Source organism: Gymnogyps californianus, chromosome 12 (assembly GCF_018139145.2).
Source record: "Gymnogyps californianus isolate 813 chromosome 12, ASM1813914v2, whole genome shotgun sequence".
Taxonomy (NCBI): Eukaryota; Metazoa; Chordata; class Aves; order Accipitriformes; family Cathartidae; genus Gymnogyps; species Gymnogyps californianus.
In genome coordinates this window covers 16499424-16643602 of record NC_059482.1, presented here as the reverse complement: position 1 = coordinate 16643602, position 144179 = coordinate 16499424, and the positions used below count along the sequence as shown (strand labels likewise).

Below are 144179 nucleotides of genomic sequence, written 5' to 3'. Positions count from 1 at the left end.
TTAGTCCTCAGCACTCCTCCTTTTTGCAGAAATACGTGGAGTGGGTGGTCAGGCTGAAAACAGGACTGTTTTCACTCCAGTCAAGATGTACTTAAGCCCTTAAACCCAGGTTGCTCTAGGGCTCTCTCCATCCAGAGCCATTGACCCTCCACAGAACAACAGAGCCTGGTAAATTGCAGTTACGCAGACTCCAATACAGCACAGAGACTATGCAGTATTGCAGTCCAGCCTGCTAACCCAAACTTCCTTGACAGCACCTTTTTGATTAGAGCTGAGGCCCATAGAAAGCTATCCACCTTCTGGACTCTCACCGCATCACAGCCCAGAAGATACCTCAGGTGCCTGGTTTATATACACCTTAAGGAATGAAGCCATTGGAAAAGACAATTCTTGTAAAAGTTCATCATCCTGAGCAGGTATTTTCTAATTCCATCATACTTCTCCACTACTGCAGCTTTTTCTCTGCTGGACTTGAAGGAGCTTAAATGACATTCACATGCATCTTTTACAAGGAATGTAGTATTACCCTGTTTTTGTACTAAGGGGTTGCAGAATGCCTCCTCTGCTTGAATTTACCTAAGAATTGTTAAATACGTCAAGAGCATGAAGACCTCTAATTCTCACAAATAAAGCTGTATTCTCCTTGTCTTTGCTTTCACTGGCATTCTGTGATAGAAAATATTTTCTGTAACTTCAATTCTTTAATTCAATTGTCTCCTATAATTTCAGAGACCTCTAGTCACAGCCCTGGATGTCCCACTCTTCTATTCAGGTTATTTAGGGTATTATTCTCTTTATTCATGATACGATGTGATATCAAATGATCATTTTGGGCTCAAGGTTCCTTAAAGTAATACTTTTTATTTACAGTTCCAGCTGCCTTGGTGTCACAGAACCACGTGCTCCTGCTCTGCTTGACTCCCAGGCTCCCATTTTGGGAGTCTAACATACTTAAAATACAGTTCCCAGTGCCTCAGATTACAAGGAAGCTGATTCTACATTACTCCCCCTCTCTTCCATCACATGCTGGAAAAATCTTGCTTCTGTCAAAAAAACCCAGCTTGACTGACACTGAAAATTCTTGTTCCAAGAGAGAGACCGAGCAGCAGCTAAAGTTTGTTTTATTCCTTCTGTAGTGAGACAAGGTGGTTGTTGGTTTTGAAAACTTGTGGCAGCATGTGAGACCAAGCAGCAAAGCTGTGCCGGCTGGGGATGGAATCCTTCGGTCTGTTTTAATCACTACTCTATTTCCTTTCAGCTCCTGCCCCTCCTTTGGCTCCACTCCATTTTTACTCCCCTCCTCTAAATGGAAATTTTAAAAATTAAGACTCAGGCATCCGACCCATGGCTCACCTCCAGGTGTGCCACAATATGCCTGCTCGTCATAGGGGCTGCTTTTACTCCAGAGGGCAAAGCTTTTACCTTTGATCACTCCAGATGTATTTTCTCCTCATAATAAACTGAAAATTATAATCATCCCTTTTGGGTCTCCGACAGCTCATTTGCCCATTATTTCTTCAGTAAGGCATACAATGAATACAGTGGTAAAAAGCTACACAGCCTAATGCAGTTTTAAACCAAAATTCAGAAACAGTGAAAATGAACTATCTCTCCACAAGTATATCAGCTGCCAGGTACTCCAAGATCAAGACAGCAACATCCAGATCCAACAGGGCTGGAACTTGCGGTTTACTTCAGAAGTTTCTAAGTTAGGCTAACAAGGATGGCCCAAAGTTGACTCTTTCTAGTTCTGCATAATGTACGTACCCCTCCTTTGCAAATCACTCCTGACTAAACACAGAGAGCAGAATACTCCCAGTTGCTTCGAGGTAATGCAGAAGACATTCATATGGCCATTTTACAAACTTATCCTGGAAAAGAGACTGCGGCTGATTCAAGAACATAAGAAATACTGGATTAGGCCGGTGGTGCGTCTAGACTAGCATTCTGTCTCCAGCGATGGAGAAGTAACCTCTAAGCCCAACCCTTTATTTCCTGTCTTTTAACCAGTTTTCAATAAAATAACCTGTTCGCCAACCTCTTGGCAATGTAGTTTCTTCAATAACCTTTTGTGTGGAACCTTGAAAAAGGTTTTTTGAAAATCAAAGTATTGATGTGCACATGCTTATTGACACCTCATTGAACTGCAGCAGGTTAGGGGCAGGATTTCCCTTTCCAGAAGATCTTGCCCAATGCACCACATTTCTCTATGGACTCACTGAACTTTTTCTATATGACAGACTCTGCCCTCACTGTCCTGTTTTTCCCAGGATCCCCTCTAGAGCTCATTTTGTATTTCACTTACACACCAATTGAGTAAGCTCAGGCAGAGGCACTCAGATGGAATCTGAAATGTCTCGTGTGCTTGAGGCTTAGTGTACTCACTGAATGGCACAGCTAGGGTTTGAATGGTCTCTGAGCATTAGTACAATCCACAGCATCCAATGGGCTCAGTCCATTTAGTGGTGCAAAGGGTGTCAAAAAGCTTGCAGCTCCACCTGGCTGTATGATATAAACCCAAAGTCTTGTACCTTCACTGCTGCCCCAAATCAGACCCTTTTGAAGACCTTTTTTTTTTCCATGACAAGGATCTTTAGAACTAATACACAGAGCCTTTAAAAGATTAAGGTGTTTAGCTCCTAATGGTCCCTTTGCTTACAGAAGGGGTTGGGGCTTGCAGGCTAGGGGATCCAGGGCAAATAAACAAAACGGCCAATGTAATCAACAGCAGCAAGGACTAATGACTAAGAGGCTCAGTTTGTACTAAGATGCCTTGAGCTGGAGTCCCAGCTCTGACTCTGACAGGCTGCAGGGCCTTTGAAAGTCTTTCTGTATCCACTGCACTCTGTAATTATCTTGTCCGTTTAGATTGTGATCTCTTCATGTCAGTGATTGACATGATACATTTGCACAGTACCAGTAAAACAGGAGTCATAGCACAGCCCAGGTTAGGACCCTGAGGTGCTGCTTTAGTAACAACATGCACTCTCCTCTTCTGGCATTACAGTAAGCCATAGCTACGTTATAATATCCACCTGCTTTGGGCCATCTGGTATACATAAATGTCCCTGTGTCTTTTTACATGTAAATATAACTCTTTGAAGACTTTTATTGTTACCTGTCATTGCTTGTTAAGTGCTGTCAGAGTTTTCTGTACCATATGAGAGAGAGGTGGACCCAAGGAGCCTTACAGTCCAAGCAGAGCAGCAAACCATTTGGAGACAACATGCAGCAGATGAGCCAGGAGCTAGTTCCCATTCAAAGTGTTCCCCAGGAGCTGACTGCATTGCAGTTGCAGCAGGTTTTCAGGGAACTGGCAAAGGGGACAGTGTTTGTACACTCAGTTAACAGGCATGCTTTTGATCATGGAGGGAAGTTGCAGGTTCAGGAAGCACAACACATGACACTGTGCTGAACAAGGAAGGAGATATAAAGACAGAAGAGTGTGAAGCAGGCAAAAGGAACAAAAGGAGGGACAGAACAAAATCATAGCTGTTCTCTAGGGCGGGACAAAACAGATCAAAGCTCTTAAGGCTAAAAAATTAAAATTGATATAAAAGGGATTCAACAGATGGAAAGTTTCAAAATTGGGGGGGAGGCTTTGGTTGTCACATACCTTCTAGTGTTCAGCATCTCATATATGTCAGAAAATGTAAGAAAGATCCATTTGAGACCCCGCCTTTCTCTCTATTGCACAGAGACATCTGCCTTTCTGTGACAACGGCCCTGAATTTCAGAGCTGGAGTACGACAGAAAAGTGATTCTGTAACAGATCTGTTCTACTAAGCAGGGATTATCTTTGCATAAGGTTTGTATGAAGTGCCTCACACAAGTGAAGCTGAATAAGGCTTTTAGGCCCAACTACAGTACACACGATACAAAAAAAAATCATCATCACTGCTGTAAGCTGAAGCAGTGTGGCACCCCGTTGAAGAATACTGCAGTCCAACAGCCCGAGAGAGAGAATATACTTTGAACAAATTAATCCACTGGTTCTTCTATCTTTTCAAGATTCAAATGCCAAGATCACCCCTTACCAGTCCTATTTCAATTCCCTGTGTCTGGAGAAATTGAACTGAGAGAGGATCATAACAAAATGAGGTGATTAAGCCTCCTAGAACAAATACAGTTCGTTCTGCACAAGTGCTGAGGGGTAAAACTTTCTTGCTTCCAACGCCTTTTGAGAGTCCTGAAATTCTTTTCTTCTGTGTTGCATTTTGAAGTTGCTCCCCATGAATATCCTTGTCAGACAATACTAACTCTCCACCTACAGACTGTTAGTAGTTTTCAGAGAGATGACATTTAAAAGATTCAGAGCTTGAAAGCTAATCTCTCTTCTCAAAAGTTATATTTCCCAGCAAATATTTGGATATCTACCAGACAAATAAAGCGAATATGGATGTCTCTTTGTAACAGTTTGACCACAAAGGTAAAGACTGTATAAGATTGAGACTTAATTTGACTAAAAAGATACTTGAGACAAAATAGTGTCAGTTTCAGCCCAGAGTTATATGTAACTGCAGTTCTTTAAACAAAAAAATCTGAATTAAAAATTCACTTCTGTAAATGCAATATGAAGGCTGATGCTGTTGTCTGCTGGAACCAGAGTTTCTATGAATAGTGGATCAAATCTGTCAGCAATTTAGCGTGGCTCACAGTGAAGAAAATATCTACAGTGCCATGAGAGGGGTGATGGCTACGTTCAGACTACCAAATTGTCCTTAACCCAGCCTGGCTACAGCTGAGTGCTTTTATGACAGCACAGACTTGAGTATGCTCAGCGGCCCAGATGGATTTTACAGGCTGGGCTAAATTCCACTCTGTGACAGCCTCCCTGCTACCTGCACCAGAGGTAGCTAAAGTGAACTTTTGAGGGTATGTGGCATCCCCTCACTGCACTAGAAATATGTCTGAAGTCCTTGAAAATGTCTTGGGAATATTTTTGTCGTCTCTTTTCTAATACGTTGTTAATTTTTTTTTTAGAACTGTCCAATCCAATTGCACTTCAAATTAAGCCTAAATTTTGAATGGCAACAAGAGACCTCAGCCATTTCTTTTAGATCTTAAGGAGAAAGATCTCAGATGCTGCACACCAGCTTAGCTCAAGACACATTATTTCAGATGCTCCTATTGCTATGGGTAGTCTGTTTGGCCTAATGAGTCAGATTATTACAAAAGCATTTCTTCCACTGTGCAGCTGCAAGTAAACCTGAAAGCACAAGATTTGATTACTGAACTTTGGGAGAGCTTGATGCAAGAATAAAGAAGCCACCCTCTATCTTTCTGTTCCTATACAACGGTCAGTTTTACTTCTGCTCCTGTACCCACTGTTGCACAAGGATCTTCGTTCTTGCTCCCATGATCTGTTCAAACCCCAAAACAAGGTCCTGGAGCTTTGGAAGGGGAGAGCTCAGTGAAGCTCTACCTGTGCACAATGGCATTCAGTAAGTATTTGTCCGAGAGCTCTCCAAGGAGTAGTGCAGTTGCACACCATCCCCAGGGAAGCTTCCCCATTCTTGAACTTTCCAAGGCAGTCCTTTAAGGGACATGAAATCCACAGGTTGATGACAAAACTCAAAAAAATCCAAGTCTAGAGAAATTATTTAACAGCTGAGTCTTAAAATGATGCCAGATCTCACTTTCATATATCTGTGAATCTGTAAATTAGCATGTATTATAGCCAGCTCACACTACTCACAATCAGATAATCTCTGTTCACTTTTGTCCCACCTTAACTGAGAAAAAATATTTCTGGCTGTTGACTTTGGAGTTTCCCTGAGCCTCTTCCACACCTAATCCTCTTCAGCCAAAGAAGTCTGAATCTGGCAGGGAGATCTGGATGAAAGAAAAGGTCCTCTTTTATCCAGATTTTATTTTTTGTCTCTGCACATTATTTTGTTAAAGTAGAATAGACAGGGAGAAAAATTCAAGAAATACAAGAGATGATTCTTAGGAGTCATAGATAGCTCTCCAGAGAAAATGTAGACATCCTCTCTACTAATATTGTTATCTTCTCACAAGGTGTCCCACATGTAAGAATGAAAACAGATAAAGTACCAATGTTCCCATGCATTATAACCTGCGTTTTTCTTTTATTAGTTAGCATCCCAAGGCTGCAAAGTTTCCAGGGAGTTTTGGGCAGCTCTGAATGATATGTTTTCTTAAACAGAAAAAGTCACTCCATGTTTATGCTTGTCTCTTCCCCATCTTCAAAGTGCTAATAAATATTATTTTCTTATAATTATTCCCAACTAACAGAAGAAAAGACTGATAAGAATTTAAGTGCCTTGACCAAAGCTATGGAGTTTTACCTCCCATTTCCCTGGATTCCTGTGTATATCCATTCCTCAACTATCACACATCAAATATCCAGTCATCTCTATTTTCTGACAAATATTTCTGATCCTAATGGGCAAGCCTCATTTTAGTGTCGTACAGGTTAATATACACAAAGGGAGCCTGGCTATGTCTGGAAACTCATCTTTATGCATTACTTATTCAGATACACCCCACCGCAACAGGCACCCATTGCAGGGTTTTTATGCCATGTTACTTGATCAAAACTATTTTGCAGTCTCAGTCCAGTTTCTAGCAGACAGATGGTAACATTAAGACATTGATGTATTTCAGACTGAAACCCTGCAGAGCTGTCTCAGCAAAGAAAAAGACCAACTGGCACAGAGCCCGAGCTACCATCGCAGCCCCCGTGGGTGCTCCCTTTTCCAGGGCAGCATGCGCACTGCACTTGCTCTCCAAGTAAATCAAGGAAAGCACACGGGTTCATCAAACCAACCTTTTCACCAGCTTCAGGAATAATGAATAGGAAACATAAATTCAGTGCAAGCAGCAGGATGATACGGTAGTAACACCTTCTTCTACAGCTAAGTTTCTAGTGACATCACTACATGTTCTGTGACTGAAAAATGTGGGATTTGGGTCCAGAAAGTACTTTCCCCTTCATCCCAAAACTGTTTAGCCTCCCCAGGTGACTATCCCTCCATTACAGTCTCTAGATTATAGGAACGAACTGAGTTAAATAATCGACACTTTCCTTTGTTTAATTCCGTATACAACTTTTGCCAGTGTTGAGACACTAGACACCACAAAGCAACTGCTATAAATTTCCAAAATATGCTGTTCTGGTTCATACTTTCCTCTCTGATGCTTTTCCCGCTATTAACTCTGTATCTTCTCAAAATTATACATTGTCAAATTAAGCACAGTAGGTGGCGCATTTATGATTGTTAAGTAAAACCATTGAAAGAACACTCCTTTCTTATAAAACAACAAGGATTTTTACAGAATTCCTGTCTTGGTTCCACACTTTAAAAAAATCCACTTTTTCTTAATCTCTTAAACTTGGGCTAAGCAGAGTTTTAAGGTTTGCAGAGCTGTTCTCCAGCTGAGTGTTTCCTTTTAGATATGCACACCTCCTTGTTGGACATTCATTATCAAACCTTGTGTTTGCCTTTTATCTACAAGTCCTCTTCAGTGTTCAGCATAAACTACATGGACACCTTGCAGATTGACATTTCTTCATTCATGCTTTACCTTAAACAGCATGCGAAGACATCAAAGAAGAGGAGCCGACTTTGATGTTACAAAATGAAAAACGCCTCATGATTTGCCAAGACCAAGAGAACTTGTAGTTTGCTCTTTTTTCCCTTAAAGAAATACTACTGCTTTCCCCACGAATATGTGAAAATCTTTGCCATTTTCACCAAACTTGTATAAACATTTTGTTCCCGGTAAAAAAACAAGCCACATCTCGTTGCAGTCCGTTAAATATGGGCCCCAGTGCCTAAATTACAGTGGTTTGAAGGAACACACACACTTTATTTAAAGAGCTTATTTGTTTCGCACCTGTGACTTTTACGCACTCCAGGTGTCATGACCCCCAGCGTCACCTCACTAATACTGATAATAATAGTGCATGTGCTATGTTTTTCATTCACAGGTCACTGAGAGGGATTTCAAAAAGCATGGTCACTTCTGCGGTGTAGATGAAGAAACTGTGCCATAAGAGATGTTATTTGGTTTGGCCATGATAGCAAATAGCCAGCAGTAAAACAGAGCAGTCCTGATTCCTATGCGGATGCTTGACTCAGCAGGTCGCTTTGGTCATGAAATCAAAGGCGATGGTGCTCAGCACCGTAACAGACACAAAAAGGGCCAATAACCCTGGGAGGAGGCCAGTCGTACCTTATCAGAAGGTGCTGCGCACCACAATAGGAAAGACTTGACTTGGTTCATAATTTATGTTCCTATTGTTTTGAACACTATCAAGGGAGGTTTTCTTTGCATGTTTTCTTTCATTGTTTGAAGTGAAGAGCTACCCTGTCCTTATAAGGACAGTAGGAATGTGCATAATTAGTCCAAGGCTAGAGAATAGAGACATTCAAAATGAACATTTGTTATTGATTTCCCAGACTGCAGTGGAACCGAGAAGAATATCATGAGAGGAAAAGATATGTAATTAAATGTGATTTGTTAGAATGCTGCCTAGCTAGGTCATTGCATATGTATTATTCAACTGCATTGCTTCGATGTAAAGCGCACAGTTCCTCTCCCTGGTACAAAATCCTTTGATTAACCAGCCTCCCTTCATTGGTGGAAGGGGCCAGCCCTTTTGTTGTTTTGCTGCTGGCAGTGTTGCTTGTGCTATTTCTTTAAGACTCTTCATCAGATGTGGTTTGTCAGGAACATGCCTAGACTGTAAGTCAGAATAGAGCTCATTTTCTTTGATGCGCATTTGTAATGTGCCTGCTCCAAAAGGAGGGGAATGAAAACTTTGGTCGCACTGTTAATCTGCAGGAACTACATTTTAAGCAACTGGATGTGAGTAGACTCTGCACATACCATAGTGTCAGCTACTCCTTTCAAACAAAATTTATCAATAATTGGTGCCAACACAAGAACATATGTCAAATATTTACCACAATTAATTCAGCAGGAATGTGTTTAGCCCAGACTTTCTGCTGCAGAGAGACCTTTTATTTTCAGTTTAGGGTCTGAAATTTTCCAAAGCAACATGTATAGATACTTTACCTCATTTCTTGCTGTATTGTGCTTAAAGACCAGCACAGATATGATCAGTTTGACTATTTGGCTGCAGTATTATAGGTTTTGTACTCAAGGCTTTTACCCTTGAGCAAGTGTTTTGCATACCAAGAAAGCCTGAAAGTGAAAGGGTTACACTTCATTGAAGGTCCACTTGAATGACTGTGAGAAGAGAGCCAAAATGGTAATCAGATCCCTATGAGATCATATTGAAAGCAGCCATGCCTATTTCACAGAGTCTTCTGATGTTGCAGGGGTCTGTAAAACATTTAATCACTGGAGTTTCAATAAGTTGAGATTTGTTGTGAGTACTGTAGAGAGCACTCGTCTTAGATAAAATGCTGCCTGGTAATGCTCTTACTGCTACATGAGCCAGAATGCAATTGAATATCCATGGTGATTTAGCCTTGCACCGTCATCCCAGTGAAGAGGATGCAGGATTTTCACAGCTACATAGCAGTGGATTAATATAACTATTCATTACAATTCATGGGAGGCCTGATCCAGCTTCTGTCAGAGTCGAAGGAAAGATGCCATTTGATTTTACTGGGAGTTTGGACGGGGTTTTGTGTGTCCAATCCTGTAAATGCCCTCCACTACCACAGAAGCGTCCCCAGGGCCCTCTATTACTCTGCTGCCCAGGTGGCACCTATATGGCTGCTGGCCTGCTTTTATTACCCAGTGGAGTGATCCTAATTCTGTAAGATAACTAAGCACTGGTACAGGGAGGTTTAATAGCTAAACCTTGTCTACCTTGCTTTTCTTTTATTCAAACCTGTGAAGTTCTGACTGACCTAGAAAATTAAGTTTGGCATAAACCATGTTGATGCCTGTCTCTGAAAGAAGTGAATGAGTGGGATTTTGAAGATGGCTCTGCAAAAACTCACAGATGTGATTGCATGTGGATGAAACCCAGGTAGCTTAGCTCACAACGTACCATCTCATCTGGCTCAAAGTTTGCAGGGAGCCAAGAGAAAATCCTTGTTAGCCTATCTTCATTAAACAGCAAACAACCATTATCCAGTTAAGCTTGCACCAAATAAACCTTTTATTAAGCCTAGGTTTTGAGAAAGCCCTTCTCCGCTAATGGATATGGTTTGCAGCTTACTTTGAAAGATGCAGAAACCTAGCTAAAAATGGACCAAGATTAAAGAGCAAACTACTCACACAGGTCAATCCAAATAACCCCTTCCGGCTTCTTGCAAAAATCCAAACCTGTAGACTGTCAATGGACCTTGTAACACTGAAGAAATCTGAAAGGTAGTTTATATCTCTCAAGTGGTTAAAACAAAACACCTGAGCCCGTTTTATGTTACAGTTTCTGTCTTTGCTACCACTACTGAGCAGCAGAACAAGCAAGTTTGTAGGTACCAAGGTTAAAAGATGGTTCAGGATATGGTTATATTGTGTTCTTTCTGCCTACACAAACAAAATACCCATTAGATTTAACAAAAAAAAAAAAAAAAAGAGAGAGAGAGAAACACAATGTGCTTTTTGTAGTGTAGTCTACACCTTATAACAACCAAATAGGAAAAATTATCTGGACAATCATCTGGGCTGCTAGAGCCAACCAAATAAAACGGATGCCTCTGATCAAAGAGCACTGAGTTTTCAGAGGTGGCTTTTGAAATATGCCAGGTTTGAAAATGGAAGCCTCAGAGCATCAGTCCTTTCCCTTTGGCTGACAGGCACTTGCTGAAGAACGGAAGAGGTTTTCCAGCAGATATTTTGAGTGTCTGGAAAAAAAAATAACTTGTGAATTAATGTGGATTTTGAGGAGAATGATATTACCTAAAAATACCATTGTTAGTACAGGGTTTTTTTGACAGATTTGGCAGATTTCTGCAGCACCTTCTGACTATATGAAGTTGTGTGTGTGACTTAACCTTTTTATTTCTGCCTTTTGGAGTTCAGTCTCTGTCACTGTTGCCCTCTGCATTCAACTCCTCTGTAGACTCAGTGTTCCTGACACTCATTGTTATTCTGCTCTCTGCTTTCAACGTTATTCCAGTGAGATTCCCTCCTTGTCAAAGCACTGACTCCGTCTACCTTAGAGGACTGTTTGTTGATCTCTAAGACACATATGAATCTTTCTGGTTTCGCTATTGTTACTAGCTGGCCAAGAGTGCCAGGATTAAAATCTTTAACAGAAAAAACGTTCACAATGTTATTTATATCACTTATAGTAATAGAAATATCACAACAATTTAGTGCTCTGCTGTGCTTGAAGGTTGTACATTTTTGAGAACTGTTTAGCAGCATCACATTCTCTTCCTTTCACCCCCTCCTTGCTTCTAGCGCCCAAGTACTGTACTACAGCACCTTTTTCAGGCTACCTATCAGATGTTGTTGAAAAGAATTGGAGGCACAAGGATTAGCCAGGTGAAATCCTGCGTGCTCCCTTTGTTCCCCAGGCCAAACACTGAAAAGCATACCATCTATAAGCCATATTTATCCTCCTTTTTTCTTGAGCCTGAAATAAGGTCTGGTCAAATCACAAATCACCATAAATATTCTCATTAAGCATTAGCCTATTCTTAAAAAAATAGTTGTCAGTACCAACTCAGCTGCAAGAAGCTCTTTTTAGTTTTGTAAAAGCTGTGTAGCAGCAGACTACAGATAGAAAGGTAAAGGAAGCAGATTAAATTCTTAAGCAGCAGTTATGCCAGTTTAAGATGCCTACATCCTGACACAATAGATGTCTGTAGAAGCAGCAGTACACTTCTCTACCAGTATCAATGCGTTCAGGATAGGGAACTTTCCCAGTCTGAATGGGCCTTATTTCTAGGCATGGTTTCAGCCAGCCCCAGGACTTTCTGAGCTGCAGCCAACAGGGTCTGCAGCCCCCTGAGGCTAGGCTGCTGCTTCTGCTGCTCCTGTAGTCCTCACAGCCTCCTTGCAGCCCTGCCAGGACCCTCTGACAGCCCAACATCTTGCTTGAGCACACTTGGTAGCTTCCCAAGAGAAAGAGCAATCTCCCCCCCCCCCCAAAATCTCACCCCCTACTAGAAGACTAAAATACAACCATGAACAAAAGTGGAAGACTAAATACCATGCAGCCAATAAGGGCAAAAAGAATCATCAGAACTATAATAGCAAGACCATCACCCAGCACAAGGGACTGGGAGTTTTGGAAAGGACAGGGTCACCTGTTTGCTGCAGGCCTCAAGACAATCTCTGACTGCTGAGAAGCCTTGGGAAGTAACTTCTCAATGCTCAGTTTTTTATCCCATCCCTTAAACACATGCAGCACTGGCTGCTGTCAAAACTGTAATGCTAAGCTAAAGTACCTGCTAGCATTGCCTATTTTGGTAACATTTATTTAGTGCAGATTTGGGACCTTTATGAGGCATCGTGATCTCTGGAAATTCCGTAAATAAACCAGTTCATTACTAGCCTAATTAACTGATCTCATGTAGCTGTAAACCCTGGTTAAGGAAACTGGTCTGTTTCCTCCACAGTGGCAGATAACAAGCATTACACAGAAGCGACCCGAACACTTCTTGTCAAATCTGTCCAACATCTCTGAAACCTTCCAGAAAACAAGGGGTATGTTGTATTTTTTGCTTGGCACTACAGCTGTAGTACATAGTACCACTGTAATTTCAGACTCTCATTTATCTTTCCCCAATTGCACTTATTGTTGCAATTAAGGAAGAAAACCAGTTCATGTATCTTTAAAGACCTAAGAAGTGCTATTGCCCTTTGAATTATTACACTCCTCAATCTAAAAATATTATCTACACACTAGTCTCCTTACCTGAGGAGCTCAGAAGTAGGAACTAGACATGTAAACTCCTTCAGCAGTAAGTGAAAAAGGAAGAGAAAAAAATTAAAAAAAAAAAAAAAAAATCAATTTACTGCAAGTGGCCAATACAGCAAATTAGAGCTGACACTCATTGCTAATTGAAGTACTACTCTATCAAACAAAATGATTAAGGACTTAACTGGGTCTAACTCTCTATCAGTAGAGATATGAAACTCAATCATGGTAAAATACATGAGCAATTTAGGCTCTTACTGTAAAGAATAGCAGTCATTTTATTTGATTCATCAACAGCACAGCAGCCTTGACAATATGTTCTGTATGTTACAGTGAGGCCTGACAGCTTACAGGACATCAGGTCTCCTGTGCATGAAGATGTAGCTTTGTTGATTCATAATTCCGTCAAGGAGTACATTATTGTGGATTGCAGTTAAACAACTGCGGCTGAGCACTTAGATCTCAAAGAATGAAAAATGAGACTGTTAAAAGATTAAACCAGGAACACTTTAGAAAGAAAGGTCAATTAAAAAGTGTGTGTGTGTGTGTGTGTGTGTATATATCTCATCATAACTTAATTACTGGTGATCAGGAATGAAATAGCCATCAATGATACTACCTTCTGAAAACTCAAGGTTTCAGCTGAGAGATTAAGTCTGGAATTAAAATAGAGTTAAATTTAAATTCCAGAGTTCACTGGAAGCTGTACTGGAATAAAAGAAAATATGAAGTCAGCCCTGTGCTTCTAATTGAAGCAGCTTAGCAATGCAAACTTAGAGCTGACTATTAGAAGAAAGAAAGAGCATGTCTTCACACTGAGCATTTTCATCTCTCAGTCTCTGAGCTTCATTACAAGCAAAGAATTCAAACCTGTCACAGCCCTTCAGCTTTACAACTTATAACCTGCTGCAGGACTACAGTTGAGCCAGGCCTTCCTCTCTTGAACTTGCTAGAGCGGTTCATGGGATTACTGCCCCAAAGCGTCCCTTCTGCCTCCTGTTGGAGCGTAAGTGACTTTGAAACATCACAAATTCATTTTCCATGTGGAAGATGATTTTCAGATGAATTTTTTTCTTCATGTTTATCCTGAAGGTACTTTTCTACTCAGAACTCTGGGAAAAAAAGGGAGTTCTAGCTCATACGCAGTCTACATCAAAAGTTACCAGAGCTACAAACCGGTTAGGAAGCAAGCCGACTGACCTAACCAAATGTCAGCTGGGGCCCCCTGAAGGAAAAAAGAAATGACTGAAAGACATCAGAGAAGGAAAAATAAAAAAAACTAAAGTCCATACTGTTGTGCTAAGCATGCTCACTTCACCCTATTTAGGGTGGAAGTGTCTAATATTATAGCTGGCAGAAAAAAAAAATGTTGGAAAGTAAATTCAAAAGTTCTGAATTTTTCATGCTTTTTTTTTGTTGACACTCAGTGCTGCTGACTGGCCTCACTTGCAGACAACAGAAGCCGCAGTCACTCCCTGATTATGAAATGCCTCTGTGTCCGGGCTGCGCCGCTCGCCATGAGGGTGGCATCAACAGAGCGAGACCGTCTGAGAGTGCAGGGTGTGAGGGATCCCCTGGCAGCCATGGGGACTGACAAATCAAGCGGTTATTTTCATCAAAGTGATAGAAACAGAGTTGATCAAAACAAGCAGAAGGCACTGTTCTGTTTGGTCTGTACACTTTGTACACTGCCACTTGGGAACTTAATTAGTCCGCATGCTTCATGTTTCTATGTTTAGTCTGATGGCATACAGCTGTTCTTTTCAACATCGCTGCCTACTGCCCTTTCCCTGCTGTTGGGGTATGATTGTAAATAGACGAGGCGAGATTGCCTCAAGTTTAACCCTCTGCCGCTGCGGCCTCAGCTTACCAATGAACTGCAAGGCCGGAGAGATGGAGCGGCACTGGGAGAGGGCTTCCATCGGCCCCGGGGGAAGATGGCAGGGGGGTGCCACTGCTGCTGGAGGCGAGCCCCTTGCCCGATTAATTAAGCCAAACAGCACCTGGTAAAGGTGTCTAAAAGGCAGGGCCCTTGCTAAGTGCCTAAACCAGTAAGTTTTGGCCCAAATCATGAGGTAAATTGTTTCATTACCTCACAGGAGTTTTGTTTAATTGCGGTTAGGAAAACACTGCCACACGGGGACGGATCCTGCAGCCTCACAGCGCTTATCCCATCACAAGGCTGCCCTCCAAAGCCAAAATGCTGAAAAAACCTCACCCTTTTGAGGGCGATCATACCTGTCAGGGGGAGGGGCAGGCACCTCGAGTCACCGCCATCGTGAGGTGAGGGGGCAGAGCTGGTGCTGCCCAGGGGCTGTGGTGGCTGCAACTGCCGCTTCCCGCCTCAGCTGAGGTGGCCCCCGCCCGGAACCTTCCGGAAAGGCGCCTGCAGGCGCCTTTCCGGAAGGTTCCGGGCGGGGGCCACCTCAGCTGAGGCGGGTTTGGGACAGAAGAACGAGCCCTGGACATGAAAACGCATCACAAAAGTATGAAAGGATATAGCCTATTTCAGGGTATCAAGGCCTGGCACTTCCCCCAGAAGATCTCCCGCCACGACAGATGGTGACCAAGATTGTGCAAGGATTTAGGAATAAAGAAAAAATCCAGGACTGAGGTCGCGATGGTCTGTTCAGACTGAAGTGCAGGAAAGAAGCATCTACTGAACATGCCAAGCTGGCAGTTGAAGCCTAACTTGAGGAAAGACTCAGCAATGAGGCGTGAGCTCCCACTTCTGGTTGCCTATGTGTTTAGCATCAAGATGAGCCTTAGCACCCCTATGCCCAGCAGTTACAGTGCAGGGAGAAATACAAAGCTGGCTTTATAGTCCAAGGCTGCCAAGAGAGGAAGGGAATGCACCTCTGCAGTACATGGAATAAATGAGAGTCTTCAAAATCCCTTTGCTTATGTCATTTCTCGGACAGGGTGTCATAGCCTTGCACTTTCAGCTGGGACATTCATATCTCCCAGCTGGAACGCAGCTGGCATTACCAAGCCCTGCTATAACCCCCCAGTTCAGAGAGCAACTAATTTTTCTGAGCGGTTAAGAAGTTACACATTCATCTACTCCCAAGATTTACCATATCAGTATCCTCCACCTCCTGGCTCCCCCTCCATTAGTTTTTGTCTCTTGTAATCATTTTTTCTCATATCCTAGACATTCCTGCTTCAGTACCTTGACAGTGATGTTAACGTCAGGTGCTGCATATCATGCCACACTCGTGAGTCTTACATTCCTACGACATCGCAGACTTTGATACAATTACAGCTTGACTACATATCTTAATTTATGCTACAATATTGCTGTAGTGATATCGGAGACAAATGTTTAATTCACAGAACCTCAGTTTCGAACTACAGTCCCTGAATGCAAACAGCAGACGAGTATTTTTTCATCAATTTCTTAGTTCATAAAAATCAATTTTTGTAGAGTTTTTACACTGTACATAAAAGACTGTGGCATCAATTAGCCTTAATTCTTTTTTTTTTTTTCTTTTTTGGAAACCTCTTTGTAGGAAAATCTCATATTTCAGCAATTTGCATTATCCACACAATCTGCTTTGAAGTTCTAAGTTATGGTAAGAAAAGGATCCACTTATCTGCACATAAAAAATGTTCAAAGCTTATAAATTCCCTGAAACAGATGTACATTATCATTGGATTTGCCTTTCTCTCTTTGCTGTTGCATGGCTAATAGAGTTTCATGTGCCCCCTCACATCCTCCCCATTTAGCATCTTTTCTCTACAGAAGCATGCACCCTACTGTGCCAATCCACACTTCAAAGATTTCTGTCTATCTATTAGAAACAAAGCACAAAGTGAGAACATATGGCCCCTTTTAAATTTCCCACATTTAAGTCAATATCGTTTCTTTTCTCCTTTGGCAAAGAAACATAATAAGGTTTATCTTCTCCCTTCCTAAATCTGCTGGCTCTCTCAAACTGCTTGTGCCAATTCAGCAGTTACTTTGCAGTATCAGACTTGGCAGCACATATGAAAACAAAATCTCTAATTTTTTAAATTGCTTTTATTTCTTCAGATCAAGAAGATGCATTTAAATGATGAAAAAGGACAAAATGTAACTGCACACTTTCAGATAAGTGGATTTTAAACCCATGAAAGGGCACAGCAGAGAGTCAACAGCAAAAAATTGTCTTGTTCAAGTTCCTTTCACGGTGATATCTTTCCAAACGTTTCCTATCGCTGACAAAAGGGAGGGAAGAGCATTTTGGAATCTAAGGCCTTACTCAGTACGAGCATCTGCTTGTCCCGTGTCCCAGATCATCTGCAGAAACCCAGCGTACTGGCGTTGAGGGGAGTGATTAGGCAGTACGAGACTTTGATGCCCCTCTTTAGGAAAAAGAACAGTTACTTGCCTCAGAATCACTTTGGCTCCTCAGTTTTCTCTGTCAGGGTTATAGACAGTGAACGTACCTCTTGTGTGCCTGGAAGCAGAAATTTTGGACCATTTCTTTGGAGTGACTCCGTCCTGCACATCCTTGTGGAGGTAGGGAACAGGGCGTGCAGAATGCTCATGGTGAGGTCTGCTGTTCAGAGGATTTCCTTTACATTTGTGGGCAATAAAAGCAGTATCTGTATGAAAAAATGCTCCAAGTAAAATAAACGTCATTAACTATTTTTAGAAAGATCAGCAGACACATAGTATCCTGTGAATGCTGAATTTGAGTCAATTATAAGGAAAGGGGTTGCAGTGATGATCTTTTTAGCAGAGTGAGGTACGAAAGTCTTAGCCCACTCCTGAAAACACTATGACTTACTCCTTTAATTCACAGACGGTAAATAAAATAACTCGATATTTCAGACTCCTGAGCTGTCAAGATTGTAATCTTTAAATTAATTGTATTTAGCATCCATTTATTAGACCAGGAAAATTCTTATAAAAACCTGTCCCTGATCAGTGCAAGCTATGAGTGCCCCAGGGCCCTGATTCCAAGTGAGTGTAAATTGAAGTACCTCTGTTTACATCTGTCGATCCAGTAAAGCTGCACAAAGTTTCCACTGAAACCCATGGAAGTCACATGTGCAGAGCCATTGAGGGCTATGGCCTTAACAGATGGCATACTCAAATGGCAAGAAGTTGTGATTATAGACATCAAAAGTAAAAAATATTCCCTGAGAAGGCTGTAAAGAGACAGGAGGAATGTGAGGCCCACAGTGCTGCTTTTTGCTTCCCTTCATACTTTTGCACTTACTGGAAACTCAGAGTCTCTTTAATTGAGCTTTTCCTCCCCTCCACTCCTTGCAGGGTGAGAGGGTTAATTGCTTCAGACTGAAACATTACAATTTTCATACTGCTGCCTAATGGCACATTGAGTATGCAAGGATGCCCTGGGCATGCACCACACAGGAGTCCATACAGTACTCGGAGCAAGGACGGAATAAATAGCTCCAGACCCCAGGGCCATGGGTATCTATAAAGCACCATATCTACAGCTTTAAAAATCAGCACTGGCCAAGTGAGACCTTAATGCTAATTGCCATAGCATTTCCCTGTTTATCTTAGTTGAACTAGAGTTACCAGTCATGGTTGTTAACAACCTCAAGTGGCACTTTATTCATCTATCAACAGTCTTATCCTGTGAACAAGCAAGCGAAGAACTATAAACACCCACTCCAAAGTCACTTTGTAGGTTTAAGCTAAAGCCCACAGAAAAAGACCATTCACAGAACTCCAGTGAGAACAGACAAAATACAACCTCCAAACCAACGTTTTAATCTACAAAGTTTTATTTGTCTTTTTAAACTTGTAAACCATAAAAAGAGCTTATCAAATATCTGAAATTAGTACAAGAAAAAATGATGACTCATATAGCAAACTGCATTTGAAGGTCCAAATTCCAAAGACATGCATGGGGCTCTTCTGGCTTCCATTTGTGAAGCTGAAGACAAATTTGGCCCAGTTTGTTAGGTGTTTTATTAGAAAATTCACAAAGCCTCAACGTGCTATACTTTGTGAATAGAACAGAATGAGAAGGATTAAGTGCAAGAATAAGCACTCAGCACCAGAAGGATCTGAACCCCATATCTTCATCCGCAATGTAAAGGCTCACCAAAACAGTACATCTCTTAGCTGGTAGCAATTACAGGCTGCTTTGTCTACATGGACTAGGCACTCAAAAGAAGACACAAACTCCATAAGCATGTCATAAAAAACAGAAAGCACAGTGCACATAATTACCAGTGTGCCTGATATTGTTAATGTTTGCCCATTGCCAAATTTATGAAGCCCCTTAACATTATGTCTGCAACATTCTTCTGGAATGAAACGTCTGGAACTTCCCACTCTCAGACCCCGAAATACTAGGCTGACGAGACGACTTATAGGTCCAGTCTGCCACTTCTTGTGATATAAAGATTATACTTTGTGTCAGTAGATTTCCAAGGCATAGTTAATGTTTAGTGTTTAGAAAAATCAGGACAGATACCGAAGCTTTGGGCAACATTTGACCAACTTATGTGTTTGTAATCAAACAGAAAAAGAACTGATGCTACTATTCAAAACATGTTCTAAAGAACATTGAAAACACCTGTAGAAACACCTCCGCTTCTGAAAAATTTTCCCTCAGCTTGGACAGGGACTCTGGAAACTGAGGCATCATTCCTTATTCTGCCACAGCCCTAGTGGTGACTATCTACAGCTTTCCTTCCTTGCACCTCCCGCTGCACACTGGAGATTGACCTCTTCTAGAAAGTCTTTCAAGCTTTCCCAATGAAAAGCGTTCTATGAACTACTGTTGCTGTTTCATGAGCAATCAATGTACCATAAGAGATTGAAAAAAGTAATATGAATATAGCTTCTCCATACAGTATTTTCCTGCCTCTTGTCTGTCTCCCCCCGCCCCGCTGGACAGTTCTGTGCTATCCCTACACTTCTCAAATCTTTCTGTCCTTCCCTTGCCAGTCTTTCCTCACAGCTCTAACCCTCACAGTAATCCATCTGAATAGTCCTTAAGTCCTGCTATTAAAAAAAAAAGAAATTAGAAGACCTCATCCATGTGATTTCCATCATTTTATCTCAGTAGGATCAAATTATCTAGAATTATATAGAAATATAAAAGTAAATTAAAAAATCATTGAAAACCTCATTATTTAATAACTATAATCCAAACTTCAAATAAGATGCAGTTCAATGTCTACTGAATAATTTCAATATAAAGTTATTTGCTTTTCTATGTCTGTTCCTTTTAGCCCATTCTGAGCACATTTTAAATGTACACAAGCCAAAAAAATCCCAAAACAGCCCCTTCCAAGTCAAATCAACTGAACAGCTGTCAAATACACAAAGAAAATAAATCATTATGTGATAAATTGAGGCTGGTTTTGCTGCTAAGTACATTAGAAAAGAAGAGAAATCTTCTTCCAGAAGCTATTTAGAAAACACATTAAGTTCAATTTTTATTTCATGGATCTTCAAACATGTTTCTGCTTGGTACATTTTAAAAAAAAAAAAAAAGAAGTCTGACAACTAACAGGATGCTGAATATGACTTGGTTCCCAGCAAAACCATGAATAAGTCATGTTTGAAAACATATTTTCAGATCTTGATGAATTGCATCAGGGTAATTAAAGGTGAGACTTGATTAGCTGACACGTTTCCAAACATGAACATTCTTGCCTGTACTCCAGGCAAAAATTATGGTGAATGTTTTTGCAAATTTTCTAGCCTGATGAATTTTTCTCAAGTATAATCCAGGCCCCAAGGGGCCTAACTTTCCTGTTAATTGGAATACAAATGAAATCTGTCATTCAATAATTGAGGTACACAATGACATATGGAGAACAGTAAGCATTCATCATATCTGTATATTTATGTAGCAACTTGTAGACTGTTGAGCATACACAGTACTTATCCCTTTATAAGATCACCTCTGTCAGAACCCATCTTGTGCCATTCACTAACTTCTGCCAGAGGACACACACACATATATATACACACATACAGATATGTGTATATATACACACACACACTCCCCTTTAAGGTACTTCTCCAGCTATACTTTGCTGTTCTGTGCACATGACGACTAGAGTAGGAAGGCAGTCATAGAGGTCATATATGTGGCTTTTTAATTTGGTATGGCCTTAAGGGGCCGGTCTGCCGATATGCCAGGAGAACCTGTACTTCATCATCCAAGGGCAGAACTGGGTCTTAATTTCTAGCAGTGACTAAATGACATGTGGATGTTTCAAAGACATTTGGAAGTGCCTTGAGGTCCTCCAATGACATGAGTATAAAGCACGGTATTTACTGCTAATCTTAACTAACTTACCAGCTTGATCTCTTACAGTAAAACTTCCATTTAATATTAGCTACTACAAAACCATCAGCAGTAAGATGCATAAAAAATAAATACTGAAATCACTGTCTGCACATTACGTAGACTTCAAACCCACATTCCTGGAATGAAATTATAGGCACCCTGAAGCCAGTGGGAATCTGGCATTCTTGCCAGAGATTTCACTGGGACAGAGATTTTACTTTGCTATCCTTAGCTTAGTTTACTTTGTATTAGGTGGTCATGAAGTTGTGAGAAGAGCTTAGCAATCTTTCTTTTCAAAAACCTGGCTTCCCAAAAACTGCAGCTGGTAGAGGTGAGCAAAATTTTTCAGTTGACATTTTTTCAGCAAATAGTGCAAATTTTGGGATCGGCTTAGTTTTGCTGAATTGCTTTGTGTAAAAACAGAAAAAGTAAGTTAAAAGGCTGGAGTTTTCATTTGAAATTACTTCATGCCACTCCATTGTACTTTTAAACAGTAATAATATACTCAACTCTGAATTTTTTTCCCTTGGAAATGAAATGTTTTGTTTAACCAGAAACCAATCTATTTTAAATTTTGATTCAGCCACAGTTTTGAGCAACTTAAAATAATATTATTTAACTTTGAAACTTGATAGTTTAAATATAAAACCAAAGCATACCAGGTCCATACCTTATGGCCTGATCCTGTTCCCAAAAATGTTAATGCAAGCTCTTTCATCAGTGGGATCTGCAAGCACTGACAGCAATTGCAATAAGCCCCTGAAATCCACAACAAGAAGAAGGAAATATACTTTCTGAACTAGTAAAACTTTAATTAACAGGGGGTTCTCTTGGCACAGTTTTTGCTGTTAAATAAATAAAGCATTTAGTCAAAACCATCTATATTTACTATACAAAATACTGAAAAGCAAACATTTTTAAAAGACGGAAATTTAAGGTTCTGTGAAAAGAAACTGTGCTACATGTTATTCACACTTAATGCACGTAACACAACTGCAACACAGTATTTAGATACTGTATGTTCATACATGGCTGGTGTAAAGTTTTAGTATGGGGATGCCATGTTATTAAAAGGTATTTGTATTTCACAGAGTCTGAGCAAGGCAGAATTTGTGTTCTGAATCTCCAAATATAATAAACCAAAACAAATCAATGCAAGGTTGGAACCAATGGTCAATTGTGTTACATTTCAGAGTTCACTTGGCAGAGCTAGTACTGCACACTTTTCAGACGGGATTTTGTTATTGGTGCTGTTATCTTTTCCAGCAAAATATCTTTGGGTGAAAGAGCATTTATGCCTCTTTGCTGCCCTTTCTTAGAAAGACCCACAGTTCTGAAAGCACTCTAGTTTTCCAGAACATTTTCTGGTTTTCAGCAACAATCTGCATTAATAAAATCAACTAAGAAACAATTCCCACCTCCCAGTCTTTCTGGCATATGCTCTACTGAAAAGAGAACAGCTTTAATTACATCTTCAAAACAAACAGCATGGCATCCCTTCTTAGATGGAATGTACACTTGTGTGTTTGCATGCGGTATAACGTAAGTCACTTGAATACATCAGACTTTGTTAACACTGTAATATAAATAAGCTTATTCCTTCTACTAGACATAAAATGCCTTTTTTTTTTTGCAGTCCATAATTATATATACATTGAAAAAGAATGATACACAAGCAGCAAAAAAGGCTTAGACTAGAACAACTCAGTGGTAACTAACCAAATTTGTGGCCTTTTCATATTTTCAATACAGAAAATTCTGCATATAAATATTTTTGGACTTTAGGAATTTTAAAAATAAACAGAACAGTACAGTTGTCACACAGATCAAACACATTTTAAAAACATTTTGTTAGATTTAACAGAACACGCTGTTGACAGCTAAAACAAATAAAATAAAATAAACCATATTTTTTAAAGAGGACAATAAGTCTAAACAACTGCTGATCCAGGGAGACAAGAGATGGACCTAATTACCATGAAGCAGTGATTCTATTCCAATTCCAGAAGAAGGCAAGGCTTTCCACTTTTCTTTAAAAGTTGATGTCTCCATGTTCTTAGAAAGGACAACATCCCTCTAAAACTGGTCAGCAGTAAGGTAATACCCCATTTTGGACTGATCAAAACTCTAGTCAGAAAAAAAAAATACCCTAATCATAAAGGGCTTATAACAATGTGGGATAGTTACATTTTACAATATATACTATAGACAAAATACCACAACATTTAAAATAATTAAACCCAAAAGCAAATATGTTTATAGAACAATTATGTTTTTATGTGAGGAGTTCTCTACTTTAAAGTTCCAAAAGCAACATAGGTGTTTTTCAGTCACTTTCTACCTGCAAAATGGTGATCTGTACAAAACCCAGCTGAATGTATTATAAATCTGGGCCCCACAGAAAGTAAAGCTTGAATGTACTGACCCTTCTTTTCACTTTTCCAATTTGCTTTTGACCTTCAAATTTCTCAGCAGCCAGTAAGGTCTTGTGAGTATGGTCTCATTCTCCTTCATGGAATGGAAGCCCTTTGATACAGAAAAAGTAGAAGTGGCCAGAATGATTGTGAGCGATTTTTTTTTTACATGTTGAATTGTCTCTAAAATGGGAGAAGCACAAATTGGTAGGTGCTGGGGAAATTTAAATTGGAGGCACCTAAGAAAATGCCATGGCATATGTTTCTAAAAAGTCACTGTTGTGGAAAAAAGAAAACTATAATGTTAATATTCAAACCACAGATTTCTAAAACACAACAAAATGTACCTGAGAGTGTGCATATTTATATATATATATTTATATTTATATTTTATATATATTTGCCAACATTTAAAGTGAGAAAGTATATTTTCCTCAATTCTTTCTCAAAACAAAGAACTGTGGATTTAAACAAAACAAAACCCCAAACAACCCCTCTCCTTCTCAACCCCCCATGAATGATACTTATGGCCCAAGCACTAAAGTCTAGTGATGCTTTTGAAAACCCCATTTCACATCCTCCTCTTTTCAAATGGTTACCCCAAACAGAATGGAGAGTAAGCAAGAGAAAAACCAAAAATAAAAGAAGTATATTTAAATATTACCCAGTATATAACAGACTGTACTTGTGTCAGTGAAGAATCTCCAAGAAAATAAAGTGTAAGTCATACAAATGTAGCTCTGTTGACAAGTATAGCTAGTATTTCCTTGTAATTAAGATAATTTGAAAGGATGTGAACACAAACAGGCTACATGAATGCAGTATATTAAAATCCCCCCTGTAGCACATTACAATCAATAAAAAGAAAATAAAATCTGAATAATACTAGAGGTAGCAGCTGTTTGTATTTTCTGTTATTCTGAGTATCTCTGGAGTCCAACCCTTCGAACATTGCTCCCCTGATAAAAGGCTTGTGTGCGATCAGCCGACATAGAGCAGACTGGTAAGCTGCAATAGTGTTTGAAGTATCTCTCCTACTACAATGGAAGTAGTACTTGTAAAGAAGTGCGTTGACGACCTGTATTAAATCACAGCTCAAAAAGCTATGGCTGGCTGCTGTTTTACAAGCCACTTAAAAAAAAAACCAAAAAAAAAAACACCCAACCAAAACAAAACCAAACCACAAGGTGTTTAAGTAAGCTATGCAGTTTCACAACATATAAATAGGGTAAGTTTCAAGAGTTCCATATAACCTCTAAAATATATGCTAGCTGAATATTAATGGAGTAACAATAATATTAATCATAGTAACGCCTTAGTTCTGGTATCACAAGAACACATTTCCTTCATATGGGATGATTCTTGGAGGATGTTGGTGGGATCTCTTCTATGTCTGGTAGAAGTGATGGTAGTGGTGGTGGTGCTCGTGGTGGTGGTGGTGTTCATGTCTTTGTATCATTTGTCCGACTTGGCCTTCATATAAAATGACTGTGGGCAGGTCTCTCACATGTTCCTTTTCCACAACTGTCCCTGGAGACTGGAAGGTTTTGCACATTTGGTGATTCTCCTTTGCCCTCTGCTTATGCTTCTTGTGAACCTGTTGAGGTTGCAAGGGGAGGTAAGGAAGATTCTGGCCCACTCGTGCACTTGGGGAAGCCATTGGCATGGGCGCCCCTTGAAAAGGTTTATTTCTTACTGCCCTTCCAGGATGCACAGGGGCAACGTTTTTGCCCTGGGCCTTGGGAGACCTCACAAAGTGCTTGTTTGAGTCCTGGTTCCGAAGCCTCTGTTGGATTTCTGCAATCTTGGCATATGAACTCTCAGCCATATTGATGTGGCTTGGATCCACCACTTGAGATTTCCTATGGTGAGCATGGAAGGTTTCAGGTTCATGAGAACGGGATCTAGTCTGATTCACAACTCTGCTTGGTGGGTCATGTTTTTGAGCTGCTGGAGGAGATCCTAGGAAATAATAAACTGAGTTAGTCATCTAGTATTTCAGAGTTTTAATTAGTAGCAATGCAGTTGGCAGGGATAGCATTGATAGGCAGAGTGAATTTTTCCTAAGGAAGTGAATGCAATTATAGCTGTCTAGTTTAATTACATTTAGTAATTCTGACTAGTAAATAATACACACACAAATATACATACGTATCTATATAAGAGAGTGGTGAGTGTGTGTGTGCGCACATGCGTATAAAAGTCTTTACATTACCTTCTCTTGGTCATCATCTATCTGAAATTCACCAAAATAACTGAGTGGAATAGTAAAATCTTGGCAGAGGACAGAGAAAGGGAGGAAATCCAAATCCCTTTAATCTGGGGACAGAAGCCAAAATTCCAGGTATGAACCCACATTCTCTCATTTTTGGGTCAGTAGTGAGTACAAAATGTGCTGGTATCATCTTGGGAATGAGCTCCAACATCCAAAAATCAGTCCTCGCCTCACCCATAGATTAAACTTAATAATTTAGATATAAAGATTGTTCTCCTAGGCTCACCTCCAAGTTTCGCTACACAAACAAGTACTTCAAAGCAGGCTTGCAGCACATTAGCCACTCCGTTGTGATACCACCTTCACCAGTAATTATCTTGCAGTATTCACACAGTCCTATTCCTTCCAGTAAGTCACTACAGACAAGTCACACAGGTTCACAATTCACTGTCCCTGATGTGGAACATGCAACTGAAGAAAGAAAAGATGAAAAAGTTGCAACATAAATTACCAAATTACCTGGCCCAAACTTTGATGTGTAGTTTTCTATTCCTGCGAGATCCAAATAGTGGTTTCTCCTTTCAATGTTCTCATCAACACAATGACGATAGCACTCACTTTGCTCTGGATTGTTCTCACTCTGGTGATATCTGTCAGCAGGAAGCAAAATTACAATTCAGCAGAACTTCTTTAAAGTTGTTATCACCATCTGCAAACCAACAACTAATGGCCCCTTTGAAGTGACAGGCGTTGCTCACAAAGAAACAACAAACGCTTGAAATTCTGGATGACCGGATTTGCTAAGCCGATAGGCCTGAACTGACTGTTCTTTCCCCTCATATAAATCGACCCTGATGTTGTAAAGCAAAGGAGGTTTTCAAATTGCATCACACATGCAAAAACAAATAAAAATGCTCCTAGGGTTTGTTACATTCTGTCTTAGGGCCAAACCATTCAACTGATTCTCTAATTTGGATGTGCCAAAGAAAACCTGCTGTTTGATTCATGACTGGTCCCACCGCTGTCAGGAAGTGCTGGGGTACGCCTTGTGTCAGATAAACATTCATGTGTATCTGCTTCAGAAAGACAGGCAACAGCACAGGTGTAGTAACTAGAGAGAGCCTGAGAAGAGGTGTTGGTAGGACACCCAGAGATAACCACTGCTTTCCAAAATACAACTAATAAGGTCAGATCAGCCACTCAACTCCTTTTCCTGCTCAGCTTTGCAATTTTATTTATAGCAGAACTATTTCCTGAGAATGAATATCTGAAATACCATTCATTTATGAGGCAGAAAAAAATCAGGCAGAGGTTTACAGTATTGTAGCCCATAATGCCGAACAATTTAATGCAGCAATTTAAATGGATGTCTGCAGATATGAACAATATTTTCAATATAACAAACAGGATAAGCAGAAAGCTCTTGATTAAGTGACTGCCTGTCATTGAGTCTCCAAGACCACAAGATAGGCTTTGCTCTTTCTCTGTGTGATTGCACTTACGTCAACCTAAGACCAGAATTTGGCCTTGTATCCTACACCAGTTGCTAAATATGGACTCTACTGTATGCTGCCCAGTACTTCACTTTTAGTCTGTTAACACATTTCCAGGTTTCCAGAGGCTGCTGATCCCATTGAGCTTTGGCACAAACTGCCTTCCTGGTCTAGCGTAGTACTATTCAGGGACATTACAGAACTGAGTCCCCCATGTCTCTGTCAGACACGGGTCTACAGTTTCTTTGATAAAAGTCACAAGACTTGACCTACCTGGAAGATCATTTTTGCTCTACTTTGATAGAGGTAGAGTCTCCTGAATGGAGGAGAGTCTGCCTGGAAAGCAGGTAAGCTTTAAAGACTCTGAGTCAGCTTTGAACTCCAGAAGTGACATGGGGTACTGTCAAAAAAGAGGGAATGTCCAGATATTCTTTATTTTTTGGGATACATAGCCAACTCGGTACCTTTCCTGCCTCAGACACACCTTTACAGGTTGTTACACTTTAGCAGGTCAACATAAAAAGATCTCTGGGGCTAGAACCTGGCTAACTGAAGTTGCCAGGCATGAATTGCCTACAGAAACCATTGGGACTTGCACACATGTGCTGAAGACAATGCACAGTTAACCCAGAAAAAACATGATTGGATTTGATCCAACACAATTAAGCAACACTGTATACAGCACTGTCTGTTGAAAACTAAGTTAACAGGGAACCTGGTTTTTTGTTACTGTAATAAATTCCATCTCTCATCAAGACAGTGAAGAAAAACTACACCAGTACTGCCACAGCCCTGCATTCTAATAGCTTTCTTACATGCAAGATGACGTTCAACAATATTCATGCAAACATACACAGTGAAGTAATTATATACTGATGAGAGATGTGCTCCACTGTCAAAGAGAACTTGAAGTACTTCTGAGAACTGAAGCATCTGGCATCCAGCCCCACAATGCTCTCCTGCATACACATGGGAAGACACAGGCATGCATCAACCATGCATCAAGCACAGTGTGTAAAAATAGACAGTGTTGTTACTGGGTTTTGGTTTTGTTTTGTTTTTAATTAAAAAAGGCATCTGCTTAAGTGTTTGTGGAGTGTATGAAAGCCCTTTCTAAAATTCCCACGCTGGAGTGTCATCCTGATGGTAATAAGCACACAGCAATATAGTAGGTAAGGGGAATAGAGCAGTGACAGAGCACAGGGGAGAAAAATGCAAGGACATTTCCTGAAAGCTAGGCTCACTGATAACATAGAGTGTAAGCCAGTCAGGGAGAAATCACTTAAGCAGGAAAGAAAGGGTGAGAATGTGTATCTGTGGGTAAAAGGAAGATGTTTTAGAGGCTGGTGTGCATGATACTTTCCCTTTTGCACTAAACAAAATACAAACTAGAATGGCATGAGGATATCCAACCCACAAAGTTGCCTGCTAGTGTTCTTCCACCATCAGTTTTATACCACACATACCAGGCAAGCTAGCTATGAATCCAGTTACTTCATCTATATACTTGTATTAGCCCTACAGGTGAAAACTCCTGCCTGTAGCTTCCAGCAGATGAAAAATCTATCTCCCACCTTCGGGATAAAAATATTTCTATCCGTTTTATCTTGAATATTAATCACATCTTGCCTAGAATTCTTAAATGACTGAATTTGTGAAATGTGTGTGCTTCTCACAACTCCTCATTGCCGCTTTCAAAGGGGAAGCCTCTGCATTCGTATCGTGAGATACTGATGAGCCTCAGGGAGCTTTCCTGAGGGTGAGCAATTTGACCAGGGTGCACAAACATCGCTGCAACATACACAGTGTGAACAGGACATTCTTTGTCCTGTCCACATTTAACGAGATGCAACAAAAACTGTCAGATGCAACAAAAACTGTCAGATGCTGACAGTTGTCTGATGCTGATCTGCTCAGCTCAAGATACAGATTTGTCCTGTCTAGGAAGCCTCTAACCAAAGGGATGACGACAAATGCAGCAGAGCCAAGATTCTACCCCAACACTTGATGCCTCTATGGCTGTCGGTTTAAGCGGAAATGGCTGCTGTTCATAAAACCACTACATTTGCAAAACCAGGACTTTAACGTGGATGGGAGGGGGACTTCAAACTAAAAGGGTATTTTTGCAATAGATTATCAAACAAAAGCAGTCCATTAAATTCATGGAGGGCAAACCTTTGCTAATGGGCAGAGGGAATGTGAACACCACATCTAGGCTAGCAAGCAAAACCTCAGAGTATTCTTTAGTTCATGTGGAGTGTTCTTTAGTTCACAAAAGATTTTGCAGAGTTGCTAACAGAAGATTAGAAGTCATTTTAGTCTTTTTCTAATCTGAAATTTGATTGTACTGGGATTCACTCAGTGGGATAACTCACTAGCATTTTTATTCTATCCAAAGAAGGGAGGCACAGTTTTGTTGTCATTTCTAATAAAACTGAATGCTCTTTCTCCTGATAAATTTATTAAACTAAATACATGTATTTGGACAAATATCCCTAAATCCAAGGAAAGCCAAAACTGGATTTTTATTTTTTTAAAATTTGAAGCTGAAGAAACAAATGCAACTAATGATTCAATGTCATTACTGTAACATTTCAGCAAACACTTCCCTCTGCCTTAGCATGAAACATAAAATCCTAAAACGAATCAAACCTATACACCAAGATGACCTGTTTGGAGCAACTAATCTACATTAAAATGCATCAAAATTACCTGCTTTTGATTTGTTTTTCTATCCATTAAAATATCAAATTCAGAAAAGGAATAGCGCACCTATATGTGACCAAGAGATTAACATTTTTCTTAGCTGTAAAAAATTTTAATACTTGAAAAATACATTGCAAATGATTATCACATACTCTGAAGTTCAGTGCAGGTAATATCTATCAGGTAGGTAGAACTCAGGATAACAGGGTAGATACACATGATTACACATTTTCAGAGGAAAAAGGCCTGTTCTGGACTGGCATTCAAAATGACATTGTACATTCTGTTAGGGAAGAACTAAAAACCTTGTTTTATCTAATCTGTAGATGGCTGCAAGTGTACCTGCAGCTCTTCATAAAAGAAACCACTGTGCTTGTGCTTTATTGGAAATGGATGCCTTCTGAGTCACACAGGCTGGATTCCATTGAAAGACAACAGACAGGTATTTTTTCAAGTGGTAAAATGTATTCTGAAACTTATTAAAATATATATATATAAATTAAATTATCCCAATTTTCCTGCAAGATTACATTACATGTATTGGTTCTAAGCAAGCAGGCTAATTCCTGCATGGGTACTACCTAATAACTAATTCTGTAAGGGAGAAGCTGACCTAAAGCTGATGTGGCTTTCGGGGAAGCATGGTTTCTGGCAGGTGGGAGTCAGCAGAGATGGCCACTCCACTAAGTCACTGTGAGGTAAGAAAGAGATTAATTTACTTCTCCTACCAAATGTACAAACACACTTTGAAAGTGGAGTTGAGCCACCCCACAGTTGCTATAAGCCAAAACCACCTCAGCAAAATGGAGCATGGAGCAGGCAGCGCGCTGGAAGCTCTCGCTTGTCACTTACTCTGTGGGACATAGCCTATGTAGACCACTTGCTGTAAAGCTGATTGTCTGCTGCTCTGCTGCGAGCTCCCTTCTTTCCTCCTTCTGCTAGGTACTGTACACCCAGTGCCAGCTCAAAGCTGCTTCCTTTAGGAGGAAAGGTGGTAAGGAAAAGCAGGTCTGGTTATGACCTGGTAAACAAGATTGACTTAAAGCTTGGAGCTGGGTTGACCAGTGAAAAAGATGGGCTGGAAGGAGGACAGAGAAAGGCAGGAGCTGGCCTCTGAAGATGAAAAGGTTTTAGGACACTTCTAGCCAAAAGGCTGTGCTATAAACTCCACTAGCAGGCGCAATATTTGCAGATGGCATCTAAAGAGACACTGCATGTCCTCCAAAGAGCCAACAGAAGAAAATTTGAGTAACGGGTGCTACAGACTTGCATTTTTGTTTTTTGTTTTCATATGCAAAGTATCCACCCATGGAATCTGCTGACAGTTCCACAGTGAAAAATCCTGTAATTCCTCTATTTTAAAATAATTTAAAAAAATAAAGCAAGCAAGCAAGCAAAAAATCAGTGGTTGAAGTTTCCTCAGAGGTGCCCAGCACCTGTCAGGAGGCAGGGTTCTTTCCCCTTACCTGAGAGAAGCCCGCTGCTTCTTCTCAGAGCTTCTTACTTCTTCAGTAGCTTTGCTTTCAGCTCTATGCCTGGCACTCTGCAAATCTGCCAACAAGAGAAAGTATATTATTCTCACATGACTGTCCTTGCTGACCAGCATAACTAACATGCTACATTGCAAATACATTTTTTCTTGTTGGTAGATCAAGATGTAATGTATCATTTTGTGTAACCTTCTCAAAAGTGCTTTTGTCCACATGATAGATTTTAGGCAGACGTAACCTTGACTGTAGGACATTAGTCAGGGTTAAGCCGCAAGCCATGTGGCAGATTAAATGGAGCCACATTCACACTGATATACGTGTGCCTCAGGAGGGCTCAGCAGTTTGGAGCTTGATGCTGTACTAATGCATCACATCACTCCCAACAGTGCAAACTTGCTTATGTCTGCACTTGGCTGAGCGGATGTATATATTAAAACTGAGGTAACAAGGCTCTCCTTTTGGATAAGGTGCCCACATTTTCTACTGAAGTATTACTTTAAATAGTTTTAAGTATTTTAATTTAGTACTACTTTACCTACTGAAGTAATTATGCTGATACAACTATTATTAGAGTGAATATAAGGTGAATAAGCCATCACAGTATGAGTCATTTTATAATGGCAGATTCTGCCAGTACAGAAAGATGTGCAATTTTTATGCATAGATTCATAAAGATTACATGTGCTTAATTGTTTATTCTTATCCAGCAGCAGTGATAGCTCTGCACTTGCAAAAAACATTTTATACCACTACACCTGTTTCCACACAAACTGAGCGCTGTAATACCAGCAGAATTAAAGTGGTACAAGTCGAAAAGGCCTTAAATCTGCTTTGCAGTACACAAAGACAATTACACAACATATGGGTTATTGCTGCTGCCAAAAAGAAACAATCAATCAGGAGAGGGAACCCTAATTTGCTTAAGAGACACTGAAAGGAGGGTAGGCAATTTTGCACCCAAGATCATAAAGCAGGTTCATGGGGTTTAAAATACCCACATAATTATTTGCCTTTAAGTATATATTTATTTGTATTAACAAAATACGAAGATGGATTTTTAAGGGATTCTTGAAGTTTTTTGTGTTTTTTCCAATGGCTGATTGCCCATCCTTACCAGTATGATTTAACAAAATACTCTTTTTCTTCTGGCTGCCATCTGGTGCCACAGTAAGTTTCACTCGCAGAGTTTTGCTGGAACTAGGAGAATGGTTTACTGATGCATCAACTACCTCATAGATGGTATGAAGCAAGCTGGTAATATCCTATAGTTGAATTGAAACAAAAAAGACACATTATTGTGAAAATGGTATGAAACTTCAGCTTTGATACTTATAACTATTTTGGACTTGGCACTATTAAATGCTAAAATATCCTCAGAAGTCACTGAGTTTAAGAGAGCTGAACTTGCACAGAACCTTACAAGAAAGGATCCATTTCTCTGTTCTGTTAACCCCCATTTTTTCTAATGTAGACTGTAATATAACTCACACACACAGAAGGGAACGATTCAAGTAGATCCATATTCTTCTTCATCAAATGGCGTAAGATTTATGAAATGGGGCAAACCAGATCAAAACAATAATAAAAGCATAAGGCATTCAGGTTTCCCAAACTGTGAATCAGCAAAACTGTGTTCTGCCTTTTCTTTTCTTTGGTTTCAACAGAACCCAGGGATAACCATTCATACTGCACTAAAAATTGAGTTCATATGACCAAAACAAATACAGCAATTGAAGAAAATCTTGGACATTACAGTCTTACTACTTCTTGGGTTTTTTTCTTGGGACAGTTAAGTGGTTGATTATATAGAGGAAAATCAGTAAGAGAAGTGGCAGAACTGTAAACCTCAGGTCTGGAAATAAATGATGCCTAAATATCACTCTACCATATGCGTACTGGGGTCTAGCTTATTTTGCAAAATTCAAGCCAGTCCTAAACTTACATTTTTGAACAGCAGAGATTATCCAGTCAGGCCTATTACAGAACATTCTTCACACATCTCTGAAGGCAATGGGACGTGAACAAATGCTTACATGTCTGGCTATATCAGAAAGAACACTAGCCAATTTTAATAAGCCAATTGTTTCAAACAGGAGAAACACTGTTCAGTAGTTGGTGATGCTCAAAGGTGTCTCAGGTTGATCTAATCCAGCCGGGCTCAAATAGGGTACTATCTTAAATTGCCAGGATGAAAAGGAGAGCTCTTGGCTCACTGTTTTTCCCCAAAGGGATTTCACCCAAATTGATCCTGGGCACCAACCTAAGGCCAAAGCATACTGATCATTGCAGGCTATAAAGATCCCATTCAATGTATATCTGAGAACTTCTCCATGCTGGTCTTCCTATTCCTTAATCTATCCTAGTACCTAAGCTCTTTCAGATGCCTGCAAGCACAAAGGAAGTATCTAAGTCATCCTTTGTTAAGTATAACTGGTTCTGAGGATTAAGAGTCAGATCTATAAAAATTCAAAACCTCTACAATTTTTCCTTTGGCCAGGGGTCGTGCCTGTAACAATGGCAGCTCAAAGTTTAGTATGCCCTAATGGGTCCCAGCATTTTAGTAGTCAATATACTACATAGTCCTCATTATCTAACCAGCTTTAAAGGTGACACAGAAACACTAATTTCTACTCACACAGAATTTAGGGAAATACTGACTTTAGGGCCAGGACAAATGATTTTACAGTAGATGATTTTCCAGCTCAATAGGCAGAATGAATAACTAAATCCTAGAGGGTCCAGACTTTGTCTTAACATGTACCTCTCTAACTTTTCTGCACTCAGTGGAATTTCTCCAGACTTGTGAGTTCAAGACAACTTACTCATAAAAAGAGAGCAGAATTTGCAGTCTCTTCTTTACTTCCCCACTGAAATATTTTTTTCTACCATTGCCACAAGAATGTCTATATATGGGCTGTTACTACCACGTCAGTAGCTGCTTTCCATCCTTTTGACAAGAACCACTGCCTAAAGCTTGAACGAGGGAGAGATTGCTCAGTGACAATCTGGTGGACACCTCACAGCTCTTTAACACATCTCACTTCTCACACTTCCCCTCTAATTTGAAACCTAGCCAGACCTCTAAATAGACACAGTCATATCTGACAGCCAGCTTGAAGGGCTGGATTTTTATTTCATCTATGAGAAAAACCCAACCAAGCAAGAACATAAACAGACTGACAAACAAAACGTATCTGTTGCTTTATATGCCTTCCATAAATTATGTTCTAGGACCCTTGTGCTATAATCCTACACCTCGATAAGCCAAACCTTCCCCTTCAGCAGAATACTTAAGCACCCTATTTATTCTTAACAGGGCCTCATACACTCAGCACTTTGGTGAATGGAGCCTTTCCCATACATTCCTTAACAAGTGTTGGTTAGCCAACATGGCATCTTTCTACACAAGGCTACTATCAAGAGGTTATTCTCAACTCTTTCATTCAAAATAATCTATCCCCCTTCCTTTTTTCAGCTACGCCAGATGTTTGTACAAGCTGATCATCTAGTCTATTTTAAGTTCAACAGGCAAAGACAAAAAGTCTTTACTCCCCCTGTCCTTTTACACGATTTTTTCCCCAGTGATGAGGTCTAACTGGCTAACTAGCATATAATCTGCCCCTTGTGTTCTCTGAGGGTCTTTCTCAACAAGCCGCTTGACTCAGCAGTTTCAAAAGTACTCCCAAACGCTGTCGAGGAAGGCCAGATGCAGCATTTGTGTGACACATACTTGGCAAGTCAGAAATATGTGCACACACATACCATATCAGGACAATTTACATCTCTAAGCCAAACAGGCCCAAATTAACCCAGATTAATGTCCAGGCTCCAAGCAGTTTGAGAAGCTGCACAGAGGTATTAGGACACCTTGTGGCCTTATGCTCTGCTGCCTGTGCGTTTCATTACATGTTGAATACCCAGCCTCCTCCATGACGATCTGAACTGCTGTGCATTCTGGCACTGAATGAACGTGGTCATCAGACTGGATGTATACCAAGATTGAGGTTAGGGATATCCATAAGTAACCGCTTAATGCTTATGCTGATCATTTAAATACTGACAACAACATTTTTATTACAGGATTCACTTACTTGTGGGCCTAATTTGGGGTTGGAAATTCTAGCAAACTGACAGTTCTGATTTGGTCAAACAAGTCTGCTTGGGTCATTCGCTACTCTGTCATCTACCAAGGTCCTGGCTGAGTAGGTACCAGCTACAAGGCAGCTTGAACCTCCTGTTGCTTTCCAGTTACTGCTTCACAATTATAACATACAAATTCCTGAGGCACTGATCTAGTAGGAATGGTCCTCATCAATGAGTTTTGAAAAGTGACTAAAACTACCTTCTCACAGCTCTTTTTTGGCAGCTAATATGGTAATGGCTTCTTGTCAAATTAGTAGCACTAGACCATTAAAATATATGTTAGAAAAGTTGTATTTTATAGTTATGTCTATATTCACCCCCAAAAGAATTTTCATCTTCCTGTAGCCTGCCAGGAGACTGAAGCAATTTATGTTCCCCTTGAAAGCTGTCCCACTGAACATTATCTGCATTTAAATTCCTTAAAGAACTGCCTAAACCCATTGAGACAGCTTTACCTTCTACACACCAGCTTGTGCATTTCTCTGTCCTCAAGAAATTTAGCATCAAAGATCAAGAATAAAAGCTAGTTAAATTTTCCTCTCTTCTGGTACACCAACCAGCATGTCCCAGAGACCACCTACCAAAGAATCTAACTTTTCTGCACAATGGATTATGATTTTTACTAGTCACATGATTTTTGCAACCACTCTGCTTAAGACTGCTTGGCACTTCCCGCACAAAAAGTTTCATCTCACATTTCTCAAACTTCCTCCCTTTTTACATGAAAAATAAACAAGAACAGATTTTTCAGTGTTTCCCATTTTTCAAAAAATATCATTTGCCTTTTTTTTTTGCTGAAATGTACTTTTAAACCATTTCTAGTTAAAAATCATTGTGGATTTTTAAACTAGTACATTAAATGGGTAAAGAGAAATAAGAATTAAAAAAAAAAAAAAAAGATTTCTCTCCATTATAGCAAACATTATATTTAGATGGGAAGTAGGCTGCATGAATCTAACTTCTGAAGGGCTTCTAGTGTGCAGAATTTCTGCTGGGATAGCTAGTTTAATCAAGTAAGAAAATTGAAACTATGGTATTTTTCCTCAAAGAGGAAAACAAATGCTTACTGGGTAGTATCCCAACAGCCAGCACATGCCATACCCAGGTTTATTTGTGTCTTGCTTATTGAACACTACAGTTGTTTTTTCCAGGGCTGAAGGATTTAACAGTGTTCATCTGTATGTTTTTCACATCCTATTTTATCAAGCAGCTAATACAACAAAGTATATTAAAAAGAGCAACTTTAATAGATTGCCAGAAATACTTGCATTAGAAATATTAAAAAGCAAACAGTTAAGGCCACACATGTATGCTGCACTCACACATGTATCTGCAGAATACTTTACAGATCTCCAGTAGGAGATTAGCAGGAATCTAGAACATTCAGAGAAACTAATGGGTCTGCAAAAAAGAACAAGAGCAAATTACACTGAAGTACTCTTCATTCCTTACAGAACTCATGTGACTGAGAAAGTCCCTATTCCAAGTATTATTTTTTTTACTTCTAAGGAACATTAGTGGTACAGGGATGACCCTATTTTTCCAGTTTTAGTGTAGCTTATCATCATAGGACTACTTAGCAAACTAGAGATTCTGTAAAGGAAACTAAGAGGCTTTCCCATTCAGAATTAATTTAACAGAATAAGATATTTGCACAAAAAAAAAAAAAACAACCCCAAAAAAACAAAAAAAAGAACACCACCCCCACCCCCAAAACCCCAATGACTTTAATAACACTGAAAGAAAACATTCAGTTTGATTCTTTGTCACTTGTCTGGGAGAGATGTCTTTGGCTCTCCTCAAAACCAAAAGAGAAAGTCGTATTTTCTCTTAATATTTCTCTCTGACACAAATCCACCAAATCTAATGGCTGAAATGATGGCCCCTCTGATACAGACAGGCACTACTCCTCTACCTGTTGGTTCCATTACTCCTTCTATATCATGAGTTAATACAACGTTGACAAACACAGTGAAAACCAGCAAATTTCAAGGTAAGGGTCAGGCTGATAAATGGTAGCCCCAGAAAAGCCAGTATCCTTCCCCAAGTCAAAGATCTGGTGCCGAGTTCTGAATGCAGAAATAACCTCAAACCTTTTCACTCATTACAGAGGATATGAGCAAAAATAACTAAAAAGGGAAAGAAAAAAAAGAAAGGAAATATAAGAGGAAAAATTGGGTATTTAATGTAAGATACAAAGAACGTTTTTAGAATTAAAAATGCACGAAGAGAAACATCAATATCAGTTCATTGCCTTTCCCTCAGAAAAAGAAAAGTACAAATGTCTCATTTGTATTTTGTTTGTAGTCTGATTTTTTTACATACAGAAGGATGTTTTTATTGCAACATCACCTTTGTTTGATCACATATGTTTTTGAATCGTTCTTATTTGGAACCTGAAAGGAGCTTCACTTGCTATCTACTCAACAACTGCTCTAGAAGAAATTCCTTTTTACTCCTGACAAGCAACTTTCTTGTGTGCATATTCCTGTGCAGCCACTCACCAAAGAAACTCAATTTTCCAAGAAAGAACTGATTGAAAAAAAGAAAAAAGAAAAAAAAAAAGCTAGTGTTTATGAAGTATAATTACATTCAGAGCGCTCAATATAAAACCTCATGGATCAAAACACATTAGTTCAATTATCCAAGTTTCAAGTCCGATTACAAATATCCGTGTGAAGATAATTACAGTGCAGCTGTCAGTTCTAAAAAGGCCTTCAGTACATAATGAATTGTCCTCTTATGGCTTATGGAATGAAGGAAACATTATTAGCCAAGTTTTGTAATATACATATTAGAGCAGGAAAAGTTATCTCCCACTACACCAAAAGGACTGGAAAATGGTTGTCTTCTATGACAGAAAAAGCAGTAGTTTAATAACGTACAGTAATGCTAATTTTATAATTTTCCATCCCAATAATTACGCTTTCATAATGGGTGTATCTCTTCAAGAAGCATGACTAGATCTGAATTTCGAATTATAAGGACTATGGAATAAGTCATACAGACCCTAGGAGGAAATCAAAGCAGTATAAAGTTCTGAAGATGTTGTTAAGATCCAGAAGAAATTTCACTAAGATGGAATTTGAGTGCTCTTGCAGTGATCTGTCATTGTGTAAAACCCAAGGGAAATTTTATCCAGTAACTAAATCCATATCTTATTTACAATTTTCAAACATTTTAATGAAAAAAACATTTAGTCCACTTGTAAAATTGTACCCCACCTACATGTCTCTTACAAACTTAATTTAACACTGTGTATTCCTTTGGAAACTCTCTGGACATGAAGTCCAATGTTTTAAACACAGGGACTTTGAATCAAATGAAATGGATGTGGGTAGGCAAGTCACTTCCTTTTCCAGTGGCTCACTTTTCCAACATGAAAAACAAGAATGATAAGGCTGACTTCTTTTTGTAAAGCACCTCAAGGTCTACAGATAGAAATGTGACTTAAGAAATTTCATCTGTCTGTTAAATCCAGCTATAAAGCCAGGAAACATTAAAGTGAAATTTTCAAAGAAGGAGAAAAGGTCCATACTAAGCTTTTTTCACCAGAACACTGGATCTTTGTTTAGAAAAGCTGACTGGTTCTGAAAGCATTTTCACCAGCTTACTAAATGGCCCTGGTACAGATCAGCCCTCTTCCTCAGACTGTCCGTTCTGTCCCTGATCCAGCAATATGCTTCACATACTTTTAACTCAAAGCATGTGTCCCATTCATTTTAAGTGAAACTATTCACATGTTTAACGTTTGCCATCGTTAAGTCCTTTGCTGGATCAGGAGCAGAGCTGCTTAACAAACGACAGTATCAGGCCCACTATGTTGACTGCCAGTCTCTCAGGGGCTAATAGAACAAGAAATTCTATGTCATATGAAAAGACTGAAATTCCTCTTTTGTGGCCAAGATTATCTATAAGCTGCTATCATTAGTCATTCTTGCACAAACAACTCTTAAATTGCATCTGGATTCAACAGAAGACAACCAGCAAGATGGATTATAGAAATGGCACTGGAACAGCTTGCAAGAGAGGTATGCAACATAACTGGGAAACTCTGCAATGGTGCATACTATTTGTTTCTATCTTTGGTCACATGTAAAGAGCTGAAAATTATCAACCTATTTGGTCCCTTGGTTAAAAGAATTTTTTTTGGCACAGGTTCAAGCCTGAATATAGCAACCTCCAGACCTCAGAGCAGTATAATTTTCAATCCCTGCACAGATTTGGTTTCAGTTAAGCTGCAGTCTGCTCTTGTAGCAGGGAGAGGTAGAATTTGGCTGTAACATATCTCTAAGTACAGTCAAATTAAGCTCTTTGGTGTACCACATAATCACAAATAATTATTGTATACATAGTTAAAAGCATATTCTTGTTATGTTCAGCACATGGAACTCCCACTGACATTAATGGGAATTCCATGCCTGAATGTAAAGGACGCCCATGTGTGTGGGTTTGGGTTTTGTGTGTTTTTCCCCTATTCTTTGAGAGTCACGATAATCTTGTAATGAAGACTTAGCCTTGGGTCTCAGAAGATCTGGGTTCAATCTGCCACTAGGTTCTTGTGAGACTTCAGGCAAGTTATTTCATTTTTCTGATCTCTGTTCCCCATACATTAACAAATACAATACTACTTCCTCACCCCACCCCCCTTCTCCTTGCCCTCTCTTTATATATCTCGCCCTCTCTCTATATATCTCATCTTCCCATTTGAAACTCTGGACTTGGCCTATAACTTTTCATCTGCTTATTCTCTTGCATGAGGGGCACAGATTTCATCTGACTATTCAAAGCACTACCAGAGTAGAGACAATAAAAAAAGCCTAGTAACAATGTTCATATACATGTTAAAAACCCTGAATCACCACCACATTTGGCAATTTGTTCATAAATGTCAAAAGAGATTTGCTTCAGTCTTCTAGGAAAAAACTCTGCCCTCATTTGGTGTCTAAGGCCACTACCCTTTCAGTATTTACCCTATTTCTTTCAATCAGTTCTTAGTAATTTTCACAGACACCAGCATGAGAGCCAAGAGAGACAAAACCTGTCAATTTTCAGCTGATTATCTGAAGGCATGGGAGCCAGTAAACACACCTCACCAAAAAAAAAAAAAAAAAAAAAAAAAAAAAAAAAAATCAATGACAGCACATTGCAGTAAGTCTCGGGAAAAGACATTCTTCTAGAAGAAGTTTCATTCAATTTGGATAGAAATAGTTCTGAAAATGGACTGTATTCTAATCTATACATCCTCTTATTTGGCTTCTTATTTGCACCGGAAATATGGCTTGAAGACATCCTGATAATAAAAAATACACACGGGTATGCTTTGACAGCCATTCACTACGGTCCTCCAGCAAGTATCAACGTTATTTATACTTGGAGGGAGAAAGCAGAGATCAGCCTAATATTCATGAAAACAACAGAACAGTATAGTTAGTCCTACTGGAAAGAATGTCAGAAAGCAACCTTGCTATTTGGTTAGCTTAACTCTGAAAAGCAGGATAGAAGCCAGAACAATATACATTTGCAGGGGTTTATTTTGACAATGTGTTTAGTTGTTCAGTTGTTTCAGATATTTTTCCTCCTCAAATGCCAGTACTATTTTTTAAAGGCTAATCCCAGATATTAAACAACAACCAGCTTAAAAAGTGGTACAGTACATCTGAAAATAGTGAACTACTGGTGGGATTGTTTCTAGGAGGGAAGGGTCCATGGAAACTGCTGTTTAAGTTGGCAGGACACCTCTATTTCATAGAAGAAAAAATGTTCCTGTTATAAAACACTTCTCTTGTTAGCAAACGCTGCACACAAAGGGGCAGCTGTACTTTGCTTACCTCGCGTGTGACTCTTCCGTTGTTATCAAAGTCATACAGTGTGAAGGTCCATTCTTGCCTGTTATCTTCCTCTACAGACACATCACATTGCAATTCCTAAGAAACATGCAAAGAGCAGCTGATTACCTAAAGCAAAAGGCCTGTTTGCAGAGGAGACTCTCCATAGAAGGAGGCTGCTTGCTTTCTTCCTTCCTCCATCCCTTGTGGGAGGAAGCTTTCAGGATATGTCCCATGGAGGCCTCTGCCCACCACAATGAAGGAGTCTCGTCACAATCACATGATAATCCTAACTCCCTTGGGCTAGACTTCAGGGAATCTGCAGGATGCTTTCTACTTCATTGTAGAAAACACAAAAAGGTACAAGAAAACTACTCCCTGAAGCTCTTGAAATATAATAAGATTTCCCACCAAAAGTGAGAAAAAAACCTCTGCTTAGCTCAGGAAGAGAAAGATAACAGAAATAGACTTACAGACTGAGGCGGTATACCACAGTGTCAGGAGTAGTCATTAATACGAAGTGGACATACGGCACAAATCCCCACCAGTGAGACCTGTTCTTGACACAGATATTTGATACCCAAAGGTTGTCAGAGTTAGTGCAGTACAGCATTATGCCACTGAAGCTCCCGAAATGGAGCTTGCCCTGGGAGTAGTGCCTGGTCCTTATTTTAACTGTACTTCTGTTAGTGAGTGTGATCTGTGGAAAGTCTGAAAGAATCAATTTGTTAAAGGGAAAAAAAATCCCCAAACCAAACCCAAGACTTCAGTCCAGAACAAAGGATGCTCTTTGACTGACTCCAGTCACCTCAGTGCAAATCATTTTGCTTTCTCTCAAGACCTGTGCAATCTGAATTATCCAGAGCCACAACAAGGCAAAACAGAAAAGTTACAGTGCAATTAAAATGAAAGCCACTGTATGCAAGTAAAATAAACAGCTCCAAATAGCTTCAGCATGATAGAGCTCAAAATACCTGGTTGATCTTCTGACTTGAAACCAATTCCCTACAGCAGTTACCGGTACCCCCTGTCCCCTGCTGAGTTCAAAGGCAATCTTCTCTCAGTTGTAACAAGCCTGGCTGAAAGCTGCCAAGTGCCCCACACTCTACTGTGGAAACACAGTTTCATATTACATAAACATTCCCGGCACCTTTTAAAGCCAAATCATATCCACCTCAGATTTAGGCCTCTTGTGTTTCTGATTCTTTTATACCTTTGAAACATTTACCAATCTCTTCGCTCCTAGCTTACATAGCTGGAAAACTTTCATTTGTAGATCAAGGGAAATATCAATACTTGGTTTCTTGCCACATATTAATGCTTCCCTGTCCCACATTGCCTAACATAACATCTTTATGTGAGGATGTGCTCTGCTTAGTTAAGAGCCATGGCAACCTTCCCTGCATTAGTCATGGTGCCTAGTACCAAGTGCTAACCTTTATGGCATGCCAAGAACTACTTGGGAACAAACACAGACTTTGCTGGTACGGTGGAGTTCCAGCTACTCTGGCACCAACCATGTTGACAGGTGTCCTCCAACGTTCAAATATCAAGGCACTGTTAATTGCAATTTATCATGCCTTTCCTGTCTGCAAATGTCTGCTACTCAAGGTAGAATACAAAAATGTGCCTAGAAAAAGAGTTATCGCTGTGCAGAGGGAAAAAAAAAAAAAAAAAAAAAAGGGCATGGAAAGTCACCTTCCCCAAGAAGGCACACAAGCACCTAGCAACACCTGAACTGCCTATGGGAAAGCTACCTTCTTTTAATCAGCCTTAAAACAGTAAAAAAATAAATCATACCAGGCTACTGAATCTGCTCTAGAGAAGGAAATGAACACTCAAGCCATGCTGCAAGGTGGCTGCATGGTCTTTTAAATAACAATTGAGGAACACAAAGCTCATTACTGTGACAGGCTGACAGCACTGAAAGGTAGAAGTTTGCCATGTCTGCTGGAGTGCAGAGAGATGAAAATTCATGCTGTTTCTTGCCAGTACCAGAGTATCTTCCTCCTCACGAACACAGACAACCCTCTAGCTGGATGACAGCATGTTTCAATACTCGTATTTATTAAATCACTCCCTATATAAACAAAACTTGCCAACTACACACAATGTCTGGCCGTTTTATGATGTTTGTAAGTCTACAAGTAAATAGACCATCAGAGTCATTGCCCTCCAGGATTCTTTTCCTCCTGCCGTGTGATCAGATGGATTTCCCATGTAGCAGGTCAGGGTTATTTCACTTTGGAGGCCCAGGCACAGAAGACCGATGGTTAAGGAAGCTTTCACAAACATCTTTTACACTAGGCAGATTTAACCAAGTGCAACAGTCCGTGAAAGTCAATCTAAAGGTTTGATAACATGGTAGCTGGCATAATAAATTACTAATGAAAGGATCATAGATAAAGGGTTAAACCGAATGCCTCTTCTTACTATACATTTCAGATCCTACAGAGGAATGATCATCATTTGATCCTCTCCAAACCTGGAAATAAATCTCACTAATCACCTCATAAGGAGCACCAATAGTAAGACACTACCTTGTGACAATTCTGCTTCTTTCTGTACCCATTACAGTCGTTGGGAGCTATACGCATGCATCAGAGGACACTATTTGGTTCACAGGTTATTTTTCTACCATAATTATGTCAGTACAGTGAAACTTTAAAATATAGAGGACTTACTTCAAATTTCAGTTGCTTCTTAGAACCTGTGTGTGTGTCACTTTCTTTTTCTGCTTTCTTTTCATCTCCACTGCAAACTCCATCTGTCTTCTCTGGAGGCAAAGCCACTGCGAAAAATACATTTAAGAAAAAATGCTTATAAGGAAATGTCAAAGCAGTCTTATATTTGCAAATCTGTCTTTATATTTAGGGCAAAATTGATTTCAGCAAACTTGTATGAGAGGATCATTATACTTGATTTGCTTTTGTGTTCACTACACATCTGGGATAATTTCAGCAGACAATCTACCAACAGCTTTTGGTACACAGCCTCTCCTACAAACATCACTACAGTCACAGGAAGTTCAAACACAGTATTATGAGAATACAAATCAGCAGAACTTTTACTGTAAATAAGTTGAATAATTTGCAAAATATTGAAAGTTTGTGACATACTGCAAAAACACATTGCATCCACCAGCAGTGAATGAAGTAATAAAGTTGAAATGAAGTCCTCATTCTGTTTCAATTTCCCTCACAAACCTTACTACCTTCCAAAAAGGTAACACTACCTCCCAAAAAGGTTAAGCTGCATTTTTTCAAGTATGTATGAAAAAGTATATTTCACCTAAGTTTCAAGTTAAAACATTATGCACTTGCATAATTCAATAGCACTCATAAAGAGCATCAATATTAACATCCATCAGACATATATCACAACGTATCATAACATAACATATATCAGATATATAACAGAAAGATATATATACTTCTCATGTGGATTAAAAGACAAATGCCCAGGAACTTAATAGCTGTGCCTTTGACTCCTGCAGACGCACTCAGCCTTGCACATGATGAAATCCTACCTCTAAAGAAAATTAATTCTATATTCATTAGCGTTATGAAAACATACACAGATTTTTTTAACCCTACCCTCAAACTTTTTAGATATGATTTTTTTGTACATCCACATAGCTCGGCCAACAATGTTATGCCCATACTTCATTAGGCATAGCAGTAATCCTGCCTACTCCCCAAAAAATAGAAGATATTGTGAGAATGTGGGTCTTAAAGTCAGCATTTTTCCTCTTGCACTGCAGCATTTGCATTTACCCAAAGCCTTTATCCTAATGCTATGTAGGAATCGTTTCTTGGGGATGCCTTTGTAAGTAAGATCTCATGTAAGTGGCAGTTCAGTAGTGTCAGATTCCTTACAAAAAAGGAGACATGATCCCCTCCAGTTCAGGATGACCCATTTCAAACTGCGTTTACTCTGTGCCTCTCCTGGTGTTCGGCGCTACTGAGGTGCCTCCCAAGCATTCTCCCAGGAAAGGAAGTCACTAACATGCTAGAAATTAAGATATTATATTAGCCATTTTCCAGCATTTTCTTTCACATTTAAAATAGAACAATTAGCTTAAAAAAAAAAAAAAAACCCAAAAACCTACCCTTACCAGAGCTTTATACTCTCAGAAATTCCAAAGCTAAGATTGCTGCCACAACATTCACATTGCCACACTGCAATATTTATCACATTTTCTAGTCTTATTTCTTTGTTTAAATTTAACACTATTATATTACTTTTTTTTTTTGGTTTTCAAAACTGTGGTATACTATAAAAGATTCTGGATGTGCAGTAAAGAAAGGGGGAATCACGTAGAAACCCTAACCTTTGGAATTCCCTGACTTTGATACTTACTTGCAGTGTTGATGCTATACTAACGCCAGCTTCCCAACACACACATGTAATTTGCATTGTACAAATGCAAGCAGACATGGCATTTACTATATACATACCGACACACCAATACACTTCAATTTCTACTCCAAGCCATGTTAGGATTCCCTACATGAAACATAAGCTATGCAGGAAGGTCAGCTGAAGGAAGAAGAAAGCTCACTTCACAGCAGTTTCTTCTCTTGTCCTTTTAACCTGGTGTTATAATAGGATGAGCAGGGACTGTTTCTTAAGGGGTTTTTGTATAGCGTTTATTATAATGAAGGCACATACTAAAATAAATATTACTTACAATACAAAACTTTGAAGTATATCTGAAGAAGGGCCATTTGCTTTATACTCACTTTGTTCATAAATACAATGCCATACTCCTGGAAGTTCAAAGCTAAGGCCACAAAAAGACCCCCGTAAAACAAAAGACAATGTTTGGTTGTCTACCTTAGTCCAGCCTTGTTGTTTCCTTCTAAAATCAACCAGAAATGAAAAGGTAACATGGGCCTTCATAACAAGGACAGTTACATTGACAGTGGTTCTTCATAATTATTAAATATGCCCCTAGACTTTCAGTGGCTTATTTGTACCAGTGATCAGTTTCTCACATGAACAGTTCTAAGCTGATAGAAACATTTGTATGATGGGCTTTTGCAATCCCTCACAATCTTGCTCTAGGGAACGTGAAATAAATGAAAGCTGGGCTGGTACGACACCTAGCTTTGTTGGAACACTGGACAACCAATTGAAAAAAAAAATCCACCCCTGTTATCACACATACTTTTAAATGTATAAAGGTGCATAATGGTCAAAAGACTTCTACAGTGGTCTTGTATCTGTTAAGGGACAGCATCCCAAATGACATTGACATGGCAAACAACATTAGGCTGAGAGCACTGAGGAGCAGATCCTGCACAAGGTGACTATTCCCTGCCCCAATGCTCTTTGTTGGGTTTTTCTGTCAAAACGAAGCGTCTTACAGAGCATTCTCTCCCTTCCACCACCGCGCTCTTGCACTGTACTGAAAGCTGCCGGCATGTGCAAAGAGCACCAGAGTTCCCCAGTCCACACGGTGCTTCAGAGAGGAATGGCACTGAGTTACCTTCTGGTTTCAGGAACAGCCCTTCCACTGGCACGTTTAATAACCTTTCTGGATGTACAGTTCGTGTGTTCAGATAGGAAGCTTTCACTTTAATGTATAATTTATGTAACAGAGGAAAAAATGTGCTCTGACAAATTAGTCTTCTCAAAAAACAAGAGTTCAACTATTGGGGAAGGAGGGGATACATCTTGCAGTACACTCCTTGAGAGAGTTTAAATACTGTATGCCAGAAATTATCCTCTTTGAGCTTTGCTGACCTTTGATCTGAAGAACTCATTGGCCTTGCTGCTCCGGGGAATTATCCTTTGAAATCAGTTACTCATTTTGGAGCTCAGATGAAATGGGGAAATCTGGTGATCTCATCCTGATGTCAAGTTTCATTCAGCACAGAAAAATGAAATCTAAATGAGGAAACTTTAAAGGGGAATATGGAGGTATTAAAATAATATTTACGAGTGATCAAATAATGTGTCTGTGCATATATCCTCGTGTGCCGTATCCAAACCCAATGAACATTTAAAGACAGATACATACTGGAGTACGACTGTTTTGTCTGAGAAGAGAAGGATAAGTGTTTAGTATCTTGTTTCTATACTTAGTTTTGACTATTGACATGCGCTCAATTTCATGAAGGATACAAACACATGCTGAACCTACTTATAAATAAAATGAGAATGTCTGCTTGGGACAGTTAAAACTGGCAGCCTGTAAACAGAGATCCACCAGTGAGCTGCACGCCAAGGTTCAGATATATTCACAATGTGAACTTCCTTTCAGCTCTGCCAATGATATTAAACTAGACCAGACAAGATAGCTATCTCAAAGGAGTGTGGAGAATTAATAGACTTGTGTTTCCAAAGTCTAAGCCATCAGAAATAGGTCCACGTACAATATATCATCTGTGCAAAAACACTCACCTACCTCCCCACTCAGATAACAAGTCCCGACAAAGAGAACGCACTATATAGATGAATACACAGAGAAACCTACCCTTGTTGTGGGAATCCACAACCGGAGGGAAAAAAAAAAAAAAAAAAGTATATTTATTGCTTCTCAGGGGAATAACCATATGCTCTCAAAAACAATGTTCCCTAACAGAATGTTTCATGAATTGAAATACTGCATATGTTTTCTTTATGATGTTCTCTTTTCTTGTTCATTATTAATGGTCTTGTATTCACTTCTGTAACCTTAAGACACTATAAAAATGTGTCTGGACAATACTTGAAATTGGAAAGACAATAAAGGAAAAATATTAACTTGGAAAAATTGTGAAATACCATTCTTTCATGAAAAACAAACTGACTGGCTTAAGTGTACTAGCAGATGTTTCTCTCTAAGATTGTTAATTACTACCACCCAATTGCTCGTAATTGAGGTGGGGGAGGAAGAGAAGGAGAGAATGAACACCAGTTTGAAGGTATTAAGACTCATCCCTGAAGAACTAAGTCTTTTTTTCAGGGGTTTATTCATTCCTAAGAAAATAAGGGGGTAATAATTCCAACTGCTCCTTAGGAATCACCAAAAAATCCCAGAAATGAGGTAAAACTGATTGCTGTGCTGCGTGTATTGAAAGAGCATAGAATACTAAGCTTCAGACAGCCAAACCATTCTTCACTCACCTCCGTCCTCCATCTGAGAATAAGGGGGAAAAAACAGAGAGCCAAAATACAGCTGCAGTCAGGTGGAAAAGTGACTGTTTGAACTTTCATCCTCACTCAGGTGGCTTGTCATTTCAGATTTCTCAAAGCCTCATTCAAGCAAAACACCATGCTCTTTAACAAATGATCTTCCTTCGCAAAGTAAGGACAGTTTCACTCTGTTTTTCAACTGTACTTAGCATTTTAGTCAAACGGATTAAGAGGATCTTGTGGCCAGAAACAAAAAAGGATGCAACTCTGATAAATGTTCAGGTCTAAGTTACAGCTACCAAGTCCAAATTTGCACAGCAGTTAGGAGAACTTGGGCTAAAGATGAACTACTTCAGAGCCTCTTTGGGATGACAGCCATTCCAAAAGGTATGTGATGGATCACAGGGCCTTAACTCAGAAAGCAGAACTATGGGAGAAGCTATGCAATTCCACAGGGATAAATTATGACTGGACATTACCAGTCACTATTATCTTATCAGGGTCATTACTGTGTAATTTTTGAGAGAAAGCAGAGTAAAGGTAAAATTGGAGAATTGACAAAAACGCCACCTATGAAAGTCAGCATCAGGCATACCTGAAACCAAACCCTTTGAAGTGAAGTATTATTAGCCTTCCCGTCAAGTTGGACAGTCTGGATTCCACAGCAATTCTTTAAAACTACTACTAGAAACAAAGGGACAGAATTATCTGTACCTGGGGAAAAACAACAAACCACACACTAGAACCTGAGACTTGTGGGGGAGTAGGATAAAAGGAAAATTTAAAAATGCATAGACACATCAAGACAAGAAGATGAAGTCATAAGCACTTCCGTAGAAGCTCAAATTGAACTTCAGCAGCAATATTTGACTGGTGGAATGGAGCGTCAACGAGCTGGTCCAACTGAGCTCAGTAGTAAAATTCCTATTGACGTCAATAGGGTAAGCATTTCACTTCCAATTTACAGATCTAGCAGATGCAGCAGAACTCAAAGTCAGAGACTGAGGACCAAAGGGATAGGAAGAGCCTTAATTGTCTTGTTTTTCCTGAAGTCTCTGATGTCTAAATTATCTGGTTCTGTCAACATTTTTTTCATTGCAAATCAGGTTTGACAAACATAACTGACATTCTTCGCTGACTGCACGACAACAACCAGAGCAATAACAACTATATTTGAAAGTCCAAATTGAGAAGTCGTCCTTTAATTAACAATTACATTCACATTCAGCTTTCACTTTTAAGTTCTCCTGGAGGCCATGGATTAAGAAATATCACCCCCATTAAGCACACATTTTGGTTTTATTCCACAGAGTTGATTGAAATACATCCCTGACGGAGATAACTTTGCTTGAGCAAAGGTCCTCTTCTCCAGCAGCAAATGAACATAGGCAGAATAGGACCAGGAAGGGAGTAACATTCCTGTTCCACAGCCACCAGAATAAGCACATAGAAAAACAGGCTCGTCCTGGGTCAGTGCCAAAAGCGTGTATTCAACTTTCGCTGGCTGAAAACTGAAGCTGATGAATTAGACACACCCTTCAAAACAACAAAGATCAAGCTGCCTTCTCTGAAACTTACTGTAGGGAAATTAATTGTCCAGTTTAAATCCAGTGGGACAAGTCAAAACCAATTTAGCAAGAGCTGTACTAGTAGTACTTTATACTAGTCTGGGATGGGTATTTCAACCTGAAAATACAGAGAAGAGTAATTTTCTTCTATTTCACTGTTTCCTGTTGATGGTCACAACATAAATTAACGGTTCAATTGTACACCACAGAGTGGGAAAGAAAAACAAAAAAGATTCAAGATGTCACAAGATCTACTGCCAGCACCCGACCAGGAGGAGACGGGCATGGAACAGAGGCGTAGTGACTCAGCCTATGTGATGGCTTGCAAAAAAACCCCAACAAAAATAGACAATGAAAGTATGTTTTAATCGTTCAGGCATTAGATAATGATTCTAACTGACAAGTCACCACTAGGACATTTGGGAATTGCTAAACTGAAATTCACTCAAATGTTCAGACAACATTTTCTCTCCTGAATAAAAAGTAGTCAAACTGACAGGTCTGTGCAACACCACTGCCCTTAAAGCTTCAATTTCTTTTGCCAACCCCAATAATTTGACACATGTAAGTAGAAATATTTCCAAGCCTTGATACAGAATCACAGGTTTCTGTCTAGGTCTGGCATCTTTTTTTTGGCTGTTGGGTTGGGGGGAAAAATTTTTTGCTATCTCCTTACCAAAAAAAGATTTGTAGTAAAGATGCAGATACAAAGGACAATACGGTCTCTCTCTACTAGCTCGGGTGTAACTCATACATACTTAAACACTAAATCTAGATTTCTCACACTCTCTCTGGAGTGCATTTGCTGAAGGGAGGGAGTTTGTTGAATTTTGCCAGATTATGATTCCCTTTTCCAATTAGTTCCCCAACTGGCTGTATTTCATCAACAGCAACTGCCAGATTAAATGCCTTACTTGACCATCTTCACCCAATACACTTTGATGTTCAGTTCTCAAGCTTCAAAATACCTTTTGGATGAAGATCAGACAGCACTAAACAGAATTACTAATTAATTAAGCAAAGTTAAATTTTAAACACTGTTTGTTGTGTTAGCCAAAAGCCTGAACAGAACAGTCTTTTTTTTCCCCTTCCTCATCAGAGATCAAAGAAGATAATTTCTCCCGCCCCTCCCCTATCTTAAAGAAAAAAAAAAAGGGGGGGGGGGGGGGGAGACAGGACAGGGAGAATCTCCATAAGCTTTGGTCAGAATAGTTCAGGATGATACCTGTAGCAGCAAGATTTGTGTTTGATCAGTGGGCATATCAAAAGCCACATTAACAGAATGCAATCTGCTATAACTATCTGTATCATTTAACATGGGTACGTACTTCTTAAGTGAAAACTGTCACTGTCATATGGACCACTTACCACTTTCTAACAGCATTATGTGTCCCTGGAGCTCTGAATGGGCCTGCGAAGTGTTGAATTCTGTTCCTGAACAGTGACAGATGGGGACACCAACTGATCATTTGTAACTTAAAGCAAAAGAAGAAAGACCTCTCTTCTCTAAAGACGGCCATACACTGATTTTGGTTAGTAACTGGTAACAATTTTGCTTTTAAAAAATCCCTTCTCAGTGTAAGTTGCAGATATATGTGTTCACACAGGATTTTCTGTCTTAAATTTTCTTTGTCTCTTTGGATTTTTTTCCCCTGAGATTCACAAGGGAAGAAAAAGAAGAAAAAAACCCCAGCCACTACATAACCCTTTATTCAAATGAAGGCTGAGTAGGTAATGTTATTAATAATGTAGGCTTTGATATTAACTCCCTCCCATCTAACTTAGATGTTCAATGGGAAAAATTGTGTTTCCACCACCTTTGCTATGATAACGGGGCCTCTAAAGGTATCTGAACTGTAAGATTCATTTCATCAGAATTGCTTCCCATGAGGAAGAATGTCACTCTGACCCTCACAAAGCTAGCCTTTTATAGAGAGCAATGTTGTGGACCTGTACTGTAACATTATTTTGGCTGTGATGAATCAGTTGCGTATCTGACAACTCTCTCATAGTTAATGTTCAGTAGCAGGTTCAGCATTCTCATCCTCAGAGCCCTACATCTTACTCTGAGAGGTGAGGGAAAATGGAAATTCATCCACAACACAACTGAAAAGCAATATAGTGACTAATAGTCCAGCATATACGTGTGTGTGCGCACAAGCATAGGTCTCTTTCCCTTTTCATATTTATACATGGGTGAGGAATGGTACTGAGGTGATACATCACATACTGAAAAACATGCAGAGAAATAAAATTCATCAAGGCTTGACCCCAGCACCTTATTTAAAGTCTAGAGAGCACACAGGATCTCATCACAAGAAATGATTCCCACAGAGCAAACGCAGGTAACTGCTCACCATTATTAATAATTACAGTACAGCCTAAAGACCACAATCAGAGATGGAAGCCCACTGTGCTATGTACCGCTCAAAATGCAGAAGAGGAGACGGTTTGGAGCATCCCTCCTTACAGAGGATCCAGCCCTTCCTATTGCTCTAGAGAGCCCATATGTTTTGCAACTGAAGAGTCAGCTTCCCACTTTGAGCTACCTCTTTGGTGGAAAATGCTGCAATATCCTCCTAGACAGTGTCATTGTGACTTCTCATTCAAATGTAGTGTCTTGAAATCTGGGAGGCAATCACAACTTGCTAGTGGGGCCTGGGCAGCTGCCCCTGCAGGGGCACAGGCGGCCAGGCACAGGGCAGGCGGGTGGGCGCGCAGTGCAGCTCCCAGAGGGTCCTGCAGCAGGCACAGAGAGCCGTCTTCATCTGAACACCGATTTGCCAAGAATATCCTTCCACACCTGGATGGCTCCACTCTCTGTAAAGGCTCATTAAAATAACAACAACAACAACTGGTCTGCAGCACCACACTTCAGCTTCATGCCTCCAAATCCTTAAGAGGGACTATAACTCCCTCCTAAATAAATCTTTTGCGCACAGAGCTCAGGGCTGCCTTGGCTCCCCTCGGCCGCTCCCCCGCTGGCACTGAGCCCTGTGCGCAGCCCCAGCTGCAAGGCACAGCAAAGCTCTCCGCTCCTCCAGAGCCCTGTGAAAATTCCTCGGGTAGCAGCTCTTTACTTCTGGATGTTTTGTTTTACAACTACTATGCCTTCCCTCTGTTTTTGTTACCGTTACAGTTTTAAATCCTTTTCTGTACAAAGTTGGGCACTTTGTATGACATATTCTACTGGTGGAAGGACCTGGATTGCTGGATCAGATTTATAAAGCAAGAAAAACCTGATTACTGGTTTTTTGGGGTTTTTTTTGGTAGGCTGGGGGTTGGGACTTTCCATCTAACAAGAGCAGCTGGACTCCAAGATCTTTCAAGAGCAGAAATGTTGCTTCAGGTTCATTTCCACAACCCCATAGTGCTGCATTTATTATTTGCTATTACTCACAAACTAGTTGTGGTTACAAAAAAACCTTCTCTTCCAAACAAATGACATTTTATCTTTTTCTCCACGGGAGAATAAGGTTGACTGCTACTTGTGCTTTGAGGTTTGGATGTGATTGAGATGAAACATCTGTTAAGAAAAAAGGTGTGGGGGGGACTTTTTTCTGCTAAAAATATCATGCTTTTTTTTTTTTTTTTTTTTTTCACCAAACTTGAAACATGTGATGAAATTCAACTTTTAAAATATAACCCTGGAGCTACTTGAAACTATAAAAGTCTCCTCAGTATCTGAGGCAAGTCAGAATTTCCACTGTTCAAGCTGGGCTTTTATGAAGAGCAGACTTTAGAAAAAGCTGTAATCTGTCTAGGTAACAAAGGGCACTTGTTCTGCCTGGTGAGGTAAAACTTTGGGTTTCTGTAGCTACTGCAGCAGAAGTGGAGTTGAAGCACACAAAAGCACCCTGACTGATACACACTTTGAATTTGGAACAGCAACTGGCAAAAGCAATACGCTTTTCACTGAAATTGCCTCTATAAGTCTGCATGTACATGCTTGTGTATTTGTAAGGTTCAGCAGGATGACAGGTTGTTGTGTCTAAACTATCCAGCCCGAAGGTTCAGGCATCTATCTAGCTTTATAGCTATCTAGCTTTACATCTCTCTAGCCGTCTCTATAAAATGATGGCTCCTAAATTCGATCCCAGAAATGCAAGAACTATTCAATCCCGTCATAAACTGTATCCTCACACGAGACACTCTGGGATATGAAATCCCTATGGGCAGGAGAGAAGGGCCTTACAGGAGCATGCACATGGGATCTAAAAAGCCTCTTGCAGAAAGCTACCAAAAACCCTGCAAAGGGAGCACTCTGAAACTCAGTTGCCTGGTTGTGTCAAGGTCAAGTCAAACACAAGAGAATTGGCAACTTTAGGAATATTCGGGAGTTGTAGCAGGACATATCGCCTATTAAATGCAGTATTAAAGGTTTCTAAAAATGAATGTAACGTTTCATGTAAAGGCAAGGGATTTGAAACAAATAGCAAGGGCCAAAACTTCTTTCAATTACAAGAGCACAAAACTGGAATAATTCCATGAACACCAGCATGAGAGTATTATCTGACCCCAAATCTTTGCCTGGAAGTATGCTCTAGTTTCACATAGGTAAAAAAGAGAGAGTCACAAGAGAGTCAGAGAAGAATAGCATTTTAACTCACTTTTCAAAAACATGTTTAATAAAACCTCCACGAACTGTGGTCAAAGCTACAAGAAAAATAACTGGTAATAATCATTGCTGGGAAATTAAAACTAGAAAAGGACCTTTGTTCTTCAAGTAGAATAAATGAAACCACTGGTATTCATCATGTTTCCAGAGAGACTGTTTTCAAACTCCTGACTTGTTCCCATATTTCATTGTTTGTTCTTGGTGGTGGATGTCCTGGGGCAAAGTTCAAGTACATTTTTGTACTGCTGCACATGTACAGTAATGCAGCTTTATCTCTGTACCATACACACTAGATCAGCTGTCTCTCACAAATATGCCCAAGTCCATCAGTTTGCCAAGGTATATCTGATGGTAGACCCTGCCTCCCAGATTAGTCACCACTGCAGAGGCAGGAGAGCAGGACATGCAGACAGACGTGGCTAGCTGTAACCCAGCCATCCCTGGGTGGTGTTAAGGGTTTGACAGGCGTACCCACACGGTGGGCAGCTAGTGCAGAGTTGTGCACCAGCCTGCATTCCTGTGCACTCAGTGTGAGTGCTACCCAGCCTAAGCTAGATGAACAACTCACCCAGATATGCCTACACATGCTACAGTTCCTTCCTCCTCTGAATCACAGCGTTGACAGCCCAAGGGAAACACCAATGACGAAGACTGATTTGGTGAGTCCAGATTACTGAGGCCCAGCCCTTTCAAACCTCACGCACAGAGCATGAGCCTCATATCACTGGCACCCATTTCTCGCCCGTATCTCAGTCCCGCTACATGGTAGCTTCCCTCAAGCTTCATTCAGTGATGTGAGCAACGAGTTGGGTGTCCACGATCTGCTGCCTAAGCTCCACCGTGATGCTTCGCTCACCTTCAGGATGTGGAAGGCAAATGCAAGAGCCCTCCTGCCTTTGATGAGATCTCCCTAAGCTATGTCATTTTTCCCTTTGATTCTCCTGCTTCCCACATGCACCCTAATGGTCTGGCTCTCACATGCTACAAGAGAAGCAGCTTGAGAGATTTGTAGACATAGGTTTATCAACAGCTATACCAACAGGTGACTTCTTGCCTCCTAGCAAACTAGTTCACGACTACCCCAGAGCTGAGATTAAATGAATATTCTTATTGTTAATTGATTCTTTTTTTTAACAACCACTCAGAAAGAGCATTAGCTTCTCTGTGAAAGAAGGAAACATTGCCAGTCTCAGGTAGAAGGAAAGAGTATGGAAAACCAATATTGTTATAAATACCAAGCATGCATATAATATTACTTTAAAGCTTTCCATGTTTAAGGTGTTCACGAAGGATCAACTCTTTGCTTTTTTGAGGTGCTTGTTCACTTCCCTTTTCATTACCTTGGTTTTCGACTGAAATATTTTTTATACATTACACACAATTAAATTAATATTAACATTTGGCTTTCTTCAGCCACCATAAAGAATAGAAACCACTTGTAAAGTTTGGAAGGTTTTCTTGTGTACTATACTTTGAAACCCTCTCTCTGTCACATTGTAAGGGACAGACATAGATGCAGGAAATCCCAGGCTCTGTTCTCAGCTTTGCTATTTTGTCCCTGAACCAAATATGCAACTTGCTTGTGTTCAGGAATAACAACTTTTCAGCAGTGTAGAATGAGCTGAATACAGAGATCAATGCGAAACTATTACTTACAGCAGGTGTGATCTTCCCAGTCTAATGCAGAGGATTACTAACACAGAACAAAACTCTCAAACCATAGACAAAACACATCATCTATCAAAAACTGCTAGGCAGCACCGGTAGGAGCTGGTGTGTTGTCAGCTAAAGAGAGCAATACCCTACATGCGGGGAACAAGCACGGCACGAGTAGCAGAGCACATATCCTCCACATGGCAGCAGCTCAGTGTGAGGAGGAAAGCTCGCCCTCCGAGGTGACATAACAGCCCACTTTTCACTGCCTTTCTGTGCTCTGCTTGCCAACATGGGTGGGAGCTGTTAGACACTGTAAAGGTCCATTTGGAAACACCTGGAGACCACTAACTCATTACACACAGGCCATGGACAACCATTGGATGGCAACAGTTTTTCATCACTACTGACCTGGCTGCACTTGAAACAGCAGCTCTAGAAGTAAAAGCTTCTGATCCAAATACCAACCCCCCTCAATTGGAACAGCTAATGTTAAGAAACACTTGTACAATTTCATATTTTTTTAAATTTTTTTTTTTTAAAGTGCCTTATGCCATAAGATTTTCCTCCCACTCATGGCAAACAGCCTACCTGCTTCTTATAATTTCCTGGATCTGTGCACGACCACAGGAAAACTTCTGCTAATCCTACCAGTCTCATGTTCTTTGGTGATTTTTATTCTAACTGCCAAACTAAGCAGTTTTCTCTTGGCACTCTCCACTGCTCCTTCCCCCCTCCCCCCCGCCACGTTCTTTGGTACTCCTTCCAATTCACACTAACCAGCTTATCAGCTTCCAGCCTCAGCAGGGACTAGCTGCTTGTCAGATAATGGTGGCTGGTGCTGGTGGGTCACCCTGAGGCTGAAGATATTTTTCAGAGTTGTTTCATGTTATATTGAGTACTAGGAAAGGGTACAGCACAAACCTCTTGACAGCCGAAAAAAATACAGCCAGTGAGCAAGTGATCACCAGTCTGAGTGATCACATAGCATATACTCATGCATAGCAAATCTATGGTAAGTGCATAGGATTAGCAACAAGTCATTAAAATGCAGAGTTCCCATATAACATTCCAGAAGGCTGACCACAAGAGCACTTTTAAGGTAGAATTATTAGCACTCTCTTTGCAGTGTCAGTGATGAATAGGTATTTGGTTTAAGAACATGACAGAGAAGGGACCTTCATTTTCTGCAAAGCACCAAGCCTACATCAATACTACTAGGTAGGCAATAACAAAGGTGCTGAGATAAAGCAACTCTGCCTGCATACAAGATGCAATCTATGTCTTTTCTATAAATACATCGGAATTTCATGTACATAATATATAGAAAATTATTTAAGCTTTAGAAAATAAATGAAATAACCATCATAACTGAAGGCATTAACTAGAAAGGAGCATGCAGTTTGAAATAACTGCCTTTTATTACGCATTCATAGCTCAGCCTAGCAAAATACATTAATATATTACAGCTAAGAGATTATCAAAGTATGGTAAAAAGTGTCTCACAGGCAAATAGAAGGTTAGCTAAAACTAGTTAAAATGCTTGTTCAAGTTTTCCTTTGCTGGCAAGTTTATAAACAATTTGGGCCCAAGTACAATACCTTGCCACCCTTCCTCTGAGTTGACAACCCACAGATATTCTTCCAGTTACCAACTTTAGAAACAACTCCAGGAACTAAAGCTTTCACTGAATTTTTCCTGAACGGAGAGACAGAGGAGAGGGAATTATCTTGCAATGCATGAGAGCAGCCCGGCTGCAGGGTGCTGTGGGGGAGGCACACTCCACCCCATGCCCTCCCCTGCAACTGCAGCCCCAGCAAGGGGGAAGAACGGGCACCTCAGCAGCATTCGCGTGGAAGCCAGCATGCTCTCTTCACTGGGCTGTCCGGGACACGTACAGCGGGGGAAGCATGTGCAGCTGTGTGAGTGTCTGGGAAGATTGGCAGCATTGGACGTAAGATCAGCAGCCTTAAACCACTAGTTCATTCTTTACTATTGGTTCCTTCTTTGCTTATCAGTTCTTATTAAAGTCAGAAGTAACAACACAGCTCTTCGTAGTTGAACTCTGTTAACCACACCTCAGGTCCCACTTGACCACAGATTCCCTGGATGCTGGGTAGAAGAAGAGATGAAGGACTGACTGGACAGACTAGTAACATCTTGAAAAACATATAATAATATTAAGACTATAATGAATTATTTTTCTGCTTTGCTGAATACAGCATGCCTTACTTGCAGGTTTAGAAATTCCGTAATGTCTTGTAAATGTGTGAAAAGTGCTACAAGTAGCTCTTTTACAGATACGATAGATTTTTTTTTCCAGCAACAACATGTGCTTTGAACTCTGCTGGAGGGCTCTCTAACATTTATGGGTAAGAAGATGACCTGAATAATTTTCTCCTTTCTGGTATCAGACGAGGGAACATCTTACATCTAGGGATTTGGATACATCTGGTTTGGGAAACATATCAAAAAATGGGTTTGTTGATTCAGGTCAAGCTCTGTCACTACTTTCAGCAGGACTTTGGGTATTATGCTCAGATAAGGCACCAGGAAGGCCTGGATCTTCTCCAGTCTTCTGTTGAGAGAATAATAATCAAGACATCAGCCTTGGCTGACAAATGAAACAGGGAACAGATTGCTATCAGCATAAGAGGCAGCTCCTCTGTCAGGTACAGGACTAGACTGATCTCACAAAGATGCAAGATTTCTGGTTAGCAGAAACACTTAAGTCATACTTTTCAGGAGAACAGTGACATGAGAAATCACATTATCACATAACTAATTGAAGTGATAGGTTAGGTGTCTCCTGAGCTTAAGGACTTCACCTTGAACTCCAAAAGGCAGCTGAAGTAGACTGATAGCTATATCCCACTGGGCTCTAAAGAGCTTGTATTGAGACAAGTAGGAAATTGCCTCTTCTCCACAACTGGTCTGTGTCAGGGGGAGATTTTCCTGCTTCTGGTTCAGATGTCACAAGCGGGGAGAAAACAGGCTGCTCTGAAAAGCTTCTAAATGTTCAAGTGATAAAATGGAGGAATCCCAGTTCACTTCATAAAGACACGTAGTGGTCAAGATAACAAAGCTCTCCCGGTCTACAGGCTTTAGCTGTGAAAGTTTCCTAAAAGGTATGGGGAAAGGAGGTAAAAAAAGTTCTGAAAAACTTGATCAGGACTCTTGAATGATTCATTAAAAAGCTTAATTATGCCTTGAAGAGCAGAGAGAGAACTTGGATGTCATTATTGAATACACTAATAGCAGATATCTTCCTGAGCCATCTGCATGTCTCCGTGATGGAAGAGTGACTTGCTGTTTGATGCTACATTCAATTCCTGCCTGGCATTTTAGCTTCCCCACTGAAATGAAATGAAAAATATCTCCCAATGTCTGTGCTAGTTTTTATGACTTCTTCCACAGCCACCTCCAGTCATTCAGTTCTGGTGACCTACTATTCTATCTAGGGACAAGGAATAAAAAATGCAAGCTCTTTTGTCCTAGACATGAAGGCTGATGAAGCACATGCTTCCTGTGCAGAAACTGCTGGACAAGAAAGTTCAAGCACGAGAAGTTTGTGCATAGCCACAGCAGATTGCACAAGTACTCTAAGTTTGGCAAGTGGAAGTCTCTGAAATGCAGTGGGAAAGCACTGCTAAACTTGGAATGAAAGTTGCAAATGAATCCAGTACAGAACCTATATCCAGCATGCCTAATTGTTGAGTTATTAATGAAAGAGGAAGAAGGGAAACAGAGTAAGAGTAATGTAAGAAAAGAATGAGGTTTCCATTGGTGTCTCTTGTCTAAGGAAATCACTGACCACGTAAGAAAACCCAAAAATTTCAATTTAGTGACTTGCCCAGCAGCAAAATCAAAGGCAGGTGCTGGATATAATAGACAATACTCGTCAAACTGTTTCTTTCTGCACAGCACTCAATAAACAGAGTCACCACTATTGAGTTCTAACCTCTTGTCATGCAGCAACATTGAGTCAACAATCCGCTCTCATGGCTTAATGCTTTTGATGTTTACTTTGTTCTTTCTATAGTTCAAAAGAAAGCACTAATGCACCAGTCCTCTTACCAAATACAATCTTAATCCCAGAATCCCGAGCCTTTTGCTGTTGGCCAGTTAAGTCTGTTAAGACGAAAGGATTTGATCAAGCTTTACATAACAACACAGAAGTTAAATCCAGCAAAGAGAGTTCTTTTTATCTGTACTGCTCAGACGGCTAAGAGGGGGAAAAAAAAGAGGGAGAAAAAAAAAAAGGTAATGAACTTGGCTATGTAAAACAAAATAAGGAATTCAATTATTTCTCTTATTGCCACTTTGTCTTTTCAGTGAGAGTCTTCTAAAGAACTCAGATTTATTCTCCAATAAAGTCTCTGAGTGTGAAGGCTATAACTTTCCCCTAACCCAGAAGAACTGTGGCACCTGCTGTGCTTTTTTGCAAATCTGAGAAATGTTTCTTTTTCATTTTTTTCCATCCCCACCATGTATTTGTGAAGACAGAATATAGTTCATTGATTACACACTTGCCTGGTACTTCGTAGAGCTAGGTTCAGGTCTTTGTTTTGCCATTCATGTCCTTTGTGAGCTTAGCCCAACCAACCATGTTTCACTCTGTTACAGCTCCCTATCTCTGAAACTAGTTATCACTGATGTTGATGATATCTTATGACACATGAACGTATAATCATGCAACATATATGTGTTACATCAGCACATATGTAAAGACTGTGAGGTAGCAAAATAAATGCAGAACAACTGTTTTAGATGAAAAGATTAATGTACTTTTGCCACAGTTTAACCCCAGCCAGCAGCTAAGCACCATGCAGATGCTCCCTCACTCCCCTCTGCTGCTCCCAGTGGGATGGGGAGGAGAATCGGGAAACAAGGTAAAACTCATGGGTTGAGATAAGAATGGTTTAATAACTAAAGTAAAATATAATACTAACAATAATAATAATGAAATATAATAATAATAATAGTAATGAAAAGGAATACAGTAAAAAAAAAAGACAGAAATAAAACCCAAGAAAAGACAAGTGATACACGATGCAATTGCTCACCACCCGCTGACCGATGCCCCAGCAGCGATCTGCCCCTCCTGGCCAACTCCCCCCAGCTTGTATACTGGGCATGACGTTCTATGGGATGGAATATCCCTTTGGCTAGTTGGGGTCAGCTGCCCTGGCTGTGCTCCCTCCCAGCTTCTTGTGCACCTGCTTGCTGGCAGAGCAATGGAAAAAAAACCCATCAGGGAATCTAACCCCGGTCTCCCATGTGACAGGCGGGAACACTCACCATATTGATGCCGGCCTTAGCGCGGACGCCCACTTGGCATAGCACACTGCAGCCTAGAACTCCTGGGTTCAAGCGATCCAGCGGGCTCAGTCTCCCTTGGAGACCCCCTCCCTTGGAGGCGTGGGTTCGAATCCCACTTCTGACACCTTTTACACCTGCTTGCTGGCAGAGCATGGGAAACTGAAAAGTCCTTAACTTCGGATAAGCGCTACTTAGCAACAACTAAAACATCAGCATGTTACCAACATTATTCTCACACTAAATCCAAAACACAGCACTGTACCAGCTACTAAGAAGAAAATTAACTCTGTCCCAGCCGAAATCAGGACAACTTTCTAGAATATTAATTACATTTTCACACAAAACATTTCTATGCAGAAAAGAGCTACGACAGTGGTCATCTTATACCTAAGCCACACAGAATTCAAGCTGTGACCTAATAAAGGTCTCAAATCATGTTTCAGCTTCACTTTATGCTAATATCACAATTTTATACTAGTACTATCACAATCATCCAAAAATGCTACACCAGTAAAAAGTATGAAGTTATACAAAAAGGGTGAAAGCATCCTGCTTTAACACAATGCTTCTTGTATCATCTGTTAATTATAAGAAGATTTTCAATATCCCATTCAAGAGGCCAGTGGCTAACACTGTCCCCAGCATGGAAAGCATAGCCTGGAGATCTGAGAGCAGAAGGGATGAGGACCAAGCCTTGGCAATCTGCACGTGTTTGCCTGAGCACTAGGTGGGAACAGTTACCTGCCTCCCAGCTGGAAAGATGCCACAGAACAGCTCTTCCCCAGTGGCAGAGCACAAAGAAAGGACCACTTGCTGGTATCTAAATCTTGTCTTCACTACTCAGCTACTTCATAAGAAATAAGACACATCGGAAGTAATAACGTAAAACTGCTGAAAGACTGAAATTACAGTAGCCTAAAAGGTTTTCCACTTTAATAAAAACAATCCTGCTGCTGACTAGTTTGGAACTATTATATATTGGATATTATGTTTGCTATGCAAGACAATTCTACACAACAAAAGTAAGAAATAATTAGAGGCAAGGAAAGGTAGAATGAGACACAGAAAAATGAGATTATTCACCTCACTGACATTTAATATCCTGTGTAAACTAGACTCTCCTATAATTCTGAAACTTAAAAACCCACCCTTAGAGTCATGTCCCACTATGAGCAGAAAGGAAAACTGTGGTGAAGTTAAATACTGAAACACTTCTAACAAACACCGACTCCATCATGGCAAGTATATCTTGCTTTTGTGTTTAACAGTAGCCTACAAGCACCAGCTGAAATTGAGCTCCTATGTTACAGGCACATATGAGGGAACATTCTTTGTAAACTACAGACATGATAGAAACATGGGATCCAAGAAACACAGTATATTAACACATTTCACAGGTATGGAACTGGAAGACAGACATTCTTAACGTAGAGAATTTTTCAAGTTCTGTTTAGACAGAAGTCTCTACCACTAGAAACAAATGATTGGATTATAAAAGGACAGAAATTTCCAAGTTAAGCTTGACACGGTTCATTGCTCTAAATAAGTTGGGCATATTGTTTCCACTAGCCTATAATATAAATCTAGCACACAGCCCATGTAACCACTTGTTGTACTAGAGAGTTTCCCAGAGAGTTTCTAAACTCTCATTTCCTTGTTTTTTTAAAAGAATGAGCAACAGCATCCTCAAATTAATCTCTTCCGTTCATCAACCCCCACCTGCCCAACTGAAGTTCAAGGTACCTCAGATGTGTTCTCTGGCACGCAGAATACCATGTCCACAGTGAAGGTCCCCAAAGGCCCTTCCCACCACAACAATGATTCCATCTCCACTGCAAGGAGAGGCCTGATCACAAAGAGATGAGATGAGCCTTGGAAAGAAGAAGTTATCTGAGGCAATAATGATTCCATTCATATTCAAGAGAAATGTATTGAGTAAGAGTCTCTGGTCTTTATTAGAAATTAATGCAGGAGTTTCTAAGTCTGGTTTGTGTAACACAGAAGGGTGTGCAGCGTATCACAAAACCCAATGCTAACATTTTCAGCGATTGCATTTACCACCTCTGCTGGGGACAGTGATATTCACTACTGCTACCAATACCATGAGAAGTACCTGGAAAAAAACTGAGACACCTTCAATTAAAACACTTGGTCCCTATGATACAACTGGGGGACTTTTTTCGATACTAGGAGGACAGTGGTAGGAAGTACAGAAATAATACCCTATTCCCATCTTAACAGTTTTGCCAGGCAAACGACACATCAGTATATCAAGAACTGCACTCTCATATATATGCATTCTCACACTGACTTACTCCAATATCCCTTAATATTAACTAAGAAGTTTTGTTCTTTAAATACCTTCTAGATGAAAGTGTTCATCACCAATAGTGTCTCTGTAGCCTTCCCCAGATAAATCCTGTTTTAAAAAAAAAGAAAAAATTAATGACAGATATACTATATACAAAGTGTTGAGGTGTTAAGAATATGTATTTATTATCACCAGGATTAATTTAAAACACTAATGAGAGCACAGAAGTTGTCTTCCAGGAAAGAAGTCAATCACTTCATTAGTGGTAGTCAATGCGTTTGGTGCTATTTTACAATGCTCTGGACATACTTTAGGACAAAAATTTAATGGAGATTAATAGATTGTACAGGGGAAAGAAAAAAGAAGTGTTCATATTCAAATCCTTTTACAAAGTAGATTAATATTTAGCATTTCAATATTCTGTCAATCAAGCAAGATAAAAAAACTCCAAATGGAAACGATAAAGGAGAAATAAGCCCTTCGCTACCCACAGAGGAATGTTATCACTTGGTTCCACCAACAAACAGAAAACTTTCATATGCCAGAGGTCACCCAAGAAAAGCAGATACCAGACTCTGAAGAGCGGCCTGATCCTTCAGTCCTGAAATTAATGAAATTTTGTCAGCCCCAGTATGTCTAAAGCAATACAGAAGCAGATGCCATAGATATGCAGATGATCTTATCTTAGACCCCAAAAACATTTCTCTAATGGTGCTGAAGTAGTAATAAAGGGCATCAGTGGGATTTGGAGCTAATCCCACTTACAAAGACCCTGAAGAGCATTCTTACTCTCTTATTAGCAGACCCTTCCAGCTCCATCCCCCCACCCCAGCTGAACCACAAGCAATGACAGCTATCCTCATGTTTTGCCTTCTCCCATTCAGTCCAAAGGCTCTAGCATCACCATAATGTCACTGACCTTACATTACAGTCTGGCTCCCTAGATTCTCCACAAACACTCTCTGCCACTGATAAATAGTTATGGTGATAAAGAACGACATGGTCCTAAAAAGCTGGCATGCTGCACGGATGGCCATTTTAACTTCACCTGCAAAAACATACCAGGAACACAGAGCCAGCATTTCCAGCATCAGCCTGTGAACTGGAAGTGGACAGCATGGAGCTTTTCGCACAAGATAAGAATAAGGGAATAACCTGTGAAAATTAATGTCTGGTTGTATTCATTAGCTTTATTGTTAAGCAATTTTATCACGATAAAAGCAGTTCACCTCTTTTTCGTGAAAAAGCTAACAGAGGTTCTTTTCTGCCTTCCACATGCCCAAATGTTATTCTTTGAGATTAGTTATCAGAAAGTAACTAAGCCACAAAAGCATATCTTAGGAATTCTTCAGTATCAATTTCTGCAACAGCATTTTAAAAATCAAATTTCACAAACACTACTGGATAGCTAGCCCAGAGACCCTGAAAATATTGTTCTGTTCATGAGCAGATACCCTCAAATAAAGTTAGAACTCATGGGCCAAATGGCTCTGAGAAATGCTGGCAACCTGGCCCAGAATGCTAGGATTCTGCATGGCACAACATTGCCATAAAAGCTGTCATTCTGTATTTAGCTTTCCAAGAAGCAAATCACAAAAACTATTTTGTTTCCTTGAGTTTTTGTTCCAATAAAAAAGGTCTCTTTTTTTGAGCACGTGCTGATTAATATCAATCATTACCTTAAAAATTATGGAAGAAATGGACGGTGAACTAAAAGAAGCCATTAAATGTTGGCATAACATCATATTTCTGCAAGGAGATGGTCCTTCCAGGGCCCTGTAAAAGTTAGTATACTTTTGTTTGATCAACTTCCCCCACGTCATCATTTTCCATGAAGCTCTGAGAGCACACCTCTGACTGCTCTCGTAAATAATGAGATATACAGAAGTGACTATGTAGGCATATATGGCACCTCTGCTCTCTCCCACAATGCTAAATATTTAATAACTGTTTTGTTTGTTTGGGTTTTTTTACTAAACTCAGAATTCCTGCTCCCTCCTGCCTTCTTGGGGGGGGAAAAAAAAAAAAATTCCGTTAACCCGATCAGCAAATATGCAATGAGTAGGTATAATCTTACTTGTGATGTACCTCTGAGGAGAATACTATCTAGCTGGTAGCCTTCATCTCTTAAAATTTTAGCAAAGCAAGCAGTGCATCTGGGTATCAAATGTTGCCTGTTAAAATGATGTCATTAACCTCATCCTGTACGAAACCCACAAGTCATTAATTTTTATGATTTTTCAAAAGACATCACTTAAAAATGAGCATACATTCGTTGATGTAGAATGCACCATCAAGTAACTCAATGGAAAAGAGTGGAAGACAGAAGTGTAAAACAGCAGAGTGAAGCATTAATATTCATTAAGCTAGCTTCTTTATTTTCTCACTTTTAATCATGACACGGTTCTTAAGTAAATATGTTTTATATTCTAGTCTAGTTTCACTCCTTCTTTAGCTCCTGGTTATTTAAGTTAAAAGTAGTAACTTAATGCAAGCAAATTTCCAGTGTTTCTGCCTTAAACCAAATTATTATAAATTACCAAATTCTAGAAGTTTTTATGATGTTGAACCATAATATAACTGTTAAATAGCACATAAATTGACAATCCATCCTGAAACCGATGAGAGTATCATTTGAACATTTTAGTGACACATTTAAGCAGAATTCCTCAGCTCCCATTCAGATGCATTCCTCTGTGTGTTTAAGATTATGACATGTATTGTCTTTGATAGACAAATGTGTATCTGCGAAAGGTGTGGGCAACTAAGATTTTACAGGAAAAAAATGAAGGGGAAAAAAAAGAAACTATATCATTCATCTTATTATCATTAACTCTTCTGTCAAAAAAACTGTAAGAGAGTTACCTGAATATGTTTAGCACCACTGAGACAGATTTCACAACCTGGATAAATACCAAAATGCACCTGCTTGAGAAGATGATTCTGGACAGTATATATAAACTCACACTCAAGAGAAAAGTACAAAAGCTGAGCAAGCATCAGAGAAAACAATTCTGACAGCAGCTCATACTGTATAATGGAGTATTCTCCCAGTAACCTGTACAAATTGTCTTAACATGAATAAGATAATGCATCTACCCCCAGTGACCCAAATTCAGAAAATGGGCCAGAGCGAAAGAAAAGGATAAATGTGTAAAACATAACTTGCAGCTCAAGAAATTCTAGTGGGAAGCAAATGCTATAGCCAGGTAGGAATATTTGACACCGGGAAGAAGCGTGTTCAAGCACAAAGGAAACACAGGCTCGAGGGGATCAAAAAACCAGCAGTGGCTCCGCCGTTTGGCCAGGCTCTGCAGCATGGGCCTCCCCGCGCAGCTGCAGGAGCCCGGCCCGCAGCAGGAGCAGGGCCCGAGAGAGCAAAGCAACAACATTTAGGTCATAGGTAGTTGTATATCACTGTCCTGACACGATGTTTTAAATCACAACACTGCATTTTCAAACTGGAACACTGAGTCATGAAACAACCAAAACCAGATGTACCCTGTGAAATACTATATAAATGAGATCAGCGAGCACTTGAAAGAATAAAGAAAAGAAACATTTATGTGGAAGGATTATTCCAGCTTGCCATTTCTATAGGTTACTAAACAGGAACCCATCTAGAATAAGTGTCTCTACCTCACCGGGAGTTTCCCAGATAAATAAGCTGGCCTCCATTAGCTACCAACACAAATCACACAGAATGACTAAGGTTCAGGCTCAAAACATCTGCTTCAAAACTCTGAACAGCTGGCTGCCTGGTCTGGGTAGAAAGGACCTTGTGTCCCATATATCCCATCCTGATAGGTGCCGCTGTACTCAGCTCAGATTTAAGAGGCTGGGGGTGGAGAGAAGAGTTAATTAGTGCAACTCCCTCAGAAATGCTGCTGAGTATATACATACACGAGGAAGAAAAACAATCTTTAAAAGCTCCCACACCCCAGGGCTTCTATTCAGCTGACTACAAGTCAGGCAATCGTCACTCGCTTCCCACCTTTGCCATGCAATCAGACTCCAATGAATTCTAACTCGCTGGGAATTTTATTTTTTTAACCCCAACATCAGCCCTAATCACCCTGTGCAGTTCTCTCTCTCTCTGGAGACTAATGGCCAGGCACTCACTCTGGGGCTTCCAGCTATTGACTTCCTTTTCACCAGCTATCTGAAAATGGTGCCATCCAAGTCCTCACCCATCGTTCTGCCTACACCACTTTATTCCTCCAATGCCTTTGCTGGCTCCCTTTCTGCTTCTGCATTGAGGTTAAGCTCCTTGTCTTCGCCTTCCAGGCTCTACACAGTTGTATTTGCGTTTGCATCTCCTAGCCCTACATCCTAGCCCCTATGCTCACCGATTCCTTTAATCTTGGTCATCAGTATGACACTTTCTACCTGTCCTGGCTCTGCCTTTTCATGCCGCTCTCCATGACACCCAGACATAAGAGCCAAAGCTACAGAATGCAAACAGAGTGTGTATTTTAGCAACCTACATTTGGACTAACATGGTGCTAAACACAGTTTTGCTTTTAGTGCAAGTAGAGACAGCTACATCCATAGATGTATTAGATATATCAAAGGATAACCTTTGATTTAGGTGGGTTATCATGATAACAAGCACATTTTTAAAGTTTGGACCCCCCTACTCCCTGTATTACATGACAGTCAATATTGTGTTAATTAATATTTTCTAAAAGATGTTGCTCTTCTCAAGTAGAAACAAGTTGCTTTACTTCTCCTCCTTCAAACATCTCATTAAAATCCTTTGATTTAGCCTTAAGAGACTCAATTTTCCACATTTTTGGCAGAAAATATGCACACATTTCCTGTTTTAGTGAAGTTCTTATCAAGGTATCATATCCACCACTTTCCCCAAGTAAAACACATGCAAAATGTAAAACTGTCAACCAAGAAAACTTTCCTCCCTATTTTTTAACCATCTGACTGAAACATGTATTTTTTTCTCTCTTTATTCTCATATTCTTTACATATAAAGTTCCAGTACTTTTGGAAAGAGCAAAGTTGAAGAAACGTGTTTCACAACAGGACTGCAAGGGACAAGATAAGTGGTAACTCTAATATCTTGTGGAGTAGATTTTATAATGGTTTTAAAGTAGCTGTCAACAAGAATGCCATGTCACCTATGCACAAACTTCCATTCTTGATGTAGACAAAAAACAATCCCAAGAAACAGAGGTTCAAGAGAATGAGGATGCCCTTTGGCATTTCACCCAAACGACTGAGGGCTCTGTCAACTGCTAAGTGGCTATTCTGAATGCTTCAGTCTCACTTGAAGGAAACAAGTTTCCAAAATAAGTCTGATTTTCATATAGCAAGTCCTTAGCAGATTTTGAAAACCTAGCCTCTTGAAGATGCTTCAGGAAACCCATCCAAACCCCAAAGCAGTCATTATCATTGTTTTACTTTATTTTTAATCTTGTCCAGACTTGAAGAGAAAGAGGTAAAAGACTTTTTCAAAAAACAATTGATGGGAGGAACCTAGTTCCCTTTTGGGTATATGAAATTTCCCATGGACCAGAAACATAGCCTTGTGTAACTGTGATCAGCTCAAGCCTAGTCTTCCCTACTAGGAAACCTATTCACACCTCAAAAAACGGTATCATTTATCTTAGGATAATGCAGGTGAAAGTAGATACTCAGTTATCTATCTGAGGTGATCATCATTCTTTACAAGTACAGTTTTACAGCCAGGCTTAAAACTCAAAAATAAAATAAATAAATAAAAAATTAAATAGCTTGTAGTCAGACATACTTGGAGATGACATTTTGCTACGTTAGCAGCTTCCATGCATACAAACCCATGTAGTCAAATATACGTAAAAGTGGATGTTTGTGCACACAATTTTGTGTGATCACTACTTACAGGCAGAAGATAAGAATGCATTTTGGGCATGCATTTGGCTCTCTCCGCATTTGGAATTGAAGCCTTCATATTAATATTCTCTTTCAAAAATGCTTGAAGAACCCCCCTCGTAAGCCTCTTCAAATAAACCATACACCTCTTTGTTACAGTGTCCTATTTAGGACAAGAGTTTCCTTTCCTTCCCCGTTCGTAAGTAATGTATATACCTAGGGCCTTACACAGATAAAGTATATATTCCAAGCCTCACTATAATGAAAACTGAAGTCAGGCAAATACAATTAAGAATTAAAGCATATACCATCTAGAAAAACACTATAGAGCAATACACATTTATGCCTTGGTTTAAGCCTAATATTGTTTCTCCTACAGCATATTTTACCTCTCCTTCTGCAACCATGAGGTTTTACTTTTTCGTTTTGAGTTTGCCGTGCTGGATAATTTAATAATAAAGATAACTCACCAGGATTCAACTTTCTGTAAAGAATGTGTAAAGCAGCTCACACTCAGAGAAGAAGTCAAGGTGACTTTTAGACCAACATTAAAATATACATTGCAACTGCAATAATGCAGTTTGTTAAGCAGAAGCAGCAAGCTCAACTTCCATAACGTTTTCTTTCTCTTAAATAAGAACCTGGTGCTCTGTGATCCATTACAGATGGGGTTTTCTTCCTCCTTCAGATACTGAAATTTATCCTTTGGTACCTTAGCACGAAGTTCAGACTAACATACCAGCTCAAAAACTATGATGGTGAAGTGCACAAATGCATTCAGTTCAGCTGCCTCTGCTCTAGGAGCAGTAACTCCCAGCATAATAATATGGTAATAGTGTTTGAAATCACTCCGTCTATATCCACCAGTTTGACAGAATTGGAGCCCCTGCAGTCTCATCTCACAGAAGGTGACTGTAGAGCAATTCCAGCTGCTGGTAAAATACTGTGAAGATAAAGACAGAATAATAATAATAAAAAAAAAAAACCAAAACAAACCACCAAACCCTTAATCTCCAGTCCCAAAGGATTGTGGACTATTAGAGGCTTATGAGGCAAAAAATATCCCCAATATCTTTATATCCCTGTTACAGACCCTCAAATGGGTACAAGGAGCAGTTGTATAATACGCTTTTAAGGATATCCCATCCATAGGAACACGAATATCAGCCTGTTGAGGAAGTGAAAGTGCAAAGCAGACAGACACTTACACAAAAGCCTTCAAGATGGACATCTGAATAAGTAAGAAAGGAAACGTGATACTTTTTGCTCCAGGTTGCTTGCCACATGCAGTTGAATCTCTTTTGTCCCAATCCAATACCTGGACCAGGCTTTCCAACAGGACAAAACACAAATCCTTTCTTCATTCTTCTGATATATTTCTTTTCTCCAGCCTATGAAAATCAGGTAGTGGCAATACTGAAACATGCTCTTTGCAGGTAGCTTTTTCATCTCTGCTGCAGTGGGTAAATGAGCATCCTCTTTTAGTGGTCAGTCACTGCAACGTGCACTCAACAAAAGCTACCAACCTGCTCATTTAACTTGAATCATAAGATTCCTATGTGCTGTGGAAGATAAGCATGCTTGTAAATATATATATATCTACTTATATCCTATATAAAAAAAAAAAAAAAAAAAAATCTACAGAAGGAAAAAACCCCCAGCAATAATAGCTTAAAATACTATGGACTTGCTTAATATTACCTGTAGCTAGCAAAAAAAGCATTAACAGATAAAATTATCCAGTGTACTTTAAGACCTGTAGATAACCAGAAGATCCATTTAGGGGACAGTTTTATTTAGATCATTCCATTTTCAAGACAGAACATTACTGTTTGTACAATGTTTTCACCCTGGATTTCATGGATCTTTAGAAACTCTTGCGAGGTGTTGCCAAGTGACATCTTCCATTAACACTATTATTGGAATTCTGGAACTATTATGGCTTCCACTTTTTAAGGTGATAGGGTGAGACACAGTTTTACAAGGACCTCTGCCAGAGAAGAGATGATATAATTGAAAGCAACTCTATGAATAGACATATGGATTCAGCAGTTACTTTCCAGCTGAAGGGTCCAACCATTTCCAACTAAAAAAGATCATCAGTCTTTGAGATTAAATAGGACCGAAACAAGAAATGACTGCTTTTTGCTGTATTTAAATTCACTTTGAAGCTACTTCAGAAGGATAAATTTACTCACTCTACAGATTCAGCTATTTACCTTACTTTGTTCTTCTAGCTGTCCTCTAATCTCTTTGCTGATTGCAAAATCAATTGTCCCACGTCCCCCAAGATCTTATCTTCAACATAGATTATACTCATGAACAAGTCCAAGCACATGAATGCAAGAGGACAAATCTTCATCTACCTTCCAGCCTGGAGAAGCTCAATAACTCCTCCAAATTGCTTATTTTGGTCTTCTTCACCACAGCAGACAGATGGGTGTAGCTACATAATAAATCTGATTTTCTGTTCAACTTCCTTTCACGATCGGTTTGGCTACCAAGAAACTCTTTAACAAACAGACTGAAGTGCACTGAGGTGATTTTACCCAGGCATATGCTGGGAAACAAGCATGCAGAAAATGGCTACAGAGCTTGACTACAGAATAACCTTCTCATTTAAGATGTGACCGCTGAAATCAAGGGTACTCTTTCCACCGACTTCAGTGATCATTACAGCTTTAACATGCTGCATTCTGAACCTTTCTTGTGATAATAACCATGATAATAGTCTTCCTACATGGCTCAGGTTTTCATACAGCACAAGGGCTTAAAGCTCCCCTAGAATGATAATCAATGCTCCTCTATTATGTTTATAGCTCTAAGTCTTTTCCTGCTAATGGATGACGTATATTTATGCAGCTGGAGGAAACCTGGATTCAATAACTGCTCCACCACAGACTCACTGTGTGGTGTAGGGTAAGTCACTTAAATCTCTCTGTGCCTTCATTTTTCAACTGTAAAACGGAATTCTTGATGCCACCTTTGCAAAGAGCTCTGAATCCTCAGGACGAAAACATACCCTGCTAAATAATATTACCTTGTTAGGAAGCACAGGTGTGTGACCCTGGACACGTATGCTAATGTTGATCCATAAATCTGTCAACAGGAGGTGCTGGCAAAACAGATGGTTCACATTCCTTTTTAAACCACCTCTTTGTCCCCAAAGCCCAGGTATGTCAACTAATCATTTTATAACTGGTCAGGGTTTTAATGGGCCAGGAAGTCACAGCGAAGCACAATGCCACCAGCATTATGGCTAAAAATGGAGCCAACAAGAGGAAAAGACAGACACAGAGGTTTCTTTTACTCTTCTCCTCTGCTCCCTGGCACGTAGGACAAACACGGTGAGGCTCTGCAGAAAAAGATAAAAGAAAAAGCAGAACCCGTCCCCACACATTCCTGTAAGTAGTACAGCATCAGTGATCATGCCTGAATGCTGATTGATGCTGCGTACATAGAAACAGACACGTTTTTTCATTACAGGCAATAAAAAAACCACAGACACACACCATTTAAAAACCTGATTTAGATGAACAGTTGCATGTCGATCCACAGGGTCAGGAGGATTACAAGCAAATAAAAAGTTCACTTCTAAGCATGTATTTTACTTTATTTTTTACTTAAGAGTTACCTCTATTATTAGGCATTTCGATTCGCCATCTCAATAGCTGAAAACTGAGGACACGGCATTTTCCTTGAAAATGTTACTGTAGCAACAAGGGCTGTGGCAGGATTTATGCTGCAGGCTGGGCAGGCTGCTGGGAGGGAGCGCTTGGGCGGGCAGGCAGGCAGGCAGGCAGGCGGCCGTGCGGGACCGGCTGCCACGCACATTCCCATAAAAGGAATCACAGGGCCCGAGGACCACATCAAAGCCGTGGAGTTTAGCAGATTTCCCCTTCCCCTCCCTCTGAGTCTTTGAGACGGAGACTTCATACTCCAGAATTTAATATCTTTTCCCTCCCTCCCCCCATCAGCCCCTTTGTCTGCGTCTCTGTTCTCTAAGAGCTAACAGATGTTGATGCCATATAGTTTCAAAGAAAACTTTTGATGCCCACATAACTCATTACAACTAATATATTCCAAGAATGCTTGTAGCTCAGGAAACACTGGGGTGAAAAAACAGAGGAGAAGGGGCAAATGGCTACACTGAATAAGCCTTGAGAGAAAATAAATAGTTCACTTCAAAGTCATCAGGGAATTCTTTAACAAGCTCTTTCTTCCGCAAAACACAGAACAAATTCAGCTGAGCCTAGAATTCCCAAAGGAAAAAAATAAAACCAAGCCCCATATAAATGGCAAAGCAGAGGGAAGCATCAGAGAGGTCGCCCGGCTCACCCAGCAACAAAGCGCAGCATTCTCGAGGTTTGATATTCCCAAGCAACCTGCACTGTGCCAGGGCACAAAAGCACCGCTGAAAAGCGGAGACTGTCAACAATAACAATACAGAGAGCCCTAAAAAAAGCTAACCCTGTCCCTCTGCACAGAATGAATGCAGGCAGCGATGAGATTACTCAATTCACGGAGCACTTTAATTCAGCCTTACAACCTATGCAGGAGGACATGTCACAAATGTCACAATTATAGAGAAGAAACATTTGCTCATTTAGCAAAAGCAGGTGATTGCATTTTTCAGGGCAGGCAGATCCGTGTTCTTAGCCTAGGATGCAACCTTCATAAATTTTTCTAGCAGGTCTCCTCCCCTCCCCTGCTGCTTCAGCACACAGCTGCGGCCTCCTTTCCGTTTGGTGAGAAGCCCCCCAGGAGTCACCAGGGGTTGGTAGGGAGAAGGGTTGAGAAAAGGGGGGAGGGCGAGAATGCGATTACATCAATTTCCACAGCAGGAGGATCGGATTGCATCATTGTACACAACTTGGGGCCCGCTCTTTTATCCCTGATGCAGGCAAATTTCCCATTGAAATCAGTGGGAAACTTGTCTGTGCAAGGACTGCAGAATCGGGTATTCTGTGATCACAGAATTAGAAAGCAGTAGGAAGCCACACCTGGCAGCACCTCTCTCGGTGGTGCCCTGCCCTCCGTCGGGACGGATATCAAATCAAAACAAACGAAAATATAACAACGATGTTAAATTCCTTCTCCCTCTCATACAAACTCCTAAAAATCCAGCACTGCAGTTATTGTATAAAAGCCTGTATAAAGTTCCTACCAGTGAACTGCAGATTTCACACAAAACAAGTCACAATGAGAAAGAAAATATTGGGGAGGGGGGCAGAGGGAATCTATCCCACTACACAATCATAGGCATCTCTCATCTAACAATTAAAATGTAAAGAGTTTTAAGGGGTTTAGACAAACAAGTGTGTTCTCCTGCTTGTTTTTTTCCAGGGCTTTAGATGGAAGAAGAGAAACAAAATCAGTCAGCCCTACTTCTGCAGCAGCAATAACACATGGTCTCTTTTTCTGAATGGTTCAAATACTAACCATAGTACCGTAGCACAATATGCAGAATTACTGGTTTTTCACTGCTGCCCATTTCCAAGCACCACACTCCGCATCCACTTTCATCTGCATAAAAAATTTTCCTTGTAGCAGCTCAATAATCTCCCCACTTCAACTGCTGCTACTCCCATGCACACCTTCTTTCACAGAATAATTATCCACCAAACACACTGGTAAACAGCTTAGGAAAATCAGAATTGAAATCTTCTATTAGATTTGTTCAGGATAAAGTGTGGTTCCTCGTAAAATGATTCCTTATTATCTCTCCTGCCTCACCATTTGGGGATGGATCATTTCCTCTAGGGAATAACAAGGAAGGCGTCCTCAAGCCTTGTGGTTTTGTAAGTAAAATACTGTATTACTGAGGTCATCCACCACATTTCAGGGTGGCAGGAAACTTCAGCAGGAGAACAGACAGCAGTGCTGCTCAGGTAACTCTAATCCATTCTGTGGACTTGGGAGATTTCCACAGCGGCAGAGCAGGGCCGAGATGGAAAAAGTCCGGAGAAGAGACAGGGGACAACACAGAAGGAGAGTCCTTATTGCTAAAAGCACAGAATCAGAAGATTTAAAATTCTATTCCATAAATTCAAAAGCTTACCAAACTCTCCAAATAGCACACCTGTAAGATCTGGGTTCCAAGTTTCCTCAAAACACTCCAACATATCCAGACTAAGAGGACTGTTTAGTGTGCAGAAAGGCTGTGAAGCCCTACCAGAACCACTTGCGCCACGCGTCTGTGGTGGCTGCACTGCACCAACACTCCAGTCTCCGTCAAACAGCAGGTTCTGAGCTACCAGGATGCAGCACTCGGGCCAGGAACCATCTTCAGAGTACACTATGTGTTTTGCCCATGTTTTTTTACAACTGTCAAATAGCATATTCCAGTGTGGGCTAATTACGTGCTCCTTCTGTCTCACATATACCAGAACAGAGTGAGGGAAAAAAAAAATTAATCCTGAAATACACGATATAAAATAAAGGTGATAGCCTGGTTTTAGTTTCAGCTGAGCCCTATTGGGACTATTTTGTGACAGCAAAATAATTTGTCCTTTAGGATGAAAAAATAGCAAATGATAATCAGAAGAAAAAATAAGAAAAAAAAAAAAACAACAAAAACTTAGTAGCTATTACTTAAAGTGGCTATTGGCAGCAAGAGCTGAAGTTTCCCCAGCGTAAGATGAAGCATAACGGCAGCAGCACCAAGACTGAGGCTTTACATTAAAAAATAACAGGACTACAATCTGAGGTTCCTCCTAAAGCTGGTGATGCTTTGCCTGAATAAAGACTTAGAAATCTGCACCTATAGCAATACTCTTCACTTTATACCATGTTTCTGCTTTCTATACTCAAAACATTAACTACAGAGGAACTGATACATCCAGCTTTTTAGTAACCTTGCTGGACTGGCTCAGCTGTTTCTGTACATTGAAAATTTACATTAAATAGGCTAAGTTACTTTTGCTGGAATTTGTCAAAGAAAAAACCCAACCTATAGACAAACCAGAGCACAAAACCTTTCAAGTGTATCTCCTTCAAATGGTCTCAGCAGTAGGGGTGCAGCAGTATTGATTGCTCTCAGAAACTCATAATTCCTTTCCAATCTCAAGCAGACAAATTAAAAGCAATTAAAACTCTTTACATTTTTCCCAAACTCCTTTTTTTTTTTTTTTTTAAACTGTCAAAGATACCGTCAATGTATTTTCACCTGTGTCTCCCTGAACACTAAAGGTCTAGACAGGAATCTTTCAGATGTGCGTATCTTGCTCAAACAGGACTTCTGCTGATACACACAGGAACCGTGCTACAGATAGGAGAAAAAAAACCAAACTACTTCAGTCTGCCATGATGGAGCAGATCCTCATTTTGATGCAACTCTGACATTCTGGACATGGAAAACTCTGAACATTGGGCCATTGGTATGGTTTTGTCTCCTGAACTGGGCAGAATGATGCCCAGAGATATCCAAAGACCTTGGACGGGCTTTTATGGCTGGTTTTCACCATTTCAGGGAAAATGTTTGTTTTTCTGATTTTGTGCGTGTGCGTGTGTGTCGGAGCATGTATGTTTGTTACATTGCAAGGAGAACAGAAACTTTAAGAAAAAAAAGATTTTGCCAAACATTGTTTCCTCTCAAGAAACACTGATAGAAAAACATAATCCAGTCTCACAGAATATATATGCAGTTCCTTAGCCTGAAACAAAGGAATTTACCTTGCAGTGACAAAGCCACACCTGGGTTTCTGAAGCACTATGGGAGCTAATATTTGTAGGACCTCTTTCAATGCCTTTTTTCCCTTGTTTCACTATTTCTATTAACAAGTATTACTGTTATCTATTACTCTTCTGCAGTATACTCTAGCAGAGACCACTGCCTGTGCCTCCCAGTGCAATGAAGACCCACAAACCCTCCCCTGGCCCAGGAGGATGCACTCCAAAAGATATGCGGGGATTTATTTCTTGCCACCTGTGGGTCCTTGCAGTAGAGAAGACCCCACCAAGCACTGCTATCTGGAGCAGCTCTCTTGTTTGTTTCTTGTGGTGACCAAGCCCAGAGAAAGATGAGTGCACAGGTCTTGGGCAACCAAACTGCATCTTTCAGTCCAGGTTTCACAAGTGCACAGGTACTCAAAGATCAACCCCGAATGCCAGGGATCCATCTCCAGGCACAATGTTATGTATGATTTCAGATACAGTGCATGTATCTGACAAAAGCTGTCCTTGGCGCCAGACTTCACACACAATGGGAAAGGCCAAAACCAGCACTGTGAGAAGCCAACCAAAGCAAGGATATTGGATGTTGTCAAAAGCCGTAAGAGCACCATTTCCATGTTCGGAGCACATCACTAGGGCTAGCAAGTCCTGTGTGCACTCCCCAGGGAAGGGCACAGCCCCCCCTTAAACAGGTGGCATAGGAAACATGACTCCATGACAAGCACAAAACACTTTGACAGAAGTGGCATCACCTGGGATCAACAGCCACTTTCTCTTCCCATAGCGGGTGGGAGAAAGCTAGAAGAGAAACTTAGGGTACTTCAGTTTCATCACAGGTCCACAAAGTCTTCCTCACGTGGTTCTAACTAGCAAGTGACACAAACTGGAGTTTTAAGAGTCTTATCAGGTTACCATTCTGCCTTACTTTCTTTTTTAAGCCAACTTAATTCCATCTTTGTGGCAAGGTTTTGTATTCGTTTGCTATGATTTATAACATCTTATTTAAACAGAAAGGCCAGTGGAAATCCTTTACAATGTTTATACAATCTTTAATATTTTCCATGAGGACCAGACACGTTTGGGAGGGGAGGGAGGAGGGATGACAGCCGAATTCAGATTATACGCACAGCAGCAGGCTTGACTGATCCCATGCAACTATTAAAGGGACAGCAGCATCTTAAAATTCATATTTGCCTAGAAAAGTTTTACGTAGTCTTATGCAAACACCTGAAAGACATTAGAGGAAGGAAACCTCAGCATTTCCAGTCAGTTTACTTTGCTCACTTGACTTTATGAAGATTGTTTCCTTAATTTTTCGATTCAAGCCTGTTGGTCCATTTAATATGCTCCAGTATGAAAAGCGCACAAAGAGGAGTGGTGCAAATAATTATTAAAATAAAGGAAAATGACAAGGAGACTTTATTAGCCCAAGCTACCTTCACTGAAATTTTTAAATATAAACTAGGAGAAATATTTCACCACAGTCATTACTGGCATCTCAGTTAACATTGCTATTTTAATGTCAAATGTTTTTAAATGCTGCTAATTTTTAATTGCTTGTATTTAAAGACTGAAAGAAAATTAACATAAACAGAACAGATCTCTCTCGCTAGGCACAACTCTTAACTTCAGTCAGAAGAGTCTGTCAGGCAGCCCAGATTGCATCAACAGCTTCATAAGCTCATGACACACCAGCAACATAGCACAAACTGCTGCCCAAGCTGTCCTGGCAGGACATGCAAGCCTTGATTTTGATCCCAGTTTTACCCTAGTTTCACATTTCTGTAACTGCAGTGGAACAAAATCAGAGTGGCTGGAAACAGAACTATGCCTTCACCTCTTGCTGGAGCATTCAGGACCAACTTGTTTTATCATCAGCTATAGCATCAATATCGATATCAAAGTAGATATTTTAACTTAAGTTGAAAACTCTTTATATTTCTTCCACAAGCAAAAAGAACCCTGCCCTAGAGAAAGATGAAAGGAGCCAATCTCCCCTTTAAATTACCAAGCAAGCCTGGGCCTTGACTCCTTTTTCAATGGGAAGTCAAAACGTCTGACTTCAATCAGTTTGTATAAACCAGCTTTTGTTTTTCCTTTTACCCAAATGACTCCACTCTTAAGGATTTATTGTAACTGGATTGCTTTTCTACCCAGCAGGGAGCTGTAGCACTAGCAAAGCTGTTCCACACAGTAGGTTTTCCGCTGATTGAATTTCTAGACTTTCAGCTCTTCGGAAATGTTTGCTCTTGTACAAGCTGTCAGAGGGAAATTGTGTGCAGTCGATTTTGTCTCAGCTAAAGCCAGGCGGGGTTCCATACGCAGCCAGCCAATGCAGAATTGAAAGAAGGAGGATCAATCAAATTGCGAAGGAAAAAAAGGTCTCAGCACAAACAAACAAAAAAAACCCCAAAGAAACAAACCACACAACAAAAAAGGACAGGAGGAAGCAGATGAGAATGAAAACCATTTCTGCCAATAGGTGCACTCAAAAGAACCAGTAACATCCTTTCTTAAAAGGAAAACTTCTAATTAAAAATCACTGAAACAAGGGCTAGGAGCCATTTGAAGAAGCTGTTCCATTAAACATGCACAAAGCCAACACCGTTATGTTGCTCCAAAACCAAGCTGCTGTATAAACCCTCATCCTTTGGAGCAGCCCACCCTACCGGTACTGCCACAACTGTCAGTACCATGGTCACATCATGTCACAGCACAGCATACCTGCCACAGCAAGCACTGGAGTAGCCAGGCCTTTTACACTGTCTACTGTGCTTCTGCCTGGTTCTGTGTAATCAGGAACACATGCTGGGAAGATGTAGGAAGCCATTGCGAAGCACCTCAGCTGCCATGCTTGTCACAGACGGTGGAGTCTTAAGGGTCCAGACTTAACAAGAAGGATTTTTCAGCCATCATGTTCTCAGTATCTTACAAAGACTATAGAGTCACCACCACCTCAAGCACGCCATAGCCATTATCTGGCCAGGCACGTGGCCTAATGGTACAAATTGATGTCTGCACTTGAGGTTTTGTTATTTAGAAATCTAATAACTGACAAGGCCAGAAGTGCACACAGGGGCCAACACAACCAAAGAAGTCAGAAGCAGCAAGACATCTGTATTAAAGATCTCATAAAAGGATCTCAGTATAAGCAACACTTGACCGTGGTCCTGTGGTCTGGTCTGCAATAGCTCATATTTCTAACTCATCTGCACGGACAAATTTTGGTTCTAACTGCCTTACAGGGAACAGAAGTGTTTTTAGGCATAACCCAATACTTCCAAATGACATAGTAACCCGGTGAATGTGACAGCACAGGTGAGTATTAGACTGGGAGTCTCTGCCCTGCCAGCCATGGGTAGATAAGCCTTACAATATTTAAGTATACCGTAATACAACCAGGAGCAATTGCACTGAAACCAGGCACACCATCTTGCCTCAGTACCGAGGTTTGCATTTTGCTGACCCTGTGTTAGAAAAATTGTGCCACCTGGTTTCTCTTTTAAGAAATAATTACAGCTAGTGGGTCATTCTTTTTTGACACATAGTGAAAATCTCAAAGCCATACAACAGGGGATTTGTTTTTAAATTACCGGACTTGACCTTAAAAGATTCTTAAGTCCTACTACCTTGTATCATTCAGGACTCATCCTTGTGTGTAAGTTTAGTAGCCAGATAGTGCAGCAGTATCCACAGAACTCACTGTCTGCAAGGACAGTCACTCTACCTGCTACACGTGTAATGGAGAAAAGCACCTTGCAAAAAGGCTTTCTTAGAGCATCCCAAGTGTCTGCAAGAGTGACTGGTGCAGAGTCTCAGTGAAGGTGCAAAAAAGTGAACTTTCAGTTTACTGTGCACTGTCTTTCCTCAGAAGACACTTACAGTGAGAAAAGATGACATCTATCATGAAACAAATAATAATAATGAGGATTTTTGCCACTATTCTTCCCCAGTTAGCTGCCTTCTATTAACAGCAGTTTCCTCTCTCAGTTCCCACCTTACTTCACCTGTTAAGTGTAGCTCAGTGATTTTCCTGCTGGGAGTCTGTTCAGACACGCTTTCCCAACTCAGCACACTGACAGCCTGACATTCGTGTTCCTAATCAACAGTGCACCTCGACAAAGCCCGATGATGAAAGGAAATATCCTGGCTCCAAAGTCTTCTAAAGGGCCACTTGACTGACGAAGGCACTTGCACCACTATTTGCACCATATTTAATGAACCTCGTTATCTAAACAGTCGTCTGCTCGTGCTAGTCACTAAAGAGTTTCCACATTTTTTCTTTACCTCTTGGGAGGCTACAGTTCCTCTTTGGCCATAAAGAAAAACATTGCAAACAAAAAAGAAAGAAGGTAGAGAGTAAGAAATTCTGGATACACAAGAAGGAAGCACAAGGCAAATGACCTGGAACTTTGATCAGTCTTTCCTACTGATGCTATTAAGATCTACTCCAGCTGTCCCAGCCACTAGTGGTAACAGTGCCCCAGCCCAGGGCTATAACCATGTACAATAGCTAAATAAAGTATTGCTTTAAGATAGAAATTCGTTCATAAATCCCAACAAAGGTTATTGAAAGGTTATTGCTCTCCAACTAAAGATACACTGGCGTTTTCAACTAAATGCAGATTTGATTTAGAGGGACACAGAATTTAAGATTCAATATTGCAAATGCATAACCTTCAGTGTTCTATGGGAAAAGCAGAACAAGGATTGGTGAATTCTCCTGACACGGACTGAAGAAGCTTAGATTGCCTGAAAGATTTCTTATCTCATTATTGATTTCAATCAAGTCTTCTATTGTACAATTCGGTTTGTGAGCACAGGGTTATACAAAGTGCGAAGAATTATCCTGGAGCTGACAGACATAACTGAAGCAAGGTAGGCACAGCTCCAACACAGCTTCTCACCAACACTTATCCCTAACCAATTGCTTCATTTCTTACATATATTCCACTTTCAGGTCCTAAAAAACAGAGGACAACAATACCTGAACTGTCTGTCAAAGGTAGTGCTCTTCACCATGACCAGCCTTAGAGTTTTCCAGACTTCACTCTATTTACCTGCTTTGTATAAAAGCCTGCCTTCCTCTTCCTCTTATAAAAGAAGTTATGAGAGGGAGAAAGAGGAAAAGAGGAATGACTGAGTGGAGCAAGAAGACATTTGGGGACTTGGGAAAAGGAGGTGCACAGTTTGGAACCTTGCTGCTTGCTTCCACGCTCTCCCAGCTGAGCCACCAATAATCTTATCATACTAACTTACCTATGCATGGCACTGGAAAATACATACCTTCCTCAAAAGGTTAAAACAGAATCCCTCTACTCTGATGTGTTTAATTACACAAGATACACATTCTGGATTTGCTACTTCTCCCATTTACTTAAATGGGAGGTTTTGCCATTGATGTTAATGGAAGGAGACCTTATTTCCGTTGCATGGCATAGGCCATCTGCAGATTAACGACCTAGACCATATGTCATGCCTTGCAAGTCTCACTTTAGACTACAATTGTCTTTCATCCCAAACAAACTGCTGTCAATCTGCCTTTATTTGTTTTAACAATTATCTTACAGTTATTACTGGAAACTACCAACTGACTTCTTTTGAAGGAGCAAGGCAGTTTCACACAGAGCCAGGATGGTGACAACAACGGAAGAAGATAAAGTAAGAAATCTAGGGGAAGTTACACATATATATATTTAATTATTATTTTTAAAAACACAAAAGACATTGAGGTTGGGAGAAGTTAGAGACAAGGCTTAACGACACAAGAAGACTGAAACACAGACGCACAGAAGAAATTAAAGGCACTCAGTCATGGAAACCTTTGCACAGACACTAAAGGTTACTCAAATGAACAGTTCTTTTGAAACCAACTTGACTCAAATGAGTAAATTTTACAGTTTGCAGGATCAATCATCTAAAATGAATGCTTAAAACCAACAAAAAGCTACAAGGTATCTGTAACAGAATAACAGCACATGAAATATCATATCACACTAATACTAATGTTAATTATCCCTCATTAAAAACAAACTTCAAAGTGGGACAAGAAACCCGAACGGTAATATAGGCAAGATTTAAAAGTGATGATAGAAACTAGGCTAAGGTATATAATAGAATATGCAGTGAAAAGGGAGTAATCAGAAAGACTGAAGCAAAAACAAGACAAAGCAGCAAGGACTACAGCAGGAAAGAAAATGGGATGGGTGTAGAGAAAGAACATGCCCAGATGTCTTTATCCCTTTTCTAATCAGGGCCAAACCCACAAACATTTAACATCTGATGAAAAGACTAAAGCCATGGCCATTGCTGTGAATTTCAATGACCTGAATCTAACTCTTAAAGACATTCCTAGGTTTGGAGTTGCAGGGGCTTCTCTTCTGAATGAGCACACACACATGCATACACACACATGCATCTGCAGGATTTAGTCATAGCTCACAGCCCTTTCAGGGTTGCATTTTTCTTACAACATGGCTCGAACAGCCACAGCCTTATCCAAGTGAGAATGAATTGCTGGGAGAGTGACAAAATGGGGTGCAATGCAGAGACAGCTATGCAGTGGAGACTGGAATTTCTGAGAAATTACGGACAAATTCTACTGCTTATCTGACAGAAATGAGATGGGCTGCTGGCTGACCCTTCAGAAAGCACTGAGAACACTGCCCCAGTGAGAAAAGTTTCTTTAACATGTAAATGAATTTTCCTTGGATCATGTATATGTAAAACAAAGTTAGGTATCAACACCTAACATATACATGGAGCTGCCTTGGGGGGAAAAAAATAAATAAAAAAAATCAAGAATTCAAAAGAAAACTTGGTATGAAGAAGATAATTCTGTGGATGCCATCTTTCAGTGAAGCTCTTCTACAACTCTACACTATTGAAAAAAGAGGCAGATTAATTCTCCGCCCATCTTAAATTTCTGCAAACAGTGTCACCCTGCTGAAGCAGTGTGGCCAGCTGACAGTGCAGTACCTCACCCACCACCAAGCTCCCCTGTGCTGCCACACACTGTCTGTACTACCTGAGCAACCATTTTAAAGCAATCCTCAAAGCTTCCACATGAGCTGCTCTTACATCAGTGTTTATAGTATAGACATCCCCCTCAGATGTGTTGTATGAGGCAGAAAGGAGTAACCATCTCTAATGACATTGCTCAAAGGCAATAATCCATAACAAGGATGCTAGAAAACAATAAAACAAAAACCTGAGGAGTGGGAAAAGTGCATAGAGGTAGGCTAGGAAAACACATATCGTGATGGAAGTAAAGGCCCTGAAAGTTACACCAAGTTTATGGAAAAATGCAATGCTTAGACATTCATTGTAAACCTTATTTGTTTTTCTAGGGTCTCCAGGGCCAAAGCAGAAGCCCCAGCAGCTTGAGCTAGAGGACAGTGTCCCTAAAAAGCTACCTGCTGCAGACTTACAAGCTCTGCAAATGAGGCACAGAGGGGTTTGCAGTGCACAGGAACAGAACTTTACACAACTTTCTGGTCCCTTTGAATTGATGAATATTGTAGACTCAAATATTGCAGGAAGCCTAGCAGAAGAATGTGTGTTAACATGTGACAAGCTTTTGACTTCAGGAAACATGCATGCAACCTGGCTTAGATCATAAAACACAATGGCTGGGATAGTTTTAGCACAGCAGTTCAAAAATTCTCTGCCCTGGGATGGACTGAGGTGTTTCACATAGGCTGGCAGTATATGGATTTTGCACTGGAGTCTGAGGTATTCTCCATTTGCTCACACTGTACTATTAACAGACCATTTTATGTCAAGTTTCTCTACTTTTATGGCAAATAACTATGCATACCCAATATTTACCAACTGTAATGTGGCACCAGCATCCCTGCTAACAGCTTAATTTTGTGAATCTCTTATACAATGCCTGCAAAGCAAATTTTGCAGCTGCTGAGCTTGTTATGGGTTGGGTACTCCTTTGCATCCTGACTGAACCCTAAATGTGCCCAATAAAGCTCTGTTTATTTTAGCTAGGGATGTTTCCATAGGCCTGTTTTGATGGGCAGAGCTCCTTCTCCTCTGCTTTGGTGTCTTTTCCATTTAAGAGTAACAAACATTAAAAGATTTAAAAATAAATAAATAAATGGAACGGGAAACTATCATAGCTTCAAGATCTCACTTTCTGGATAAAGAGGCAATACTAACAAATACAATTTGTAGCAGATATTAAAGCCTACATGCTCAAGCCAATGATCACACACATACACAAATTCATGCTGTGAATTCTCTTATGAGCTTGCTGGAGATAACACACAAAAGCTTGTTTAGAGACCTCTGCTCTTTTTTTTCCCTAATGTATTATCACTGTATTTATTTTTGTTATGCCCTTGCACATAGAGCCTTAGCTCTCCGCTTACAATGTGCATTCTGCTCTTCTCACCGAAGCGGGAGAGGAACTGGGGAGAACACAAGTTTCCTAATTATACACAGAGCAAGTCACCACACTGTGACGTTTAGAAGCAGTCGTGCAGCCCTCTATGATCAGGGCTGCATTTAAGCCTTCTGATAACAGACTGGGTCAGGTAGGTACGTCACTCTGGACATATTAAACCGTACTGACAGAAAACAGTAGCTCCTTTGAAGAGAGTTTGTGTACATGGAGGTAACAAGGCTAGCTGTGTAGTTCGGTACAGGCAGCTGTCACAAGCCCTCCTTGCCTGCTCGACCTAGGGAAGAACATAATGCGGCCAAGGAAAGAACACAGTTCAAAGGCCCAAGCCTGAAAGTAACTACTAAAAGAAAAGGAAAAATAAGAACAAAGAAATCTTAAGCTGGTTTGTCTGTTTTTCAATTTATACAACTGTAAACAAATTCAGAGGTTTATTAGTTCATAATGTTTTTGTGGTCATTAACTCAAATGTGAGCTTTTGATTGAAGAAACGAATTGGCAAGAAAGGAGTTTCAAGCAGCCTACTCACTTTCCCATTAAGAAGATTAAAAAAGAATTCAAAATATTTAACTTTGAGTAATAAGGTCTGTACTTGTGTAGCAACTAATCTTGTGCTGATGCACATCCCAATTTGGTACTGCACTTGCTTAACTTTAAGCATCCAAGTAATCTCACCGACTTCCTCCATACTTCAGCACACGCTAAGTGCTTTGCTGAAATGGGGCCATGATCAGATTTAAACAGAGTGTCCCTTAATGAGGATTTACTCATTAGAATAAAAGGCCTCCAGAAAAGCCACTCAGCCTGTAAAAAGCTAGCCATTCACCTTAACCAGCAACTTTTTATCTAACTTTGTCTTTAAATAAAGCTATCTTACATACAAGAAAGGAATCCACAAAGAGTTATTTTAAACAGAACATTTCAAGTTCAGCTAAATGTGGGAAAAATCAGGGCCTGGACTCTTACTGTATCCGGACTCGCTGTGCCCATATGTAGAAGGCAGCAGCATATAATCCCTTGGTATACCGCAGCCACTTGTGCATTCAGCCTTAACTCTGAATGTGCTGTCTTGCTTTTGTAATCCAACAGGCAACATCCTTATTTTCTGGCCAAATTCTCTTCAGCTATGATCTTCTCCAGATTTCAGTCATTACTTGCACGCAAAAGGAGTTGAATTTAAACCTTTACGCTACAATAGGCTTTAATTGCATACACCACATACTTTTAAACACTAATCATTCTCATGAGCAGTAACTGAGAAATAACCTTACTTCGCCTTGAAAATACAGGATACAGTTAGGAATAAAGGAAAAAGTTACTGAAGAAATACCACCTAGTTCCCCATCTCCAGCTCAAAGAGAAGGCCAGTATTTTACACTGAGAACATTCATGATTTCCTTAAAGCAGGTTTAGGTCTTTGTCACAACTACGATTATTCTGCTACTGCTTTAGCAATATATCTCCCTCTTGCAGGTGCTACTGCAGAAAAAGTCTTTATTTCACAATAAATTACCCTGAAGAAGAAATTACGTTATCCCACATCCACACATAGCAATGACCATCCATTTCCCTGTTTAGAAAAATATAAGCAAAGCCACAGAAGCTGCAGCTTTTGTAGCCAGTATGGATTTAAATTTCCCAATGGCAACAGGGAAGAGTTTTGCCTGAGCTGGTACATCTGCACTGCTCAGAGGGGCTGCTCCGGCATTACTCCCACAGCACTACAGGTGGCACAGGCTTGTCTGCAAAAGAAAGCTCTGCTGGATTTAAACTGGAGGCTTAGCTTTAAACTGATTTAAAGTGCAAAAAGCTGTGTGGACATTTATTTCATGTGGTTTATTTTTATTTGGCTTAATTGATTCAGAATCATTTTAAGCCAAACAAAAAAGATAGCCGGAATCCTTAATGCCCACAATAGAGTCTTTACCATTCAATCCAAATTAAAGTAGCAGTTTATTTAAACTAAAGTTGTGCCACTCCTGTGTGTGGACAAGGCCAAAGCTAATCAGGTGTTGTCTCACCACAATCCCAGCGAACAGTCTGAGCAGAGATAATGGAAGGCTCTGCTTCCTGCCACAGCAATTAGCAACAAGTGAGGGAGGCTCTGCCAGGCCAGAGCTCTACCAGCAGCAATTTGGGGTGTACAGGGGAGGGGAAGAGGGAGAGGGAGAGGGTCTCCCTGCTAGACGGGGCTGGCAAATCTATTTCTGCACCAAAAAGAAACAATCCCCTCAACGTCCCTCCAGTGTGTTGTCGAACCTGACCTGTGTGAAATTTGAGAATGGATATAAATCAAAGGGAGAAAAAGTAATAAAAAGCTCCCGGCAGACTTGATGACATGTTGATAATGTTCTCGTCCTGGAGTCAGGGTGACACCAGCCCAAAGATGATATATAGAACTAAGCCCACATACCGACGATTTACTGGCCTAATGACAGTTTTCATTGATCAGAGGCCAACAATTACTGGATTCCTTCCCACTGCCTATTTCAGTATCAGGCTCTGGCGTACAATCAAAACACTAGCCCTGCTTCTCCACAGTTCATGTGCCAACTTTGCAGTGGGTGCTCAAGCCAAGCAAGAATGATATGCAAATCTGGCAGGTGTTTGGGGCATACCAGTGCTGCTCAAAAGCCCAACCATAAAAAAGGAAACAGCAGAAAGGCTAGGGGAGTCCCGATCTGCTGCAGAAAGGCTGCAGGCTCTGTACAGTACACAGTAAACAGGTCCCAGAAACAGGAGACATGGCTTTCAGGCAGCAACAGAAAAGCTCAATTATTTTTGCTCAGTATAAACAAAGCATATTCTTTATATCCCCTCCAGATTGTCTAAAGGCCTCTCTTGCCACTAAAGCTTATTTCAAAAAGAACAAGAACTTACAAACAAATACAGCAACTGGTGCTGGTACCAATCACATAACGTTCCTTTGGTTTTTGTTTTGCTTTGTGTCTTAAAGTAGGGAACCAGTAGAAAGAGATTTCCTTCCCAAGTGTATGGAAAATGGATGTGTCAAACTGAATTAATATCTGCAATGGCACATTCAAATGGCCATGATTAAGCTGCTGGAACGAGATAAATCAATGTGGGAAAGGTGCTGGCAAAGAAATATTTTTCCAGTATATTACTGTCTCTTTCAGACAGGCAAGTGCATGCAATTTGTCTTGGTCTATCAGGATTTACCTATCTGTTCCACAGTCAGCATAGGGGAATGCTGCGAATTTCCAAAAGCTTCTGTCTACCTTCTTTGGGACCCAAAGAAAAGTTGGGAAAGGCTCCAAAGAAACAACTCCTGTTAAACAAAGTAATTAATAGATTCCTTACCGTAAACTCATGAGATATACACATTTAGAAACTACACAGGAGGACGGACTATACAAAGACTGATACGACAGTATCTTTGTACCACGCTCTTAAAACTAGTGATGCCACTAAATACTTCCCTTCTCTCTTGACCTTCTATCCTCTTATTTCTGTTAACCTTTCTCTTAAATCTGATTTGGCCAAGTTTTTCAGCAGAAACAAAAGCAACTCAAGAGTTCAGAAGGGGAAATACTGTTTTTAGGAGCACAGACAATAGAAAATATCTTCTTAAGACCAGAGGTCATTTGAAAAAATTACTTTCTGCAATTTCATGAGACGTCAGAGTTGGGTGACTACTTTTAAGGGAAATACAGGCAGAAACACAATATGGTTTTGAAGAAACTCAAAAGGTTGGGGTTTTTTGTTGTTTTAAATAATATCTGTGTAAAAATGAAGCCATCATTAGAAATACTGTCAACATCTTGGGAGAATAATAACAACCACCCAGGCCAACCTGAAATTTGCATACTACCAACCACATGTTCTTTTCTTAAAAAAGATTAATATAACACACTTAAAATATTTAACCCTCTTCCACAAAAGGGGAAAGGATGTAACTACAAAGGAAAGACGAGGAGATTGAGTATCTACCGACATATACTCTGAAAAGAAAGGGAGTTTTCCTCTCTTCAAGCTTCCCAACAGTAAAACTTTTAACAAGAGAGTCCAGAAGGTTCAAACACAAGTAGATTTTTATAGAGAGAGTATTAACTTCTATACAAACATATTGCACAAAGGAAGACTCCCTGAAAGCAGATGAGATTGACAGCCTTTATGTGCTCCCCTATGCAGTACCAGCTGTAGAGCTCTTCCTTGCTGCCTCTATTTCAAACTTCACTTAATATGGCATTTTAGCTTCCATGTCTATTTACTCGTGAAATGTGACAGGCCAGTAACAATAATTATTTGCATTGCAGCCATGCCTACATGCCCTGGCGATGAGCTGGAACCCTCGCACACTAAGCACTGAACTACCACTTAAATGAGCCTGTGAGTGTTGACCAGGCTCCTGGCTGTCCCGTGTGCAAACGACTCCTTGTCATCCCATGCGAAATGCATTCCTCCAGGAATCAGCACCACCCTGCCTTAACTGCACCAAATTATCTCAGAGGGGAGCAGCTCTACAAGAGGCTCTCTAGAGACAAGCCACTGCTGGGGCAGCACAAGTACTAAAAATACATTTATTTTTTGCCTAATGCAGACAGGTTGTTGGAAAGAGCTTCTCTGTCTTTTCCATACTAAAGGAATAAATAGAGAATGAACAGAATGGCAACAGAGTCTGGGGAATATGCTTTTGTTTTCCTTCTTAAGAAAGAGGCGAGAATTATTTGATGGGTCCCCATGGAATACACACTTCTTTCAGCCTCTTCTCCAGTCAGCTGCAGTACTCATCTGGATCCTAAGCCTCTCCTGCAACTGCTGAAACCACGCATCTTTAGCAACAATATTGACAAAACAAAATTAGCTCCATCTCTTTTTTTTTTTTTTTTTTTAATTCCTAGAGAGGCATTCTTTCAACAGCAGTATTTCAGTGTGGAGGGAGAAGGTGACATTGGTAAACACTTTCCATCAGCAACTGTTACTGAGGCTCATCAATCTGAGCTCAGAAATTAAAGCAAAGAAATTCTGGCTCTCAGCCCACCTGAAATGTTGGATCTGCCTGCATCACACATCTACTGGGAGGAAATATAGGACAGAGCTCACCGAGAGGAGTGCCACCTTTGTGTTATGTGTGTTTGAGCAATTCTCAGCATATTTTGACCGTGTATACAGAAGCCAGAGAAGGTTTTTTAGAGTATGTTTTCCCCCACTCTTTCATATCACTCTTCTTTCCTTCTTTTGGTAGTATTTAGACAGCCTGGTGTTTGTCAGCATGCCCTCCTGGTCAGGCAGGCATTTGTTTCAGCTTCAAGTGGTCTGTGGGGAAAAAAAAAAACAAACAACCCTCTTATGTTCAAAGAGGGCAAATTATTACCTGAAGAGGTTCCCCAGATCAGAACATCTGTATGCAGTAAGTAGGTGTGTTTCTAAATATCAGATTTTTGGAGAAGAGATTAAATAATCTACAAATACAAAGGTGAAAGATTTATTCATACCACGTGCTTCAAATGCTAACCCTACCAATCAAGGTTAAAAAGTTCCTTTTCAGATATAACTCTTTCCCAAGGAACCTGCTTTATATTACAAGGAGTACATGGTAACCGTATGCTGTTCGCTATACACCAAATGCAATGATAGGGTCAAATGACACTACATCAACATATTTTTATATCTGTACAGAGATAATATCATGGTAAATAATCAACCTGCTCTTTCTCAGTTGCTGGAGGTGCCACACTCCCAGAGGTGCACCGTCTCTGGCAGTTTTTCAGGGCCTCCTGTGTTGGATTTATTTGCTGTGTTTGATTGATCTTCGATGAATCTGAATTATGACAGTGGACTATTGTATTGCATTGTGTGTCAAAATCTGGTCAACACTAAGTTTACTTTACACCTTTAGTGACATATGAAGGATTTACAAATTTCTCCTAAGCAGCAGAAGACTGTTTGATGCTGTTCCAAACTGTCCTGGACACGCAGTGCTCACACTTCTGAAATGTAGGAGTACTGTGGCAGCAACAAGAAGCTCTGGTGTTGCCTGTAGACTAAGGCAGATATTAGGACATTACACTCAGCAGTACTCTGTCCAAAATCGGAAGGCTAGGTTAACTTTTCAGTCAGGCAAAGGAAGTTTATATTGATCATACAGATCAAAAGTTCTACAATAGTACTCTTCCTCCCCTTCAGCTAAAGCTTTTTTTGGCTGATGCAAGCGAAACTTTCCAAGCTTTATTTTGGAGGATGGATTACTTAGTGTAAGTGTGTGGAGTAAAAGCACTCCAAAAGCTAGTTGTCAGCCTTCCGAATTTGTTCCTGCATCTTTAATTTGACTAGTCTCTCCCCTTTCTCCTCTTACCCACTGTTTCTATTTCTCATTTCAGATCTTAGCCTTTTCACTGGATTAGCTTCTCCTTTTTTGGACAGTTGGCAGCTTGTGTTTATGTACAGAAGTCAACATATATCAAAGCCTTCCAACCTGCCAAATCTCACAGACTTAAAACATATGCCTAAACTGAGGAACACAAGAAATAAATTTGCAGAATTAAACTTTAGTTTAAGTAATTCACCAGTCCGGCTCCTTTAACTTCACCTTCATCATCGCTTTCTGCTGATGCCAATAATTTACAATAATACAAATGAGACAAAAAAATAGGTCTGTGTGGAATGGTAGTAAATATAAAACTAAAATGAAGGACAGTTGAAACATGGAGTCAAGGTGCACTGTGCAATTAGGTTCATTTAATTTTCTCACTATTTCTCTAAATGAAGGTTGCAGGCAGGGCTGATCTCTGCAAGTAGCTGTGAAGTAAAAAAGCAACTTTCAAGTATTTCTGCTCTGTCCAAGTAATAACTGAGTAAAAGGTATATAAAATCCTTCTTGTTCACAACTTGACAACATCTGACAGAGCAAGTTTCTCTATTGAGAGAGAGATTGAAAAAATAAAAATCAAAGCAATTCTCCTCTTCCTAAGAGCCCATGCCACCAGACAGCACAGCTGGGAGATCTTCTGGATCCACTGCACCCTACCTGCCCAAATGGAATTTCTTCCCTTTATTAATCTCTCCAGCAAGTGGTGGGGCTGCCGCTATATTTAGCTGGCTCATGCAGGACTGGCTCCCGCTGTCTTCAAAAGGCATATCAGGTGCTGATGCCTATTTTTAAACAGGACATCTAAACTTCCCAAGTGTGGTGACCCGTGAGTTTGGACATTCTGCTTTTAATCAAGTGAGTTAATTAACTACAGGGCTCTAAAGGAAAAAAAGGCATCAAAGAGGAAGACCAGGCTACAATAAAGCAGCTCAAGATCTGAGCGATAGGAGCTCCTCCTACTTCAAGCACAAGTATTCAGGGAAGGAATTTTTCCCCTCCCCTTATCTATGCCACTAAAATACAGGCAAGGCTTCTTCCTTCCTGTGAGAGGCTGACATCATCTTTTGTTCAAGAAAGTCTCAAGCACTGGTATTACTCACTCACAAGTGAAAAGTTATTCAGCAGACAAAATCTTGTCCCTAAATACCATGCCATTGGGAAGATACTAAGAAAATATTGAAACCCATGACTGAAAGTAAGTAAAAACTGCTTTACAGACATTAACAGAACCTCATAAAATAAGTATGACAACTAGCTGTGGTAGTGAGCAGTGATGGCAGGTGATAGAATGGTACGGGATGCAATGAGCGTTGAAAAAGTTTAAAGGTATTTTCAAGACAGATAAAGCATGGCACACGGAAGTTAAAGAGCTCAAGAGGACCAATCAAAGAACCCAGGACTTCTTATAACCTCGCCTACTTTGTAACCGTTGGCAAATAATCCTTCCAAAGCAGAGTGACAGGGTTATTACTTGTTCCTTATGCTAGTTATACATATGGTGAAAAAGACGTTCAATATTTTCAACCATTCTGGAAAAAAATGTACAGCTTAAAGTTGTTCAAGTTATTTACACGCGCACACGCACACTTCTTCCTACTGGCACACATCTCACCTCTAACATAACGGAGCTGTTACTTTGACCTGTGCTGCTGGGGAAAAAGCAAAGATTTTCTGTCTGTTCAGGGTAAAAAGCAGATACAAAGAGATATGAGATAACTCATAGTCCTAGCACAAGGCTGAGGAGTACTGTGAGTGCTTATCCAGTTCTGAGGCACACAGGCAAACACTGAAAACAGAGAACAAGATGATCAATGGACAAAAACCCTCTATCTGTAGAGGAGATGCACACACTGTTGATAGTGGGTGTCATGTTCTGGTTCTGCAAAGATAAGTCCTTGGGCCTCTGTTTTCTCTCCCTCCGACACATGCACACACAAACACACTCCCCCTGAAACACCCACACTTAACAAAGTGCAACAGAGGCCAAGCTTCACAGTCAAAGGTTCCTAAATCTACCCCTTTTCAGATACGTGAGATTAATGCTTGCGTGTCACTGCTGACATTCCAATTTGCTCCCCAGCTTAATGGCCTTCCTTAAAGCAGCAATGAATAAAGAAAGGACAGTCGGCAGCTTTCTTTTCTCCTGTTCCTGTCATCTGCTCTTCTCCTGTTATACATATATATATATATCTATATCCTCTCCCAGATTTTTATTGCAGTGTTTCTTTTGGTAGGTTTCTTCCTTCGCAGCCACTGAACATGACTGGGTTTTTTGTTTTCCCTGAGAGAGGGTGACAGTTTTGGACACAGCAGTGACTTCCAGCACACGCAGTGGACCTGAGTCTATCCATGGAAACCTGATATATCTCCTCTGGTTAAAATAGCACAACTAACTGTAAAATTTCAAAGCAGCTAGACATTGAGCAGCTAATCCTACCTTACTTATCTCTTGCTATATATTCAAAAATAACAATGTTTTCAATGCTATAAGAAAATTCTCACCCATGGTCTATATATAACAGTACCACCCAGAGGAGCCAGCCAGAGACGAGGTCTCATTCTGCTCTGCGTAACACAAACAGCAAAATAGATGTTCCTGCTCACGTGGCTTACCAGAAACAGTCACAAGTGTTAAAACTGACCTCACTTAAGTTTCTGTTCCTTTCCACTGATGAAAGGAGACAGCATGACTAGCTCAAGACATGACAAGAAGTAGAGAGTACTCGCACAGTGCCTCAGCAGTTGTGACAAGGGGTGCTAGCGACAAAGCTGGAAGTCTTAGAATAAAGACAACTATGGCAATTTATCTGAGTAGGTATTGCAGGTTTTGACCCCAACTTTACTGAGTTGAGCATTTGAAACCTTTCCAGCTTAGTTATAATTTACTACATTCTTGATAGCTCAAGTCATTAATGGATCCAGAATCATTTTCTGTATTGTGTCATATGCAGCACATTTGTCTTTATTATTCATTGTTATAGACAACATTCATGCCTCCAGTACCCTCTTTTTTGGCGCTCTGCTGTTTTTCCCACTTATTTTCATTCCTGACCTTTAATGGTAGTTTTGCAGGCAAATCACAGCATTACTTTCATTATTGCCTGACTCAGCATGCTTATTTGCTTAAAAAAATACTCATAACATCCCCATTGCAATGAGATCTGATTCTCCCAGACAGCTTTTGCTGATATTATTGTATGTTTAGTGCTGTTTAATAGCCTAGTCCTAAGGTACAAGTCATCAACTCATTTTGGTCAGCCTCATTTCTGAGCAATCAAGTCAGCTATTTAAAAAGTATATTTCCACTTCTCATCTTCAAGGTAAATTACTTCATTGGGAAGCAGAGTATAGTTAGCAGCATGCGCTGTAGTTAAATTAAAGGCAGGAGTCAAATTATCTCTCACTGTTTTACAAACATTGAGCAATTTTTTTGAACTAACAAGATACCTGAAAAATTGTTATGTAATTTAGGAAGAAAAATCTTTAATTAAAGCAAAAAAGCAAAAACAACTCTCACCCTTATTTGGTTAGAGGTACACTCAGGCACTACATGTTTTCTGGCACACCCTGGACTTGCAGTAAGATAACCGAGTTCAGAGGCTAGCCCACCGTTTGCCATACACTGTAAAAACTAAAACCAGCCAGCCTGATTTTTACATACATCCCTCAAACTGATTTGAGCAGTCATTCATACCTGTCACAGAGAAAGGATTATCAAACCTCAAACTTTAAAATGAGGGTGAACTCACACACATCTGGTAACCTGTAGAACTCTTACTTTTACAATCCAATTTTCTTCCGGCCAACAGCTCTTCTCAACACTCATGATACTCATTCATGGACCTGATTTAAAAGAGAACAGTTGCCTCTAGCAAATTTAGTCATAGGAGAAGGCTGTAACAGACAAATCTACACCCCCATTCAGCAAAATATCTTCCTAAATGAAAATTCATTAAAAATGCAATTCTTAATTCATAATCTACTTTTTTTTTTATCAACTTGTGTGTGCTTTTGCATTTCTGCTTTGAGTGCTCCTTTCATTGTGTCAATCATGCAAGCAATTAGATGTCCTCATTAAAAATTAATAAGCAGAGCAACATATATGATAAACACAAATTCTGGAAAACACACATGAAAAGATTTTTTTAAATGTATTTATAAAGTGTTGGGCACATTTGTATACAAATACCAAATTTAAGGGAAACTGAAGTTGCAAAGGAACATCTCCATGTGGGTATAAGCCTGAGCTCTCAGCTCAGGTGTCATGTAGGATATGGACTCTTGGAAGACATTGCTCCTCGGATAAATCTGTGGCCTTTTCCACTGATAGTTATGATTCTCCCATGTGATATCAAATGGTATGTGAGCAGATTTGGACAGACAGCCCTAGTTAAACCTTAGGAAAGTGAGAGCGGGTTTTTAAGCGAGGGCCAGATTGTATTTGGTTAGCAGGTTTTTAAAAGCATGTATGTAACAGGATACTGCTGCAAAGGAAGTAGCCCAGCTTCAACTCCCATTAACCCTTGACAGGTATGACTTAAAGCTGAAATCTCACACCTTCCCTGGTTTAGCTCTAAGTGCTCAGACATGTACATAGATAATTCTCAAATTCCCAGGGTTTATAGTTCCCAGCTCCATCTAATGAAGAAACTTCCTCGCAGTGTTTATCTTTTGAACACACTAGCAAGCCTTCCTGTCTCTTAGGCCTCTGAATGCCGATTTCAGCAGGCTACCAGTTCATGTCACACTGTAATGAGCGTGAAATCTAACTATAAACCACACTTGGCCAAATTCATATTAACAGAGACAGGGGAAGTAAGACAGGCATAAGGGAAACCCAGTTCACAGCTGTGAAGATCATAACTAAAGTGCTACATACAAGAACAAGATTACATTTCCTATCAAATTCCATAGGGATTAAATCATCAAAATAATTCTGGTGAGGAGGACGGTTAATTCCATTAAACAAATCTGATATATACAAAAGGGAGTCTATTTCCTCTAAAATGAACAGAACATAGGAGAGATTCAAGAATATCTTTCATGGCTAAGACAACAGAGGAAATTTATGATCATAGAAATGCAGTTGATTACACAATTAAGCAAACTTTGAAAATATCAGTTGCATTTTAGAAGTGTCTAAAAATCCAAACAATATTCAGACTCTAAATACAAGTCGAAGATATATCCTCCCCTACATAGTCTTAATAGGTGAGAGACATACGTAAACATAATAGTGGAAAAAAGATCCAGAAGAAGTGAAACTACTTATTCCCAGTCACATACGGGTTCAATAGAAGACCAAAAATAGCGTGGAAGTCCCTCCATCCCATCTCCTGAATGTTGACCCTAAGGCTGTATATAATTACAGAAGTATGATAAAATGTTCCGTATAATACTCGCTTTGTCACCCTTCTTGAATGGACACAGACACAATGCCAGGCAACGCCAGGCAGTTTTAGCATTATTCAAAGAAAAGTTAAACTTTTATTCTCTCCCACATCTCTATATTGGATATTTTATGCCTATGAGGAAGAGAGAGAAAAGGCAGACTCAGGTCTAGCTTTGGTGGTGCTGGAGCAGAAATCTCTTATGGTATAACTTTGCTCTAGGACACAGAGGAAATTCTGCTGGTTTTTCAGAGAACAGAAATGTGGACATAGATGAACATGGAGAGAAGGAGCAGACATGGAAGTGAAAAAGGAATGTCCAAGACAGGCTGAGGTTAGAGGCCGAGTTGGAAAAAAGAAGAATTAGAAAAAGCGGGGAGAGATCGGAAAAGGAAATATCAGTTCAAAGACCTAATATAGCTAAACAAAGTATTAGCCCATGGCTTTAGGAGAACTTCTCTTCTTAATACTAGGCTCCCAAGACAACTTCAGCAAGGCATTTTCTTTTCTGTGGCACATTTTTGAATGATATACCAATAACACCAGGTTGCTGTAAGAACCAGCTCTGCACTGAGCATAGTCAGGAATGAGCAGTCTCACAGTAATTGAGCTGATGGAGAGACGTGCTGCCATACCGCTATATATAGTTTTACTGTAGTAGTGGGAAGGAATAAGGGGATGAAAAGCCTGGGGAAACAGGCCCAGCTCCAATTCATTCTCTCTCCGTGGAAAGTGGTGGTTTACCTTAGAAAAGTCAGGATGGCATACAAGTGTATGCTGGCCCATTCTGACCACAATTATAGCCATTCAAAGAATATTTTCTTTGCCAGACACAGTAGCATTCTAATCATCCACACCACTCACAGTTTCAGGCTATCATGCCAAATACTATTTAAACACAATATTATTAGTAATAATCTCACCACCAAATTAACATGAGCTTCTGCCTCAACGTGGACATGACACTCCTTAGGAACAACAATTAGAATAAGTTAAGAATACAATAACCGGATTTTACATAAAATATAGATCTGCTGATGCATTCACTTTTTCTGTCAATCACATGGTGCTAGTCTTTGACAGGAAATGAGAGTTGAATTGTTTATTGCCTCCACAAGCTATAGTCTCATCCCCAAGCTATAGTCTCATCCCAAGGCAACATCTATGTCATGGTTTAACCCCAGATGGCAACTAAGCACCACGCAGCCACTCACCCCTTCCCCCTCCCAGTGGGATGGGGAGGAGGATCAGGAAAAAAAGTAAAAGTCATGGGTTGAGATAAGAGCAGTTTAATAACTAAAGTAAAATAAAATACTAACAATAATAATAATAATTGTAATGAAAAGGAATATAACAAAAAAAAGACAGAAATAAAACCCAAGAAAAGACAAGTGATGCACAATGCAATTGCTCACCACCCGCTGACCAATGCCCCAGCAGCGATCTGCCCCTCCTGGCCAACTCCCCCTGTTTGTATACTGAGCATGATGTTCTATGGTATGGAATACCCCTTTGGCTAGTTTGGGTCAGCTGCCCTGGCTCTGCTCCCTCCCAGCTCCTTGCACACCTGCTTGCTGGCAGAGCATGGGAAACTGAAAAGTCCTTAACTTCGGATAAGCGCTACTTAGCGACAACTGAAACATCAGTGTGTTATCGACATTATTCTCACACTAAATCCAAACCCCAGCACTGTACCAGCTACTAAGAAGAAAATTAACTCTGTCCCAGCCAAAACCAGGACAATCTAATAAATATACCATTATTCAAAGATCTCCTTTGTAGGAGGACAAGCACTGTCCTTGTGTTTGGTCTCATATTCACCAAGTTCTGTTGGTCATTAAAACTTGCTCCCCCACAAAAAAGGAATCGAAGATTATTAATAGCAAAGATGTAAGTAAAGAAAAGACTTATTACAGGACAAGCTAAACCAACAACCCATTATCTTTTTGATGTTTAACTTGGAGTATGTGAGAAGAAAAATTAATACAAGGTGAAATAGATAAACCTTATCTGCAAAATTGTTTCTCAACGTTGTCAATGTAGAGGAAGCAAAGACATGCAAAACCAGCCCATCAGCCTAGCAGGATGAGAGTTGAGCTACCTTGCTACAGTTTCAAAAGCAGCAACTCTTCCCTGACGCATAATAAAAGGGTTAAAACTTTGAGCAGCAACAGGAGCCTCTCAGGGTGCCAGACTGCTAACTCACTGTGGTATTCTGCCAAGCCAGCTGAGGGAATGGTGTGGTTTCTCCTTGGTAAAAAAGAAAACCAGAATTTGAGTAAAACATGCCACAGTCTCAAAAAGTGCTGCCAGAGAAACAACACGAAGAAAGAGCTGGAATCTCAAATGATGCTGGTGCTTGGGCTGAGTTCTTGCCCCAGGAAGAACCAGGAGGACTATGGCTGACACGGAAGAGAAGTTAAGAGGACAGGTCCGCAAGTCAGGGGTAAGGGTAAATACTGTCCTTGAACATGACCGAAAGGTTCTCCGAGCGCTGAGTACTCCAAGTTCCCACTGTTTCGATAAACCAAGACCATGGCTATGGTTTCCTGAGGGAGCAGCTTCTGCAGTTCATTTGGAGTTTCAGATTGGCCCAATCCAGGAATTCCAAGCCAAACTCAACACTCGAGAAAAAACTCACTTTCATTATACACACAGAAACATAGCTAAACACCCTAGTAAAGCTATACCCAGGAAAAGGTAATGATCTGTCAGCATCTCAACAGGGTAGGATCTCCATGCAGAGGTGCTGGGCACTGTTTGCTGCAAAGTGTTCGTGTGTGGCAAACCAAATACGCATTCTTGGCTTCCCTCTCCATTTCCCGGCTGGTAGCCTGCCTCCAGCTCCCTCCAAGTGGTGAACCACCGCAGTGACCAGCAGCTGCAGCCCTAGCATAGCAGTCCAAACTCTATGCTGTCACTCCAGCAGCTTCTTGCTCCATAAGCAAAAAGAAAAGATAACAGAAAGGAAAAATGAGAAGTAGAGAGGAAAAAAGAAAGCTCTGGGGAAAGGCAGGTGAGGGGCTGGGAAATCAGGAAGAAGACATACTACACAACCACAAGGAAAGAAAACAACTAGTTCAGAAGAGGTGGGGTGGGGGGGAAGGCATTAGAGTGAGTAGACAAGAACTGAAGACAAACAGTAACAATGGGTATCTTTTGCTACACGGGGCTCTCCATAGAGATGCAAAGGGAAAAATTTTGCCTCTAATTAGAACAGTCTACTTCTGTTCACCTCCACAGAACATCAGCTCCCAAGTTTCTATCTTAGTTTTATCTTTCCATGTCTGTGCGCTATGAAGCAACGCTAGTGTGGAAGTTCAGCCAACTTACACATTCAGCAACCTGCAGCCTCCCCGCTGCACGCAGCAGTGCTGCAGGGAATAGGCTACAGCCGCCAGCTGGAAAATGATGCATTACAGACCAATGGGAACAGTTGGGTTTTGGCCCTTTTGAAAGGGATTTTTCACCTGGTATCACAGCAGCAGATGTTACACAGATCTCAGATACAACAAAACAGTGTATTCATTTCTATTCTAAAGAAATTGCCATGTTCATTTGGACATGCCTATTAAGTCTTAAGAAAAAATAGATTTGAGCAACTGCCAACCTTAAAGCCTCATATTTGATAATAATTCCCCCCCCCCCCAAGTAACATAATGGGCCTAATCCATATTGTGGGCAAGTATCCTGTAAAATTTAATTAAAAGCCCAAAGCTGGTAAACAAAGAGACTTTATGACACCAGAAATATAACAGAGATTTGCGAGGTTTCAATGCAACTCAAGTCACAGGTGGTTCATAGTATGTGATCCCCTACTCATTTGCAGTAACTACCTACTGTACTTTTTTTGTACATGTTACTCAGTGAGGCTTAGGCCCCTAAATGATTCCTGGAGGAGTAGGTGAAATCATTATCGTGGTGTACTCTAGCCTTCACTAAACAAAAAATACTTCCATTTCCATCCTTTGGGATTCCATATGCCCTGAAGTTTGATGGTTAAGGGTACCGTACTAAGTACTAAGCCAGATCATAAAAAAGGTTCAGGCTTTTCTCCAGGGAAATGTTATGCTGTGATCTCACTGTTTTCCCAGATAAATTTCGTTGCATTTTTTCTTTTGCAGCAGTTTTAGACCCATGTGAATGCCATAGCCAATACCAGATGTGCCTCCATGCACTTGCAAGAGAGCTCTGAACAAAGAAAATCCAGGAGAGCTGGAGTTCTGCTTAATGAGAACAGCCCTGGGACAAAGCTTTAATAGTTTAACTAAAATTACATTCAAAACTTAATTAGCAGAAGCTCTGAACTCACAAGCCGTGGCCCATGAGCTCTAATACACTAATTAGCTAAGACACCCTTTAAAGCCAAGTATAGCTAAACCTTCTTGAAGAGCTGTCACGTGAGTCCTTGGATCTGAGGCAACATTTGTGTTGCACATGGGAAGTTCAGCATTATTTCACTACAATGCTGTTGCATATACAATTATTGCAGGTCCCAATTATTTTGGGTAACAAACAAACTATAAAATGTTCATAGCATATAGTTCTATACACAAGGAAAGATCAAAGCAGACTTTAAACATGGACTTCCATACAGTAATGTGAGCCAAAAACCTTGGAGAGCTGGACAATAATTTTCAAAACTTCAGAAAAATTACATCTTAAGGAAGGATAAAAGAAAGTCACGAGTGACATACTCATTTTTTTCTAAAAATCTTCCTGGGTCAATCAAAGCATCCAGAGATTTATTTAGATAGTTTTCAAACAGTTCTGTTTCAATTTCAATCTTCTCTGCTTGTTTACTTGCTGTAAATGAAATAACTGAACAAAAAATTGCTCAAACATTAGTAATAAAGATTCATTTCAAACATGTGAAAATCAGATGTTTCAGCAATTTTTAATAAAATGTGACATTTTTTGAAATTAAGCTTTATCACACAGTAGGTCTATTTTGACAAATCACATTGTCTGGGAAATAAAATTCACGGTAGGATTCCAAATCAGCTTTGGGTTGTTCCACTATCTTTACTGATATTACTTAAGCAAGACTACTGGTTTCAGTAGGAAATTTGGTTAAGTTCAGATTTCAGTATATGAAGGAGTACTGCAGGTATTGCAGAACCTCACAAGAAATACATACAGATTTTTTACTGTAAATTTTTCCGTTCCACAAAAACCCTGGGAAAGGTTCAAAATACCTTTTTGTTATGTCGACACAAATGCATGTATTTCAGCTGTTACAATAAAGATTTTTTTAATTATTATTTTGCACTTGAACTTCCACAGCATACCAGCATTATATCATGGAAGTTTTCAACATGCCTGTATCTGACACACAGCATTTAGTGAATTGATTAAATCAGTTTAGTGCACTATACAGTGGAAAATGGGAAAGAGAAAATTTAAATCAGGGACATCAGGACAATTTGTATTTATTAAGGAGACTATCCTATGGTCTTAAAGAAGATGAACAAAAGGAAATTTTACCTTCCCATGACAGATTTCCAGCCAGTGAAATCCATGGTGCTTAATTTATTTACCTTTGAAGGAAAAACACAGACATTGCTAGGATTTGGACCTGTTGTGCCAGGGCATTTCAGTGGTTGAAACCCGATGCTTCTATGAACTAGCCATTAGTTTTCCTTCTCTGAGGCCTTGTTTTTGCTGCTAAAAAGGTGTGTTTCTATATTTCAGGATAACTAATTTAGGCTGAAATTAGACGTAGATTGCTACCCAAAGGTTAGGCAATGGAACATCTTTTCAACAGGAAAAACAGGGCAATCTTCTCTTCCCCTGCCCCCCAAAACGAACAAACAAACAATCAAAAACCCTAGAGTGTTGTTGGGTTATTTTATTTTAATGGATCTCGGTCAGTTTACAAATGTGCTTATATGGCATAGCTGTTTGTAACCACAGGGGATAACTTTGACAACTCAGAGGATTACTCCAGCCCTTTGCCTCATTTTTTCTAATGCACGAGACATCCTACACAGAGATACAAGGTCATCCCCTAGCTGCTGCTGACCTTGCGTAGCCAACCCTCTGGTAAAGCTGAAGCACCTTGTCTTCACAGTGCTCTTACCTTGAGATAGCTCATACAACTTAGTACCTTGAATTTTAAAAATACACTTTCGCAGGAGTGAAGTCCACCATATCCCACCTGTCAACACCCAGATTTACACCCAGATAATACAATGACTAGGAACAGAGTACAGTGTGCTGTAGTAACTACCCACCACATACACACAGTCTGAAAACTGGAGTCCTGGTACTGTATCTGATCAGAGACCCATTGAGTCTAATTCAACACATAGAACAACAGCTCAGCCCACCCCTGCGAAATGGACACTGGGTGCCCATTCTGCTTTCACCAAACACAGCAAAGAGTACCAGGCAAACATCAAATATTACACGTTGCAATAATCCTGTCACATGATGACTACTGTTTTACATATGGAACTATATAAACCTCACACTGACACAAATCCATAGCTTATAGCTATTAGGATGGTTACCATCGACAGGAAGTGTCCTTCTTTCCAGTTTTATATAATGTACATGAGATCCACAAAACATCAAGAGAAATCTTAACCAGGAGTGCAGAAAAACTTACTCCCGACAGGTTGCAACTAATAACAAAAAAAAGGGAGTACATCAAAGTACAGTATTTAGTTCTGCTTGTATGTGTAAAGCACTAAGTCTTCCCTTGAGGATACAGAGTTGTGATGTTTGCTCCTGCACTGTGCTGCTTCCATTAAACCCATAGAAAGAGTTCAGGCCTCATGATAACTTTGCAACTGCTGATCCAGTAAGCCGCTTAAAAGACTCTTGATCTCTCAAAGCAAATTTTTTGCTTCCAGTTTCAAGTTACATTCCCTATTTCAAATGACTGAAAAAAGGAAGAATCAAGGGAAAAAGAAAAATCAAAAAAAATGAAGAAAAATTAAAATGAGACATGCAGGCTCTCCACAGAAATCAACCAGCAAGAATTCAACAGCACACTATTCAGATTTCAGTCCATCCTGTTCAAGGTAATATGTGGGCAGCAAAATGAGGTTAATCTTCCCCCTTTCCCCTGTAAGTAAATGTAGGAGACTAGTTGGATCTGCAACGCAAAAATGAGTTTCAATTGCGTCCACAGGACTGACTGCTGCTCTGCAGTCCTAAGGAAATGCTTCATATCCCACTGGCAGAAAAAGATCAAAGAAAACCCATGGGGTTCATCACCGTGGCTCCCTTCCAAATCTTCTTTAGCCACAAAGAAGAGATAATGCAATCTAAAGTTGGTTTAGATTTTCCATCAACTGTCTAGGAGGACTGTCCCAGCCAAGAGGGTACTCTATGGAGGAGCTGGTGAGCTATCAGGAGCCAAAGCTAGGGCAGCATCCTAGCACCTCTACGGCTACAAATATATCCTGGCTTCGCTCCGTTTCGGAAAATAATTCACATAACCCAAGAAGCTCACCAGAAAGATATCTAAGATTTTTTCCTCTTTCCATGATAAGTTTCCAATGAATTTCCCACAGATGGAGAAAATCTGATCTAGTGCCCTGAATGTCCAGTTAGTTTGTAGAACTGTTTGTTCTGTAGACTATGTCATGAACAACACACTCTCCAAGCTAAATGCAAAGTAAATTTATTAGTGGCTTTTATTTCTAGTAAAAATCTGGTTAAAAAAAAAAAGTAAAAACTCTTAGGGTATCATTAAGACACTAGAAATGCATATCTAAGTAGAACAGTCCTCAGTTCGCTACGCTGTATTTCTACCTGTGAAGGACAGCTTAAATTATAGAGTACATGTCCTCTCAAATTCAAGTATGTCTTTCCATCCCAGGTGAACAATGAATGAACTGCTCTATAACAATGATGCCCTCAAAGGCCCTCTAGTAATTTTATTTCTGGAATTTACATTTCACTTTAGTAATTTTAAATGAGAGAGTTGAAACAATACCAGTCATTATTGCCAACTGTCTCATTCCTGCATATTATGTGACTAACAGCACTGCTTCCTAATAATCAAATTTGCTTTGTCATTAATGTAGTTAGACTTCGCAAAAATTGCACAAGTTGTATGAACAGGGATGAGACATAAAAGCCTCAGGCATATTGAAACAGATCTCTCCTTTTCACACATCCACTCCCAAAGTGAGGCACTGCGCTTGTGTAAACATGAAAAGAATTTGGCTCATTTTCACTTTATTTAGGCCATAGGAGACCAGGAGGTTGCAACATTTGGATACTACTGTCATGTTGAAATGATGAGCGTCTGGGGAGAAAAAAAGACTATAAATAAAATATATAGATGATTGAAGTCAATGGGAACTGCACATATGCATCCAAGGACTTTATTTGGCCCATAAAACAGAAAACCAGCATCAGCTATAACAACAGAAATGGATATAATTTGTCAGGTCCAAATGCAAGAATGCAAATGGAAATGACAGAGCCAGAACACTAAAACCTCAAAGAGGATCTGCAATAGACATCAAAACATTTACAGAAATTACAGAGAAACATCCTTGAAGATAAATAATTGAGTATAAGCCTGTTAATACAACTAAGTCCTCCAGTGCAGGAAAGGTAAAATAGAGCACAGAAGCTGGGATGTGAAAAAGAGTAGTATGCTTCTGCTTAACAAAAAAAAAAACAAAACAAAACAAAAAAACCCAAAAAACCCCCCACAACAACAACAAAACCAAACCATATTCTAATTAATGGTAACCTTCTACTGCCCACGTGCCCACACCAGGAACAATTTCATACTTCTCCAGGCACCAAAGCCAATCATATTTACGCTGTGCACAAATCCAGCAGGTTACCATGCCAGCTAGATTAACTAGTGATGTCCCCATGATTGTATCAGCCATGTGCTTTTATGCAAAATATGACTTACAAAGCATGCAGCATGGGGAATGAATCAATAACTGAGCAAACCTGCTCTCTCATGAATAGTTTTCAAATTTCTGTGTGAGGCAAAGCATAAACAAAGTCCTTTGGCAGTCAGACAATATACCACTGAACTTTATGCAGCCAGGGTAGAAGTATTTAAACTACAGTGCAGGTAGAGCTTCATCTTTCTCCTTCAAATTGGGGCTTTAAAGCAAGTCTTGTTCCTGGACTACATTTTTGAAAGCAGTGGTTGGTAGAAACACACTTATAGCTGTCTTGCTGTCAGAGCTTGATGAGCTCCTGTTGGAGATAAGGATGCTCCTGCAAAAAACAGGTAGAACTAGTCTGTTCTGGGAAATGGAGGTGTAGGGAGTGACCACTTCTAGAGCTTGTGTTACCAAGTGCCTTTCCAACACTAAAGTGTCAAGACAAATACTATTTCACTTTAGTAATGTCTAGTAGTTATTCTCCTACCTTCAGATCTCAAAATATCTCTGGATATAGGATGACTCTGTCCACCAGGAACTCTGTCAGTCTATCAAATAGCTAAGACTTTCTATTGCCAGACTCTCAGCTCTGATGCACACAATATTTCGGCTTCAACCCCCCTTTCAAGAGGGCATTCTTACAGGTATCAGGGCTCTCTTTTTTCTTGTGTAAGGGACTCAGATCTGGAAAGAAAGAAATTTGCTGGGATCTATATTCCCTTCCTGTTTTTCTGAAGCCTTTGGTATTTTGCCTTTATCCTTCATGTCTGATGATTTGAATAGCACTGTTCTGACAGACACATCATTACCCTTCTTACAAGGGTTTCTATTACTCTTTCTACTTCAAACTGATCATCATTCTTATTTAAATGCAACATTTCAACTAACAAGTTGTCCAAAAAGACAATCAAGACTCCTTGCCCGTCTGGTCTATTCAATTACGCGAGGACAACATATAAATGGCTGTCATTTGCCTAAGATGGAGTTGCAGTAGACCAAAAGCACTTGATTTGGAAAAACGAGTGAAGCAAGTTAATTGGAATGTATGATCCCCATTTCCATACAGCAGCACCTCAAGGTGACTAAAATGACAGTCCAAGAAATTTGATATTAAATATTCAACCAAAAAAACCCACATGCTCTAAAGCACAGAACATCACTTCTAAGCAAAGTGAGATATTATTTTTCACAAAAATACATTTATTGCTATATGTCTTATATTAAAAAAAAAAAATAAAAATCTCCAAAAACCCCAGCCTGGAGCGTGTAATGGTTTATGCAACAAATACTTGTGAAATGCCTGCTTAAAAAGTTAACCCCCCTGGAGGGCTTGTGAATCTTTTAGTTGTAATGTACCCCTGGAGGATTTTATTTTGTATCCGCCTAGCCTGAAGTTAAAGGGTACTTTTTGAACATGTTTGCTTTACTTGAAGCTAAAATCTGGGTTACTTGGGGGAGGGCAATGGAGAGTCTAATAAATCTTACAATATACTTCTTGGCAAGAAAACTACTTACTGGTGTCATGAAGAAACAACTTTACTGCTCTCTAAAGAAATATTGGTTTCAGAAGTTACTATTGTATTCAAGACACATGGAAGCTGCATTAAATCAAGTTGTGAAACGTACTGTGGTTATACATGTTGGAAAAAAAAAAGTTAAATCCTGAAATGGATCCTGACATATTAAAAAAAAGGAAAGTTTCTAAGGCTTCCATAAATTTTGAAGGAGGAAGTTTAAAACTTGGGTGTTCCTCTCCATAAGTCACATTCCACAACGAAACAGCTTGATTTTATGTATTTACTTTTACCATTCAAACTTCAGTGTTTTTTTTTTTTAAACTTCTATTTTCACCATTTAAAATTGTGTATATGTATGCACAGTAAGCATGAAGAGGGAGCACACTTGCTCTGAGAATATCAGTTAGTGTATGTTTTCTTACTCATATTTGGGAAAGTGCCCTAACTGTTGGCTCACAACACTCCCAGTTACTTTCTTCCCCAAACACTGCATCCACAAATAGATCAGCTAATTAATCTAGACATAATTAATTAAGGCCACAAGCAGCACAACAAAATTGCTTTGCCAGTTGCCTATGCATCTGGATCTCCTCCCACAAGCTGCCCAAAGGAAAAAACTGGGAGGCCCAATCTCTACAGAAAATCAGCTGTAAAGAGAATAAAGTGAATTTAGACACTTTGAAAGAAAGCAGATTGAGTAGTCAATTTATCCTCAGAACAGACTCAGCTCAGACAAGAGCAAGGTTATGTTCTTCCATGCTGCCATGTTCAATTCCATACTTGAGGGACCATCAGTACAAAGGAAACAAGGTGAATTCAAAGTCCCTGAATTTCTATGCTTTCTGTTTGAAGATGCCTACAAGAATGTGAAGTGAGAGCAGGTGCCACAACTATCCTTCTGTGGCATATTTGGTAGACTGTTAACAAAAAATGTTTCCTTGGAAGTGGCATTTGTAGCTATATAGCCGAGTATAAACCAGAGACTTCTAGTTCTCCTTCCTTACATGATTTATTCTGGACTCAAGTTAACTCGGTAAAATCAAGACAATAATAAAAAAAAAAAAAAAAAAAAAAAAAAGTCTGCGTATGAGTTAGGCTTTGATGCTTGCAGTCTATGTTACTTAATTCTAAAATACATCTCCTTTCCCAAGCCTGGATATAGAAGATACAGCCTGAGCCACATTGTCACGAATTTTGTCTTGTTCATCCTTTGCTGATGCAGAGTATATTGCCAAATTATGGTCAGTTAGGCCAAGTTTGTATTTTATTTTTTTTTAGAATTTGATTCTAATGATACAGAAAATTACTTCTCCAGTTGTTAAAATGCATCCACTTCTAGACCAGAACGGGAACCAATAGCTCCTAAGAGGTGCAGAACAATATTGCAAATGAGGATCCTTTTCCTCAATGTGACTAGATTCAAAAATTATACAAAGCAAATTTCCAACGTATACATTTCATGCAGCAAAGATTCCTTAAGTGGGAAGAATGTTTCCCAATTTAGCCTGCTGTTTTGCTGTGCTTCCTCCCTGACCACTCCCATGGCACTGTGTCCAGCAAAAAGAAGAGAGGAAAAAAAAAATAGAAAGAAAAAAAGAGAGAGAGAAAACTCTCAAAACCCCAATGCCTGCCTTTCAGTTTATCACATTGTTTCATGTGCCATGAAGGGCGCTGAAGATTTTTCATAAGCTTTCCAAAACATCTCACTTCGATGCATCTGAGCAGTAAACTCCCTTACTGGCTACTGAAGAATGAAATTAAGCAAGTGGCATATTTTTAAAGCTTCAAAATCCAAAGTAAAGTTTATTGGGAACTTCAATATAATTGTCTCAACTCTGCCAATTAGAATGAATATTTAATGTTACAATGCTACCACCACAAAAGGCCTACTTCTTTTGATAAAGACACTGATTTATCTCAAAGTGTCCTGGGAGGGTGAGGCTGAAATATTGCAAGAGAAGCTGGCTTGGATCTAGGTTTCAAAAATGACAAAAAAATTATCAACCCTCAGTTCTTAACTGCCTTACATTAGTCTTCAAAGTTAAAAGGGGGATTAAAAACATCACTAAGTAAAGCAAGAAAATACCAGACATGCTGGATTTCAAGCACAGTCCAATTTTATCTCCCAATTATTTAAAATGCAAGCTGCCAAGTGCACCAACCATTATGACAACAAAAATCCGATCCAACTTTGCAATAACAACAAAAAAATGTTTATCAGAGAGGTCTAAACCACAGACTCATTTTGTAAACTTGGAAGCAATGCCAGAGCTAGTGCCATACATCTCAAAGGAAAAGATAAACCCTCACTCACATTTTTATTTAACAACAACAAATATAAATGAATCAGCAGTCTTCATGCAAAAAAATTAAAAGTCTTCACAGTCGAAGCCGTGAGACTTCAACGATGACTACTTCTTATCAGGGACATTTCCGCTAACATAAGTGCAAGTAAAACTCTTGGCAGAGGTGTCCTGGCTCGTGTGTGTCAAGAGTGAGGAGCAAGGAACCAAGCTGACTCTCAAGGGCTCAGAGCACTCGCTTGCTCCTTACAAGAAAGGAAACCATTTGGCTGCTTCAGGAAGGGTCTCGTAGGACAAGGGTTTCACCCCCTTCCAAATCATCTCTGGTTTCCATGAATTTTGCATGGAAATTGAAGCCAAATGGCACCTGAAAACTAAAGAGTGAACAGTGAACTGAAGGCTTAAACAGTGCATGTGAGAACAAGACACAGGCAAACACACTTGAAGCAGCAGGGAAATTTCATGTTCTTACCCTCCACTCACATTTTTTCAAATGCTTCTGGAGGATGAGCTGGCTCAGCAGATCAGAACAGGAAACAGTGTCTTTCAATAACAGGCTGCTGTTTCAAATCCAGCCCAGTCTTCTGGTGGCTGAGAGTTATTATCAATAACTTATTAACATTGGTGGCCAATGTTAAATGAAACAGTGATTTCACTTCCAGTTTCTGTTAAGTAGGTGTCTGCAACACAACTGGCAGTTTCATCAGACAGGCCAAGCTCTGGCTCTCCAAGCCGTGACCCAGGTGTGCTGGCAGGGCAGGACGGTGGCTTACACCTGTTTTGTGGCAAAGGACTTCATTTACCAGCGCTGTTAAATATGAACCAGGAGCGAGCGTGTGTTTTTAAAAGAAAGATGGAGAGGAGAATTCTACATACATGACTTTTTCCTGATTAATTCCAGCAACAGAATATATTATCTAGCGTGTTTACACTATATAAATTATTATTACATCAAATTAAACTCAATACATAACTCTTTAAGCTTTGTTCCAAGCTATAAGTGAGGAGCTGTAGGCCTTTGCCATCTGATACAGCTCTGCTATCAAGGTTTACGGAGCAAAGGAATAAGAGCTAGGAAATTTTACTGGATGAACCTCAGCAAAGTGCTTCGGGCTAGTTTCTCAACATTAGGACATCTAAGAGTATGGCTACATGGCAGGCATTCCACGGTAATAGCTCATGTCAACACTTCCACTGGGGTAAATAAGGCATAAGCTGCCTCAAATTACCTTGTATTTACCATGGGGTGTAAGGGAATGCAGACAGGACTCCATGGAGTAGCCAGTTACTGGTGTGTCCACAGCCTCGCTTACCCAGAGACCATCTGCCCCAAAACTGCAACCAAACTCCCGTATCAGCCTTCAATATCTCCACCCTAGCCAGGCACAGTTTGCTACACAGATAAGGTGGGACGAGGTGGGGTTGAACTCTTCCAGCACTTCGCCATTCCATTCTTTGCCTGGTTGTCAATACATCCTCAGTGCAGACAACCTATTTTAAGCTTCCTCTGACATTGCCTGTCCCTGTATGCTTAAAGGGAAAGGCAAACCACCACCCAAAAGAACAGCCCCCAGGAGAAACCAAATAATTAGCAACACGTGTTTTGGTACAGAAAGGTGCAGAGAACATGGCCCTTTCAGTGCACATGAAGGAAAACTCTGGAAAAGCAGGGAACTGGACACTGTTTTTTCAGCAATATTTAGTCTAACTCAGCCCCCACACAAGTTAACTTTTGCACTGAAAGAAGTACATTGTGTAAACTTTTAAAGAGTTTTTTTTCTTTATATCCTATCCAGTGTCTTCTCTCAAGAGTATTCAAAAAAGCTGAAAAAGGGCAGTATGCCCTCAGGTCACTCTACAGCAGCAAGTGTCTGCTGAGCCACAAGAGTTAGAATCGTTATTTCCGAAGCTTTGTTTCCACCTGTGTGTTATTGATGACAATGTTATTGATGACCCAATAACAAAGAGAATAAATGCTACATTGTCACGACTGTGACACAATAGATATGTACACACACACATTCAGGAAAAAGAAGGTAAATTTTTAAAAATTATTTCAGTAATAAGTGAGTGTTACAAAATAATATTTTTCCTCCTAAATGCATGGATAAAGAACCTTTTGCTAGTCTCTGAATTTGGCTTTCACAGCTACATCATCAAGCAATGTCTTACCCAATAAAAATATTTCTGCAGAATTTAATAACTACATCTATAGCACCTTGTCTGAGATTCAAAAGCCTTGGAAATTAAAATATGGCAAGAGCAGAATTTATGACAACTCTGTGAAGTAATGTCTATACATACGTTCCCTCTTAATGTCATGATTAATTTACTGCTAGGTCTATACTGTAACAAAAATAAGTTACTGGTTCTCCCCCAAAACAATGCCCACCCACAGAAAGCAAGCTTTTGGCCCCTGTGCCTGCTGAGCTCTTTTCTGCCTACTGAATGATGGCAACCAGAATAAAAGTCAACAATGCTCAGATGTGTTAAAAGCTTCAAGCTCTTTGCAGCACTCCCCATAAGCCATAAGCAAATGTGATATTGCAAAATGGCTTGTCATCACCCTCTTCCTGCCCTTCCCAACACATATAGTCCTCCTGAAGGGATCTTTTCTCTCCAACAGCACCTTTGAGACACTGAAACCTTACTGCTCTAGTATTCTAGTTCTGCTCTACTATAGGAAATAGCAGGGGAAGATATCTGCTGTTACACAAACAATTCTATTTATGAATTGAAAACAACTTCCAGGGTTGGCATTTCCAATATATTTACTATTTCAAGGATCATTAATCTTTATAAAGGACAGAGCTCTGAGTTACAACTAACTACTGCCAACATAATCTGCTAAAGCCATCCCTAAAGTAACTACACTTCTATGTTGAATGGTATCATGTACAAGATATTCACTGAAAGGGAGAAAAAGCCCATAAATCTCTATTTTGCTGATGTGTATGCACACGATTATTCTGCTTTCAGTAGAAGAAACTGAAATGGGCAGAGTTCAATGGACTCAACTTTGAGGACCCTTTTCCATTACAAACTTGAGAAAGTTAGAGATGTGAACTGTGCAGTTTTAACAATTCTGAGAGAAAATAAAACCTGTACCATTTTCCAAGAATTATTCCGCATGCAAACAGACCTCCATTACTATGTCTTTACACCCAATCTTTCCTAAGTTCCCCCGTTGCTATTCCTAATCATACTCCTTCACAGTTCTAAATAACCTTTTTTAAGCTTCAAACAATATAGACTAAATTCTCATTCAGTCATTGCTTCAGTAGTATTTACTGGCATGTTTACATATGGAAATTGATTGCAACAGGTATTCCAGAATAGCTGCTGCACAAACACTCAGTATCACAATAAAAGTCTGTATAAGTAAGAACATAAATTACTGATAAATACTTTTTATTCTTTCGCTATATGTCTATAACAAGAAGTCATCTTATCAGTTTCCCTACGTACACAAGAAGCAAATCATTTGCTCTTTCAGTGTCTTAGTTCAACCACCCTTAGCTCTTCTATGAATTTCTTCAAGCTCGCCCAATATCTTTTTTGGGGTTTCTCTGGGAACAAAAGGATATCGCAATGGTGGCAGAGAACCATATATTGCATGCTGCTTGCATGGTAAGATCTCTACATGCATGCAAAACACTACCAGACTTGGATTGGCCTCAGCATCTATGCTGAAACACATATAAGTTCACCACACATACTTTTACCCACAGATCTAATAAGGCTAACAGAGGAGTACTTGCAAATTCAATGAGGAATGAGAAACAGGGAAGAGGAACAATACTGTAGGTCTATGCTAGTTTCTGAAGAAGTGATGTCCCCTGCAATGCTCCAAAAGGAACAGCAAGTGACAACTCAGCTGGGGTTATAGCCTGAACTCACTGAAATTTCCTACTGATTTTCAATAACTCCCTAATGAAGGGTTCAAAAAGTCAGCAAAAGGAAAGAGGATTTCTCTAAAGGTCACATTCAAATGCTTCTAAACAAGCGATTATTTTCAATCCCGACCTCTTTGGTATCAACTGGAACTTTACCTGAGAAAATGGTTTCAGGACTCTGCCCACTGGTTTGTTTGTCCAGTGGTACAGGAAACATGTAAATAGATTAAATTTATGACAAAGTGCCAAGCATTTGAGAACACCTGTATACCCGCTTCTGTAACATTCTCTGCTACACAACTATGACTGCCGGAGCCTGACTCTACAGAAGTCAGCACTAAAATCCCCTCTGAAAACAGATACCATGCAGTGTCTGATGGGCTTGCTTGCTATCATCTCAGGACCATCACACATGTTCACACATTATCAGCCTTTGCTCAGAATGAAGCCAGTCTGAAATTACATGAAGTGCCACACACCAGGCTACAGATACAATGGGTGACAGACCAGGAGAAAGCATGTTCAATGCCTAGCCTATTTGTTCTGTTCACATTTGGGTAATCATTTCTCACTGCCATTCATAAATTATGCTTTCTGACAAGAACTCAAATTTAGAGCCCTAACCTCCCACTCTATAAACATACTGCCCAGTCAGACCTAGCCTAACAGATCTGAGCAGGCAGCTCTTTTACCCAAAGTGAGAGTTGCTCTTGCAATTGCATTTAGGCTCAAAGTAAAAAAAAAAAAAAAAAAAAAAAAAAAAAAGTTCCACTCACTACAGGACCTAATTCTTAGTGTTCATCTTTCTCACTTAAAGTTGTCCAAACCCAAGGATATTCATAATTCAGTTTAAACCTTTTCCCATCTATCAATTAATTTCAATTGCTTGAGTAATGAAATATAACAAGCTATCAAAGCTGAAACAAAGAAAGAAAGAAATAAAAGCTTTCCTAAAAAGATAACATGATAGGACATTTACTTTCTTCTCTGTAAGGGCACACAAACGTGAGTTTTCACTTCAAGAGAATTTATGAGAGAGAAACATTATTTTTCATAGACAACTAACACTTTACATTTGCAGCTCTACTAGGCCTAGTCAAGTTGTCCTTATTTGCCAGAATATTCAGAGTTTGCCCAGTAAAAGAAAGGATCTGACTCCAGCAGAAAGAAATATTGTCTAAAATAAAGACACGTTGAAAAAGCGAGACTTACACTACTAGCACAGCTCTCAAGCCACATGGGTAAATTTTAACATTTATATCCCTGCTAACTAGAGACATGCTCAAACCAAAACCACAAATATGGAGAAAGTCTGAACCTGGATCAGAATTTTATAGCTCACACCCCAACTCTTCTCTTAACAATGGCTGGAAAATGCTTTTCAAAACTCCTACAGTATTTGTTCCATACACAGGAAATAAGTTTAATAGTACATCTTTGGGGATTAGCTTTGTTTAGCTGTCCAAGCCTTTGATTCAAAGTCTGTAGATAGTATTGCTTTAGCTGCTACACAGAAACAGACATATCTCCTGATGGGATGCCCCCCTTGCTCACATGGTCATTTACCTTAATCCCTGTTAACTTTATAGGATGCTATACTGCACGTATCATTGGCTGTAAAGGAAGTCCTTTATACATGTTTCTTGGCCTTCCTCTATTCACAGCATGAAAATGGTGAAGATAAATATACTGCTGAAGCATGAGAATTGGGAAGTTGGATAAAAAGCATTACATTCTTCCAGAGGAATTCTTCATTTCTAGACAACACAAAGCAGCTCCCAAGGATGAATTTACTGCTTTTCTGCTTTGGCATAGTGGGCTGCATACGACCCTATAATCCACTGCGAGCAAGGCAGCAGCTGAGAGCTGCACTGCCCCTGGAGCTGTCTGAGAGATGACTATTATTCACTGAATCACAGTTTCCTTTCCAGTTTCCCCACTGCCTGAAGGAAGGCAGCAAGCACTGCCTCTGCACTGTCCTCTTCCCAAAATGATTCTGCTCCTGAGCTGGGCTATGCTCCACCGTCTTTCCACTCACAAATAGGCAAGTAAGAGATGTGAGGAGAAATTCTTTAAGCTCCAAAAATACATATATGCTACACATGGTTTTTATTAGCAATCTGTACAGTGGGGATGGTATGGTTAGGCAGTATGTATGGTGCATACTTGCCTCAAATGTTACAGTATGGTGTGCTAGCCAATGCAAGATGGCAAAAGGATTCTTGATGTTCCACACCAAGATGCGCACCCTGCTAGTTAGACCACCACGTGGCTTTGTTTCTCCACCAAGATTTAGTTTCTGAACAATGTGGCATTTAGATCAAGCTAAGGCAAAGGCAATAGCTGTTAAAATAGAAGTATCTAACACATACAGTGTTGAGACCTGAGGAACTGGGAGGTAAAGAAACACAGGGCAACTGCTGAGAAAGTGTGATCTGTGGGCAATAGGTGGCAAAGAAAACTTTAAGTCTCCAAAGGGAGGCGGAAAAAACCCAACAACAAATGCCCATATCCAACACACAGACTAAAGTGCAATGATTCCAGCCAGACTGACCAAACTCTCCAAAATCACAAAGCCGCTAGATTAAAACCATCCTTACAATTCAATATTTAGAGAAATCATCCTTAAATACATAATAATGGGGTTTGAGATGCCATTAAATCCTCCTTAGACAGGCAGAATTTGTCTGAATTCTCTTCATATTTATAAGGAGGGGGGAAGCGGGGAAGGTACAGGCTGGGATGTGCCTGGCTGCAAACACGCAGCTGTAGGGGTGTGCTCACTGCTGCCAGGCTAACAGGACAATAAGTGCCTCTTCAGCACCATACATTTAACTGTGCTCTCTATTGTTTAAAAGAGCAAATTACATTTGCAGCAGAAAATTCAGTGGCAACAACTAAAAAGCTTGGCAGTATCCATCACTAACCATCAGGCACCGTTTCTAAACATGACTGTGGGTGATACATCACTGCCAGCACCACAAGGAGGAGGGAAGAGGTGTTAATTAACCTGTAAACCTGCTCCACTTTGTGCTCCAGAATAGGAGGCATAGTTCACCCTCATTATAAGGCTCTCCATTACAAAGCCAGTGCAAACAAAAGCCTACTGCTTTGACTCACCACTCCAGTTCATTGTAAACATTTTGACATCCGTTTCACTCATGTACAAACTCTGCTGCTCTGAAGAATAACCTTCAAGAGAGGGTAATTTCATTATTCAAGCAAACACCAGAAAAAAGGTCATCTCCCTGCAAAGCCTCAAGTCTAGCTGGTACATCACAGTTCATCTTCAGTCAAATTTTTGACAAATGTTTTCCTTCACCCTTTAGTTATGTCTGTGTAGTCCATTTCATCTAGTAACAGTGGTAAAAGTCTGGCATTCTCCTCATCCTATATTATTTACCTATTATGATTTATGCATATGCTAGCCACACGGTCTATCCCTACATTCCTACTAATCTTGCACTGAATTTATATGCATTACCAAAAGCAAGGTACAGCAATAAGCAGGAGGTCTACATCACTTGAATGCACGTGTCCTTGGACAAGCCTCCACAAGTAGTGGAGATTCAGCTTATACATTAAAGACATGTCCCTTCCACCACCTTTTAACCTTGTCCAAACTCTCGTTTCGATGAGTGGGAAGTAAAATGTCTTTTTTCTCCATATGTTAAAACTGCTTTGATTAATACAAACTTTTTAGAATTAGACTTCTTGGGCCACTGGATTGTGATGGGAGCTGGACAGTTCAGAAAGGCTCCTTTCCAAAAGGATTTTAGGAAGATTACTGTAGAGCAAAAGAAGAAACAACGTAAGAGGGTTTTTTTGCAAAGGGAAGTTATATTAACTCCAAGGGGAATTCAAACATTCTTTTTCATTCTTATTTTCTTACTTTGCTCAGGCAAGTAGGTAATAAATACCTGGCTTATTCATAAAAACATAGCAATGAATTAAGTGTACAGCTGGCATTGAAGTTCTTCATGAACTTTACATATTTCTCTGTCTACCTCAACAGCCTAGGTAGGTAAAAGGATAAAACCTATCCCCACTTCCCTGATGGGGAAGTGGGAAAAAGTGGATAAAACTGGTAGTTTCAAAGAGAAGACGAATGAGACTGAGTGAGTGACAAGTGCTTAGCTACCTTGGGTCTCTGTGAAGATTCACGTTGGAGCAACTTGAGAAAGGACATACAGCTAAAGCTAGGGTCTAGACTAGAATACATGGCTCCTGTATCTCATTCTTAAGCCATAAATTCATAGTTTCAGAGACCAGGTAGCACCACAGCAAAGGCTATCCATCTCTGACCACCCACATTACAAACACCTCCCAACTTCACATCCAAGCCCACAGACCAGTCTTCTAATCTCAGATGACTTAAAAGCCTAGCTACCTTGTGATTCAGAGTGCTTAAGAAAGCTGTATTTAACCTATTACCCTGTCTCCCTAAGTACAACAGGGCTGACATCCTACCCATGAAAATCCCAACCACCCAGTAGAGACCCAAGGGGCTACACTGGTCAACCCAGTTAGCAAAGGCACACCCTGTTATCAGAGATGCAAGGATTGCACGGTAAGCCTATGTCTGAACCACTGAAAGTTTTAACTTAGTAGGGAACTTTCTGCCATATATACCTGTATATAAAATATGGTCCAGCATCACTTGTTAATGGATAAATCTAAGAAGTGTTGCACTAGAACATGCAGCTTCCAACAGACAAGAGAGCTACTAGTAATTACCATCACAAGATAAAAATACAAACAAAAATTATTTTATGATTGGAGCAAAAAGGATTAAGGGCACAGCCCAGATATCCCATCTGTACCACCCGTACTTCTGATGTGCTCATTCTCACACCGTCCCCTTAACAACCAAGTTAACGATTTTGTTATATCCTATGCATGTGAATCCTACATTCATTTCTTTGACCATGTCCCCAATACCAAATGAACCCTAATTTTGTCCTTTCCATCCTTTAACAAGCCTGTCTACATAAGCTGAAGAAACACTCCATTCTCTGCCTACTTGCTTTTTTCAGGCCTCCTTTCAGAGGAAAGCTCTAGCCTTTCCTCTAAACAGCCCTCCCTCATCTTCTTTCTTAAGAGCGCATTTTCACCCAGTCTGAGGATTGCATTTTGCTCATTCCTGTTTGATATATTTATTGTGAGACAGGATCATATGAGATTGAAGGCCCAGAAAACCCCATGCTGTGTACCTTGCATAAAATGTACTTTCTCTTACACTAGAAAAAGGCTTACATGACATATTTTTTATAAATATATATCTATGAAATTTTCAAAGTAGGCAAAAAACATTGTAATATCATAAAGTGGCAAGGAATACAAAAGAAAAAACCCACAGTGAATAGAATCCTTTTTTATAGAAAAGAAAACTATGCTTAACAAACTCCTTCATGAATTCTCTTTATAATTCCAGCAACGCGAATTCACCATTCTGCTGACACTGTTGCTGACGCTACTGAAAAAGTCACCCAAGAAGGCTCATTTTAAAATAAAATTTTACAAGGAGAGGAATTGGGGATTTTCTACTTAATCACAGCATCATTACTATGATGGTATAAAGTCCACTTGATCTTTTTAATTGATTTAATGATAAAGACATAACTTTTGGGGGGTAACTGCCACAAAGACATCCAGTTAAAAGAGAAAAATCTTAAATTATAGTTACCCAAAAAATCCCCCTCCAAAATTATTCAATACCAACAAACAAGAGATTCCTGCAGTAACTGTGTGTTTCTAATATTGCTATGAATTTTTAAAACTACCTTCAAATTCCATTCACTCAAGTCACTGAGGAATTCTTAAGTGTTTACAATCATCAGCCAAACAAGGAACATATTCAGCTCTTTGCCCTTAGAATCATGAGGTATAAACTTTCAACTTCCATACAGAAGATATTTTTAAAATGAAGAGTGCATTTCCCAGAATAATGATGCTCTAATACCAAACAGCAGCTCAGTTATTTTGTGTTAAGAAACCAAAGCCCTTCTTACACAATTTCAAAGCAGCAGCTGTGACTTTGAAACTAGGAATTCATCCTGGCCACCTGCTTTAAAACTAGCCAAAATAAACGTGGTGGGATGGTTCCTGTCGATAACCATGGGATGGCAGGGTAGCACAGGTTGTTTGCTGTTAGGGCTTAGGTCCTAGACATTGCTAACTTCTCCAGGATCTCCTCTGGATGAGGACCTTGGGATCAAGCTGCATCTAAAAGCTGGATTAATTACTAAGTGCTAGATTGCGGTACTGTTACTCACGAGGAGCAAAACTTCATTGCACAGCTGAGATATATTGTTCACGGCATGCCATTCACAGTATGATGTTTTATTCCCACAGCAGATGATCCTTTTCAATCACTCGGCAAACAAAGTATTATGGTCTGGCTTGTAAGATATTGTTTTCTTTGAAGAAAGGGTTTGTTTTGCTGTTGGTTTGGGTTTTTTAATATACTCAAACACATCCATAATAGTAATAACAGTAAACTAAAAATGATGGCTTTAAAACCTCAAACTAGCCTACTTTTTCTAGCCTTAATGAATGCACAAACATTGCAAAAACCAGTGCCCACCAATGCAACTTGCTTAGTGGAACACGAGATCTTCCCAGATTCACAACCATAGCTAATGTAGCACAGTGTAGCACAGGAGATATTTCAGGGCCTAATCCTGCTCTCAACAGAGTTAACGGACAGTTAATGGACTTCAACAGTAAAAGAATTTGGCCCACAAAGACTCAGTCATTTCTAACTCTCAGCACTAAAAAGAAAGTGTATTTTGCGTTAACCTGAAAACAATCCCCTTCAGAAAACTATACTACAAAGTACTACAGAAGAAAAAGAAACCTTTAAATATTAAAGACATACAAACATGTTCCTAAAAGTTTATTGTAACATAACATTGCTAAAGAAGGAGGGAAGAAGAAAAAAAAAAAAAAAATCAGGTCACTGATAAGTGTCCTAGGTTCTTTCCACTTTCTACTCCTTTTTGCCTTGCTTTCCCCCTTTGCACACCCCTTGTGCAGAGGCACATTTCAGACAAAGTAACCTACTGTAACACTAGCAGTGCCAAGGTGGAAATATGCTTTTCTCCTGACGGCCAGCAAAGGACCCACACTTTGATCTTCAAGGAAAAGCCTCTGGATGGTGCAACTCAAACGGCTGCTGCAAGTTTATTTCTTTTTTTTCTTCTTTTCCTATAAATTACTCCTCCTTTTGATGTCTATTCTTGCTCTTAAAAAAAATACACACATCAGGTTAAGATGAAAACTGCCCACACGACAAGTTTGTGTTTACAAGCTTAAGAGCAAGTTTCACTTGAACACAGGTCAATGCCGCTTTAAGAAAACATCACATACCAAAAAAATCACACATGGTTAGAACACATCACGAGCAGAGAGGAATTGTGGACTCAGTCTGTGAGGCACCGAGCCAGCCTGAGAAGCCCTTTGAAGTTAGAAAAACATCCTCTGGTCAGAGCACATTTGTGAAACCGTGGGACAGGCGCTTTAAACAACATTCACTCCGAGATCACCTGCGGTGTGCCAGTGGATTGGCGCCTGTGTAATTTCAACAACGTAACCCTTTATATTCCACAACGATCACTCACTCCAAAATCTGTCCTATCAATAGCATACAGTCAAAAAACTGCATGGCAAAACCTGTACCATTTCACCCTCTGTACAACACAGGCAGGCGGTTCCAACAGGCATGTGAAGTTTGGGTAAACCCTGCTGTAAGCAGAACTTGGTCAACAGAAGAAAGGGTGCTCTACCTGTACAAAGCAGCACTGACGCAGAAGGAAGGCATCACCGCGCAAGAAGGGCCGCTGCAAACCAGTGTTGCACAAAACTTACAATATAGTTTGGCACGCAGCTGGGTATGACACAAAATACTCACTGTTAGTCACCATCGTCATGAGAAGAGAGATTCTTGGCTGTGGATGGCTAAGTCCAGGTAACACACACTTCCCCCCGTCATTTACAGACAGATGAGACTGAACATCAGAAGACTGCTTTTTCAGCTGGGTTAATTCCCTCCGCCCAGTTCTGCTGTCAGCTATTAGCACCCAGCCCGCTGGCATCAGTAAGCTGTGCCAACGCAATTTAAAGCCAAATCCTACCCCTGATCTGGCATGTCTCTCAGACTGGCACGAGTCTCTATACATATTTCTAACTAAAGGCAGAACTGGTTATCCATTCCTGATACTACCGCATATTGGAACTGATACGCAATAACAGTAGATCTGACTAGACCTCATGTCTCTTGAGAGCGTGGAAGGAGGAAGCCTCACCCTGTCTTTGGATAGGGCTCCTGCTGATATTAGGAGACACTCTGACTGTAAAGTGGGCCAGGACTCTTTCCTTGCTTAAAACATACCCCTAAAGGCATGACATTGGCATTTTTCTTGTCTAACCATTCTGTTCTTGTGTATTTGACAAGCTTTCCTATTTTCCCCAGTGGTGGTGAAATTCTCCTCATTTTTTGAGGAGACCAGGACTGTCATTGTTGCCATCAGAAACACACATGAGGAGGGTCAGATTACTGTTGCAGAGCTAATAAGGGACCTCAGTCTTTTTGCTACTCCCACAGGACATTACCCATTGTCTGCTATTCATTTACTGGCAAATCTAGGGGGCTTCCCACTGCAGTGTCTTTGGTTTCTGTCTTTCCAAAATGGGAAAAATCAGAGGTGGCCATAGATCAGAGGTGGCTAAAATCATTTTAGCAGAGGTTTGTTCTGTGTTTAAACATGTATCCTCACAGACTAAGCACAGGCAACACCTGCATGCTGCAGTCTCTCTAGTCCCTCCTGCATAACAGCAGATGTCCAAGGACACAGAGCTACTTCAACATGCCTTTTGACTTTCATCACACAGTTCTCACAAAAATTTCATTCATTTTTTTCTAAATTGCATTTAAAAAAAAGAAATCAATCAGCACATCTGGAAAAGAGTACCATGGTAAGGTTGATGACCAAATTCCAATGAAGTCTATATAGCATCAATGAATACAACACTTCCTTTCCAAATGCTGGGGTTTTTTCTTTCCTGTTACATGTCACCATGTTTTAATCCAAGAGCGACTGCCTTTCAAAGAAAAGCCCTATACAATAGCTTAGGCAGGAAGAGATCTCATTTACTCCTTTATGCTATGCATTAGTCCAGAGTTAAAGATTTTGTGTGCTTCCTATTAGTCATAAACGATTAAAACCAGTTTTAGAGTAGAAGGAGGGGAAAAAAAAAAAAAAAAAAAGAGAATGAGACTGTGGTGCAATACTTTAACAAACCAACCTAATTAGATAAAAAACACCATCATACAATAAAAATGTGGTGTTTTAATGGGTATTAAGCAGTGCTGTGGGAATAGCCTCTCTCAAAACATGCTTTTTAAACCTATCTGCAAAATTACATTGCTAATTACAAATGGGAATTTAAGTGGCAGTACAACTGGGAAAAACTTTTGTGAACCTGTCAAAATCACCAGATAAACTGCATCTGCAGGGGAAAATACATTGCCATTCCACCAGCAATGTAGCTGCTAGATAAAAAGTCTATTAGTCTCACCACTTGAACCTTCCCTCGTCTTCCACTGATGCGGCAGAGAACCCGATACAAAAACACTGAAAGCAATGAGAAGTTTCCCCTCTATTACAGCAGGGCTTTCGCATCAAAACGTAACAGAGAAATATTGAAGAATTTTTCAAGATGACAAAACCAGACTTACCTAACTGCACTGAGTTAGTTAAAAATACACCTTTAAAAGTAATTTATTTATGGTATTCTGAAAAACTCCTTTTACATGCATATCCACATCAGGAACAAGACCTTGCACATAAGCTGTGCATGAATAAAAATGGCTTTAACTGAGATAACCTATGAAGTTTATCCTCCAAATAAAATTAAATATTCAGGATGGCTAAATGAGGCACAGTTTTTCCATGGGAAAAATACCAAAGTATTATTTATTTTCCTGTAAGTACTTGTTTTGAAAAGCCTTTCCTCCCCACCTGGGCTTCGGCTAAAAGCCACAATCTACACTTAAACAGTGTGTACGCTTTAAAAAAAGATAGTTGATAGTTTTCTAAAGCAGGAGCATATGAAATTATTTGATCCACTTTTCATATAGAAAGTCTAGGTCTGACCATAAAGAAATAGGCAGGCTCCCAGTATAAACTTACCAGGATTACATCAAAGACCTTCCTCTAGGATCAGACGACTGATTTCTTCAATGCTTTTTAGAATTTCTTCCAGGATATTTTGGGTTATTGCCTTAGACCTTTGCTCAGCTGGAATGACAGATATTCTGTTTGCTAGACTATGATGTTCTCTCTTTATAGGGGAATGAGTGGCTGTAGTTTATATACACGTACACTATGTGAACAGAGAGAGACTTGGAAAGTTCACAAGCAAAATTATTATTTATTGTTTCAAAAAGAGTAGTTTATTACAGAAACACTGATACAGGCTTAATCACAGCATCTTATGCAATACAGAGACTGCTTGTTATTCTGTGAGCTCAGGACTGGGGCACTTTATGCTCAGAGAAAATTCCCGCTCCCTAAACAGGCATTTGTTCTTCGTATGCATTTAATGCATGAGGCTTAGCTTTACAGCTACTACCTTCTTTACCTAACTTTCTTGAAACTAACCATCCTGGAATTATAAAAGATTTTTAAGGCAGGACAACAAGAAGCGGCTTAGTCCTTACCTACCACTATCAAATCTTTGGGGAATCAGACAGCAAACTATCTCCGAGGGCAATGTGACACACTACCCATCATTCTCCTTCCTCCCCCAAGACAAATCTGTCACCTCCGTACTACTCATCATTCGCATCAGAGTATGGATCAAAAGATCCGAGGCTGCTCCCAAATCCCATTTCTCCTGCAAGACAGTACTTTGTTCTGTCACTTCCCTACTGATTCCGTCCCCTTATTTTATGCCTCACAGCATGTGTGGCTGCACCCCAAGATCAAATACCCATGCATGATTTTCTTTCACAGATCTTGAATCACAATGTTATACTTTAATAGGAACCTCAATATACTTAATTCCTTTAAAGCTGCCATAGTAATGCCCCCAAATGCATTAAATTCCACCCTAATCACAAAACACAAAGTATTTCTCTGGATGGACAGTGCGTAGACTGTTCTGACCACATGCCAATCCATCTCTGAGCTAAAGCAACATACACTGCCTGCATTTGTTAGTTTGAAGTCCAAGTGTACATGGCTGAAAATTCCAGACACTTTAAAAGTTCTCTGCTGCAAATTTTGCTCAAAACATAACTGATCTCCTCCCACATTTTAAGGGAGGATCTCACATTCTCAAGGGATTCACATTGCAAATGATACAAGGGACCAGTGCCACTGAGTCTGCATTTAGATCCAAACCCATTAAAACCAAAAGCAAGACTGGTAGATAGCACTTTTCAAGGTATAAGCAAGACACCCTTTCACAGTCAGCTCAATGAGTTTCAGAGTTCCACTAAATTTTCAGATCGAGAAGGGTTATCAGAGAAAATTATCAAACTATCAGAGCTTTGACAAAAAGCAGAAAAACCACTTGCCTGATAAGTCTTGTACACAAGTATTAAATTTTATTAACAACAGCTTCAGATTTAAGGAACAACTCCTTCTCATGTACGTTTGGCAGGGACCTTGGTTTTAACCAGGGAACCATGGGGTCTTCCATTATCCCTGCCAAGGGGTTAGTGTGGTGGGATCTTTTATGTGTATTTTTACAGGGCTCTTCTTGGCCATTGAGGAACTTCTCAGGCACTGATGGTGTTTCAGTCTCCTGTGGCCACAGTCTGGTCTTCCGAGGACCAAAAGGATTTACTCCACCAAAAGCTTTACAGACTAAAACAATAGGATCATTTATTGCCCTATAATATACAATAGGCCACACCACAGAAACAAAACCAGTGGTGCTCAGTTTCACAGCTGTTACAGGACCTCCCAACAAGAGACTGCATCGTTCCCTTGCTCAAACGATTAGATTTTGTATGACTAAAACAGAAGTATTTCTCACATATGATGGGCACATATCAGGTCATGTGAGATGTACGCATATAGGTATTAAGGAATCTGGCTGAACACTTACTTGCAGATATAAGCCTGTTGGAATGCCAACTCCCATGGCAAGCCAATGGACTGGTCCTTATTAAACAGTGGACATGTGGTTACATGACAGCAGTCTGTTTGGAAGACACTAACTATACAGGACTTTCCAACTCAAAAAAGGATGTCTCACATGTTCAGAAGTGTCATCGTTATTCTGCAAATTACAAGACAAAATATATGCCATATTGCTCGGATGACAATAAAACCAGAAGTTTACAAAAAGCAAATGCACTGTCCGGCTGTACCCCTTGCAGAGAGACCAGGATAACAATAGTTGAACCTACACAAGTCATTTCCCCTCTCTCTTAGATTACGCAGTAGTAAAAATATCTGCGCCAGCACAGCCCTTTCACCACAGCTAACACCACTGGCGTTCCACCACTGCAAGACAAATGTCATGAGATATTCCAACACAAACATGCTTTGCTGGCTCAGAAATCAGACACAATGAAGATTTTGCATTTGGAACTTGGTTAATAATTCTTGAATGGAATACAGTCCAACTCAGTCTCCCATAGCTGTAGTTGTTCTGTAGGAGTAAATACAAGCTTAGTTTTGCTGCCAATGTTGGCAGATATGACTAAATAAATCCACAGAGAAAGTCTGTTTGACCATTTCTTCACATTAATTTTTTGAACTAAAACTATACTTCATTTTCCATGAAGAGATATCTATAAATATCACATAGCCTGAAAACTCCAGAGTATTCAGAGTAACTAGTATATTAACTAGAAAAGTGATTTAGTTACAAAAAAATACGTCAACTATTTTCTACATTTCAACATCTACCATTTACTTTCCAACCAAATTTTGATGCTGACATTCACGAAGCAAAATCCATCCACAAGGATTTCTATAAAGGCCAACATCTGCAGCACAGGGAGCAATGTTCCATTTTGATTTAAATATCATCACCAAACAATTATTTCCCCAACTTCGGAAAAACTAACTCTTACAAAGTTTCAATACTCAAGAGACTTCTCTTTCCTCTGTTCATAACCCAATTCAAAAGAAACCATAAAAGTCAACAAAGATCTTCTTCTGAAGGGTGCCTACAAATAGCCACTTACAGAGCTCCTCCTGGGTCTTATTACAGATCTCACAAAACCTACAGAAAACCCTTCTGTTAATGAATGCTGCTGTAAAGAACATTCCCATATGTCGACAATCATGTGCTACAAATTTCTCATTTTTCTTATAACCAAAGTTTTAGTGTAAAGTCTGGACTACATTATTTACATTTAAGTCATTAAAGAATATAACATACTGTTGCTACTTTTCATCCCAATTTACAGAAGAAAACGTACTCCATAACCAAGGCCTTCTCATTCAGAAGAATTAAGGTTTCACTAAGCCAAGAGGGACTATCAGTAGCCCAAGAGACATAGCTTGTATCACTTAGATGAGAACTTCACCCAGCTACTACACAGAATATGCTTCCTTCTTACAAACATCAACTAAGTAACTCCACTTTAGAGGGGGTGGGAGAAAGAGGGTTGTTAGACATCAAAAAAAAAAAAAGTTACTTTAACGAGATTGTTTGCAGAAACTTCACGGGCCATTCAGCTTTCCAATCAACATGCCAAATTAAAAGTGCACCACATTAAATCTGAAACACCTATAAAACAAGCCCTGATGAAATACAGACTGTCTTCCATCCACCTCCTCCATATGGCTCAAGCAAAGTCAACTTTTAATTTCATAACACAAAATATTTAATTTATGCTTTTCTTCATATGTCAATTTAACCTCCGGCACATAGCTTTGAAACCATGTAAGGATGCCTAACACTTTCCATATGGCAACTGAATTGTGGCTTTTAATTGCACCAACTGGTATCATTCAAGGATAATTCCCTTGGAATCCAGCTTTCTGCTACAGTATTGGCCAATTCACTAATCTCATCACCATGGCACTAATACTTTCAGAGACTCTTTGATTGTTAATATTCATATTATAATTTTCCCAAACCAGAGCTGTCAAGATGTACTACGTGCACCACTAATTAAATTATCTTGGTTTGTTGGCACCAAATTTCAACACTAAATAAGATTCTGCTTCTCCCTCTTTCAATACAAAGTTTGGCAATTTTAAATGCCATACACAATATTTTGTGGATCAAAATATTTTTTGTCATGCCAATATCTAGCACTGCTGAGTCTGTTGTCTGCTGTTTCTTTTAATCCTCAGAGTCAATAAAAATAATTATCTATACAATACTGACATTAATGTACTTGAAAATATTTCTCCTTAAAAGATCACTTCAAGCAGTCGCACAAGATAGCACCCAAGGAAATTTTAATTGCTCTCGTCACCATATCGGTAAGAAGGCAGTCTTTCAAAAGTCATTCTACCCATGAGATGACCCCAAAGTAGTGCTACAATTAAATCTTCCACTTCAACAACCTTTAAGCCATAGCATATACATACCACTAAAAAAGTCTCTTTTCTGTTTATTATTTTCATTTTGGATGAATGACCTACCCAGCTGTGTCTTCCATAAGGCTATGTATTTTTATATGCACATACACACATGCTATTTAACAGTGGGGGATTGGGAAGGGCTTTTTTTTTTTTTTTTTTAATTTAAGAAAGATCATGCTAGAGGAGCAGTGAAGTTGACACTGGCGTAGTCTCCTCTCAGCCATGCAAGGAATGCCCATTAATGTCACTGGCTGTTACAGGCACAGAACAAATGGAGAACAAGCCCCACCTCTGAAGCATTGATGTGCCTCAGCGTTTCATACTGTATTATTCCCAGACCAGATACTCAGCTCTAATTAATATCAATTAGGGTCGAACATGAGGATCACTAGCACCAAAGAGCCCAGCAGAACTGGTAAGCTAAAGTCTTTTCTATTTTACCTAAAATGATTACTTACAACTTGGGTCACTGTGAGCTGGTTTGAAATTTAATTAAAAATACGAGATTTTTCCAATCCCAAGCACAGATCTCAATGAGATGTGCAAAAAACTAGTAAAATTTCTTATGGCTTTGAAGATAAAAGTAAATTGAACTAAGCAAATGTCATATTTAATATTTTCCCTTCTAGCATAGAACTACTTCCCAGTTAAATAAATAAATACATGAATATTTGCAAACAATGTTGATCTCCAAAAATAGATTGTAGAAGTAAACACGCTGAATAAATTTAAACTTAAGAATTATACAGGACAATCCACAATGTCAGAAAACCTTTCTGGGCACAAGTTAACTCATTCATAAAGCAGTAAAGAAGTGTATTCAGTTGCTCTAACAGATTTACAGCCCCAGTGGTTTCAATTAGCTTTGAAACTAGAAGATGACTCTGGACCTCATACTTTTCATGGATGCAACAGAATTCCTTTTTTCTTTAATTCTACATGATGTGGAAGGCTGCAGCCCAGCCCTCAGCCTCCACAGTAATTAAAACATTTAGAGCAGAGCAGCCCCTGCTGGGCGGGTGGCAATAGTTTAATGAGATCAGAGCTCTTAGCTCAGAACAGAAAGTTGTATACACACCAGAAGTGCATATTTCAGATACACTCCCCTTCCCCTGGCTCATGCCTTCACCCAACAATTTACTATGAGATCCTTCTCACATGACTGATGCATTTGGCAATAGCTGGACACTAATTGCTGTTCTTCCACTGAATTGGAGGGGGGAGACACGGATGGACGGGACACGACATGGACGACACGTCAGCTGAGGGAAGTCTGCTCTAACCAAGAAACTCTCAAAACTTCGTATGGGAAGAGGTGGTGTATTCTTGAATCCTCCTTGTGTCAAACACCCCTTGAGTGAACTGAGGAGCACAAATCAAATTTCACTGCTTTCCTGTATTAGTCATTCATTCCTCTTGTAAACGCTACATGAATCCCCCTGAACTTCAGTGTCATCTGCCCTGGATGACTAACTTTAGCCAAACAATTCAGTGTCTCTGTTCTTGAGGAAAACAGCCGTCCAGCTACAACCAAGACAGAATTTTTGGCTTATATAGAACAATGTAAGTAAAATTTCACTATTGCATTCAAGTTCTAATAAAAATTATTCAAATCTTTGAAGTTTCAGACTTGGAAGCAACCAAGTGCTCTCCTCTCCCATCAACAGGTCTTTGGAAGTACACCCGATGTCACCAAATAGGGCCCTACATACTAATGAAACCACCATCAACAAAACTCTGGTTAAGGATTCCTAGGAGGAAAATTATTTCCAGGACCATTGTTTTTTTTTTTAAACTCAACTGGATGTTAAAATGTCAACTGGATGAAAATGCAGATATTTTCATCAGTGTTTGATCTAACTCTTTCTGCCATAAGTCACAAATGCAGCAATTAGGACCTATTTCAGGGGAAAAAACATGTTTTAATGAGAAACCAAAGTTTCAGCTGTGACACAATAAAACGGTACCATTCCACAGAGCCTTGTAAGCTAATTGAACATTTTAGGAGGAATTTTGAAGTAGTAAGGAGAAGAGCCTTTGGTCGATTCAAGTGCAACAGTACTACATTATTGGGGAATACACAACTGTCCCACACAATCCCATGTGGCTAACTGTTAGTAGAAGTGACTAGTATTTCTACATCTGGAGGTGAATGAAGAGCCAAGAGGTTAGGTTACAATTCACTTTGTATCTTGGTATAATTATACAAGAGATCAAAGAGATCTCAGAAGAGAAACAGTCATGCAATCTCGGTTACGGAGTCAATAGCTGTGACTCCGTAATCCTTGTCAAAAAGACTGTACATATGGCACATCTGGTTCCAATGTAGGATTAGAAATGCATCCTTCCATATTATCAAAAGTTCATATTTTAAAGGAACTTTAAGGTAGCTGTCACAGTGTGCCTGTGACAGAATGACAATTAAACTAAATCAGTTAGCAGGCTATATATGCATACTATATTAGGCAATAAATTGCAAATTTTTTCAAACATTCAGAAACAGCTCTATCAGGATGACAGTAAAAAGCCTCATGGGAACAGTGCTTTTAAACATACTTAAACCTATTTACAGTTTTATAAGGTACTAAAACTGTAGACTAATTTTTAATTAATGGCTTGCTAATTGCAGAGCTATCATGAGGAGGACACCTTGAGTAAGAAGAGAAATACTGTTCTACTGTCATTCCAGCTGAGCAGACCTCATGGAACTGAAAACTGAAGAGTTTTGTGAATAGCAAAGTATCTTTGACAAAACATTTTTTTTCTTCTTTCCAGAAAGCAAACTGTCTTTGTGGAAGAAAATACATTTCACAAAGCTAAAGTCAGAGTTTTTGACCTTTAACTCTTGTATTTTAAACCTACGTTTAGTTTGGTGAGTTGAGCTTCTTTCCTAGAAAATATGTATGTGAAAGGTAGAACATATCTAAAACGCTTGACTCACAAAAATGGGGATAATGAAAAACAATTAAAAGCACATGTTTTTACTCTTTGCATCTGTATCATACATGTATGTACCATTATTAATGAGAACTTCTTTCTTTGGACACATTGTCTCCAAGTAAAGCACAATAAAAATCACTTCAACCAACCATACCTGCCAGTTGAATGTGAAGAGATTATGCTCATCAATTACAAACACATCAATATCTTACCCCCTTCACCTTACTTCTAGTGACTCCCAAACAATTTATCCTTCTCCAAATCAATACTGGTGGAATCTAAAAAGTCATCATTCGCTTTTCCCATACTACACATCTTCTACACACTTTAACACCCCACCTAAACTGAAGTATTCTCCACTTGCGAGTTAATTTTTCCTGAGACACAAGAAGTCCAGGCTTCTGACAATAAAACTGATGGCTAACAAAGTGAAGAGCCTGCAGGAGGTTTGGTGGCCCTGCTCTGCTTGTGCTTTCAGAGCCACATTCCTTGCTGGGAAGCACAGATTCCAATCTCCCCATCTCTCAGGTTACTTTTCCACTGATGAAGCTTTCAGGGCTTGATCCAAAGCTCACAGAAGTCAATGGGAGTCTTTCAGTAAACATCAATAAGCTCTGGATCATACCCTGAGACACTATGAGGACCATATCTGAGAATTGTTAAGTTTGTTTACCTCCCATCATGCCTTTTTGTTTAAAGAGACAACATTTAAAAAAAAAAAAGAGGGGGGGGGGCAACTTAAACATTTCCTCCAGCCCAGCTTTACAAGGGAGGACTGGAGGAAAGAGAAAGGGTGGAAAGCGACCAGTGTGGTAACAGCCAGGCCAAGTGACATGTGCAGTAACTCTTATGGAGAAAGTCAGCCACGCGTGGTTAGCAAAGAGCAAATAAATAACAATACACTCTTCGGGGACTTCTCCTTTCCCGAATTCCTCTGCCAAAATGTCACAGACAAACTTGTGCACCAATCAGTGTTCACAAGCTTGCGCACACTGGCAGGGTGCTGGGCTTTTCCCAGAGATTCTCTATTTGTTCCTGTTTGTGAAGGGTTTTGTTCTAATCTTACTGCCCAGACACTGGCGGACAGGTCCCCTTATTCCTCTGGCTTTTGTACCAGCACCAAGTTTGCTCTGCAGCTCCTAACTTCATCAAAGGACTGAAGGAAACCAGCCACGGGGCAGCCCCGTGGAGCCGCATTAGGGCAAAGAAAACCCTGCCTTTGCACAACCGACCCTTGGGAGGGAGAGAGGGATGTAGAAAGAGCTTTTGGTTTTCCCTATTTCAAAAAGGGGGGGGGGGGGGGGGGGGGGGGCGCAGCGAGGAAGCTGACATACCCTGGCGCTGGAGAGCCTGCAAACAGCCCGGTGCTGGCAGCCTTGCTGGAGTCCCGAGCTGCTGCCTCCGCTGCTGCTGCCCCCGGAGTATTTCTGCTTCACCATCCAGTCCTCCAGCCCTTTGCGAGCCAGAGAGGCGTTCACCGCAAAACTATCACCTAGAAAAGAGGAGACAATGCCGCCGCTGAGCCGCCCGCTGAGCCGCCCGCAGAGCCCGCCCGGCCCCCGCGGCCATCCCCGCGGCCATCCCCGCGGCCGGCCGGGGCCGGGGCCGGGGCCGGGGCCGGAATCGGGGCGGGCACGCAGCGCGCAAACCGCGGCAGAAAGTTGAGGGGAGAGGGCAGGGGGACGGGGGCAGCCACCCGGACCGGGGGAAGGCGTTCAAAGTTACTAGCAGTAAGGAGCCATCCCTACCTTCTGGACTTTCTCTGGGTTTACAAACGGCAGCTAGGCAGATCCGGAGGAAAGTGTGTGGGGGAAATAATAAAGGAAGATCATTAGACACCAGTATAAAATCACAGCAACAAACCGAGTAAAATCCGAATAAGGGGAAGGGGCTAAGGAAGTAGCAAGTGAAAGGAACTAACCATGTTTCGAGTGAAGTTTCCCCATCTCTCTGCATTGATCTGCAATTACGATTCATTTGACTGTTTTCAGCAGGGTTAGGTTCGCTTGTTGTTATTTTTGTAGATATATAAAATCCCAGCGTGTTTAGAAATCCATGTGCTCCGCTTCTCCCTGCTAACGCACAAGCGAGATCAAATCTCAGTTCCTCCCCTGCAGCACGGTCCGGCGTCCCCCTCTCCGCTCCAGTCTTCCTCCTCTCTCCTCTCTTTCCCAAAGACAGAGGCGGTTACAAAAGACCTTACTTCACCCACCGGGGAACATGATTGACACCTCATTGAGATTAGACCACTTGCAGGCAGCCTCCGCCTTCCCATTGGGCCGCGGCGGCAGATGAAAGGGGCGAGTGAGCCTTTTGGAGGCTCCAAAAAAAAAAAAAAAAAAAAAAAGGGAAGAAAGAAAAAAGAAAAAGGAGCAGCCGGGGCGCGTTTCACTTCCAGCCAGGCACGGGCGGCGGGGCCGGCCCCTCTCCGCTCCCCGCGCAGCCCCGGGGGCGCCGGGCAGACAATGCGCCGCGCTGCCCTCCGCCGCCCCGGCCCCCGCCTTGCCCGCCCGCGGCGGCCGCGCCCGCGGCGCCGGCCCGCTTCGCCCCGCGCTGCCGGCGGCTCCTGGCCCGGGCTGCTGCCGCCGGCGGCCCCGGCCCTGCCCGGCCCGGCCGGGGGCTCCCGGGGCCGCCCCGCCGGGCAGCGTCGCCCTCCCCAGGCTGCGCGGACCCCCGCGGGCAGCCGGCGCTGCAGGGTGCCGCTCTCCGCGCCCGCATCGCCCGCGGGGGCCTGTGTCCCTTATTCGCGGGAAAGCAGCTTTTCCACATGGGCCGAAGGCTCTCCCTCCCAGCCGCGACTCTGTCTGCCGCTCGGCCGCCCCTTCGGGGATGCAGAAGGGATCCGGGCACCGGACACCCCGCACGCCTTTTGTGATGTTCGCAAACTGCCTTCCATCACCCCTGGTACTCGGATGCGGTGACGAAGCGCTCCTGAACCCCTCGTGTCCCTACTAGCAGTATCTTGATTGCGAAGGAAGCCAGCGTGTCTGGAAAAGCACTTGTTCTATTGACTTAGTCCTGCAAACTGTTTTTCACGGGCACCTCTGCGCACACAAGTGGTCCTACTGAAGACACTTAATGCCAAACGCAGTTTTCAGGGTCAGATCTGGAACCTTTTCTCAGTGATTCAAACTGTTGGCAACAGGAGGACAAAGTCTCTATCAGCTGTTTTTAATTATCATTATTAATTGAGTAGATGAGATCTATAAAGAATCTCCCCTTCTTCTCCAGTTTATGAATGCTATATTTTTTACATATAGAATAAACTAAAAGGAAACTTGCTGTTTCATAAAGACAATTCTCACAGTCATTAAAAACTTGTTTCCTTCCTCTAGCTGGTCATTATTTTTCTGTTTATGAAAATCACATGTCCCTTGAGATCCTTGTAGTTCAACTAGGAGAGATAAAAGGGAGTGCGTAGTAGATTCAGAACAAGAGAAAATGAAGGCTTCTGAGAATTTTACTCAAGAAACTGCTAGTCAAACTATGTAGGGATTGACCCAGATGGGCCTGGTCCAAAAACTTCAAGGCCACATCTGTGCTTTCAAATCCATACATTTCAAGCACAGGGAGGAAGGAGTTAGACCTGGGAGCTCATCTGAAAAAAAGATTCAAAGCACATGTAGTAACACTTCTGCAGGGAATTGGGATGAGGAGAGGAGGGTCAGGCTTGGAGCTCATTTTTAGAAGGAATTCCAAAGCACATGGATGTGGTGAAGGTCTGGTATGAAACGACTGTGCAGCACAGCCAGTGGAAAGCCATTAAATGAACCATTTAAAGCCAAATTGTTCTTTGGATGACTGCAAAGTCATTTCTCACATTATTTCAACTATTTATCTGTCTAGCAAAGAAAACACTTGCGTTGTGAAATGCAGCCATTGCAACGGCATCAATTGCTTGTCAAATAGCTAATAACATGCATGTTTTGTGAATCTCTTTTTTATGTATTTTAATAATTTATTTGGCCCATTTAAAGTGACATATTTGTTCCTTTGAAGATTGCCTCCTGTTTTGGGGAGGAGAAAGAGGGGAAGAAAGTGATTTAGATGAAGCAGACTCCTTGGGGCACGAGCCTCACCTAGACTGCGAAGACTTGTAAAAACACTCTGATGCATATTAAGAAATTCGAAATTGTAATACCAATTTTATTTTCTCCTCAGCTTGGCATATACTCGAGTACCCTTTTTTAACTTCATCAGCAAATCTTTTATTTGGGATGTCACTTATCTTCACTGTTTACGAGAAACAGAGAACACCTTAGTGGAAGTGCCCCGCAAATGGTATGGATTTATTCATTTATTTTGTGAAATAGTGCCCCCACCATTCAGCTCTTGGGAATAAAACGAAGCCTTAGAAATGTCATGAGTTCAGCAGGTCTGAACAAGCGACCGGGGGAAGAAGCCCTCTCTTTCACAGCAGATTACAGAGGTCCACTTGTGTCCCAGTTAGGGAGACGAAGGGACTTGCATTTGTAACACAGCCACTGTTGTGCAGTCCTGCTTTCACAGATGCAACATTCGTTAAGAGTTTAAAGCAAGCCCTTTTTAATTACAGTCAATGACGTACCCTGCAAAACCAAGATTTTCACAGGAGAGCAAATCTGACAAAAGAATCCCAAATGTCAGTAACTGACTGCATACAATAGGATTCATGATTGCAACGCTTGGGCACAGGAGTAACACAAATACAAGCTGATTACGTTACATTGAGTAGGAATCACAACTGCAGCTATTTCTTCCTCCACCCAGGAGAGAGAAAGTTTTAGCTACTCTTAAAGGGCCAAATCTTGAGATTCTTAGCGTGTTTTTGCTCAGACAAATTTCAGTTGATTTCAGGAGGATTTGGCATGGTATACCAACTAAACAGGGACCTCAGGACTTGACTCAGTAGAATTATAATGATCCTCAAAACTACAGGGACCTCGAGGCACACAAAGCCTTTTGTTTTTCCTTCCATGGAGCCAGAAGTGTGTTAAGTAGTGACGTCTAGTAAAATATCAGAGTAAAGTACACCATTCATAAAACTGTACTAATGATTAAAGGGTCTCTAATTCAACCCAGTGACCCCAGTGGAATTCTTAAAGTTTGAAAGCCATGACGTAGAGTATTATTCATTGCCCTTTCATTAGTGCTGATATGCTCTACTTTTTCAGAGGACGGAAAGTCCTTTTGAACTTTGATATGATATAAACTAGTTGATGATAAGAAATCAATGTATCTTAGCCAAGGAACAAGTGAATAAGACCACTCCAGGAATTAATTTTCAATATTCAATAGCATAGTAAAATTACTGACAATACTTGAAATGGCAAGAGTTATATCATCGGTTAGATTGAGAAGAACCCTGTGTGTACCACTGAAGGTTGTTCTGATGTCCTGACAAAGAGTGGAGTACTTCTATGCAATGATATCAGCCAAAACAACACGTCTAGTTTGATTCTATATTTGCATATTAGCTACAGAACACCGGGCAAAAATAAATGCTAGCCTAGTATATGGTAAAGTAAACCAGCATTGAAAATGTTCAGATGCAACACGTACCCAAAGATAACTAAACATGGTATAAGGCTGCATGAAAGCAAGTGTCCTAAAAACAGTTTTTTAGACGCCAGGGTAGAAATACTACACTACACACTAACGGTGTACCCAGCTTTAGACTGGTAAATTTAGTCAGAGATCACATAAGACACAGACCTACAGATGTAGCCTACCATAGAAAACATAAATAGCTGATGGGATTCACCTCCCCATTATGCCGGCTTCACTGACACACTCAGAAAGTCCATACGGCCAGTGGAGAAGGCCCAGCCCTGCACAGCACACAAGCCACATGCCAGAACCACTGACACCCATGGCAGAGTGGGGCTCTGCTTGGTGCCCGAATCAGGATGGCAGTGATGTGCCCCCTCCGCCAGGCTGCTGTTTGCTACATGTAGGAGCAGAGGGAGGAGGGCAAATACACATGATAGACGAAAGAATCACACTAATTTTCCTGTCTGGGTAATGGGGTAAATGGTAGGATGCTGCTTTCCAGTTCTTCAGCTTTATCTCCTTCCTTTTCTTCCCCTCTCCTGCCATATTCCCATCCAGCTGAAGATGAAAGAAGTCTGGCATTGGCCTCCCAAGGTCTCAGATGGGTGCTGCTCTCTTCCACCTGAAGTGGCACGCATGTCATGCTAGACCACCTCCAGCAGAAGTGAGGGTTGAACTGTGCTTTTTAAAGTGGAAAAAACATGTAATTCTCAAAAAACTGTGCACACAGAGGCAGTAAAGTGCAAACTGTGCGGCTCCTCCTCTGCATTAAATAATCTATGTCTATATTTTACAGAAGTGTTTTAAGAAAAGGTTGCCCAGTTGTGAAAGGAAAAACATATATAATTGCATGTTTCTAAAGATGCTTCTGGTGCTCTCAGCACCATTTTCAGGGACAACCTGAAATATATCTAAGCGCTTAAGATTTCCAGGATCCAGCTGATACAGAATTTTGAACCCCGTTGCTCTCAAAATCACAAAGAGGGTCACAAACCACACTCAACCTCCATTTCAGCCACTTTCCAATCAATCCCTTTTTACTCCATCAACAAAGAATTGCCCACAGCAACGATACTTCTTCAACAATTGCTTCAATTACTATCCTGCTGATGCATTTAGGGTCACAGTCCTGCCCTTGCAGGTATGACTGATCCTTTTCATAATATTTAAATTTTGTTTTGGTAACCATATGAGTTCTTTGATTGCTCATTCCCAACACACACAAATGGGATGCCTGTCACACGACACTGTTTCAGCTTTTTGGTCTTTGTCTTTGGTACCTATGGTCTTGGCAGTTTTTTCAGCACTTTTCCTCAGGCGTTTTTGCAATTTGGCATGTCAGCACCTACCAGCTTTAGCAACTTTGCAGCCTTGGCTTATTGCCTCAAAGCTTTGGCATGAGTCTGCACTGTGGCATCCTTTCAACTCCAAACCTACTTGCTTCACAGGTTTTCTTTGGTTTTTTTAGGATGTCAGCAACTGCCCTGACCCTAGGGGGGAAGAAAGACTGATCAGCAAGTTCAAACAGTGTCTGTGCAGCAGAAAGATGTCTATCACAAATGAGCACATTCACTACATCACTTGCCCTTCTGCGTAAGCGTGCCAGATATTGCACATGCTCAGGTACCATAAGAAATTTTTCCAGGCCTTCTTCAAGATTATCCCTATTCTTCTTCTGAGAGCCTGTGATGATCGGCTGGAGAAAACCCTGGCAAACTTCACAGTCCCGGACTGTTAAAACACTACGTCTCCATACTCCAGTGGATATAGTTTCCATCACCAAAGTATTTTCTCTTTCACCTCTCTTCAAAGCCAAGAACACCCATCATGTAGAGATAGCTGTTGAGTTTAAGGGTTGGTAGTTCAGGGTGACAGATGCTGATTCAGCAGATGAGCTGCTTCCCACAACGACCACCAGGAGACAGCTAGGTGTCCTTTGTACTGCCTCCATTAAAATACTCCTTTTCAGGTAGTATCACATCTTCTTTGCATTGTATTCAGGGAAATGAATCTAAGAAGTCTTAAAATGGAAGAATCCACAATGATGAGGATATAGGCTCATGCCAGATTAATCTTTGTTCTCACCGTCTATTACTCTGAAAGTCCACACCAGCAACTGCATTCAGTGAAGGCCTGAGTTTTGGTGCAGCTGGAAGACTTCTCTGTTAGAAATGCTTTGTTGTTGTGAGCTGGTAATTGTCACCTGTTTTGTCCTGCAACTTTTCTCTCAAAGGACTTTGCATAGCCAACTCAATAATCCAGACTTCAGCTCATCAGAAAAGTTGGAAAGGTGAAAAATCAACAGAAGATGCCTAAAAACAAGTGAGAGACTCTTGCTACCATGTATCTCTCTGTCGCCAAGGAAGCTGGACCAGGGCTTTCCCAGCAGTTTAGAAGCAACCGACTTTTTCAGTAGATTTTAATGGGTGTTGGATCTAGAATCTGTTTGCTTGGAATCTGACTGCAGATCTACCAGAAAGAATTCAAAGATCATACAGAATTACCAGGAATTTTTCTGTCAAAGTTTCCCCAAGGAAAACACAGTTCCTATCCAAATAAAATGAACTTGCAGTTTATTTACAAATCCGAAACACTGTGGATGTCCTTCATAAAAAAGGCAATCCTTGAGATATTTTAAAGTGTGATTTTTCTGAGGGTTTTTTCCAGTGGATATTTTGCTGAGATGAAATTTGCTAACAACTATAACAATATGCAGAGAAAGAGGAAAAATAACTTTCGCTGACATCATGTACAGTGTGCTACACATAAAAAGAAAAGAAGCAAAGTAAAAAGTAGTGCCATGACTTCAATAATCAGAACCTTTCCTTTAGCATCTAAGAAATGACAAGTAAGAAAGTTTTAATATAGGAGAGGATTTTTATTTGCATTTCTTAACAATAAGGGTGGTTTATACTCCACCTGGTGTCTTTTCTCACATCATCTTTTATGGGCTTCTCTCAGTGACAAGTACCTTTGTACAAAGGTTTCCTCCCCCCCTTCTCCCCCTCCTCTGGTTCTAACTCTCTAGCAGGCTTCAGCATACAAACACAATGGGAGCATTGAAAGGAAGACAGTGGGACACCTCCTTTGATCTTGTGTTCTAATAACTTGTGTATGTTTGTGTCCAAAAACAATGTTCCAAGGCTGTGAGGACTGCTGCTGCCGAAAAGAATACTCATCACGGGGTGGTGGAATAGTTAAACTGTATTCAGGAGAGTAAAGTACCGGCCAGTAATGTAAACAGTAGACTGTAAACTCTGCTAAATGCTTTGATGACTGAAGAGAGCCCCACTCCTGACAGCTGACAACATAGGTCTGTTCAAAGCATGGCACTGAGGGTCACCATTAAATCATACAATTCCCTATTACTTTTCATATCCATTCTAGAGGATACTCGTTGCACGTGGACAAAAGAAACGTGTCTTGCATTAAAGTAAATGGCTGCTGTCAGATAAGCCAGCTGAGCTCCTCCACTCTACTGCTGCTTGCTCAATGCTGTTGGAGTTTTCTTAAACTACAAGAAGCTGGATTTTTGTTTTAATTTTTCATTTTGTAACTTGCTGTTGCTTTTCTTTCTAAGAAAAGGGTCTGGAAAAATAACTGGCATGAGAACAGAATAAGACCAGTCAGACCTTACACACAGAGCACACTGCTTGTGTAAAGTCACTTCTGACGAAGTGGTAACCCCCAGTGAGGAGTGGAGGAAGGAGAAAGTAAGTTGCTTGACCACCATCCTATTATTTACAGCTATGTCCTGGTAAAGTCTTACACACTTAGTTATACTGTTACATGTTGACAAAAGCTGTGAACTTTGGACAGAGAATGTAAGAATCAGGATCTGCACCTATATTTTGTATTTAGGTTCCATCTCTGGAACCAGCAGATTTGAAACTACAGAGTTTGACAGACACCCAGGCCTGATTTTCAATACGATAGCTTTTGCAAAACTCTCATGAAACGTGAAAGGCTTGAATTCAATATGTGTTGGTTCAGCACAGCACTTCTATGTTAGTTTTGCTTGTTTTTTTAAAATAAGCATAAAGTTTGTTGAAGTTCTGTTGCTATAGTAAGCAGGGTTGGTGCTGTGCTTACAAATAAGTAAGTGTAAGAAGTGTTTAACTTAATAGATATCTGAAAAGGGTAAAAAATGTTAGTAAAACTATCTTTTAAGCCCTGTGGAATTACAACAATTCCAAAGTGTTTTGGCAAACTCACTCATAACCATATCATACTGGGAAAGAAAACTTTACCCTAAAAAATGTGCCTGGGCCACCACGTCACTGTACAAATCTGGCACCAGTAACTTGCCACAAGTATTTTGTCATTCTAAAATAAACTTGGCTATAAAAGAATGCCTTCTTCTGAACATTAAGATACGGCAAAATAAACCTTCAGGTCTATTTTTAAGTTGCTTACACATGGAAGTTTTGGTTACTACTGATTTTCCCCACAGATACTCCGTGTACACTAAGGAATGGTGTTGATGCAAAGCTTGTGATGCAGCAGGCATACAGCAACTGATAGAGGTGAGGAGCGGTGGCAAAGACAACAGCCATTCTCCATTTCAGTATGTGTGTTTCTGCTCCCCTGGACACAGAGCAGACCCTGGCTGCCTGTAGCCTACAGACAGTCTTGGTGATGAATTACACAAGGCTTAAACAGAAAAGATCCAAACTGTTATCTACAGGTTCTCTGTAACTTCATCCAAGGGGCACAGAAAGCATGGACCTGGCTCAATGCTCAGCATTTGTGCAGCTTACCAAAGTTGTTGAATCGGCAATAGACTCGTTTCAGACATAGACCTAGGGAGGTGGAAGCATGCAGCAGAAGTAAAGAGTGTGTTAGCACTGCCCAGCACCACACACACATACTCCAGGTGATGAGACACAGACTGAGCCCTGTGTGCACTGAATTCCTTGCAAGGAAAACAGAAATCACTAACGCCGTTCAACTCTATTGGTGCAACCAGCACAGCACAAACAGCTTGATCTAAATGGCCCTTGTTGTTTACCAATATTCTCTAAACTTTGCTGTGAAAAGCAGGTTTGTTTTCAAAATTCACTTAGTTTTTTCTTACAAGATGCATCCAATGGAACCACAAGACTGGCTCATATAGATAAGACACTATCTTAAATGAGCTTAAAACCAAAGTCGTCTTCACTCCTGCAAGGAAACTTCTGAAGTCCTGACAGATGGACAGGTATCCTGACAGATACGAGATGACCAAGTAAACTCTTTGAACATTTAATTTATACTTCTCTGATTTGCTTTTACCATTAACTTTCAGTGTTACAAGACTTTGCATCCACCCAGCACGTTGCACATTGATCTAATTTGTATGCTGTATATGTGGCCTCTTCACTGTATCTCTGCAACATTTTCTTATGGCGTTAATGACATAATTATTGCATTCAAACAGGCTGCGCTAGTTTGAATGAAGTGAAGATAACCCATGGAGAACCACTTTGCTGCTCTGCTCCACACTCTGTGTCCTTTTGCATTGTGTATTTTCAAATACATGACAGAAGCTACAGGAATTCTGGGATTTGCATAAAACTAACAAGCCCCCAATTCTTCTCCTGGCATTCAGTAATTTTGCCATGGTGGTTTTGAACTAGTGCCAGACCACGTCTAACCAAGGCAGCATTTCTGCCAGCATCCTGCAAAGGCAGGGTGCATCATAGCAGGCTTTCCCTTTTGCCTCTCTTCTGTCAGCAGAAGGTCAGACAAGTGAAAGACCTCTGGCACATTAGCCGCACACCCTGTACTTCCTCACAGCATTACCTACTGCCCTCTCTTGTGGGAGTTTCTTGCAATGTCTTAAAGGAATCTTTCCCTATAGGATTCCTTCAGTATTTTGAAGCAGTTATAGGACTGTGGGCTGGATCACTGAGGCTAACGCTGCCTTCATCAATAATAGCCCAGTCTTTTATTTATTCAACCAAATTTAGATTTTAAAAAACACAAACAAATTCCTGAAAACGTACTAAGTAGAATTCATCTCCCTCTACAGTCAATGGAGAGAAATAGGTGGTTCATGTGACCTACTTTATATGTCTATATTAAGTTGAGATGAATCATTTTCTAAAAGTACCTATTAGGACATGATTTGTCTCATCTTAATATAGACATTTAAAATAGGTCAGCTGAAATGGCTATTCCCCTCCCTTGGCTATAAGGGGAGACTGGGTGACTAGATCAAGTGAAGATATTGTAGGCAGCTAAAGTTGGGTGAGATGCATTCCACTCTCTGTGTAAGGTGTAAGACTTAAGGTTCCTTTTCCCTCTGGTCTCAAAGGGAGAGATGGGGTTTTTTAAACACAAAAATAATACTCCTGTGTGCTACGCACTGCAAGACATCTAGGAGAGCAGAGGGAACAAATTGCTACTAAGCTGAACAAGGCTCAAGTGAGCATATATAAAAGCCTGAAAGATCACACCTTTGTCATCATACTGAAGACAGTCAATGTGTAAGTTACATATGTGTTAAGCCAATTCCTGTATGTGTACTTGTGGCTGTTGTGGAACATTTTAAGGTGTATTTTCTGTTTCTGCAAGGAGTAAGAATGTCACCGTGGAAAGTTTCAGAAGCAGAAAAACCACTGTATCAATAAAAGCTTTTCTAACTGCTCTGATCTTAGGATCTGCTCTAATCAGCCCCCTTGTGCAGACAGGAATGGCACTGTCCAGTGACCAGACCAACCATTCCCATCAACCTCCAGCAGACAAAATACATGAAAGAACAGCTATGTCATCTCTAGTCCTCTGATATTCCTAACCAACTGAATAGTGGGAGTACCCTAGCTTACATAGGCTCAAGGAAAGATCGGGCAAACCAACATAAGGGAAATCCACTGACAGTTTCTAAATACATAGAAGCCATCTCA

At 40.3% G+C, this 144179-nt stretch overlaps 1 protein-coding gene across 1 annotated transcript; it reads right to left on the bottom strand.

The window, feature by feature from the left end:
• Positions 1-24139: 24139 nt before the first annotated feature.
• On the bottom strand, positions 24140-133868 carry NKD1 (NKD inhibitor of WNT signaling pathway 1). The gene is made up of 10 exons (XM_050904074.1): positions 133682-133868; positions 133509-133541; positions 133095-133252; positions 64036-64093; positions 44073-44179; positions 41392-41487; positions 32532-32679; positions 31394-31478; positions 26248-26378; positions 24140-25475 (listed from the first exon to the last, which is right to left on the bottom strand). The coding sequence occupies exons 1-10, from the start codon at positions 133704-133706 to the stop codon at positions 24901-24903; spliced, it is 1416 nt and encodes a 471-aa protein (XP_050760031.1). The 5' UTR covers positions 133707-133868; the 3' UTR covers positions 24140-24900.
• Between the last annotated feature and the right edge of the window lie 10311 nt (positions 133869-144179).

Coding starts and splice junctions, on each gene's coding strand:
- NKD1 (XM_050904074.1), bottom strand. CDS start 133,706: ATGGGGAAACTTCACTCGAAACATG. Junction 133,253..133,508: donor ACCCAGAGAAAGTCCAGAAG/GTAGGGATGGCT, acceptor CCTCTTTTCTAG/GTGATAGTTTTGCGGTGAAC. Junction 26,379..31,393: donor AAGCAGCGGGCTTCTCTCAG/GTAAGGGGAAAG, acceptor TCCTGCTGACAG/ATATCACCAGAGTGAGAACA.